The following is a 144179-nucleotide window of genomic DNA, read 5'->3' as shown; positions in this document are numbered from 1 at the left end:
GGCTCTCAGTGGTCCAGGAATCAGACAGGAAGTCAGGATGTTGTTCTAATTAGCGATTCTGATTGTGACCACTGTGGCTGTGTGAAATGGAAAAACCTGGAATGATGGTATCCGTGTGTGTGGTTCTCTTTGAGAAGCACTGAGGAGGAACTATGATGGTATGGGTGATATTTCTGGTGACATGGTTAGCTACATGGTGTGACTATAGTCTGTGAGGGGTCAATAGTGATTGAAGTAACTCTGATGGTCGCTAATTGTTATTTTTGTTTGACACATAGATGGAGCAGGCAGCTACATAGACCTTGACATCTTTTTCTAAGGTTCACCACCAGAAGTGATGTTTGATTAGGGAAATACTGAATCCAGGATGGTACCTGGGTGGGTTCATCCTGTAGTGCCTGACTGATGGTGTCCTCGACTTCCCAGGTGATGGCTCCCACCTTGCAGGTGGCAAAGAGGATATTTTAGGGCTCTGGTAGTTTAGCATTGGTGGCGAACTGGTGGGACAAGTAATCGTGCTTGACATAAAAATATATACTTTATTTATCCCCCTACATTTAACCCATTCACTCAGTGGGCAGCTACCAATCCAGCAACCAAGGATCAGTGTGTGGGGATGGTGCCTTGATCAGGGGTATCACTGGGTAGCCGTTTGGTGGATTTGAACCCCTGACCTTCCAATCATGAGACAAACACTATCTAATGAGCTATCTTTGCCCCTAACTGAGCTAGCTCTGCCCCTGGAATTCCTGAAACCTGGACTGTATGAGATGATGAAATGAACTAAATGCTACCAGCTAAAGATTTTTTGAGTGCCATGATTCCCACTCTGCAGTTTACTGCATTTGTTAACACCAGGGGTGCAAAAGAGTTAGTAAAACCAAGTTAGTAAAAGTAAAAAGTGCTCGTAGTGCACCTGATGTTGAGAGAGAAAGCCAGATCAAGTGTAGCTTATTTAAACACTGGTCCCTGATTTCTGTGCCACACAACAGGCTTTAAGAGAGACACGATGGCTATTCTTCCCCCTGGAATAATCCAGTGCTCCTTTGGAATGCTTAACAGCCTCCTAGAAGCCATTCCCTGTTCGGCAAATAATCAGTACCAGGTAATAAAAGAGGCATTTGTCTGATATGTCAGCGGTGTGTGAGGCACCTAAAAGCAAAGAGATGGTGTGGCGAGATTGCATTCACTTTTTTCTCCCATAGGGGAAAGCTATACTATTATTACCAGTACCTACTGACACAATTACAGTACTTGGAATAAAATGTGGCAAAGACACGGTCAGATGATACCTGTGTGATCACAACCAACATAATTGACAGTTCCTGTGGCCCAATGCGTCTCTGGTTGCAGCTTTACATACAACAAAGGCTTGTCCTGTCTCTTATTCCTAACAGAAAGAATTATACAGAGGAATTCGACAGAATTTATTCAGTTTGCCTTCTTTTACAAGCAAAAATCTTTTTCCTAGTCAATAAGATTTTTTAAATCATTTTTAATTCTATGTGCTAATTGTAGTAGGGTTTCTCCAATTCACTTTGCAGAAAGCACCACTCAGTGAATTGGTATAGCGACATTGGTTGCAACACTTTTTGTCTACCAAGGAAAAGCGTGGGCTGGTAAAAATATGTGGTCGAAGTACCGGTTAGCTATCGGTCTGCTTGTCCAACAGGATCAACAAGAACTATCAAGCCAAATTTTAAGATCAGCTATATGTCTACTGTTGATAACTATCATAATAAAAAGCTGCTGGTTATTATTTATTTATTTATTCAGTCAGTCCTTATCTTAGCCGAATCTATTGAATCTCAACACCTGAATTTTTGCATTAACAATAATGTATTAATGATGCTTATATTTGTATTAATGATAGCACTCAAAAAGCTGCCTTCACTCTTCCTAAAGACCAGGAAGAGCATGCATGAAAACTCTATAAAAGATTGATTCTTTCTCACACACTGAGGTTGATAAATGAGTTCCTCTGTGCTGAGACCAAATATGTTTCCATTATACATGCTTCCCTTATCTAGCATTGTTACATGTTATAGCAAATATATGTGCTATATGTGTTATAGCACATATTTTCATTTGCTATGCAGATGATACTCATATCTATCCATGAAGCCAGATGATACGCACCAATTAGTTAAACTGCAAGCATTACATGTCTTTATCCTGTCTTCCTTCTCTCTCCCCAACCAGTCACAGCAGATGGCCCCGCCCCTCCCTGAGCCTGGTTCTGTTGGAGGTTTCTTCCTGTTAAAAGGGAGTTTTTTCTTCCTACTGTCCCTCATAGGGAGCCATCTGGTTGTTGGGGTTCACTGATATATAGATATAGTTCTTGTTTAAAAAAATCACAATTGTCAGTTCAAGGTATGAAATAATAGAGAGATCTATCTATCTATCTAGCTATCTATCTATCTACATATACATATATATCCCGGCCATCGCACCATTGAGCTAAGATCCTGTGGGACTTCCAGATACAGATGGACAAAATGGTGATGGCTAACCAACTGGACATACTGGTGGTAGACAAACAGAAGAAGAAGGCCACAGTGATCGATGTAGCGGTTCCCAATGACAGCAACATCAGAAAGAAGGAACACGAGAAGCTCGAGAAAATGTGGAGGGTGAAGGTGGTCCCAGTGGTAATCGGAGCACTACGCCAAACTAGGCGAGTGGCTCCGGCTGATCCCAGGAACAACATCTGAGATCTCTGCGCAGGACCTCTCCCAGCTCCCAGGCCTCTGGTAGAGGACCCGAGCTTGGAGGATAAACCGCCTGCAGGAGCGAGTGGGGAATTATTATGTTATTATGTTATATGTTTTAAAAAAAATACATTTTAGTGATTGTGATAGCAAATAAGACAACACCTAGTCTGTGACGTTATGTGCACCAAAATACCTGAGAAACCACCTTACTAGAAACAACACACACACACACACACACACACACACACACACACACACACACATTACATTATCTTAATGACCTCACTTTGCACTGCACTAGTCTGACCTGTAACCCTGAGACAAATCTAATAACCACTGATTTGAGAGCTTGAGAAAATTCTGGTTAACAAGAAAAATATTCTGTTTTGCATGTTGACTAGTCTCTCAGTCATGCATAAAGACAGGCAGCCGGAGAGCCATAAAACTAGTCTGTACATGTGTGTTTTCCACATGCTACTTAAAACTCATAGAATCACACAGGCTTGTTTTGTCTCATCTGCCTGTAACTGTGAGCTACAGACTTATTAAGCCCATTCATCATTTCACCCAGCGCAGACCGTGGCAGCTGGAAAACACTGTTTGTGGAAATATCAGCGCTTGTTGACATTTCCATTTATTCTGGTGTGATTTTGGTGAAGGCACGAGACTTTTTCCATCTTTTTCCAGTGTGTGAGGGAAACATTTTACTTTACAATACAGTAAAAACACTTGAGCTGCACTTTGAGCTGTCACGACCAAGAATGAGTAATCTCACACATGGTTATCATATATGCTCATTTGTCCACTGCATCATGCTTTACAGCTGAGCCCCCACATGTGGATCTTCACTGACTCTCAGTTAATGACCTCATCATTCTGTCACGGTAATTATGCCTCTGACAGACTGTCTAGATAACAAACTCCTGCTTTATTTTATGAATAATTCAGAACACTGTTGTCCACTTGTGATAAGATACACCCAGCCTATGATGTTATGTGCACCAAAACTATTCTAAAGCTATATAAAATGTAATCTTAGTCAAAAGAGTGAGAGGTTTTTCCTCAGACAGGCCTGTGATTCACGGTTAAAGAGTCCTATAAGAATGAACGTATGACGTAGACTGCTGGAGTGTGAGTTTATCCTCTTAGCTGCAATGCAATGTCAAATACTGACAATGGGTACCCATAATGTGGCTATCAGGAGCAATCTCACGGCAGTGGAGATGCTAAAGAGCCTGGCGTGTTGGGTTAGGGCCCCAAAGAGAAGAGTGAGCCTTCAAAAGAAAGAATATATTCCTCAGATAGGGTGGCTCCTGAGCTATGACAGAGATGCCTGTCACATTTTTCTCCCTGACTACAGGGGCTCCCTTTCAGAGGAGCTCTCCGGTACTCTGACACACAAGCCCCCTTCCAGCCTTGTTCGCATTCAAATGTGATAAAACGAAGAGGTGACTTTCCCCCACAGCTGGACAGAAAATGGATTAGGTCAAAGAGTCAGGCTTCTTGGAGATCCTGCCTCGCTGGCTAGTCACACCGAGGAAGAAAAGAGGCCTCACTGAGCTCAGCTTTGGAAGCCAATTGAGGCTCTTTGCCATCCTTTTCACAGTCTCAGTGTTCCCAATGGCAGCTAGCCAGCTATAGTGACCAGACAAGGTTAGTCATTCAGCCCAGTCTTCTCCCATTGCCAAGAAGTAAACTCCTCCCCAGCTCTGCATCACGGCGGGGTTACATTTTAATCGGGGGTATCAGATAAATGTAAAGTGTTTTGTCACGTTGAATGGAATTAGTTGGTTAATACAAGCAGACATCCTGTAGAAAGAAGCCAGTTGTTCACGAGCATTATTATATGTTCGGTTATGTGTTTTTTCCTTCTTTCTGTTTTTGGGAGCATATCTTAAATGCTATTGTGCAAATGAAAGCAGATTCATTCTTCTTGCAGACCATATGAACTTTTCTAAATATATATTTAACAAATAAAATGCAAACAAAGCTCTAAAACCTAAAATAAAACACCACCCAAACCCTGATAAATCTAATAAAAAGTAAATAAATATGTGCATGTCTGCATGTTTCGCATGTATCTGTCCACTTAAACACACAATCATGAATATGAAGGCAGAACCGCCTCTCTGGATAGTTTTTAGAATATTTTTAGGCGCTGGTTGACTGTTTATTATTGAGCCATGTTTCACTCTTAAATGTATGCCATGCTCCATTGAAGAGTTTATTTTCTAAAAGATCCCTATTCTCTGTTTTTTGGCCCCAGATTAGAAGGGTCGACTGTCTCTACAGCACAGTTTGTTTAAAGCTTAGCTCCCTGTTGACATTGGCTTAATCCACTGGAAGACACAGGATGCTTCTATTTGAAAACAAGCAAACACAATTCCATCTACATGCTATGGGACAGAAGTTCACATTGCCACATGTTCGGGATTCTCTCTTCTTCTTTGTTTAATACAGTATTGAACATGGAAAAGATTTTAAGCACTCAGACGCCACGTGAAACAACCATGTTGCAAAGTATTACCACACTGCCTCTAATATTGATTTATTCAGTGTATTGATCGTGGTTGTATATTCCGACCATGTGTTTGTACATAGATTCTCCTCAGTGCTCGGCTGGATTATTAGAGAGCTCAGGAACTGGGGCGCCATCTGCAGGTAAGTTCTCTCAGAGGGCTCTTCCATTCACAAGCTCTGGTCTGGACTCTGAAAGAGTGGTTTAATAGCAGTTAATGAGTATAAAATACACAAGTTATATCAATTTTTTTTCAAATAAGAGTTTTTTCAAATGTCATTTTTTGGGAGACCTGTCAGATCACAGAATAAAATCAACGCTAACTCACATGCTATTAAGGAAATATTGTCTCTGAGTATTGAATGATATTACATGCTTCTTACCTGACTAATACTTGTACATCACTATGAAGATAATGAAAACTTAGAGCATCTCTATTGAGTCTTGAGAGGGAAAACTGAGCTATCTTTATTAAAGGAGAGGATAACATGTCGTGTGTGAGGGAAGAGCTGTTGTTTCATGAGGCAAAACTCTTTGAAGAGCTTCAGAAGAAATATCAGAGACACCTCAAAGATAAGTCCCAAACTGCCAACCAGACATCTGTGTGTATCCCATGTCATCACTCACACATTACCTGTCAACACCTTAGACACACACACACACACACACACACACACACACACACACACACACTGTGACCCTGCTCTGTAACTTAATGTGGTCTGCCACTTCATTGCTGGATTGCTGCGCTTCCTACATGCGTCCACTTTGCAATAATACTTACTACTCGTGGGATATGTAGGACATGGTGCCATCCTATTACTCTACCATGTGGAAATTCAGTCAGCTTTTAAGAATGACCCACTCTTTAAAGGATGTTTGTAAACTCAGAATGCATGGATAGCTGCTTGATGTCATACACCTGTGGCAGAGGGACTAAAAACAGCAGAACTCAAACATACAATGTGCCTTAGCTTTAAACCAAGTCTTCATACTATGGACTTGCTTTTTACTGCTAGCTCCATTAGAGGAGCCAGTGATCTGGTGGATTTGAAGGAATGAATTCATAATGAGTAAATATGTTTCAGAGTAAGTGTGCACTTTAACACACACATGGATGCAGCTTCTGGGTCTGAAATGTGAAGCTATTACAAAAAATCCTTCAGCCTGTGTTCTTCCTACTGGCTAGCACTGGAAGAGTCATGTTATAGCAAAAAGCAACCTACCATACCACCTTTATTTATAAAGCACTTTAACATAAAACCAGAGTTCACAAAGTGCTGTACATGCTAATAGCATAAGTAAAGAAAATTAAAATGAGATAAGATAAGATAAATAACTAAAAAACTAAAATAAATTGAAACATGTTAAAACAAATTGAGTCAACCCCTCTAATCAATGCCAAAGGCTTCAGCGAATAAATATGTTTTAAGAAGACTTTTAAATTCAGAAAGAGAAGAGGCCTGCCTAACATGCAAGGGTAGATCATTCCACAACTTTGGAGCAACTACAGTTGTATAGAAGTCTATATGAGCCACAGCTTTCTCGACTTATAACCTGACTAAACACTTTCCTTATGAGTTTACGGTCTCAGTCTCAAGACGTATTAAATATAACATCATACTCTTTTTTTTTTAATCGTAGTCCACATTACAGTGAAAAATAAGGATAAAGCAGCGTCTACCAAGTCACTACCTGATGAGCATCAGGTAGTGACTTGGTAGATGCTTTTCTCAGTTGCTGGATGGGAACTACTCTTCGTCATCATGCCTGTCATGTCTATGCTAAGTGACTACAGTGACTACACGACACCCATCTACATGAATAGCTTTAGAGGGGCACTGACTGTGCACATGTCCATAGGTGAAATACAGCAGGTTTAAGCCTGACCTGTGGCCTACTCTTTTACTGATACATGCAAAAGGCCAATCAGCGAGCACATGCAAGCGCTTAATTCACACAGATAAGTATAATTATATGAAGAATAGGAAGAATCAGAGCAACAATGCAGCCAAGAGAAGGTCTTACATCACAGCTACGTCTGCATCTTAAATGATTTATTACCAAAAAATCACAATCTTGATCTGAATCTTCTTACTCTAATCTTAGTTTTCCAAAACCATAATTCATCTTTATTATATAGAGTCTAGTAAAAAAATCTGCTGGGTGTAATAATACCTGAAAAACAAATTCTACTGCAGGACACATTTGCTGTCATCAGTGTTTTCCATAATAATTTTTTTTTTCACGGAGAGAAGTGCAACATCTACTGCTGTGTAACAGTCATAACAAAGTTGTAACGGGTATATAAATGCACAATTACAACATGAATCACCTGCCATGCAGATGGCTAAAGATTATACCTGTATTTTAATATACATGTGCCTCCTGCTTCACTGAAGTATACAACAGAGACAACACATTCAGTCAATAACAGTTGCAATGAAGTCAGTTTTGTCAGTCAGTAACATCTTACTAACATAAGCCATAGTTAAAGTGGGTTCTTTCTTGGCTTATCATGTTTCGCCAATCATGTTGCTGATGACTCCGTCATGTCTGTGGATAGAAACCCTAAAGACTGACAAACAGTCTTAGCTGTGTTGTCAACATTCTTAGCTAAGAAAGGCGAACATCAAACAAAAAGGAAATGTTTCAGGACCTTGGAGAGAGACGCAATAGACGATCAAACTGACCAAATGGCAGCACATTTCAAAATGGGCATATAGATGGGTACATGTACTTTGATGGATGGACTTCCTTTCAACTTGTCTTGAGATATAACTTTGAGGGTATTGGTGCTGACTTAATGCTGAAATATACAGCTATCACTCGGGCTTACGAGAGTAGCAGGAAGCATCTATGTGAAATACTGGAACACATATTTATAACAGTAATCTGGCTTGTTTGTCGCTACTATTGTTCCTCGTAGAACTCATAACTTTTAAGAGGCAACCTATTAGAACCAAAGGTGTGGCTCATAATCACCTATAAAATGGACTGCATTAGGTCAATGCTGAATTTCCTGAAGGAATATTCAATAAATTAATCAATCAGCAAACATTGTTGCACTACCAACTTGGCAGTTTCATTTAAAAAAAAACTTTGTTTACACAAGTAGAACAATATTCACACAAGATATGGACATGTGCAAAATAACGATAACAAATAATAATAACATGTTTATAAATGGAAAAAAGGTATTCAGACCTGCCTGGCTCTGTGTGGAAAAGAAACTGTATGGTTAAGTCAAAGTGAAGTAGACTAAGAGATTTCAAAAAGCAGCACAACATGCAATAATCTAAACAAAGTCAACAGCATCTGCCAGTTTGGGAAGTCTTACAAAGCTACTTCTAAAGCTTTGGGACCTCAGGGAACCACAGTGAGAGCTGTTATCCACAAATATAGAAACCGAGTGGTGAACCTTCCCAGGAGTGGTCAGCCTACCAAAATTACCCTAAGAGCGCATCAACAAATCATCTTGAAGGTCACAAACAAACCCAGAAGAACATTTAAATGACTGCAGACCTCCCTTCCTTCAGCTAAAGTCAGAGTTCATTATTCAGCAGTGGTCAAAAATGGCATCATGGGAGAACTCCAAGCAAAAAACACTGCTGGCCAAAGAACACAAAGGCTCGTCTCACATTGGTCAAAAAACATCTTGATGATGCCTAGGAGCAAAAAGTTGGACTTTTTGGAAGGTTTGCTTCTGTCACATCACAACATTTCATGAAAAGAACATCCTACCAATGAGCTGATAAAACTTTACACACATTTTATGTGGAGTCAGTTATGACCAGTGTTGGTCATGTTACTTGAAAAAAGTAATCAGTAACTAATTACCGATTACTTCCCCCAAAAAGTAATCCCATTACTTTACTGATTACTTATTTTCAAAAGTAATTAATTACTTAGTTACTTTTTAAAAACACGATTTACAACCTGAATAGGTGATAAAGTGATAGATCTTTCAGCCCAATTCTACTTTTTCTGCATAATCCATCATACAAAATGTAATCAAATGGAAAAGTCTCTTTTTAAAACTTGTTTTATTAGTTTTAATCTTTTAACTTTATGCATTAAGCAAAAATTTAATTAAATGCAACATTCTCTGACTTGAAGAAATTAGTTTAACATTTAAACTTATTTTCTGCACATTCCAGCACATAAAATATTTTGTGTGTTAACACTCAGTCTTTCAAATAGATGCAAGTAAAACACAGCAGAAAATAAATAAAGTCAAAGACTAGCGGTCCTGTTGCTCTATTTTCACCTGTAAAGGAGGAGTAGGATAGGCGGAGGTTTGCCCTGGTGCAGGTGTGCTGCAGCGGTCAGTGGAAGGATACGGCAGTTTCTCTGTGAATTTCCCATTACGTCGTTACGCACTCGGAGCTTGTTTAGGGGTTTTTTTCGCTGTAAAAAGAAGTTTTCTTCCCACGCACAGCGGACACTAATGTTTTTGTCACTTTTTATGGAATCAAACTCAAAGTAAGGTCAGTACTTCCACGCTTTAAACGCTGCACGCTCATACTCTCTCTGCACTCGATTTACGATCCATTGTTGATCTGCACACAGCTGTTGTCACGAACGTCGCACTCGCTTACGTCACTGTCATGAGACATTCTCGCAAAAAAATCACGGTTTTAGTAACGCAGTAACGCAGCGTTCCTACGGGAAAGTAACGGTAATCTAATTACCGTTTTTGCAATAGTAATCCCTTACTTTACTCAAAAAAGTAATCAGATTACAGTAATGCGTTACAAGTAACGCGTTACTGCCCATCTCTGGTTATGAACTGATTGGATTTTGGTTGACTTCAGTATAACCTCACATCCATGCCATTCATCTGAAAACAATATATAGGAAGTACTTGAAGAAGATTTTGTTATCATTACATCTATTCTGATTCAAGGACACAGTTTATTATATGATATATAAGAAATGCCTCAAGGGACTGTCTTTACTATTATGCCCACTTGAAGTTTTTATCATTTTTCACAATAATGCAATAAATCATAAACTCATTATGACAAATTTGCACGCAGGCCTAAGATGACAAATGAATAAATGACGACATTTTACATCTACGGTGACAAAGGTTATGTGAGGGACCCAAAGTGCAACTTCACTGCCTGGCTGAGGCATGCAACTACAAGGCAGTAATTTGGACGAGAGATAGATGGTTGGTAAAAGGCTGTTTGACTGTTCAAGGTCACAGTTCACGTCTGCACCTGGTGTCCTTAATGACACTAAATAATGTGAATTATAGGGTGCGTTTGATATGTGTTTTATCTAGTCTATCATCACCTACATATAGCTGCACTTTGGAGCTAAATTGATGTCTTTATTATTGGATGTGCTGATAGAAGGAATCCTGCAGGTGAACATACTCACAAAGGAATGATGTCCTGAATCAAGTGATTCTAACTTTGTAGAATCAGAGAGATGAGGCTCCACACCTGTGCTTCAGAGCAAAGCTTACACGTGAAATCATTGTGGCAAATGTTACTGTTTAATACCAAAGCCTGGCTTCATCTGAGAGCTATGAACCTAATTATATCTTCAGGTACTCTGATGACTCAGACGGGGGGAAATTACGGAGCTGTCGTCATTAGTCTGGCTGCAGAGCCAGACCAAAGAACTGTCACTGTCACCTGTTGGCACAGCCTGTGTGAGTTAGAGAAGACGCAAACAGCGATAATTAGTAGGAGTAGGATACAACACCTGCATTGCATATTGGCAGGAATGACTATGAGCTTCTGCACATTAAATTCCAAAGCCTGATAAAAACTTACATTTCCATTAAGTTGCCTTGGCAATAAAAGTGTCGAGGCAGAGTTAATTTGGAGGGTAAATGGGGAGAAATTTAAGGAGATTCAAGGGAGGAGTCCTCTGTGTATGTTTAATAATTCTGGAGTTTATGTGCAGCCTTGACCTTCAGTCAGTTGAGTAGGCTCGTTGTATGCTTTTCATTGTATGGTTAAAAATGACTAGTGAATGCTAATTGTCTCGATAGCTTCATATAAACTTCTTTTCTGCCATGACTGGTTGAACTCTGAGTTCAGTATCAAGGGCTGAACTTGGGTCTCACATCTCCAAGTCTTGATGGTTCCAATTTGCACAAGGTGACACGTGATGTTTACTTTTCTACCTTTTAAAACGAATAGTTCCTCCAACCACTAAGCAGCAACATGCCTCCCAAAAGCCAATCAACAGCTGAAATGTTGACTGACATTCACTCCCGAGGAGGTTGCCAATATGGTCGCCAATATGGTCATACAGCAAGGTTATGTTTAACTAAAACTACACTAAAAGCTAATGTGAAAAAACATATTATTTAACGATAGCTGAAGCTCAGGAGGAAGATCTGGTCTCTACTAATCGGGGGGTTGGTGGTTCGATCCTTGGCTGCAGTTTGAATTAGCTTGAAAAAACTAGCTAAAATGAAAGTACAATGAAACTTTCCTTGGTTTTAAGTAATTGTTAGTTTGCTAAAATGTTTTTCACAGTTTGCTGATGACACATTGATGAACGTGTTTATTAAGACTCTGGGTGTCAACAACACTTTGAGTCATCTGCTGTCAAAAAGTTTTTCTTGTAATATTGTTACCGCTTATAAATCTTGCTTTTGATATATGGTCTCCATACAATAAAAATCAAAAAGAAACTAGCACTGAAAATAATAAAAACTAAAATAAACGAAACATTTTCAAAATTTTTCAAAACAAAAAGCCAAAATGAAATAAAAATACACACAAATCATTAATAACTCAGTGGTGTTGCTTGTTTTGTAGCGAGCAAATATTTTGGCATACAGTCAAATATCAGCATATGTACATATCTACAGTGCAATAAATACCGTTGCATGTGAAACATATAAATAGGGTCTGAGGAGGCACTCTTAGTCTCTTTTAGGATGTTTTCAGAAGAATGTGCACTGACATACTTTTAACCAGACCTCGGCATTCCTTTGGAATGACAGGGATAATGTGAAGGAGGTATTTATAGGTAATGAGAGGGAAGGTGACAGCCCTTTCACATGTATGCTGAATATGTGTATTCAGGAAGTTCAACACCTGGTCTGTGCTCTTCATTGTCATGGTGAGTTCGTGCAGGCTACCTCCTCAAATTATCACGTCTTCATAGTTGTCCCCTAACTGATTCCACCTCCATATTAAGTCATTAAGTTCTCAGCCTCTCGCTTGCAGGTTATTAATAGGCATAATTTGGACTTAATTACAGGTTTACAAGCAACCAGTAATGATAGGAAGCCCTGAGCTTCCCTTTGAAGGATGATCCCAATCTTCTGGAAGATGGATAAGCACGGGTTCTGCAGATCACACTGATATCTTCATGTCGAAAGCCTCGGGCGTTATAAAGAGAAAGGCCTGTTAATTTGTAAAATGCACTCCTGCATCAGTTGAGGAGATTACACACAGCACTCACGCTTGTATACGGTGACACAGTGGAAGTGAAAAAAGTATGTCCTGCTTTTATATGTGTGCTTTTGAGGGTCTGAGAAGTCATTAGTTGAGCCTTAAATGTCAACATTTTGCTTGAACAATATCTGTGCTGGAGTGTTCGTTTCACTTTGTGTTTTGTTAAGGAAAAATAATACCTCTGCATTTAAGACAGTTTCATTTTGTCAGGTTAATTAAGGTCTGATTAGGTGGATTTCTACTCCCACCAGTTAACTATTAAACACATAAAAGAACATGAAAGGCTGATTCAGATGCAGCCTATTGAACAATGTTCCCTTTATGTGTGGCCTGATCGTGTGTCACCTCCCCCCGTTCCCATTTGATGTTTTTTTTTGTTTCCCCACATTCAGACAGCTCCAGGTCAGGTAAGTTTTACCTGCAGATGAACTCTGCACCACCTCCTGCTGTAGCTGGCAGCACCGGCAGCGCTCACATATCCGCTAAACAAACGGTGAATTCCAGGTCTGTGCCCTGAGGCTGTGAAACGTCCACCAAACCATAGCACTCCATGTACAAGTATATGGTCTATATACTTTTAGCTGCAGCTCATATCATGCTGCTTTTTTGTCAGAACATTTTCCTGCTCAAAATGACATCTGTGTCAGTTCACTTTGATGAATTATCTTCTCATTCAGTACATTCCTCAGTTGTGTTGCAAGATGGTACATTACAGTCTTACCCTTAAAAGAAAAATAAAAACCTGTGATGATTGTAGGTTTACCTATTCAATTCAATTCAATTCAATTCAATTCAATTCAATTTTATTTATATAGCGCCAAATCACAACAACAATCGCCCCAAGGCGCTTCATAGATACAGAGAAAACCCAACAATCATATGAACCCCTATGAGCAAGCACTTTGGCGACAGTGGGAAGGAAAAACTCCCTTTTAACAGGAAGAAACCTCCAGCAGAACCAGGCTCAGGGAGGGGCGGGGCCATCTGCTGTGATTGGTTGGGGAGAGAGAAAGAAGACAGGATAAAGACATGCTGTGGAAGAGAGACAGAGGTTAATAACAGATATGATTCAATACAGAGAGGTCTGTTAACACATAGTGAGTGAGAAAGGTGACTGGAAAGGAAAAACTCAATGCATCATGGGAATCCCCGGCAGCCTACGTCTATTGACGCAAACCACATATGCATAGTGTTGTAGAAGAGTATTAATTATATTTTGATTGGTTATTCATTTCTTTTAAGTGTTATTATGAATAAATAAGCAATAAAATAAAAACACAAAGTAAGTTAATCTGCTTCATTAGTACTGTATTGGTGCAGTTTTATTAAATTTAGTGTTTGTGTGCTTACATCTAGCTCTTTATAATTCTACTCTATAATTTAACATGCAGTAGCCTATCAGGTCTTTAAGTCTGACGTCATTAGTCATTTCTGGGTCCAAACTCCGCTTCAGGTCCCAAAGTCAAACGAACACTGCGGCATCACTGAGAGTTACAAACTGTCTACATTCTTTCATCTTTAATTAAATCATCAGCGTTGCTGCTTTACCAGGTGTAACAATTGAGTTTAACATCCAGGCATCCATGAAAACAGAATTTATGAAATTTAACTGAGTTAGAAGTTAGCAGGAAGTTAGCTCGCTAGTTTCCATCTAATGGTAAACCACCAAAAAAAAAAAAAAAAAAAAAAAAATTCAAACGTACAGCTCTGCTATCACTTCAGAAATAAATGAAGACAGAAAACTAAACAGCAGTGACGTTTGTAGGGTTACTGAAGCTGGACTAGCTGGCATATAATGATGTGCTACGTGGTGGCACAGCTATGTTAGCATAACATAAACACAGTGAAGCTGAAGGATGAACGCTAACTTAAGATAAAAGTTAACGTGAGGGTTCCCGATGGTCAGGGACAAATGTAATCGCATGGCAGGAAGCTGTAAACGGACCAAATTTCAGTCAGGAGAACAACTGAGATAATCCATCCACAATACGAGGTTAGTCATTAATATACTGCTGCATGGGCCGGGCTGTAGTTACAAATTGAGCTTTAATATGAGTAGTGGTAATAAAAACCGAGAGAGGCCGACAGTGGTCACTGACTTTTTAGGGGCTTGTTGAGATTAAATAGAAGAAGATACAAAACATTAAAACATGTTAAAACACAACAGCCTTAATAAACGCAAAGTCGTTTGGACCCGGAAGCAGCTTTCATACATCATCACTTAAAGACCAGATAGTCTGCTTTTGGCTGCTCCCTTGTCACAGCGGGCAGCTCTGCATGTTTGATTTGGCAGATTTTTCCACCCTGCCCTTCCTGCCTCTTGAAAAAGCCTTTTCAGTCTCAGGCTGGAATCAAACCAGTGATCTTTTGGTTCATGAGCAAATGTGTTAATCACTACATTTTCCATGATGTTGTCCAAAACAATTCAATTCAATTTCATTTATATAGCCCCAAATCACGACAGCCGTCACCTCAAGGTAAAGACTGCACATGTTTGAGAAATGTTGATGTTATTACAACGGTGCAAAAGTCAGCGTATCAGCAAAAGCAACAAAGTGCAACAGAGTGTTAGTGAATAAGGGCTCACAAACATCAAGCGGCTGACTGGAGAGATGAAAAATAGCAGCAAACAAAGACGTTTGTGTGAAGCAATGAGGAAACTGAAGTCTTCATTGAAGAACTCAGTCTTGACTCCTAGTGATTATGATCCCATACCACCAAAATGCAGTTTTAATTATGTTTTATCTCCAACATAATGGCAGGACTTTTCGAGGACTAATGAAATCAGCAAGAAAGGCCGGTATAATCTGGGTATAATCCACAAGATTTTCAACCAGGAAACAAGGGCCCAACATCCCTTAGTCACCTCTCTGGCAGGCAAGAAGAGCACTTTATTTGAACACTTAAAACAACAACATGTCTCATTCAGTCAGACTTTTTCTGTGTGAAAGTGCTTTCCATAGTAACATTCTGACACACACACACGGGTTGATTTTGTATTTTGTTAATGCTTAAAATTAAAAGCAGTCCTGCTTTAAAGTCCTGCTTTTTAACAAAGGCAGATGTCACACAACTAATTATGGTTTTGTGAGACGTACAGACGATCTGAAAGGTCTGTGCTTCAGTTTTAGTATGTCAGATTTTATTTGTCCATTACACATCTGTGTGTGTGTTGCACCTTAAGATTTATGGATGCTGTTTGCCAGGGAAGCTTGTAAGAATGACCTGATATCATTACCTTTTTCTTCAATACAACGTGACTTTAGCCTGAACAGTGCTAAGCTTTTCAATTGCAGAGTTCAGAAATGTCAAACCTAATTTTGCCTGGTTTAAATGTCATGATTTGAATCAATACAGAGGTCTCTATGAGTTCTGTACCTTTTAATAAATGCAGCACCAAGGGTAAACTATTTGTTATAACAATGATCACCTCCAAGTCTGGCCATGGTTCTCAGCCTGAGAAATGTGTGCAGTGAGTTGCTTCATCTATATCAGAGTCTTGTTCACAAATGAAAGAAAAGTGAAACAGAAACTTGCCGATCTAGGTTCCTACACCTATGGCCACAAACTGTAAGAATTCATAAATACAGGGAGGTGGAAGTGAGCTTCCTCCAAATGAAAGAGAGTTTTTGTTATGATTGTCTACCGTGTAAAATATTATAATATAATATAATATAATATAATATAATATAATATAATATAATATAATACTCTTTTTCAAATGACTGTAAATACTGAAAAATGGCTCATGCCTCATATGTCTAAGAGGTCTGATACAACCCTGTTCAAGATGTTGGAAATACAAAATTTACTTGTCCTCCATTCTCATTCTTAAAATGTCCAAAATTTACTAAATGGACTCAATTTTCTAGTCAGTGTGAGCAGAAATAAGGGAATCAGTCAATAAACTCACCATGAAAGTGGTTACTAATGCCATCCTTGAGGGCCAGTTTCCCATAGACTTCTATTGGACTGGAAGTGTTTTTGCAACAACAGGGGTGCATCCCCTGGTGGCCATTAAGAAGAAGGCAGGTTAAAGTTAGCAATGCGTGAACACAAGCTTTGCACAACACTGCAGTTTACTTAAAGGCCTCAGATGTCATTACTAACAATAGTTTTCTGGGGTTATGTGAAGCTGTTTACAATATGATAACTATGCTTTATTTATATTGAGAAATTACAGTTTGCAGTCAAAACATGGAAAAGAGCTTCAATCAATAAAATAAATACAATATGACCAAAGAAAATATCTCAGAAAGGTGAAAAAACAAATGAAAGCTCAATGGACAGAAATACATGGCACTACAACCTTCAAACTCAAATTTCAAAATGATTACATTTCAGTGATAGCAGATATTTACCCCCATAAATACAATTCATATTATTAACTTGAAACAAAATAAAACAAGAAAACATCCCTTTGGAAAAGTAAAATGAATAAATAACAAAATATTAATACCAAATGAAAAATCTGTAATATTTCTCCATTTCTAATAAAAACTAACTGTACAATCTGACTAATTTAAAAAACAAATACTTAAAAGGATTCATGCAGAAATCAAAGATTTTTCGGTGGAGAGTTCAACATCAGCCGCTGTAGGGCACTGACAGTGTTGGGAAGGTTACTTTTAAAATGTATTCCATTACAGATTACAGAATACATGCCCCAAAATGTATTCTGTAACGTATTCCGTTACGTTACTCAATGAGAGTAACGTATTCTGAATACTTTGGATTACTTAATATATTATCATGCTGTTACAACTACATGAATGTACTATTGCTGTGATTTATTACTGTTACTGAAGGTCCGCGGCTCCGAACCGTAGTAAAGGGACCTCTGACTAATACGGTGGGTTCTGTGTCGGGCTCGTAGCCGAAAACTAGCTTTACTTTGTTGTCTGGGTCAACTCTGCTAGCGAGAGACAGAGAGAGGCGTTGAAAGGCTGCTCTAACAGAACTTGTTTTTGGAGGAAAACACGAACACGGTGTACTGTCGAGTCTTAATAGCTTACTTACAACTGGGCTCGTCAGGCTCTCTTCTTGGCTGCAGTGGTTATTATTATATTTACATGCTTCCAGCTCCCGTTTTTGCTCGATGACAGCTCGTACTTTTCCTTTTTTCTCCCTCCTCGCGCTCACAGACACATAACGTGTATGGCAGTCCATTCTCCCTGCAGCACGGACTACACTGCCCATGATGCTACATTCTTTAGAGCTATACCTGTAGCATTCTGCCTATTAGCTTAGCACAACGACAACAAAAAGGCCTCTCTCACCCAGGAAACACGCAGAGAGAGAGCGTCACCCTGTAACCAAGGCAACCGTAACGCTGCCGCCTGGAACAACAGAACGTAGCTGTCAAACAAAACCCAAACAGTCCTGACCCGCCACAATATGAAACAGGGAAGTACCGCCGTGTATTCCATTTATTTCAACAAAGTAACTGTATTCTAAATACCACCTTTTTAAACGGTAACTGTAACGGAATACAGTTACTCATATTTTGTATTTTAAATACGTAACGGCGGTACATGTATTCCGTTACTCCCCAACACTGGGCACTGATAGCCAAATATTAATGTTTAACCTGCCACATTGTACAAAACATATATACAATATAATATAATACAATATGTGACTGCCAGTTTACAACGAACACAAAATGTCAGGCAGAAAAGGAGCGCCACTGCAGCTCTACCTGACACTCTTGGCACTCGTATAATGAGTCTTTCACATGGAGTCATTGTTACATTGTTACCTGTGCGCTGTGCAGGTTTAAATTGCTCAGAACTGGCTGGCACCACAAAACATAGGGCTACAACTGTAACAGAGTAACACAGTCTGCACACAATGGCAGGTTTCATTATACTTTCTCAGACAGGGTGGCATGAGAAACCAAGGGAAGGAAACCAAGTGCAATTAGGGGTTTTTCTGTGTTTTGTAATATGTTTTGCAAATGATCAAAGAGGTCCTGCAAGACATAATCACATCTACTAGTTTTATATATATGACAAGAAGTAGAGATTAATGAAGAATCCTGAGGTTCAGAGCATTTTTTGAACCTTATTTCAACAATATTTCATTCTCATCCCGCTGAATCATCAGCGCTGAATCACCAGACTGTCTGCATTATGGTAAACAACAGCAACAGTTGCAAGAAGACAGGAGGGTGTTGCTTTTTGTCTCTATTTATTGACAGGTTGAAACAGAAGCAGAAGATGCTTGTGCTTTGCAGACACTATCGCACACAATTAAACACGGGGCTGTTTGGAGTTGAGCACACAAGCAGGTTTTACTAGTGAGGACAGGATTGCGCTGGAATTCTTGAGGTGTGCAATAAGTCGGCAGTAAAAACACTCCATGTATCTATCCAGGAGTCCCACACACATGCAGCCCAGTGTAAAGTGATCACGCATCCTGACGGATCTGTCACCAGATGCTTAGTATGTCCCACAGTCGCTGACGGCCCAGGCCCCGGCTCTTTGTCTGCCTGACTGCTGCACAACAGAGCAGATTCACATTCCCCACATCCACAGGCAGCACTCTGCTCCGCTCTGTGGGAGAATACTTTATGACACACAGTTTGTCTCCACAATTTGTCATCCACTGAAAGGATGTTCATTAGCTGTGGATGGGAGCTGTTTCCAAGCTGAAAAGCATTTGGCCTTTGTGGTGTGGTCAACTGCAGTCACAGATCCTTCAGCGTAGTGTTGAGGTTACATTCAGCCTGAGGTACCTGAAGCTGGGAGTGGGTGAAGTGTAAATCAGAGCTAACCTAGTAAATAGTCCACACTGAAGACAGAAATATATTTTTACTAACAAATACTGGAGCAAATCCTTGAGAAACATTGTTTCTTACAAGAATTTTCCAACTTTATTGTGCAAGTCTGTACATTTCTTAGCTTTTGGAAATTTACTGGCCTTTCGCATCTGCAAAAGACAACATGCATTCCTGAGCTGATTTGTTACTTAGGGCAGTAACACTACTCGAGCATATAGGAACAGCTGGAGAGGAAGGTGGAGATACAGACATAGACAGAGATTAAAACGTACACTTACTAAAAGTAAGCTCCCTATAAAACCAGAGGCGATAACTATCTTTAACATTTATACCTTGTTTCTAGAGTTATAACATTGACCTTAAAGACCCACAAAGGCACAAAGACTTGTGTCTTTCCCCCCAACTAGGATGTTCTATGACTCTGAAAACACTAAAGCCGTCAACACTCCTCCCACCCAGCGTGTTCCCATTCCAGCGTGTCACATAATGCAGTTCTGTCAAAGTTGGCCTGGCCCATTTAAGCAGAAGGTGTCTGTGGCCTGATGCTTATGGCACATTAGTGAAAAGGGTGTGTAAATTCCAGCAAGGGTCCTTCCATCAAAGACCAACCAAAGCTTTTGGCTGACTGTCTCCAAAAGTTTGATGGTGCACAGTTTGAACAAATATAATGCAGGCTGCGACCTGCAATTGTGGTCTTTTTGGGTCTTCAAATTGGACCGATATCGTTCGGTGGTCGATACCGCTGTAGCCCACACATCAGTGTAACAAGGCCAAAGAAAACTTTGGGCTTAATGTGGGGATGCAATAACATCGTTGTTTAAACTTTATTTTACTGTGTGGTCAAACTCTTCACATCACTCTCATCCTGTCTCATACTACCGTGTCCGGCAGAAGTTGCATTGCCAGCAGGGGGAGATGATATATTTAAAGCCAAGAAGAAAAACATATGAAGTGCATTTCAGGGTCTTTAATTGCTAATATGTATGTACATGTAAATCTGTTAATAACGTGTATTTAAATGCTGTCCTGTGATTATTTTCATGTTGGCTTGAAATAATATATCTCCCTCTGATGTCAGCTTACTGCAACTTTTGCATCCGTGTACATTTGACACACGGTGGACTTTAAATTATGATTCAAGTGTCCAAAAATGCGTACTGAAACTATAAACCTGTTTGCCACTGCTTTTGCTTTTCTTTGCATGACCAGTTGTATGAAAAAGGATTTGTCCTCTGCCTGGTTTCTTATTTGTTGCGTATTTTTCACACTTATGTTTCAGATTATCAAACAAATTTTAATATTAGACAAAGTTTTTAAATCAACTTTTCATTTATTAGGTGAAAATAGTTATCTCCGTGTTAGTATCCTGGCTGGCTGAGGTTAAGTTTCCTTCTTGTTGTCCTTTCCTGTAGGAACAGGCTGGGCGTGGCTATGGTGCACTGGGTTTCCCTGGCACACCTCAGGATCATTTTACTGACACTTTATTAAGAAAAAATATTGTTGATCATTTTGAGAATTCAGAATTCCAGTTTAAACGAATCACAAAACCAACTGGTTACCACTAAAGAAAAGTTGTAACCTGCATTCTCCTTCTTTACTTCTTGCCAATTCTCTGCTCAGCTCACCAGCTTCCCCAGAAGCTTGCTGAAGGACATCTGCCAATACTTCATTTCACCGGCTCGGTTCACCAACGTATATCCTGCACCCTGTTTGTCAGCCACTAACTGCCATTTCCCCCTCTCCTTAGATCGCCTGCGATCCTTGGTCCAATTAGCTCCTGTGCCTAGTTATATTCAATTGTGATTGCATTTATTTTCTCACTGAAGTGTGTGTTTGAGTTGCTTCTATGATGCACGACACCACAACTACCTACCCCTGTTTGGAAAAAAGTCCTTGCACCCTAAATTAAAAATGAGTTTTCTTTACTACCCTTTGCAGCAAGATTTGTAGTCACCACTTTCCAGTGAGTCTTTCACATCACTGTACAGGAATTTTGCACCACTCTTCTTTGCTAAATTTTAATTTTGCAGCAATACTGGAGGTTTTGAGTATGAAGAGCCTCTTTAATGTCAGGCCATAGTGTCTCAGTTTGCGTTTAACTCCAAACTTTGACTAGGCCACTCCAAAACCTTTTTCTTTTTAGTTTGTGAACCATTCAAAGGTAACTTGTTGGTGTGTTTTGGTCCATGCTGCATAACCCGAGTGTACTTGCACTTCAGAGCCCACTCTCCTTCAGGATTTTATAGTAAACACCAGAATTCATGTTTCCATCAATTAAGCTTCCAAGGTCCCGAAGCACACTATCACCACCAAGTTTAACTGTTGGTATGTTATCTTCTTTCATGAAATGCTGTACTAGTTTTACAGCAGACGTGATGGGATGCAAACCTCCTGGAAACTTCAACTTCCACAGACTGTTTTTCACTGTTTCTTGGGGATCATCATGATAATTTGGGGGAATTTGGTCAGCAGTGGTTTTCACCTTGGAACCTGCATGGATGCGATTTTTGCCCAGTTTCATTTTTATTGTTGAATCATCAGTGTTGGGGAGTAACAGAATACATGTACCGCCGTTATGTATTTAAAATACAAAATATGAGTAACTGTATTCCGTTACAGTTACCGTTTAAAAAGGTGGTATTTAGAATACAGTTACTTTGTTGAAATAAATGGATTACATGGCGGTACTTCCCTGTTTCATATTGTGGCGGGTCAGGACTGTTTGGGTTTTGTTTGACAGCTACGTTCTGTTGTTCCAGGCGGCAGCGTTACGGTTGCCATGGTTACAGTGTTATGCTCTCGCTCTGCCTGTTTCCTGGGTGAGAGAGGCCTTTTTGTTGTTGTTGTGCTAAGCTAATAGGCAGAATGCTACAGGCATAGCTCTAAAGAATGTAGCATCATGGGCAGTGTAGTCCGTGCTGCAGGGAGAATGGACTGCCATACACGTTATGTGTCTGTGAGCGAGGGAGGGAGAAAAAGGAAAAGTATGAGCTGTCATCGAGCAGAAACTGGAGCTGGAAGCATGTAAATATAATAATAACCACTGCAGCCAAGAAGAGAGCCTGACGAGCCCAGTTGTAAGTAAGCTATTAAGACTCGACTGTACACCGTGTTCGTGTTTTCCTCCGAAACAATAAGTTCCGTTGGAGCAGCCTTTCAACGCCTCTCTCTGTCTCTCGCTAGCAAAGTTGACCCAGACAACAAAGTAAAGCTAGTTTTCGGCTACGAGCCGACACAGAACCCACCGTATTAGCCAGAGGTCCCTTTACTACGGTTCGGAGCTGCGAACCTTTAGTAACAGTAATAAATCACAGCAATAGTACATTCATGTAGTTGTAAAGAGCATGATAATATATTAAGTAATCCAAAGTATTCAGAATACGTTACTCTCATTGAGTAACGTAACGGAATACGTTACAGAATACATTTTAGGGCATGTATTCTGTAATCTGTAATGGAATACATTTTAAAAGTAACCTTCCCAACACTGTGAATCATGAACACTGATATTAATTGAGAGAAGTGAGGCCTGCAGTTCTTTAGATGTTGTTATTTTGCAAGCTGCTGGATAAGTCATCAGTGTACTGTTGGACTGATTTTGGTTGGCCGGCCACTCCTGAGAAGGTTCACCATCGTTCTTAGTTTTTCCGTTTGTGGATAATGGTGCTCACTGTAGTTTGCTGGAGTCTCAAAGCTTTAGAAATGGCTGATAGACTTTGTTTCTCAGCCATTTTTTTAGATTGCGGCATGATATAGGTTGTTTTTGAGCTTGCTTCACTATGCCAGACAGATTCTATTAAATCATCTTTTTTCTTCCCCCAAAATTTGGTTAATCACAGTTAATTCATGATTTGCGAGTGTGACAAATATGCGCAAAAGAAATAAAACAAAATAATAAAAGAAACATCAGGAAACAACAATGTATGTATGTGTGAAATCCCGTGAGTGTGATTCTCTTGTGTCTGCTGGAGTCTGGTATTTTCTCAGCGTAAAATAAATCACCTTGAAACTGAGCTGATCTCTCAGAGCACAACAAGAAGCTTTGATTGAAGTCCAAACTAATGTTGTAAAATGTGTGCGTGTGTGTGTGTGTGTGTGTGTGTGTGTGTGGCGCATCAGTGGTAGCAGCACAGGAGCAGAATGCATGCCACACAGTGAGACAGCTCTGGTATCCGTCATCACGACCATTATCCTTTGTTGTAGTCAGACCCACCTACGTCAGGCGATGAAAGTTCAGGTTAAAGTGCACTCGGCTGAGAAAAAGCTTCTGGCTCTCAGTTTTCTTAAATCCCTAATTTAATTTGGCTTGATTGGACAGAACGTTTTGCATCAGTTACGTGACTGGATGACTCACTGTGCAGTGACCTTCAACGGGAGCTTTTTAAAGCACTTTTACAAGAGAGCACAAGTTGTTTTTAACTCCTGTAATGATGTATTTTACATTCCTAACGTCACATCCGAGAACTTTAAACAAAATGTTCCTAAAAGGAAGTTTGATTTGTTCATGAACTTCTATTTGTGTTTATCTGGCATAAAAAACAACATACACTGCAGTTTGTACATATTAGTTTAACAGCTGCATTCTGTTATGGGCATTTCAACAGGAGATGTACTGTCTCAGAAACAGGGGTACAGTAACTTCAGTTTCTGTACCAACGTGTAAATTCTGCACGAATGTACTGATGCTGCCAATATTTACCTTTTCAAGGGTCAACAAGATACATATATATTCCCAAGTAAAAGGTACATATTTGTACAGATTTGTCTTGATTTCAAAGTGTAATATTAGGAAGCAGTCTGTGTTTGGACAAATTAAGTAATCAGGTAAATTCAGGAAATGTCAGGATTAAATTTTAATTGTTAAATTAAATTAAAACCATTTAATACAATTTGATGAATTTCATTCTTTGCTTTTGTCTTGCACCTCTGTTCCAGGATTTTGCACTGGTTAACATTGGTGACTCCCAGAGATTCCGGTTTTAAATCTTCCTGAATCATTCCCTGTGTCTGCTGGGTTTTAGCTGAGTGCTCTGTTTTCCTCCCGAAGGCTAATTGGTGATTCTTCATTGGCTGAAGTCCCATGTGGATTAAAAAAGCTTTGAGTGGTCAGTAAGTAGCGTAGTAATGTAGGAAAGAGCTCATGATTATTGTGGTACAAACATAAAATTTATAATCAAATGAAAAATGAAGCTTCCATCAGATTCAATTCAATTCAATTCAATTTTATTTATATAGCGCCAAATCACAACAAAGGTCGCCTCAAGGCGCTTCATAGATACAGAGAAAAGCCCAACAATCATATGACCCCCTATGAGCAGCACTTTGGCGACAGTGGGAAGGAAAAACTCCCTTTTAACAGGAAGAAACCTCCAACAGAACCAGGCTCAGGGAGGGGCGGGGCCATCTGCTGCGACCGGTTGGGTGAGAGAAGGAATACAGGATAAAGACATGCTGTGGAAGAGAGACAGAGGTTAATAACAGATATGATTCAATACAGAGAGGTCTGTTAATACATAGTGAGTGAGAAAGGTGACTGGAAAGGAAAAACTCAATGCATCATGGGAATCCCCTGGCAGCCTACGTCTATTGCAGCATAACTAAGGGAAGATTCAGGGTCACCTGGTCCAGCCCTAACTATATCAGATCAATTGAGAGGAAATAAAAACAAGATTTGGAGCAGGGGACTTTTTCCTGACCTTAAACAGGCCGTTCAGGCTTGAAGACCCTCCATTGTGATTGAATAAAACACTTTTAAACAATTATAAAAATGAAGATTGGGACAAAACTGCTCCACAGTGATGTGAAGGACTCATATTGAGTTATCGCAAAGGCTTGACTGCAGTTTGGCAAGGTTGGCACAACCAGCTATTAGGTTTAGGGGGCAATTACTTTTTCACACAGAGGGAGGTTTAAATAACATCTTTCCCTTAATAAATCAAATAAATAAAAACGTCTTTCAAAAAATGTGTTTGTATCCCCTCTTATCTTCATCTAATATTGACATTTGTTTGATGATTTGAAACATGAGTGTCACAAATACTTTTTCACATCACTGCACCCTTAACTGCTCCACCGCCTCGCAAATTCTGCCATCAGCAACATCCAGCCATTCTCAGACTTCTTATCTTTTCCCTCCTCTCTCTGGCTAGCTTTATTCCTTTTTTGTTCATACTGCCACCAAGTTTCACTCTCTTGGTCTCCTTCATACAAATACAGAAGCTGTCATGAAAGCAGTTTACTTCCTCTTCTCCAGTAATCCAGGTGCTTTCTTCTTAGAATTAAGCAAGCTCTTGCTCTTTTGGATTTGCTTCCTGTTAGCTTTATGCTTGTTGATCATCATGCTGAGCCTCTTAACCTGCAGCTTCAGGGCTACATTTTCTTGTGCAACAAGAGCTTGTCTGAGCGTGTGCACATCCACACTGGGAGCTGCTTATTCAGTTGACCTGTCTGCCTTCTTCAGGGCCGTTGATGTGTACACAGAAACATGTCTGCACTATTCGGATATTTTTGCGATCAGCTTTTTATCGTGACATACATCGTCATTTGTTTCACTGCAAGACATCATCATAACAGGTCTGCCAAAGTTGTTAAGAGTGTATATAGGTGAATACCAACAAAATAAATGCTTGCACATGCTATATAAAAGACATTGTTCATTGCAGATATTTTGGCATGTTGTAGCAGGAAAAGCTCAGGTATAGATAATGACATTAAAATTATTGCATTCCATTTAGGTTAGCTGGTCCCAAGGTCTTGCAGCTGTGATTGGCTTTATGGTCTCTTGTTGCCATTTATGCTGGTTAAGAGTGCATACTAAATGTTAGAAGCAATGAAAATACAACTTCATGCAATGCAAAATAACAAAGCTCTTTTTGCTCAGAAGGTAGAATGGCTATCTCTCAAAAAGACAGATTTCTGCTACATCCTTAATGACAGCTCTGCACATTGCTGTTAAGTATTAAAAAAAATTGGAAGGTCTCTGAGAGGATGTCCCAAGATTGTCTGAATTAAGCCACAAATTCTGTATCTGACTTTGATCTGAAGAATTGTGCATTTAGGTAAGTGAAAACGTGAGAAAGGAGAAAGCAAGGTGTGACACAAAATGTGACACAAAGGGTCATTATGTGACAGGCTGGAACTGATACTGTGTTTAAGCAAGATAAAACTGCAATAGTTACTCAGGTTTTCAAGACCAAACTGATAAAAGTCTGATTATATATATAAAGAAATTCCCCACTTGCCCCTGCGGGTTGTCTATCCTTCAAACTCAGCTCCTCTACCAGAGGTCTGGGAGCTTGAAGGTCCTGCGCAGTATCTTAGCTGTTCCTAGGACTGCGCTCTTCTGGACAGAGATCTCCGATGTTGTTCCTGGGATCAGCTGGAGCCACTCGCTTTGCTGGGGAGTGTCACTGCACCTAGTGCTCCGATTACCACTGGGACCACTTCACCCTCAAAATCTCGAACTCTTCTCTGAGCCCTTGGTATTTCTCAAGCTTCTCGTGCCTTCTTCCCGATATTGCTGTCATTCACTATCGCTACATCTATCACTACAGCAGTCTTCTTCTGCTTGTCTACCACCACTATGGTTAGACACCACCATTTTGTCCGTCTGTATCTGGAAGTCCCACAGGATCTTAGCTCCGTCATTCTCCACCACCCTAGGGGGTGTCTCCCATTTTGACCTCGGGACTTCCAGGCCGTATTCGGCACAGATGTTCCTGTATGCTATGCCGGCCACTTGGTTATGGCGTTCCATGTATGCTCTGCCTGCTAGCATCTTGCACCCTGCTGTTATGTGCTGGATTGTCTCAGGGGCATCTTTACACAGCCTGCACCTGGGGTCTTGCCTGGTGTGCTCGACCCCAGCCTCTATGGATCTTGTGCTCAGAGCTTGTTCTTGTGCTGCCATGATTAGTGCCTCTGTGCTGTCTTTCAGTCCAGCTTTGTCCAGCCAATGGTAGGACTTCTGGATGTCAGCCCCTTACTTTATCTACCAGTGGTACATACAGTGCAGGGGCTTGTTCTTCCATGATGGTTCCTCCTCTTCCTCCTCTTTCTTGGGTTTCTGCTGCCTGAGGTATTCACTGAGCACGTGGTCAGTTGGGGCCATCTTCCTGAAAGTATTCGTGGATGTTCGTTGTCTCATCCTGGACTGTGGTGCTGACACTCACCAGTCCCCGGCCTCCTTCCTTCCGCTTAGCGTACAGCCTCAGGGTGCTGGACTTGGGGTGAAACCCTCCATGCATGGTCAGACGCTTCCTGGTCTTCATGTCAGTGGCTTCTATCTCTTCCCTTGGCCAGCTTATTATCCCAGCAGGGTACCTGATCACAGGCAGCGAGTAGGTGTTGATAGCCCGGATCTTGTTCTTACTGTTCAACTGACTCCTCAGGACTTGCCTGACCCTTTGCAGGTGCTTGGTGGTTGCAGCTTTCCTAGCGGCCTCTTCATGGTTCCCATTCGCCTATCGGATCCCCGGGTACTTGTAACTGTCCTCTATGTCTGCAATTTTACCTTCTGGTAGTTGGATCCCCTCAGTTCTGACTACCTTCCCTCTCTTTGTTATCATCCGACTACACTTCTTCAGTCCGAACGACATTCCGATGTCATTGCTGTATATCCTGGTAGTGTGGATCAGTGAATCGATGTCTCGTTCACTCTTGGCATACAGCTTGATGTCATCCATGTACAGGAGGTGGCTGACAACTGCTCCGTTCTGTAGTCGGTATCCGTAGCCAGTCTTGTTAATGATCTCACTGAGGGGATTCAGGCCTATGCAGAACAGCAGTGGGGACAGAGCATCTCCTTGGTAGATCCCGCACTTGATGGTGACTTGTGCTATGGGCTTGGAGTTGGCCTCTAGTCTTGTCCGCCACATCCCCATTGAGTTCCTGATGAAGGCTCTCGGGGTCCTGTTGATCTTATATAGTCCTCTGGCCAGAGGGGCCAATGGCGCGATATGGCAGCCTCGCTTCTGTCAGTCTGCCCCAGGGCAGCTGTGGCTACAACTGTAGCTGCCTCCACCAGTGTGTGAATGTGAGAGTGAATGAATAGTGGCATTGTAAAGCGCTTTGGGTGCCTTGAAAAGCGCTATATAAATCCAATCCATTATTATTATTATCATTATTCTAGGCATTCCAGGATCCAGATGTGGGGCATTGAGTCATAGGCCCTTCTTGTAATCAATCCAGGCAGTGCACAGGTTGGTCAGCCTAGTCTTGCAGTCTCGGCTGACTGCTTGGTCTGCCAGTAGCTGGTGTTTTGTGCCTCTGGTATTCTTGCCCATCCCCTTCTGTGCCCCACCTCATGTATTGACCCATGTGCCTGTTCATCTTAGTTGCTATGATGCCTGACAGGAGCTTCCACGTGGTTGGTAGTTGGAGGGGACCGGTCCCTTCTGGGGGTCCTTGAGGATCAGGACTGTCCGGCTTTCGGTTAGCCATTCTGGGTGTCTCTCGTCAACTAGCAGCTGGTTCATTTGTGCTGCCAGGCACTCGTGGAGTGCCAAGAAACCCAAGAATGAAAACCCAAGAATGAGGAGGAAGAGGAGACACCATCATGGAAGGACTGGCCCCTGCACGGTATGTACCACCGGCAGATAGCGGAGGTGGCTGATATCCAGAAATCCTACCAGTGGCTCGACAAAGCTGGACTGAAAGACAGCACAGAGGCACTAATCATGGTAGCACAGGAACAAGCTCTGAGTACAAGATCCATAGAGGCTGGGGTCGAGCACACCAGGCAAGACCCCAGGTGCAGGCTGTGTAAAGATGCTCCAGAGACAATCCAGCACATAACAGCAGGGTGCAAGATGCTAGCAGGCAAGGCATTCATGGAACGCCATAACCAAGTGGCCGGCATAGTGTACAGGAACATCTGTGCCGAGTATAACCTGGAAGTCCCGAGGTCAAAATGGGAGATGCCCCCAAGGGTGGTGGAGAATGACGGAGCTAAGATCCTGTGGGACTTCCAGATACAGACGGACAAAATGGTGGTGGCTAACCAACTGGACATAGTGGTGGTAGACAAACAGAAGAAGACGGCCGTAGTGATCGATGTAGCGGTTCCTAAACACAGCAACATCAGAAAGAAGGAACATGAAAAGCTTGAGAAATACCAAGGGCTCAGAGAAGAGCTCGAGAAAACGTGGAGGGTGAAGGTAACAGTGGTCCCAGTGGTAATCAGAGCACTTGGTGCGGCGACTCCCAAACAGCTAAGATACTGCACAGGACCCTCAAGCTCCCAGGCCTCTGGTAGAGGACCCGAGCTTGAAGGATAAATTTTTATGTATAAAGTTTTGTTGTTGTTGCTGTTGCTGACAAAAATCTACACCATTTTCATGTAGGCCATTTTACTACTTTTGTATTTATTTTATTCTAGGAATGTCTGGGCTAGTGTGTCTGACATGAAGTTGTTGGAATGCAGGAACACTGCACAGCCCAGTCCAGCTTTTTGGTGCTTGAGTCTGAACGAGGCCAAGCTGTGGGAGTGGAAATGAGCTACCCATCTCCACACAGAAATACTGCTCAAAGTGCTGCCTGTAATATTACGCACAATATTGGCTTACATCTGAGCCAAGTTTAACTGTCTGAGCCAGTGGGAGTGGAAATGAGGCCTGTTCCACAATGTCTGAAACAGATATCTGAAAGGGCACACAGCATATGCGTGGCTTTATAAAACAATTAGTATGCATGATTCCTTTACTTTGGAATTGGCAGAGTTTTCTGCATCTTTCATCTTTGTGGTAAACCTTATAACTGTATGAAATGTATATTACAACAAAGCAGAGATTTATTGATTAAATATGCAGAAATGCTGCAACTGGATTCAAAACTGCACTTAATTCCCCATAAGACTCAGAGGGAAACCTCAAATGCACGAGAGGCCACCCAGAAAAAAATGTTTCTCATAACAGCTCTAATCTGTACTGATAAGGCCAGAACCAAGATACATAAGAACACGCTCCTCTGCCAGCTTTCTTGTTTACACTGTAAATATTACAGGAATATGCAAGGCAGTTAGTCAAAATTTCCTCTTCTGAGTCTGCCACACCCTAACTAGGTCATTAGCTGTGGGCTCATCCTAGCCACAAATAAAAATCCTCTTCCTTAAGCTTTCCAGAAATGTAGTCCAGGGATCAGTTGAAACAGCTCCTGTGAATTACCCTGTTCTTTACACTGACACACCGTTCAGTGTGTATTCAAACAGATCTGCTTCAGTACACCTTTATTTTTAATGACACCCATGGCTGTTAAGTGAACACTGCAGTGCATATATGTGCAGCTTGTACTGGCACACAAAATGTACTTTTCTACTCTAACTGAGCACTTATAGCAGCTTATACAACTTGCCTCATTCAGCAAAGACTTTTTTTCCTTTGCTTTTTCTGCATAAGTTCTTTGTGTCTAACACTCTCATTCATTTGAGCAACTTGGTGTTAGTATCTCACCCAAGGATATTTGGCATGCAGACTGGAGCAGATAGGGATCGAACCAGCAACTTTCTAATTAGTAGGTGACCAGAAAATATACAAGTTGGATCATGGTACACACACACACACACACAACGCTGTCCTGCATAATTACACAGCACTATTACATGTATTGTGGGTCATCTATGTTGTATCCGGTTGTTAAGTGATGACGTGACAAATCCTACTTCCGGGCCTAAAGTAGTCTGCGTTTAATATGGCTTTTGTGTTGTTAACATGTTTAATGTTTTGTATTTTCTTCTATTTAATCTCAAAAAGCTCCTAAAACAGTCAGTGATCACTGTTGACCTCCCTCGGCTTTTATTACCGCTAATCATTTATTTAAGCTCAGTTTTTAAAACCTTAGGATGTAACTACAGCCCAGCCCATGCAGCAGTATATGAATGACTAACCTCGTATTGTGGATGGATTATCTCAGTTGTTCTCCTGGCTGAAGTTTGGTCCTTTTACAGCATCCTGCCATGCGATTACATTTGTTCCTGACCACCGAGAACACTCACGTTAACTTTTATCGAGTGGAAAAAAAAGTTAGCTTGTTTATATTATGCTAACATAGCTGTGTCGCTAGCGGTCACGTAGCACATCATTATATACCAGCTAGCCAAACTTCAATAACCCTACAAACGTCACTGCTGTTTAGTTTTTTGTCTTCATTTATGTTGGAAGTGATAACAGAGCTGTACGTTTTAATTTGTTTCCAAAACCCCGCAGTCAGGACGTGCTATATTGTATTTAGATAGAAGCTAGCGAGCTAACTTCCTGCTAACTTCTAACTCCATTAAATGTCATAAATTCCGTTTTCATGGATGCCTGGATGTTAAACTCAATTGTTACACCTGGTAGAGCAGAACGCTGATCATTTTATTAAAGATGAAAGACTTTAGACAGTGTTTCAACTCTCAGTAATGCCATAGTGATCGTTTGATATATGGCCCTGCAGTGGAGTTTAGGCCCAGACACGGCTAGTGACGTCCAACTTAACAACCGGATAACAGCTGGGAGTATAAGATTAAAATATATGTGTTGAAGCAGCTAAAGCTAATACACAATGCACAGTTAAAATTTAGCCACCTTGCTAAAAAACAAATGTTGGTTCTCTTTATTGGTCTTGTGTTATTCTAGTATAAAAGATCCAGGTCAGAAAAGTGAGACCGTGACGGGAATGCCTTTAACTTGCATTCTTCTTAATGGTTGACAGAGGCTGGGTAACTCTGCTTACCGAAAGACTTCTGGTTATATAGCGTCCTTATCTCCCTGCATCTGTGACCTCACTAAACACTTTCTTGATGGGTTTAGTTGCTATGTCGTCCATCTTTTATACATTCATTGCCTGATATGTTTTATAGTATGTAGATGGCTAGCCCAAGCTTGCTTACATTATCATTAGTAAAATATTATTTCTTTGTTCTTATGGGAAATTTATGTTGTACCTTTGCGTTCTTTGTGTCTTTTGTGTTTGTTTGTGTTGCTCACTGTTGATACAGGGAGATCAGGCAGTAAGATGGACATACCTTCTGGGTGTGGAAAGGGAAGCCAACACAGAAATGCCTAAAATCTGCATCTTTCTATCACATAGTGATAGCTGCAAAAATACTTATAGTTAGGGATGCACCGATACCAATACTGGTATCGGGTATCAGGGCCGATACTTTAAAATGTGTGTGTACTCATACTCGTAAAAGTTAACCGATACCATGAACCGATACTAACTTATTTCATTAATCAGAGGGTGGCATGTCATTTCTGTTGTAGTTTTTTAGATTGGCCACTAGGGGGACATCCCGCGCTAAACAGGCACAGGGTTAGGCGAGTGAGACTGGCGGCTCCAGATAAAAAAGAGAAACTGGAGGCTGCTGTAGCTAGGCTAAACAAAATGTCAGCAGTGTGGACCGGAACAGCCAACTTTAACTCAGGTTTTGGAAAAGCGATGAAAAATGTCAAGAGAAAATCCACGGGCAGTTTAAATAACAGAGGCTCTGACTCATTTTATTGCTCTGGATGACCAGCCACTGCCGGTCGTGGAAAACATAGGATTGCACCGTCTTCTCAGCATACTCGAGCTGCAATATGAAATTCCCAACCGCCCACACATCAGGGAGATAATGGTGCCAAAACTTTCTGAAGAGGTAAAGACAAGTAGTGTGTGCGCGATGTCAGTCCTTGGTTTAACGGCACAGTGGACTGATGATCCACGGGCAGATGGGGAGTTCGTTCGTCAATGCCAAATACTTTCGTTATTTTGTTTGTTTGTTTACAATATGGACACTCTGCAATAATTTAAAAGTTTATTTTATTCTCAAACCTAATTTGTATTTATTTTATTCCAAACAGAAGTGTTTATTTATTATTCTGAAAGCTCGAGACAGTGCCAATAGTTCAGTGATATTTTGTTAAATTACAATGTGGAGACTCTGCAATAATTTAACAGAAGTGCTTATTTTTCACTTGAAATTTTTTTGTTGTCATTTTTATTAAGATATTATTTATTATCAGCAGAGAATAAACTAAAACCTGTCTTCCAATTCATTGCATTTGTGTGTGTGTGTGGTAGAAGTATCGGTTTTTGTACTCTGTATCGGCAAGTACTCAGATCCAAGTATCGGTATCGTATCGGTTTGAAAAAATTGGTATCGTTGCATCCTTGTAGTTATGCTGGGACCTCTTAAAACACTTTGCTACTAAGTTTTGGTCATTATAAGGCCCTGAGAAAACTGAGACGATTTTCAGGAACTCTGTTTCTGTGTTTTCAGATGGGTGATCATTAGAGGTGGCACCTGATACTTCAGGCTTTTCATTTGGATGAAGATGGAAAATCCTTGTCTTAAAAATACCTATGTATATGTGGACATTGCACAAGTGTCAGAAAGGACAATTATCCAGGATATGTTCATTCGCCACTGACCTATCAAAGTCAAATCTGTCTTGGTTGTAACGTCCAGTTTCAAAATGCCAAGAAGGTAAAGGCTTCAAAATGGGACTTTACAAACCAATAGATAACTTTTATTTGTTATGCAGAAGCCAACAAAAAGTGTAAATGTACAAAAAAGTACTAATACATGAAAAAAAAAATTTCTAATGCATGTTTTGGATATTCGACTGAAAACACTTGACATCAAAAAAAGGACTGTTTTAGCTTGCAAAATGGCCAAACATCATATTACTAAAGCCTGCTTTCCTTTTTAATCTTGTCATTTGAACTGCGCATGTCCTGCTCCTCCAAAGTCATTATCACCTCAGATGTGTGCATGTTGAGAAGATGAAACAGATACTTGAACCTTTTCTGTTTATCAAACAGAGAGCTCGGTAAAATATCTGCCACTTCACAGGGGGAAACACTGTGTGGCCAGTCTTGAAGGAAGAATTAACAGGAAACACAAAATCGTGCGTCGAAAGACAACTGACGGAACGGAAGCTGAGTTGTACTTTGTCGGCCCATCAGGTGTTGTTTCTCTCTGACCTCTATGTAAGGTTTCAGACTGTGCACACACAGCTAATAACTTGTGTACAGTGCAGTCTGGTGTTTTCGATGCATTTTGTATGCAGTCACTGTCATTTACATATACATGTTTCGCACCACAATTCCAGAATATCAAACAGAACAAAACAAAGACAGCTTAGAGGAGGAATGGTAAATGGACTGCTTTCTGTCTGACATTCACACACATTCATTCTCCAATGGATTCACTGGAGAACAACTTGGGGTTAGTGTCTTGCCCAGCACTAGTACTTGAGTTGACAAAAAACAATAACGAACAGGTGAATAAGGAGAAAATGGAAAGAACACTCATTTACAGATTGTATGAGATTAAAGAGAAGCCTTCGATTGTAGGTTTCAAGAGAAGACAGCCAGCTCTCTGAAGTCAGTTTTTGCATATTGTGCAGATAATTAAATCATTCCTTTAAAAAAAAGTTATAATGATTGGAACTGGGCCAGCGAATAATACCAATTACCTTTGATTTCATGAAAACAGCAACTTGGGGAAATTGATTTATTTATAAAGGGAGTCTTTATCTGACAATGCTGAAGAACTAGTTCATGCATTTATTACCTCTAGGCTGGACGACTGTAAAATCATTATTATCAGGATGTCCTAAAAACTCCCTGAAAAGTTTATTGTCCCCTTGGGAGTAATTTATCTTTGACAAACAGTGTATCATTGTGTCCATATCCTGATTAGTTTGAGTGACTAATCAACTGAGTCACTGTATTTGTTGAATGATTAAGCACCCATTTAATTCCTATTTATCCCAAAAAGGTTGCAGGGCAATAGGCCATTTTTTTCAAACAGCTGACTGGATCTTTTGGTCATTGCTGTCTGTTGTGCTGAGTATAGATGCTTATATAGAGAGGGACTGTAAACACATTGCTTAGATTGCTTAGATTTTACTCCAGAAGGTTTTCCCATAGTAGTGAATCTCAAAAGTAAAAACATATTTTACTTTACCACATAAAGTAGTTCCAGCTTCCACAGGTCTCATTTGCATAACACCAGCAAGCACAAGCAGGAGAAAATGGCCCACATGCACTACAGACTTTGATCTTTTTGGTAGCTTGATAGCAATCTGCAGAATTTTCTGTGTGCTTCGCACCAACGCAACCATGAGCGTGGGGAATGCCCAGATGCTCCATCGCATCTGTATATAGGAGAGTTCCTCTATGGGCTATATCTGTTAATCCCCCATCACATGGCACAGTTCCTGTCATGACCCTTACGTAGCAAGCAAACCCCTCACTCACAAAAGCATTTCACAACTACAAGAATGTCGAATGATAAAATCAGTTAGTTGGACAGATGTGATTAATTACCCTCTAATTGTTTAACAGTTATCCCAAATGAATGGCAAACATGAAAGGTGCCTACAGGTTATTCAGGTTATGCCCACATAAGTTATTGTACATTTGTACAACAATACATCTGTGCTATAGCTGAGAAAACACTGTTGATATCTTCTAAAGGAAATGTGACAGCTACTTAGGCCTGCTAGATATACTTAAGATAAATAGACGCGATTCTCAGTATGCAACAAAAGTCAAAGTTATTACAGTCAGTTGTAATTTGTTTCAGTGTGTGGTTGGCAGTGTTGGGAAGGTTACTTTTAGAATGTATTCCATTACAGATTACAGATTACATGTCCCAAAATGTATTCTGTAACGTATTCCGTTATGTTACTCAATGAGAGTAACGTATTCTGAATACTTTGGATTACTTAATATATTATCATGCTGTTTACAACTACATGAATGTACTATTGCTGTGATTTATTACTGTTACTGAAGGTCCGCGGCTCCGAACCGTAGTAAAGGGACCTCTGGCTAATACGGTGGGTTCTGTGTCGGCTCGTAGCCGAAAACTAGCTTTACTTTGTTGTCTGGGTCAACTTTGCTAGCAGAGACAGAGAGAGGCGTTGAAAGGCTGCTCCAACGGAGCTTATTGTTTTCGGAGGAAAACACGAACACGGTGTACAGTCGAATCTTAATAGCTTACTTACAACTGGGCTCGTCAGGCTCTCGTCTTGGCTGCAGTGGTTATTATTATATTTACATGCTTCCAGCTCCCGTTTTTGCTCGATGACAGCTCGTACTTTCCCTTTTTCTCCCTCCCTCGCTCACAGACACATAACGGGTATGGCAGTCCATTCTCCCTGCAGCACGGACTACACTGCCTATGATGCTACATTCTTTAGAGCTATACCTGTAGCATTCTGCCTATTAGCTTAGCACAACAACAACAAAAAGGCCTCTCTCACCCAGGAAACACGCAGAGAGAGAGCGTCACCCTGTAACCATGGCAATCGTAACGCTGCCACCTGGAACAACAGAACGTAGCTGTCAAACAAAACCCGAACAGTCCTGACCCGCCACAATATGAAACAGGGAAGTACCGCCGTGTTACCTTTTTAAACGGTAACTGTAACGGAATACAGTTACTCATATTTTGTATTTTAAATACGTAACGGCGGTACATGTATTCCGTTACTCCCCAACACTGGTGGTTGGTCAGCACTTTTATTCGATTTAACTGGTCATTCTATAATTTGGTAAGACAACCTGTGTTGTTGTCCTGTGGACTAACCTCAAAAGATTAAAAGAAAAAAGAATGATTTGATTAATTACATGAATAAATTATATTAAAAATACTTTGTGACAGTAAATCAAGGAGCAAATATCAAGTGTGTCTGCCAAAGGTTTCTTATCACTTGGACAGACTCGAACTCCAGCGTCTTGATGTTTGTGATGGTACTCCTCGTTCTGCTCTGCAGACTCGGTAGCTACCAGCATTGATGGATATAATCCAGTTTTCAAACGGCTGCAGGTTCTGGATAGAGTGAACCTTCAGCTCAGTTACATCATTAGCTTTAGTAATTGGACACAACAGAGGAGCCTGCTGGTAGGGAGACTGGAGACTGGAAGGTGCTAACTGTTTCGTAGTGACTGAACCTCTTAAAGTAAGAGAACAAGTTTGTCCAATGTGGTCATAGCCAACAGTTTTGACAGTGGCACAAATTTTGTGTTTTATTCACTTTGATATTTCAGGGTTTTTTTCAGCAACAAAATTTAGCATTTGGTCATTTAGGTGTTTACGTGTTTTAGACTTCAAGCCATCATTGATTGCAAAGTATTAAAATAATTCTTCTGTTACACATCATGTTAGTTTTTTCTATTCATTTTAAACCTGTGAAAACAGAAGACCATGTATAAAAATGACTGGAATTTGTAAATAATTAATGCAATACCTTTTTCAAACCCTGGAATTAGTCTGTCCTTCATTCATCTTGATTGCTTGATTTATAATCCGATGTGGTGTAAAGGCAGAGAGAGAAGAGAGACGCTGAGCCAGTGATAAACCTCGAAAGCAATCAGAGGCCATTAGAAAGGAGTGAGAGAGCCTGCTGAGACTTGACAGGTCTGGAGAGACGAGAATGAGCCTGCAATAAGGCCTTATTGGAGGCGACTGTTGTTATGAATTGGCAATAAAGAAATAAAACTGAATTAAATTATAAAGAAAATCAGAAGTTAACATCCTCATTTCACTATCAAGGGAGACAGCTCAGTCAGCTTACAAATGTGCAGCGTTCAGTAAACTCATCGTTGGCACACCTTTAAACCATCTGTGAAAATATATGACTTTGATGAAATGATAAAACCTGAGAAGACTGAACGTGTTCAGAGAACGAATCCCTGCCGCAATCCTCACAGCAAACACATCATATAAAACCCCTGTAAAGAGAGAGCTTTTGGAAGAAAAAGAGAGGGAATTACCACGGTGCCCTTGAGGGCTGAGGTAGAGCTGATAATAGCTCCACTGTACTCATCAAGGCATGCAATGAGTAATAAAAAAGATCCCTGTAGTTTCTTGCCTCCAGTAAGCAAGAAAGAAAGAAATGGAAAAAGAAAGAAAGATGACCAGATCTGGAGATAGTCAGTATTTTTATAATAATGATGGATGCAATGATTACTTATAATGTTAGGAAAAAGTTAAAGATTACTGATTTAATTGTAACTAGAATATGAAGAATAGATACTTAAGTATACATTTATACATACAATATATACAGTATACATCATACAGATCGGAATGTCTATAAGAGGATAGATACATAGTTAAAAAAGTAAAAAGTAAAAGTAAAAAGAAGTTCTTTGAAGGATAAGGAGCCAAGACAAGCCACTGAAACACAAACCAAACAGAGAAATGACCAGATTTGAATAATATAATAATAATATAGACATCCTGATTTTGTTGTTTAAAATATCAAATTGTCTTAAAAATCTCCAAAAACAATTTTCTGTAGCTGTGAATGCTTTGCTGCTTAAAACAGAGACATTATCTAGAGTGTACCTTTGAGCCTTATAATCACAGCTATGGAATGACCTGTGGGTGATTCAGCTGACCCGTGGATCAAAGCGGCTCAGCGTACCTGTGCGAGCATCACTTGTTGAGTACAAAGAGCCGCGCTGTCAGACAGACCCTCAGCGTGGCTGACCTGTGGCACCTGCACTGACTCAGAGGCGAACACTCCCAGCCTCAACAAACACACTGGTGGACAACTTCAAAAACAGCACTCAGCTCTGAACTTCATTACCTCACTTGAAAGGAAAAGATTCGTCTTTCCTTTGAGGCCGACGGATCATTTGATACAATGCACTGACCTAAATGGACACATGCAGAGTTTCTTTTTGACTGTACAGTTCTATAAATCCCAGTTCTCTTTTTTAGGAAATCTCTAAGGCAACCTTCTGTTATGTGAAAGTCATTTCATAAACAGGAGTGATTCTGTAGCTAATGAAAAGAAGCTGATATGGAAAAAATATCACGCGCTCTCTGATTAATTATTAATTCCAATAGATCATTCTAAGAGCAATAAACACACAAACAATAATACATGAGGTTTTCAACATTTTATCATTCTGATGATCATCATCACATAAAAGGTTATAGTAATATTTTGAACATGAGCGCACTCCTAAATATTAGCTTAATGTGGACCTGAAAACAATATCCTAGTCAAAAATGATTCAAATAGTACATAATAGCTATTATAAATGCTAACCTGGCCATAGCCACATTACCCATATGTTATCATATCGAACATCTATGGCTAATAAATTGATGATTTATTCCATGATTGCAGAATTCATAATTAAATGGAGTAAAGTGTCTGTCAGTAACATTAGCAGGTACCAGTATAACACACTTATTTGTGCCTAAAAAGTGTTATGTTTTCTCTTAAAGGTCGCAGATTGCAGCTGAGAAAAGTCTACCAGCAACTAGACAGAAACAATGACAGACTACCTTATCTGTCTGTCTGTCTGTCTGCCTGCCTGCCTGTCTGTCTGTCTGCCTGTCTGTCTGTTTGTTATCTTCTATCTGTATTATTATGTCACTGTATTGCTTAATAAAAAAATAAATGTTGTGTCATTTTTAATTGTTCTGATGTTAATTTTGAAAAAATTCCACCTTTTTGGCATTTTTTTCCCACCTGTGTTATTGAAATTAGGATAGAGTATTGAGTACTTTCTTGGGTATGTAGTTTTACAGTAAATTCTAGTATTACGACAAGCCTAGTGGCTGATGGGGGCAATGAGAGGCTCCACCTGAGCTTAATAGAAAGAGCTGGAACTTTTAGCAAAGAGTGTAAAGGAAAGACAAGAGCATAATTTGTAACAATTTGAAGTTTTTACCAAAAATCTTTTTATCCAACTCACAACTGAGTCAGAGTTTAGGATGTTTTCTGCTAAATGTTACTGTAGTGAAAGCCCAGCGTGGCACTCGGGCCCCCTTAAAAAGAACTTCTGAAGATCTGAAGCGGAACAACAGAGTTGGATAATAACTCATTCATACTGAATAGCTCAAATTTTATTCCACAGTATTTGATAATATCAAGAAGCTATTTTTGCAGCTTTAAATGTGAATAAAACATATCTGCAATCATTTTTCCAAAATGTAAAACATTATGTATTTTTTCCCCTCATTTAGTACCTGAAAGAGTCTGTAATTAAAAACTGTAAAAAACTGTAATAAAAAAAAAAGAAAAGAAAAAAACACATTTCATCAGTTTGCTTTCCTTTACAAAAAACTGTACAAGCATTTTTTTCTTCTGGAATAGTCTTCTTCAAAGGGGCAGAACAGTGGTTAGCACTGTTGCACAGCAAGAAGGACCTTGTCACTCTTTCTGTGTGGAGTTTGCATGCTCTTCCCATGTTTGCTTGGGTTCCCTCCGGGTACTCCAGCTTGCCCCCACTGTCCAAATACATGCAGTTTGTGGGGAGAGGTTAATCGATTAGTCCAAATTGCCACTAGGTGTGAATGTGAACACGAATGGTTGTCTGTCTCTGTGTGTTAGCCCTGCAACAGACTGGCAACCTGTCCAGGGTGTACCCCGCCTCTTGCCCTATGACAGTTGGGATAGGCTCCAGCCCCCCGCCACCCTGAAAAAAAGCATGAGCGGAAGCGAATGGATGGATGGATGGATAGTCTTATTCAAAGAAACTCAACCAAACAATGATGAGTTACATGTCAGCCACGTTCCCTGCAGGCCGGAAACAACTATGTTAAGACATGATAAAGTGAGCTTTCAAGCTGTTTACCCTCCTTCTACTGTCAGTGCCGTAGGGGAAGACAGTGCTTGGTATGTTGGGGAAAGTCTTACCCTTCCTCTAGTCATACCCATGTACTTAATGAACTTTGATTCATTCCTGTTGGTTCACATGTTAGCTGATCAGTTGACATAAAGAGCTTGACTTGTTCAACTCTTATCAGCACAAAATGTTCATTAAGTGAAAATATGTTCGAATATTTTTTACTGGCTGCTTGCACATAATGACCATTTGTTGGAAAGGTTTTGCTGAGTGTTGCTGATTGTTATCACTGCTGCTCCCTCCATTTATGCTATGATTTTAAACTTTTAAACAGGCACCACTAAGAGCAAGTTTGTGTTTATACTGGGAATGCTCTAATGTCCCAGGCCTTGCTGTACACTACAAACTCAATGCGTCTCATGTCTCCCTTTATGGTAAATGGTAAATGGCCTGTATTTGTATAGCGCTTTACTAGTCCGTAAGGACCCCAAAGCGCTTTACACATCCATTCACACACACATTCACACACACTGGCGATGGCAAGCTACATTGTAGCCACAGCCACCCTGGGGCGCACTGACAGAGGCGAGGCTGCCGGACACTGGCGCCACCGGGCCCTCTGACCACCACCAGTAGGCAACAGGTGAAGTGTCTTGCCCAAGGACACAACGACCGAGACTGTCCAAGCCGGGGCTCGAACCGACAACCTTCTGATTACAAGGCAAACTCCCAACTCTTGACCCACGATCGCCCCAATTTATAGAAATTGATTAAAAAAAAACCCCTGCAAAGTAGAATCTAAAAAAAACCAATGAAACAAACAAACAAACAAAAAAACAAACAAAAACCCCAAACACTACCATACTGTTTTTTAAAAGCTCTGGAATTCTCAGAAAGTAATTTCCTTGTTTAGGAAAGACTTTTCACTGAAACATACAGTACTTTATTCCTTGGTTATTTAAATGAAGGTACATGGAAACCTTCTGCAGTGAGCGATCTACTGCAGAAGGAAAGTAGAAAATCTGTAATGTGTGGAAAAGCAACTTTACTATATCCTCCAGAGAACAGAGGGAAAAAGAATCTTTCCTTTGAACATTTTTTGTGATTTCCTCCCTCTTTGGAGCTAAAAATGGCCTCCCTTCCCTTTTTGTTAAAGCATATATTTAGGGCTGGATCCTGTGACCCTGAATCCTGCAGTAGGTGTAGGCTGCTGGGAGATTCCCATGATGCATTGAGTGGTTCTTCTTCAGTCACCTTTCTCACTCACTATGTGTTAATAGACCTAACTGCACTGAATCACACTTGTTATTAATCTCTGGCATTTCCCTTTACACAAGACCTTCCCGGGATTCCCTTCCTGGATTGTGGTGAGCCTGCTTGAGCGTTTTAAGATGAAGAGAGTTGGATATTTGTTCCATTGGACCCCTGGAGCCCCAGTCCCTCTTTCGTATATAACACATTGTTAGTGATCACTGTATAAAATGCACCGAACTTGTGACATTATCGTGTCATTATGTCTTTAGGACATTCCTGTGTGTGTCATCTTGCTTTATTGAAAGAATGAACCGGGAATCATCTGCATAGCAGTGGGAATTTATGCTACACCTTCCAATGATACTGGCTACAGGAAGAATATACAATGGATCCTTTTCCAGGCTAAGTGAACATTTCCTAAATTAGTGATGCACTATTTCCCCTCCAGCTTATGAACTGTAACCTTGGGCATTCTGGTACTAAGGGCAGATGTGGATAGTCATGTTCAAACATGGGGTTTGTTATGGAAAAAAACTGGATAGCACAGTCCAATGAGAAAACAGTGCTCAAGTTTAGATTGGGCAGGAAGTTAGTGCCAGTCACACCCCTCCAGGTCATACTGAAGTCATGCATTAGCTTAGGCCTTACTCCCAACAGAAAAGCGACGTTCTGTATTCCATACGCCTGTATTCGTCAGCAGGAGATCGGACTGCCTGGATCTCCAACCTTGACTCCTGTTCAATCAACAAAGCACTGAATTGTTATGGACCCTCTGAGTGGGGTGCTTACTGGAGACTGGAACCATATATTGCTTTCAGGCTGTGCCCAACCAGCCTCTAAACTAGGTGCTTTCCTTCACCGGTTCCGGTTCCAACATAGGTTCAACATAGCTGCTGGGATCGTGTGGGTGCACAAACCCTGTACAAACCCTCCACCACAAAAAGTCGGTGATTTCAGGTCAACACAACATTATAGGCAATTCAATGAGGACCAAAAAACTGCTTTCTGATGGAGACTTAATGCACACGAGGTAATGTTTTTGACTGAATACATTAAAAAATTATGAATTTATTGCCATTAAATTGTCAGTAAATATGGAAACTATCAAGTTCTTACATGCGATATGCCGAGGGCGAGTTTAATGGAAAACAATGCAGAGTTTTCCTGACCCACAGATTCGCCCCAACATCCACCTGACGCTCTCTTTTCCTGCTGTTATATTAAATACTGCAGTGTTTTGTGTTGAGGACATTTGCTGTGAATCGTGTTTAACAATTGGGTGGAAGGAGCTTGTTATGACTGTGATCGTGATCATATGTAAATTTGAGTGTCCAGGTGCTCCTCCGGGATTGGTGCGTCCAGGGTGGATGGCTCGCACCGATTGGCTGAGGACCGGGAGGCAGCGGATAAGAGGAGACCGCCGGGGACTGCCACTTGATTCATCCTCGGCCCAACCCAACCGGCAGACCGTTCACTGTGTCACTATGTTGCTATGTTACTTGATGTAAGAGCATGTAGGGGTGGACCGCCTTTTTGTTTGATCAGTTTTCTCCTGTTTTTGTTAGACAGGGAGGAAAGTGATTGTCGTTTGGTTTAGTTCTTTTGAGTAGGTAAGTTGTTTATTCCTGAGATAGGTTACCTTTTGTTTGTTGTTTTGGCCTTGGGTTCACCCTGAAGTTACGATATGCTCCCTTCCTTGGTTTCCTCATCTCATTTAAACATCTAGAACTTCCTAATTTGGCCTTCTGCTTAGTACCAAGTGCAGTATTTCCTACTATGACAAAGCATTTTATTCTATTTTGTACATGTTATTCTACTTTATCTTATCCTTTTCTATTGTGTTTTTCTTAATTTTACTGCTCTTAACTTCTACTTTCTGCCGTGACCAAAGAAATTATGCCTAATAAAGGTTTATCTTATCTTATAGACCTGTTATTATGTGGCAGCATGAAATTGACAGTATGACCAGAGGTAAATTTTAAAGAACGTCAACAATGCTTCTCAATATAATGCTTCTCTTTAGTATCAGTTGATCCAAAAATGTGTCAGTTTCTGTTGAGAGTCACTCAGTCTTAGTTAAATTTTCCTTTTCAGTTCGTTTTTTACTTCAGACTTAATGCGTATTTAAAAACAAAAAGAAAAAGTACTGAATACCACCGCTGAATGCTCCACATCATGCACACTGGTGTTTGTTTTATTTTATCTTTCCTGCTATTTTTTTCATACAATTTTATTTCTAATTTGTGTACCTTTCCACATTTACCATACAATTAAGGAGAGCCACGGGAGCAATTGTGGTGATGAAAGTGATGTGGAATTTTCTATAAGGAGCCTTTCCAAGAAAAATACCCTTGAAACAGCATATCTTCATTAGTGCATTTACGACCAAATGCGATGCAGCCTGTCGCAAGAAATATTCCAAAACCCATTAAAGTCAAGAAGGCTCTGATAAGTGACTAATTGTGGATATGCAGGCAAGGTAGGGCACGTGGTGAACAAAAGGAGGATCTTATTGATTTCTCAGTGAGGCACACACAGGCCTCACACACACTGGCACAGTGTGATAAAGAGAACATTATTTTCTCTATGATTAGCTAAAGAAGATAAATGGTGTATAATCAGCCAATCAAAAGCATCATTTAACTGGTTCCCTCAAGGAAGCCAGGCCTGGTGTTCATAGATGGAGTTCTCTGCTTTGGAAGAAATGCATCACATCTATCTATGGAAAAGCTTACTCAAGATTTCACACATGATAACTGCCCACTGATAGCTCACATGATGACTGGGAGTAGGTCTGAGCACAGCAGTTAAATGGAATCACTGGCGTGGTTGTGCAGCGAGGAAGCCCCTGTGAGAAGAATGGGAATGTGTTTGTGCTAACATGTGCTGGAATGGAAAATGTAGGTATGCATTTGATGTGCTGATGCACAGACAAGTTACGCAAGCATATTGTGCAAGTAAACATTCTTTCAGCTGCATGCTGACAGATTGATGCAGTCTGCTGCCCTCTGTTGTCCACCTACAGCTCACTGCACAGTTTTCTAAGCTTCAGAGCGCAGCAAAATTCACATGAAAGAAATATAAAGAAATGTCATTCTAACATTTTGGAGAGACTGTAACATCAAATTTGGTTAAAAAAGTGAAATATAGGATTTATAGGTTAAGTGGCAAACATAACCAAAAATAAATGTCACAAATGTACACATACAAAAATCACAAAAGCTGTAGTTTAAACTAATAAATGGTGAGGACAAAAACAGACACAGGAGGAAGAATTAGCAACGAGACAGCTTCAATCTGTGCTTTAATTAACATGTTTTATTAAATAAAAATTACTATTAAACACTTATATAGATTATACACTCACTCGAAACACTGCATGGTCCACAACAATATTCATAAAGGTGGTATTAAACTGGGCCAAGTAAAGATCCTCCACACCACTGGAGCTCCACCTGACTGAAGTGTTGGAGCCACAGGTGTAGAGTGATGCTCTGCCACTTTTAGTTTGATTTATTTTTAAATAAATATTTTTTATATATTTATAGAAAATATGGAAGTTTATTTGCCTAATTTCAATAAAGAGGACTTTATATTGGAACATCAATGTTCACTTTTATTGAAACCACCTGTAGGCAGTGTTGGGGAGTAACGGAATACATGTACGGCCGTTACGCATTTAAAATACAAAATATGAGTAACTGTATTCCGTTACAGTTACCGTTTAAAAAGGTGGTATTTAGAATACAGTTACTTTGTTGAAATAAATGGATTACACGGCGGTACTTCCCTGTTTCATATTGTCGCGGGTCAGGACTGTTTGGGTTTTGTTTGACAGCTACGTTCTGTTGTTCCAGGCGGCAGCGTTGTGGTTGCCATGGTTACAGGGTGACGCTCTCTCTCTGCGTGTTTCCTGGGTGAGAGAGGCCTTTTTGTTGTTGTTGTGCTAAGCTAATAGGCAGAATGCTACAGGTATAGCTCTAAAGAATGTAGCATCATGGGCAGTGTAGTCCGTGCTGCAGGGAGAATGGACTGCTATACCCGTTATGTGTCTGTGAGCGAGGGAGGGAGAAAAAGGAAAAGTACGAGCTGTCATCGAGCAAAAACGGGAGCTGGAAGCATGTAAATATAATAATAACCACTGCAGCCAAGAAGAGAGCCTGACGAGCCCAGTTGTAAGTAAGCTATTAAGACTCGACTGTACACCGTGTTCGTGTTCTCCTCCAAAAACAATAAGTTCTGTTCGAGCAGCCTTTCAACGCCTCTCTATGTCTCTCGCTAGCAAAGTTGACCCAGACAACAAAGTAAAGCTAGTTTTCAGCTACGAACCGACACAGAACCCACCGTATTAGCCAGAGGTCCCTTTACTACGGTTCGGAGCCGCGGACCTTCAGTAACAGTAATAAATCACAGCAATAGTACATTCATGTAGTTGTAAACAGCATGATAATATATTAAGTAATCCAAAGTATTCAGAATACGTTACTCTCATTGAGTAACGTATTCTGAATACGTTACAGAATACATTTTGGGGCATGTATTCTGTAATCTGTAATGGAATACATTTTAAAAGTAACCTTCCCAACACTGCCTGTAGAGCAGCACATCACTAAAAGATGAATAAAAGCACATCAGAGAGTGTTTCAGAAGCTGACCAGTGATAGGCCAGCTCACTGACTTTGATCTTTCATTGAGATGTAAAGAGGATGAAGCAGAGGAAGCGTTCTTTCTGGAAATACAGAAACCTCATCTTTTTATACAGTAATGTAACAGAATAATATTTAAAAGCCGAATGGAGAAGTCACAGAAAAGGCAGCAAACACAACTAAACATAAACCCAGTAGACACAGTTAAATACTGAACAAACAGCCTTTTTTGCTGTGTTGTGGCTCACTTTGAAGAAATTTAGCTCCTAACCCTTTGACGAGATCAAAGCTGGGACCAAATAGCTGAGTTACCTCCGTTAAGGATCGGTGAGTACCTACTGGCCGGTGTTACAAACCATGACTGGAAATAAGTTTGATCTCCAGCTCACAGCTTCCTCGATTTAATGGGAACCTCCGTTAAATAGAAACTGCTGCTAACAGCTTTGTGTCTGATCCCACTGGAAGGACCTGACGTTCCAGTAACCAGTCAGGCCCATATACCATCGCTGGAAATGACCAAGCTGTTTTTGTGATGTCACAGCTCTGCAGCTGGAAAAAGATAGCAAGTGGCCTCCAGAGATTTACCACAACCACAGGTCATAAAGGCTTTTTAATACACAGTTAACACTGTGAAAGTCTGTTTTAATGGAAACTATAACGTTTATCTAATTGAAACCATAGTGTGATGAAAAACTACCATTATAAATGATATTTTCCTTTGGTTTCACACGTCACACAAACCACAGCCTCATGGGTGAAAGTACTTTGTTTGACTCATCCAGCACAAACGCAACTTTACGTGTGGAGACCTGGTCGTTCTCACGCTGCAGTGAGAAGGTGGGTCCTGGCCACATATTTTTAGCTGTCTTGATAACCCTTTGAAGTTGAGACAGATAATCAGAAGTCACACCCCCACATGTGTGGGACGACGCCTCAATAGCCGGATGTGTTCGGGCTTCAGCAGAGAGGAAAGAGGCCACCCATGGCACACCAGTATCACTGCTCTACTGGCTGAGCAGTTTCCTAAACAAGCTTTCTATCATCTAGTCGCACAAACCACAGGGATGCACTGATTCTTCACTGTGCTCGTAGGCCTATTAAAGGCTTTGAAGGTTCAATCTAAATTCTGCTTCTACATTATTTTTGTTTGTGTATTCATTTTGAAATTTGTAAAAGAATAACAGACAACCAGGCATTAACCACAGAAACTTACAGCTGAGAGCACAGCAGAGGACGTGCTGACCAACAGAATAGCAGTAGCAGGAATACAGTTACCAATAAAATGCACTAAATGTGCTATAATATTGACGAGACCCTAATATTTTATAAAGCTTTCAGCCTGTACTGTGTTGAGGCTAAAGAGAAACGTCTGTGTGGGCTGCTGGGTGCTCCTGTCTTCATTACTGCAACAAAGACGGCATATATGTCAAAGGAAGCATGTAAGAAGAGTTGGTTTGTTGTGTATTGATATACACTATTCGAAGTGACTCTTTATTTCTGTGAATCTTTGCTATGAAACGTGTTAACTTGAGCTCAGAAACATAGTAGACACATCAAGAATATTTCAAGTACCAAGAAAATCTAAACACTCCTTTTGTTGTTTTAGAGTAAGTCAGACTAAAAAGACTTCATAGCAGAGGTGTGGACTCGAGTCACATGACTTGGACTCGAGTCAGACTCGAGTCATTCATTTTATGACTTTAAACTTGACTTGAAAAAATCTTCTAAGACTTGTGACTTGACTTGGACTTTTACACCAATGACCTGGGACTTGAATTGGACTTGAACTGGTTTACTTGAAAAGACTTGATATTTCACCCCAAATCTAAAATTTAACATACATATTATATAGAAAGTGTGCACCATTAATTCAATTCATTCATTCATTTATTCAAACCACACTCCGTACATATGTGTGCATGAGCTGTAGCACAGCCAATCAAATTAACCCGATTTTTTTTTTAAGAAAAAAAAAAACGCTCAAAAATGCTGCGAGGAGTTATTTTTTTCAGGTACATAAACTATGAAGTAGTCAACAAAAAAAACGAAATGCAATATGCAAAACATGCAAGTAGAGAATCACAGACAGATGGAACAACTTCAACTTTGTCTGACAGTTGAAGTTGCATAAAGAACTGTAGGTTCTCTTTTGCTACGATGACACAGCTGACTTCATCTAACTAGCAAATGTTGTCCAGGCTACGTTGATGATACTGTTTGGTTTTAATGTGTATAATATTTTTGTCATGCTATTTTAAAGCAGGTCCTACAAGCGCATCCAAGAATAACATGCAGCTTATCTCAGAATTGTTGGTGAAAATTATTCTTGGAGCTAAGTTTAATTGAGCTGCATTTTATAGAGGTGCAATTTCACAATTTGTGTATATTTTCTAAGTTCACTATTTCGTCATGTGTTGAGAAAAACAGAGATTTAAAAATCACATGGTCTAATATTTACATTTAGCATAACTGCGACATTCTTTTTTTTCATTTTTTTTGTTTTTTAAAGACTCGAAAGGACGTGAAATTCAAAGTTTCAGACTTTACTCGGACTTTTACACCAGTGACTTGAGACTCGACTCTGACTTGTCTGACATTACTTGAGACTTGACTTGTGATTTGAGCGTAAAGACTTGAGACTTGCAAAACAATGACGTGGTCCCACCTCTGCTTCATAGAAAAAGTCACTTTGAGTTGGATTCAAATTCAGAGGAAATGTTGGGCCTCTTCATTTTGTTTTCACAGCCTATGAATTCTTACTGCATAGTACCAACAAAATTCAACACAAGCAAACAAACACTCAGAGATCAGAGAGAGGGTTTTTATGTTTGAGTAGAATTTGCAGTACCTTCTTCAAATACAACACATGTATATACTGTGTTTAGTTTTTATTGTTATTTATTGAATTATGTTAAAAAAAAGATCGCCATCATCCTTTAGTTATTCTAGGATTCGGTAAAAAGCTCTTCTGACATTTTATGTTGGGTGATTTCACACCCAGCAACTGCAGTCTTAAAATATCAGTGTTATTATTCAGTATCAGCCAAACTGTGGTGTTTGATTTTCAGTGACCCCACCCTCTAGTTTCCAGTTGAACTGTCATCTATTGGAATGTATTAATAGGCTGGAGCGCACACTTTCCGGGTGGGAATGCCACAGGGTGGAACACAGACGACATGTTCCTTGTGGAGCAGCGGAAGAGGTGATAAAAACATTTCAGATAAGAAGTGCCCAATGTGTGTGGCACAGCTGTTTTTCTTCAGAATATCTAAATGACTTTATAAGTGTATTAATAGTGGGACCTTCTGACACCAGTAGATGGGGATGTGGGTTCACTGTTGACTGAGGAGCCAGCGCTCCGACGTGTGACGGTGTTACTGACGTGGACAAACGCACGCTGACACTGTGCCCTTTTATTGACAACGGTTTGATCATCAGTCAGTTTACAGATACAAACGTACATGCTGTGTGAGGCTGAGTCAGTCCTGCACACCACACAGGAAATTGTCTCGTGTGTAAAAGAGAATGTGGTTTTTACCCTGAGATAATTACACAGTCAAATAAAAAAGATGCATCTGGTTACAAACTAAAGAGTATAACATGAAACAATAAAATGTAACCTCCTCTATAATAATACTGTCAGTGCTAGAATGACATCATCACTACTTTTTTGTGTGTTTTGAACTCATTTGATCAGATCACATATTCATAAAAAATATACACAACCCTATGGAGGTCCAAAACGGGCAAAATAATAATGAAAAAAAACCTGATTACATTAATTTACGTAGTTTTGCTTTTAGTCTATTTTATGAGAGAAAAACTTTTTTCCTTTTCTTTTTTAAATTGGAGAAACGCTTCATTTCCCCTTTGTGTTGCCCAGCTCTGTGGATATGTCACTAACATTTATCATTTACATGTGAAATATGCCAAATCACAAAAAATACCAAGTGAAATAAGCATACGATACCAAAATAAATATCCTTTATTTGATTTGTTTTATCTAAAACTATTGAAAGATTATTTTCTAAACTACACAAATAAAGATTGAAATTGAACGATTTATACTGCTTCCTAGACTTCTGAGAATATTTGTTCTCATATATTCATTTTGTCAGTTTTGGACCTTATCTATGGAAAAGTGGCCACTATGCATCGTGTGATGTCACCACAGCCACATCACCATCCTGGCCGTTGTAGCATCTCCCTCTCTGTAATGTGAAAATCTCTCAGCTCCTGTGCTGACATATCAGTGAAGTGAGAGGAAAAAACAACACAATCTTACAGTTGTATCTTAAAGCCAGCCGAAGGTGCGAAACATCACCAAAAGGGTAATGAGGGAATAAACCAATAACCGAGACCAGCCAACGTCTACACACGCAGTTGAACAGACACTAATAGTGCGAGTGTATAAAAGCTAAATTATGTTTGCTAGAGTGAAGCTGAAAAATACATACGTAGAAATACAAGGTTTTTCAGGAAACATTACTTTCAAGGAAACACAGCAGAGAGCCTGCCATGATAGGAATAATTCAATCTTTGGCAATATTCTACAAGATTCCTAAATCATGCTTTAACCTTTAGAGGCATTACAAAAATCTAAACGCCAACAATGTTTAGCACCATATGAAATGTCTAGTCTCTGTCTGTCTCTTTGGTTTTACATAGTGCTGGTTGTTATGAAGACGTGAATCTTGGCCAAGAATGAAGTCAACGTCGCTTGCCTCAGCAGCTTCATTTCCACGTCTATCAGGAAGTCTTTGGGCTCGCGGACCTTTCTCTGCAGGTAGACGGCGCCTGTGAAGCTGTTCAGCTTGCGTGTGCTGAAGTATCCCTCTTCATTCCCCTTCCTGATGCTGATGACAATATGATCTCCAGAGTAGGCCGGGTTAGGGCCAATTCGGAAGATCTGAGCTGGAATGATGATGTTGGTCTCATACGTGAGCTGGTAGTAAGTGATCCACAAGGGAGAGTTCTTACAGTCTAAGGAACTGGCGGGACAGTTGATCCGCTCACAGCGTCTGAAAATGAGCCAGGGAAGATGGTGAGAAGACGTAAGCAAAACAATGTTCGGACACTGTGCTGCTCGCTGAACACTCAACAGACAAAATGTCTTGACATTACTTTTGTGAACTGGCATCAAATAAATAGAAGTGATCCTATAGAACCGATTCTAGATAACGTATCATCTGTGCAAGGGTGGAAAAGGGATATAAGATGGGAAGAAATGCCATTTCTACTGATGGCTTCTTGTTTATCATCACAGACCATCGCTGTGTCCCAATTCAGGGTCTGCACGCTTGAAGTACGCATTTTAAGTGCGATTACGTCACCGCCACGCGACGACGGCTGTCCCAATTCGAAGTGTACTTCAAATGCATACTCCAAATGCGCCGTCGATTTCCCCAAATATCAAGCGTGGTCCGGTGCACGCTTCGTGGTCCCATATATCCCACAATTCATAGCGCGGCGGTGGGTGTGGATAATTTTGCCGCAAAATACGGCAGAAGGGAGCGGCCGAACTGTCAAAGGTAAGTACTGAATATGACGTCACTTATTTATGTGCAAATGTTTAATAACGAAGAACATTAAAACATTGCTGTTGGCCACATGTCGGCAAAGTCATGTGACATTAGTGATGCTTGTACTTTCAGCGTTAACTTGGTTATATATATATATATATATATATATATATATATATATCATAATAATCTGACAATACTATAATATTGGCCATATTATATTTACATTACCACAGTGAGATGATTTTAGTCTCGTGACCAACATCAACTAATTGTTATTTACTAACTAATCTTAAATGACTGTTCAGTACAGAAATGAAACCCTTGAATCATGTTTTACAGTCCTGTGGTCTCAGCCTCAGATACTCGACTAATCACAGTGATGTCATGACAAAAATGAATGACCAACAAAACATTTTTCTCCTTCATTTCTGTCACACAAAGCTGTATGAAACGTTTCGCGCGGTTAGTAGCTATCATGGTTGCTAGGAAACCTGAACAGCGCGACGAAGGCTAGACCGTCCCATTTCACAAGCCTCTCACTTCTCGTATTTATAGTACGCACCGTACGTAGTACGCATAGTGCACGTACTTCAAGCGTGCGGTCTCTTAATTGGGACACAGACCATGTCAGTCAGCTACAGCAGCCTCTGGGTTTTCAAGACTGTGGGGGCCCATAGAGGTGAAAATCAATGTAAGAAAACACCAGCAAAGATGAAAATACTACAAAAGCACGTAAAACACAGCAAAATTTGAATAAAACAATGGAAGTAGAAAAAAAAGAAATGTCACAGAAGACAACTGCCATGTTTTTGGGGACGTGACGGACCACCTGGGAAAGTAACACAAGCCGTATGAGGGATCCCACTGTGCTTTAACTACATGACTCATATATCACTGTAGATATATGTTTGCTATGAGCTGTTTGCTGTCAGCTTGCCACATCTGCAGCTGTTCCATCACCTCAAAAACACTTCTGTTGTGTGGGGTGTTTTGTGAGAGCTTTTGCAGCATTTTCGTCTTCTTTCCTTGTCTATTTTTCAACATCTGTTGTGTTTATGCAGCATTTTTCTTCTTCTGCATTTGCTGCAGTGCCTTTGCCCTCTCTACACTCCCTGAACATTTTGAACCGAGCTGCAGCGTGATGCAAAATCATTTGCTTCTTAAAGCACATGTGATTTTTCCATTGCTACTGGAGTGCTATTGAAAAGAGGTAGCATGTAGCAGCACTGCTCTTTCACATCACTGCCCCCTGCTGCAAGGATTCCATAATAACATAGATGAAGACTGTGGATGCCAGTGAGTTTGTGGGTCTTTCCCACAGTGCAATCTGAAGCTCTGTGACTGTTTATCCATCACACATCAGAATTTACAGCCTGGAGTTATCGTTGTAGTGCACCGTAATATTTGCACAACTCACATCAAGACAAGAGCGCCTAGGAACCTAATACGGGAAGACCAAGACACATTTTAATCTCAGCTGTCTGTCCGTGACTGCCAAGTCTGCTCATGAATGAAAGATGTCTCTCCATGGGGAGCCAAGAGATGTCACACTGAGGGTAATAAGGTGTCTCTAGGTAACACTGATAAGACGTCTCTTGTGGGCTGACAGGGGAGTGTGTGTGTGTGTGTGTGTGTGTGTGTGTGTGTGTGGTGTTGCTGTTCAGTGGAGCGTAGAGCAGGGAGAGCTGCAGAGACGGCTCTGGGAAGCACCGAGCTGATCAAAGCCATCTGACTTCTTCACACAGCGGATGTGAATCATGTTCAGTTAAACAAGCTCACAGCTAACAAGGCCCTTCTGTGCAGAACGCTGCGCTGTAAGCACATCGATGTATAACATTTCACAGCCTGAGAGGATCTGGACAGAAACCGTATACACAGATATAGGCCAATGCAGCTGGAGACTGCTAATTTTATTGGACCTGTTTACAAAGACAACTCAAATATGGAAACTTATAATACCCAGATGTTCTAATGAGCCTTAACCTCTGAATACTTTGATGTAGTAAAAACTTGATTCTGAGCTAAAAGCGTAAAACTTTAGCAGAGGAGAAAATAAATTTGACTCACGTGTTTGACACTTTCTTGTAGTGTTGAGGGCAATCAAAGGAGAGACACCTGAAGCCTCCCTGAAGGTTGTAGCAGGTCTGCCCAGTGGAGCAGTTGTGGGTGCCAGTTGTGCACTCATCAATATCTGGAAAAAGAGCCAATAAATCTAATAAATATCATCATTTTGATATAATAGGCTTTTGTGACCCAATCTGAATGATGCAGTGCCGTGCAGTGGTCAGTGGTCGTGGTTACCTCTGATGAACATGTCCAAGAATCCTCAATAGGAGACAGACACAGTCTAACAACGTGTCTGGATACACTCATTGTTCAGAATGACCTGCACTACTCTGAAACTGTACTGGAACAGTAGGACACCCACTGGCTGGGTGTTGGTACCAGTGCAGGCTGGAGCACCCTGTCCAGTCCCATTACCACCAAAAAATGATCACAGTTGCAAATCTGCATCAACAGCCCAACCTCAGTCAACTTCAGTCAGCTGCAGCACGGTGATGTTGATGTTAGACTACAATGACTAAAACCAATCATAGAATAGATTTGGTTTTTCTACACAATGAAAACAACGCAGTGAGAAATGCATCTGATCTAAGCAGAGACTAAACATGTTGATGACATAAAAAATTGTTGTCATCTATCATTGATGATGATTGGGATGCAAATACAGGCATCCCTGTATTTGCATCCCCTTGGCACTGTGTATGTAATCATAAAGTGGGAAAACTTTGAGTTAGGTTTGCTGTCAAAATTCCACAAGAGTAACAAAAATTCCATTAACTTGGCAAGAAAGCAAATTTCCATAAATGTCTAACACCAAATTGAACCATTGTTACACTTGTCAAACAATATCAGTTAATAAGGGCTAAAAAAAGTTAAACAGTAGTGCAGTTTGAATTTAAGGATTAATAAGTTAAGTGAAAATTAGGAAGAAAAGGGAGAAACTCATTAAACCCATTGGTATGCATAGAGCAGTAAATGTTCTCTCCCAGATTCAGATTTAGTGTGCTGCTGTTTGCGTAGGGCGGCACGGTGGTTAGCACTGAGAAGAGTTTGATTTCACCAACTAGCCGGGCCTTTCTGGAGCTTGCACGTTCTCCCCGTGTTTGCGTGGGAGGAAGCTGGAGTACCTGAATCTCTTCAGGTACTCCAGTGACGATACCCAGCCCTAATAAGATACACACACAATGCTCGAGATAAAGCTGAAAAGCCCGACTGCTTTTGAACCTTTCTTTCCTCGCAGTTTAATCACAGTGACGAGTTGTGCATGTGTGTGTTTTAAGCTTCCAGCTTCCTCCCACAGTCCAAAGACATGCAGTTAGTGGGGTTAGGTTGATTGGAAACTCATAGGTGTGAATGGTTGGCAATTTCTATGTGTTAGCCCTGCGACAGACAGGTGACCTGTCCAGGGTGTACCCTAGCTCTCGCACTGTGGATAAGTAGAAGAGAATGGATGGATGGATGCTGCAATTTGCTCAATCTATTCTTTAACAGCCTGTCACACTAAGTGTACCCACTGCATTTCTGTTAATGTAGTTACTACATGCATATAACAGCACTGACAGAAAGGTTTTCAATGCTCCAGTCAAACAGTACAAAAATGTAACCTGCATCAAGTCCAAGAAGACGATTACTGTATATATCAGCCTCACCTTTGCAGGTGCGTCCGTTGGCAGCCATGACATATCCATGAGGTGGACAGGCACACTGATAGCTGCCTGCAGTGTTAACACACTGGAAGGCACAGAGGTTCCCGATGCTCTGGGAGCACTCGTCAATATCTGTTTAAAACACACACATGCACAACTCGTCACTGTGATTAAACTGCGAGGAAAGAAAGGTTCAAAAGCAGTCGGGCTTTTCAGCTTTATCTCGAGCATTGTGTGTGTATCTTATTAGGGCTGGGTATCGTCACTGATTTCTAGAATCGATTCAATTCCGATTCACAAGGTCCCGAATCGATTCGATCCACAATTCGATTTAATTTGATTCGATTCACTTCGATTTGAATCTGGGAAATTTTGAGAGTCAGAAATATTATAATTCAGATCAGTACATTTACATATTTTTGTATCTAGAAAAAGGAAGCTGACACTTGTGAGACCCTATCAAAGGTGTGAGCGTCACAGCAGAGGCCTTTGTGTCAAAGTAGCTGAAGATAAAACAGAAAAACATGAAGGTGATTTTCCTGTTCTGGGATTTTATACAAATATTCTGCAGTAGATCAAAAACAAAAGAAAACCATTAATCAACACATGAACATTACCTCTGAAGTTACAGCGGTTTTATTACAGACACGGCTGAGCGTTTTGCATTTTGCATAATTTTAAAAAGTTTAAATTTGTTCAGTATTGAACGGCAGAAATTAGGTTTTGTTTTTGGAAGTATATAAAGCGAAAAAAAAAAGGTCGGCCGACAGCGCTGTAAACAACGGTAGACTTGTGCATAACAAGCAAGCGAATAATGCAGAAAACAGTACAGAGAGGGGGGGGGGGGGGGGGGGGAGAGAGAGAGAGAGAGAGAGAGCTGTGCATCGTGGTCGAAGCAAAACAGTAAAAGTCAGAGTGAATTCATGACGATGTTTATGTGAAGCGTAGTTTGGATCTTCTTTTGCTGCTGCCGCCGACAGATCAGAATCAGCGAGCTGTCGGCTTTCAGCCCCGACTGTGAGAAAGGCGACATCTCACTGATTCTGATCCGCGGGTCGCGCTGTGTGTTTAAGTCTTTGTGCAGAAAGAATCCGTGTTCCTGCTCTCATTTACTGTTTTAGCTGTTTGATGGTTGTTGAAATTTTGTGAGATTTCACCAGAGATTCTGGCATTTCGGGCAAAATACATTTACAAACCGGATTCCAAAAAAGTTGGGACACTAAACAAATTGTGAATAAAAACTGAATGCAATGATGTGGAGATGGCAAATGTCAATATTTTATTCAGAATAGAATATAAATCATGGAACAAAGGTTTAAACTAAGAAAAGTTATCATTTTAAGGGAAAAATATGGTGATTCAAAATGTCATGGTGTCAACAAATCCCAAAAAAGTTGGGACGAGGCCATTTTCACCACTGTGTGGCATCTCCCCTTCTTCTTACAACACTCAACAGACGTCTGGGGACGGAGGAGACCAGTTTCTCAAGTTTAGAAACAGGAATGTCTCCCATTCTTGTCTAATACAGGCCTCTAACTGTTCAATCGTCTTGGGCCTCCTTTGTCGCACCTTCCTCTTTATGATGCGCCAAATGTTCTCTATAGGTGAAAGATCTGGACAGCAGACTGGCCATTTCAGTACCCGGATCCTTCTCCTGCGCAGCCAAGATGTTGTGATTGATGCAGAATGTGGTCTGGCATTATCTTGTTGAAAAATGCAGGGTCTTCTCTGGAAGAGATGACGTCTGGATGGGAGCATATGTTGTTCTAGAACCTGAATGTATTTTTCTGCATTGATGATGCCTTTCCAGACATGCAAGCTGCCCATGCCACACGCACTCATGCAACCCCATACCATCAGAGATGCAGGCTTCTGAACTGAGCGTTGATAACAACTTGGGTTGTCCTTGTCCTCTTTGGTCCGGATGACATGGCGTCCCACATTTCCAAAAAGAACTTCAAATCGTGACTCGTCTGACCACAGAACAGTCTTCCATTTTGCCACACTCCATTTTAAATGATCCCTGGCCCAGTGAAAACGCCTTAGCTTGTGGATCTTGCTTAGAAATGGCTTCTTCTTTGCACTGTAGAGTTTCAGCTGGCAACGGCGGATGGCACGGTGGATTGTGTTCACTGACAATGGTTTCTGGAAGTATTCCTGAGCCCATTCTGTGATTTCCTTTACAGTAGCCTTCCTGTTTGTGGTGCAGTGTCGTTTAAGGGCCCGGAGATCACGGGCATCCAGTATGGGTTTACGCCCTTGACCCTTACGCAAAGAGATTGTTAAAGATTCTCTGAATCTTCGGATGATGTTATGCACAGTTGATGATGATAACTGCAAAGTCTTTGCAATCTTTCGCTGGGTAACACCTTTCTGATATTGCTCCACTATCTTTCTGCGCAACATTGTGGGAATTGGTGATCCTCTACCCATCTTGGCTTTTGAGAGACACTGCCACTCTGAGAAGCTCTTTTTATACCCAATCATGTTGCCAATTAACCTAATTAGTGTTAATTGGTCTTCCAGCTCTTCGTTATGCTCAAATTTACTTTTTCCAGCCTCTTATTGCTACTTGTCCCAACTTTTTTGGGATTTGTTGACACCGTGAAATTTTGAATCAACATATTTTTCCTTTCAAAGGATACATTTTCTCGGATTGAACTTTTGATCTGTCATCTACCTTCTTTTCTGAATAAAATATTAACATTTGCCATCTCCACATCATTGCATTCAGTTTTTATTCACAATTTGTTTGGTGTCCCAACTTTTTTGGAATCCGGTTTGTATATTAAAAAATCGATTCAGGATTTTAATGAATCGATTTTACGTTATCCAAGCCAGAATCGATTTTAATCGATAAATCGATTATAAAAACCCACCCCTATATCTTATGTGGAACATCAACTACAACTTGGCATCAGGAGAAGTTCTCCGGAGCTGGAACATCAGCTTTATACCAACACATTTACCTCTGTTTTATAGAAAACCGTTCCTGGGTAGGTTATTTTGGTATTGATTGTCCCGTCTGATTTCATACATCACTCATCCGATTTCTCTACTGTGAAACTAACAGCAAGAGAGCGACAGTCTAATTTTAAAGGTGTTCTATGTATTCATCATTTGAATCATGTTTTTCTGTTGTTGGCTTTCCTGAACCAGCAGCTGCATAAACCACTATAATGCAGCTATAGTGTATTATATATGTAAGTGCAGTCTGTGTATGGTTTTGGATAATAGAAACACTTCAGTAAATGCAGCTGAGGTTCACAACTCTCTGACTGAGTAAATCACAAGTGTTTGTGGGTAACTATTTGTTAAATTTCACACACGTATCTGATTAGATGTGTCTAAATGTGTTGACTGTAAATCACATAAACTGTAGGAATAGAGCAGCATGCAGTCTCCATCGATCTCTCTGAAGTGTTTCTACCACACTGGCAACCTTGGAAGAAAATACCTTCACAGGTGTGCCCATCATCTTTCAGGTAGTAGCCTGGGCGACAATAGCACTGATATGAGCCATAGATGTTTGCACACTCCTGGCTACAAGGGCTTTGGTCACACTCATTTGTATCTGAGCACAGAAACAGAAAAAGACAATCATAAAATTAGACATAAACGTGTAAATATTTATGCAAGCTGTATGTTAGGACTTAGATAGAAAAACAAATATTTGTATGTATATGTTGTAATGTTGCTGCCTCCCCAAACACCTGCTCTAGTCATTTATCCAAGACACTTTGTTCAAGACAAGTAACTTGAAAAAAATCTATCTTAAAAGCGATAATCTAAACCCAATGATATCCTTCAGACACGCGTTTATCTATAAACCTCGATGAACGCTAAGCTTCACCTTTGGAACAGAAACATTTACATCTGGATTAAGTTCCTTCAGTCACGTCTGTGACAAGCTGGACATAACGTGAATCATGATCGGCTTTGCTCTCTGAAGCAGTCACATCTCCAGCACTGACGACTGACAGCACCTGAACCAGGAAACTATTATTATTACTCTTATCCCAGAGATGGAGACTGAATTAAATGCCAACGGAAAATAGTCTTTATTGATAACTTTGTCTTACAAAGGAGACATAAACAGTTTCTCATCAATATACTTAATCTCCAAAGTCTGTGCAAAGACTGATTTTGCCTTTTGATGCTGATGTTGTCCCCGGAGGCTCGCCTCTGTGATTTAAGTTCTTCATGAAAAATAAGACGGTCTGTCTAAACGAGGTGGCATTTAAATCTTCAATATGTCAGAGGAACAAACTGTCTAGCTTACCTTCGCAGTTCTTGCCGTCGAATGCGAGGGAGAAGCCGGCTGTGCATGAGCAGCGGTAGGAGCCTGGGGTGTTTTCACACTTCTGGGCGCACAGCCTGCCAGAATAGCGCCAGCACTCATTTACATCTGTCAGTACAAAAACAGGAGCTATTAGGCAGCAGATAGCCTTGAGGCCCACCAAGGACTCAACACACATACTCGATGAGCTTCCCTTGAAGGCCATCCCTCTTTTAAGCCAGCTTTCTTCTGATTGGCTGCCTCTCAGAAGGTTTGTCCAAACACCTATTGCGTGGGACTTTTGATGAATAGGAATACAGACAATTGTAATACACGACAACAAAAACTAAAAAAATAACATATTAGGTCAACATTGAAGTAACTACAGCATACACTCCAATTTCCTGAAAAATAAAACCCAGTTAAATATGACTGTAGCGGCGAATTTCTGTCCCAAGCTTCGAAAAAATAATTCTTCCACTTCTTAATTTGAGCTGTTCAGATTTATTTCTGACTCGTACATACAAACAAAATATGTCACGGTCAAAAAACTCTTTGCTGCTACAGCGCACATTTCCATTGCCGTCCTGGCTCACTCTAACCTGCTACCACACATGCGCTGTAATGTTTTCTTACCCGACACAAATTAAACGCGCAGCATTTATTCTCTAAATAAATGCCTTATACAAAATCAAACATGTAACATAATAACTGAAACAGTATCAAAAATATTTCTCTATAGATTGGCTCTAACAATGACTTTCTTAAAGTAAACACTCAATGTTAAATATTATTGGCTAATTCTTCACAATTTGTTCAGTTAAATTCAGATCAATTCAATTTCAGTTATGTAGTTTAAAATCCTGTTCATTTGTGTCATTATTTATTTAACAAAAAATGGAGTAAATGCAGAAACAGTGAGTAAAAAACTAAGTACATGCCATGATTCAGGACCTGTAGAACCATCTTTAACAACAATAACTTCAAGTAATCCTTTTCTCTTTATTAGTCTCTCATATTCTTTTTTATAATTCATTGAGATTTGCTTATACACAGCTCTCGTAAAATTACTTTAAGCCCGCTTGCTGACATCTGCCTGGAGACTGGACGGTTGCATGTCTAATCTGCTGACAATTAATAATTATGAGAATTATGAGAATATCAGGAATAAATATGCTTTATGTTTCGTCCAAGAATTGAAATCCACAAATAATAAGCATTTTTTTTACAAATGATAGGCTGAAAGTGTAGAAAGTGTCATCCAACCCAATTTGGTCAAATCTGACATCATAAGAGAAAAACTCAGTGAGCGGACGTCTGCACCCGTAGCTTCTCTGGTTTCATAAAGTGCTCGATAAAGTGAACCTTCAGTCTGAACATCTTCACGTTGCAGACGTCACACAGTGATACGTACCAGTGCAGGCTTTGCGTAAGGCGTTATACTGGTAGCCTGTCTGGCAGTCACAGCGGTAGCTGCCGGGGAGGTTGTGACAGATCTGGCCCGCTCCACAGCGGTGCGTCCCCATCTGACACTCGTCAGTGTCTACGCAGAAAGAAAGATGAAGCACTTCAACAGTGACCCACTGAGCAGCCGAGAGGGTATAACTTAAACACAGCTAAGGCTTGTTACAGGGCCAGACAGTACAAAAAGACCAGGCATCAATGTTCTCACTCTCTGCGTATTATTATTTTGTTATTTATGTTTTTAAAATGATTTTTATTTTTAAATTATTTTGGAAAATAATTCTTGGTGCGTATCAGAATAAATATTTTCTTGGGAGAACAATTTATTAAAAACAACAATTACAGACCACTCAGGGTTAGTTTAGGGAACCAGTGAGTGTTTCAGACAATGGGCACAATAAAGCTTAATTAGTCAATTTCCTTATTTGTGTGTAATACTTTTAAAAATATGGGGGAGTGGTGTGAAGATAGAAAAATGAATGAGTAGGAAGCAAGATTTTAAATGGCAGGGACAACGGCAGGCCTGTGGGATGGGAGCGAAAACTGGATCTATTCAATACAGAATCACTACTATGGTAGAGTAAATGTTTGCAGACAAGTCGGCGTCTTCAACATACAGCACAGGCAACGACTGCAATCTGCTTGCGACCAAAGTAAAATCACAAGTAGGGATGGGTATCGTTTAGGTTTTATCCAATACCGGTGCCAAACCGGTACTTTTGAAACGGTGCTCAACGTAAATTACACACGAACAACATTAAGCTACTCACGCAGAGAAGAACGGCTGCTGCTGCATCATCATCCTCATCATTTCTGCTACACTGGCAGGGCTAGGGGCCAGGACTCTAATCTTCGGGTTTTTGGGGGATGTTGCTAACTCCGGGTCCAATAACAGGCACCACACCCGCAGTAAATGTGCACGGTGTGAGGTCTTGCAGCAAGCTATCAAATACGGCGCATTTCTTGGCTTTTTAAAAAACCGCTATGCGTCGCCAGGTGTTTCATCAGATTTGAGGTGTTACCTCCTTTGACAGTATCACAGTATCAGCTTAAAGCACTTGTTGCAGGCTGCTGAGTTTGCATCTTTTGCTGTGAAGTACAGCCAGACTTTTGACCGCTTCGCCTTGGGCATTTTTAATCTGTAGCTCTGCTCTAAAAGAACGTACGTACCTGGACCCGCCTACTATCCTCGGAAACGTAAAATGATTGGCTAGAATCTAAAGTGTATCACAGCTCAGGAAAATAAAGCACCGAAATGTGCGCTGCTTTTCGATCTGGTTACTACCGTTTATGTCAGAACCGGTGCCATCATGGCACCGGTTCCCTAGAAGGAGGTTTCTGATACAGCAGCCTCTTTGTGACCCTGGTCAGGAAATGCACTCTTGGCGGCGACATTTCCTCTTGCTCGTCGACATCTTGATCAAACAAATCACTCAGTACTTGCATTGTCGTTTATAAGAATACAATTAAATGAAGCATAATTTGACACCATTTAAGAACTGCATGTAAGCTGAACAAGATTTAGTTGTTCTCATTTTGAGCAGTTTTGAGTACCAAAGCAGCAACTGAGTGAGAACATCGATGCACGGTCTTTTAGAAAAACTCTTGTGCCACAACTGTACGATGACCTTTAACTGAAAGAATAGAAGTGATCATAAATAATATTCACTCTTGCATTTTTTCTGGTTGTATCTAATCGATTGAACCTGTGTCTTGGTCAACAACAGGGCCATCAGTGCTTTCATTCACACCTTTCCACAACACCATCCTCCTGTGTGAGTGGTGCATGTTGTGCTAAACCTCACCAACACACTTGGCTCCATCAGGGCTGGCGTGGTAACCATGGCTACACATCACAATCTTCTTCTGGCACGTGTAGGAGCCGACAGTATTGATACAGTTAAAGCCTGAACTGCAGGGCTCAGTCAGGCTGCTGCACTCGTTTATATCTGCAGAGTCAAAAAGATCAAGAATGAAGCTGTGACTGCGCGGAGGATCAACCCTGATAGGCTTAAGATTACGTCAACTCTATTTTATTTATACAGCACCAAATCACACCAATGGTCTTCTCAAGGTGCTTTATATTGTAAGGGAGACCCTACAATAATACATAGAGAGAAAATCCTCCCACCCTCAGTGACAGATCTGTGATGTATGTGCAGTCATCTGCAGGGAGACATTACCACTGATGATTACTTGCTCTGCTTTGGCTGTAGATCAGCCGAGGTACACGAGGCATTTTTATGACATCAGGAGCACCCAGAGGTGAATATTATGTTTTGCTCATTTTGCAGTGATGTTGCCCTGCACGGTACTGAGAAAAGTGCAAGTAATCTAAAGAAAATTGGATTACATTTTGTTTAATCTTTGTGTTAGTACAGTGATTTGTGTTGAAGTGAGCTCAGGAACAAGAGAAAATCTGAAGTGTTGTCAAATACTTTTTCACAGATACAGTGTGACATCTTGCTATGATCAATTCCTGAATCCAGTGGTGAGCTCAGCTTAATGCTCTGAGGGCTACGTCCTCATCAGCGCTTTCACCAACCCTAATGCTAACTCCAGAATATGTCACTTCTGTTACATTACTCTCACAAGAATCAAGAATTAAGAAGTAAATGCAAATCCTAAGTTTTTGGGAAGCCTTCCTACCAAACAGATACAGAAGTGAGCTAATTGCATAAAGTGCTCGGCAGAGGTAAGAGCTTTTACCACTCATGGACCACTGTGTGCTATAATGCGTGTAAACCGTGTCAGAAAGTTTACACACATGACTATACATAGACTGATCAAACGTATTGTTGTGCATAATCACTGCCCCAAAAGACCCATGTTAGCAATCTCTTGATATCAGTCACCAGCAGTGTTGGTCAAGTTACTTGAAAAAAGTAATCAGTAACTAATTACTGATTACTTCCCCCCAAAAGTAATCCCGTTACTTTACTGATTACTTATTTTCAAAAGTAATTAATTACTTAGTTATTTAGTTACTTAGTTACTTTTTAAAAACACGATTTACAACCTGAATAGGTGATAAAGCGATAGATCTTTCAGCCCAATTCTACTTTTTCTGCATAATCATCATACAAAATGTAATCAAATGGAAAAGTCTCTTTTAAAACTTGTTTTATTAGTTTTAATCTTTTAACTTTATGCATCAAGCAAAAATTTAATTATCTGCAACATTCTCTGACTGGAAGAAATTTGTTTAATATTTAAACCTATTTTCTGCACATTCCAGGACATAATGTATTTTTTTGTGTGTTTACACTCATTCTTTCAAATAGATGCAAGTAAAACACAGCAGAAAATAAATAACATCAAAGACTAGCGGTCCTTTTGCTCTATTTTCACCTGTAAAGCAGGAGTGGGGTAGGCGGAGGTTTACCCTGGTGCAGGTGTGCCGCAGCGGTCAGTGGAAGAATCCGCGAGTTTCTCTGTGAGTTTCCCATTACCTCGTAGCTACTCGGTGCTTGCTCGGAAGTTTAGGGTTTTTTCGCTGTAAAAATAAGTTTTCTTCCCACGCACAACGGACACTAATGTTTTTGTCACTTTTTATGGAATCAAACTCAAAGTAAGGTCAGTACTTCTACGCTTTAAACGCTGCACGCTCATACTCTCTCTGCACTCAATATATGATCCATTGTTGATCTGCACACAGCTGTTGCCACAAACGTCGCACTTGCTTACGTCACTGTCATGAGACATTCTCGCAAAAAAATCTGGTTTTAGTAATTCAGTAACGCAGCGTTCCTACGGGAAAGTAACGGTAATCTAATTACCGTTTTTGCGATAGTAATCCCTTACTTTACTTGTTACTTAAAAAAAGTAATCGGATTACAGTACAGTACAGTGCCCATCTCTGGTCACCAGCAACGCCATCGGAGGTTAGGTGTATGTTCTTACTTTGGTTAACACTTGCTCCCTTTTAACCCCCCTTTCACCTATTTGGAACACTCAGAAAGCTTTACATAACACAATAACTGTAATGCAAAAATGGAGAAAAGACACTTGATTTAAAATCTTTTCGTTTGAAACTCTTAAGAAATATCAAGATAGTTAAAGCCTGGTTAAAAGACGGTTAAATATCAAGAGTCCGAGTAGTACTGCAGCATGGAAAAACACACAGGCACAATGCAGAGTAAGTTTGATGGATGGCTCTGCCAAAGAGGCTCATTTTGCTTAAGATTTGTCCTACAAAGAATAGGACCAACTCTATCAGCTGTTTACTGGTCCCTGTTAGGATGTAATGCTACCCAGCCTGGAGAGTATGGACAGTCTCTTACCAATACAGTTGCCATGAGAGTCCTGTGTGAAGCCACTGATGCACTTCTGTTTGGGATCACACAGGAAAGAGCCCACTGTATTCTCACACACAAAGCCCATGCCACAGTTATGAGTTCTCGTCGTGCACTCATCAATGTCTGTAAAGAAGGAAAAGATTTGCATTAGTTTATCTGCACAAAGCAATCTCTCAATGCATTATTCTGTTACAAGAGGCTCTGTAAATTTAGCTCGAGCTCTCCGGCTGTTAGCAGTACAGCAGGGGGCACTGTGACTCAAGCACAGAACATCTACACACTTTGACTCTGTCAGTGTTTAACTGGAGGGAAGAATTCAATGAAAACATCGCTTGATTCGACTCTGCAATTAACAGAAGTTGAACAGAACTTAAATGACAGTTATTGAATCTCATGAGCAATATGAGAGTTTTTTCTTTTTTTTCATGCCGCAAGTAGTTCATTTTATCCTGGGTCCTCAGAGCAGGTCTTAATTTGACGTTTCTCTGTTGTTAATATCAGAGAGATACTCTTCCAACATTCTGTCACTGCTTTCATATAACTAATTACTTTTTTTGCCTGCTGGATGGTTGACTAGATACTACCTTCATGTTATGCTTATACTGATTAGTCCTCTGTGATACAAGTCACATGAGCTTCAAAGTGCAGCACCATCAATCCTGCTCTTTGGTTGATTATCTTGTAACATATTGAACCTTGGTATCTGCTTAAACCCACACTTTACTGTTTGGGCCAAGGAAACATGAACTTCCTGTCTTTATGACGATTTGCTGAGTGAGCCTAAATTAGGTGACTTTAGGTAATTGTTTTTGTATTAAAAGTAGTCAAAGATGTTGTCATGTTGTTTGAACAAATCCTTGATATGAAATATTTACCTATTAACATACCAGAACAACCCTTTAAGTTGACATGTAGGTAAGGTCAAAAGTTTTAAAAGTATGCAAGCACTTGAATCACAGAGGGACAGTTCGGTTGGGATTAAATCCACCCAGAACTGTATTTATTCTGGCTTATGTTAGAAGCGAGCTGACAATGGTCTATGTCAGCTCGCTATTATGCTGACATAGACCATTTGCAAGACATGGATCATATGATACCCAAACAGTCTAATAAATAAACTGGCCATTTTCAAATTATTGCGTTAGCTAATCAAATAACCATCACCAAAACCACAGAGCATTGTTAATTTAGAGCTAGCTAGCTAACGCTATACGAGCTAATGAAGGGCAATAAAAACAACAGCCAATTTAGGGGTGTGGTATTATTCAGTTTAGACAGGCTGCTCTTTGGTTGATTATCTGTTTGGGTATCAAATCATATGATACCCAAACAGTCTAATAAATAAGCTGGCCATTTTTCAAATTACTGCGTTAGCTAATGAAATAACCATCACCAAAACCCCAGAGCATTGTTAATTTAGAGCTAGCTAGCTAACACTATACAAGCTAATGAAGGACAATAAAAACAACAGCCAAATTAGGGGTGTGGTATTATTCAGTTTAGACAGGCTGTTGTCCAACATACACAACACAGAATACATAAAATACAACATAATGCTACCGTCAGTCTTGTGTATATCTTGTAATTATTTTGGTTGATGCAGGCTTGCACACTGTCTGTGAGTATATGCTGCATACCAATGCGACTATAATGCTCAGTGAATGTATTTAGTCTCCTTTAAGATGCAGTTGACAAAGTATGGCAGGAATGTTGCAGTGAAAATGATTTTTGCATATTTCTACATCACTAGTGTTAATTTGATCTAAATAAGTGAGGAAACAAGGATCTAGGACAGTACAACAGCAGCAGCACCTATTGCATTAATAATGATGCACTACAGTACACTGCAGTCTTGTATTCATGGATTTATGACCCCCAAAGGATTTCCAATAATATGTGTTTTCAGTAATACCGCTAAAAAGATCAGTAGAGAGGAGGAGGTGACAAACAATAGGACCAGAATGGCTTGTGTGTGAATCAATGATATACTGCCTCAGTTTGAGCCAGCATGCTGGACTTGCTTCTTGTTTCTGGACCCTCTTAAAATTTATGAAAAAGTGGCAACAGTGAGTCCCGCACTCCAACACAAACACGAACCCCAGCCAAAGGTAAGTGCCAAGATGTGGAATTACACCAGAGGTAATCTCACAATAAGAAGACAGCAGCTATACCTTGACACAGATAAATATGTGTTCGATGAAATGTTTAAATGGAGTATCGTTAATATTCAAAATGTCAAAATTATTTTCTGCACATCTATAATTAGATTCCTGTAACTTTCTCTGTGTAATTTTTATTTTTAGTGTCTCATAATTTAATGTTTAAATGAAGCTGACTCCCTATAAACAAGGCAGTTTCTGTCAGCCTCTGTACACAAGCCTTTATTAAATTTATGACATGGATGCTGAAATTTCTACAGCTTCACAATAACTACATTAAACTCTAAGAAATATGGCTCACCGATGCTAGTTTAAACAAAGCATTTTCTTTAGTAAAACTCCATTGCTTTTTGTTGTTCGTGCTTGTAAATAGCTACAGCACTTGCTGTATTGTTGTATTCTTGATGTGTAGCTGCTAAGTGAAAAGAAATGAGAGATGCTGAGTGCATCAAGCCCTCAGCAGCCTGGGCCTATTGCAGCAGAACTAAGGGGTGGTTCCAGATCATCGGAGCCAGCTCTAACTGTAGACTTTATTCCAAAGGAAAGTTTTACTGTAAACTTAATCTTGTCTGACTCCCAAATGCAAGCTAGGAACTTATTCTACAGAAGAGGGGTCCGAAAGCTGCAGGCCCTGCCCATCTACTTTTAAAATACCCCAGGAACCACAAGTAAAGCAGCAGTCTGAGAGCAAAGTGCTGTATTGTTGTGATATGATACTATGAGGTCTTTAAGATGGCACCTGATTGTGTGGCTGAGTACAACAATCTCAGTTTTATCTGAATTTAGAAGCAGGAAATTAGAGGTCATCTGAATGGCACTGAAAATGTATGCCTTCCAATAATACTGCCTAAGGGAAGCATGTATAATGTAAATATTGCTCTCAACATTGAACCCTGTGGAATTCTGTGATTAACCTTAGCGTGAGAGGAAGACTCCCCATTTACATGAACAAATTGGAGTCTATTAAACAGATATGATACAAATCACTGCAGTGCCGTACCTTTAATACCTTTAGATAGGTCTTATCTCTGTAGTAAAATATAGTTATCACATACATAGTGATCAGATACCATGGGAAGAGCATTTGTAGCCTTCACTGGTGCTGTTTCTGCACTATGATGAATTCTGAACGGTGAAACAAACCAATTCCTCTGCAGATGATCTTGTTCATAAAAAGAAGATTGAGATTGGTCTATAATTAGTTAAGACAGCTGGGTCAAGTGATTTTGCTTTTATATCACTTTTGTTTTTACAAAACCAAATCATCCTGAAAATAAAAAAATAAAAATCCTGCATATTATATTGAAGAAGACATCATTTCCACCAGCTATTTCAGAGGCTCTGGAAACGACTGCTGGGTAAATTGGTTTAATGAAACACATCAGCATCAATGAACTCACCCTCGCAAAGACTGTTCCGCAGCTGGTAACCAGCAGGACAAGTGACCTGCAGCTCGCACACAAATGAACCCACTGTGTTCACACAGCGCTGGCTGGGCTTGCAACTGTGGGCACCGGTCACGCACTCATCCACATCTGCAGAAAAAGACAACGATGACTGTGTGTGAGACAGAGGGAGGGAGGGAAGATAACAGGGGGTGCAAGAATATGATGTGGAGGTGAGCTTGCTGATGGACAGGTGTCGTGCATAATTTTGCCCCCGTGCTCAGGTTCTCCGAGTGTCACAGAGATCGAGCTCAGTGAGTTGGCAACAGATGGACAGCAGCAAAACTTCAAATGAAAAGTCTCTCTTATGCGTAAGAATTTGTGGCAGAACAGGAAATTACAAGTTTTTGCTTTTGCTTACATGAAAACCATCTAGCTGGGAAGCCTCAGGCATGAAAGTCATTCAGTGCTCCAGCTAAAAACCAAGAGTTGCAGTGAAATGTACAGCTGAGCTCATTAATACTTCAAAAACAACAAACAGAGGCTCTTCTACCAGAATAATTGGAAGAGAAAAGTTTGTAGACGGAGAGAAATAGGCCTTAGCTTGAAGAATACCTGTACAAAAGGGTTAGGTTTGTGTATGGGATTTCCTATGCCCCCTGAATGCACCATCGGTGTGCATGTCCGCAACCAGTGTTGCCAACTTAGCGACTTTGTCGCTATATTTAGCGAGTTTTCAGACCCCCTAGCGACTTTTTTTCTAAAAAAAGTCGCTAAAAAAGACGTGAAAGACATTACAAAAAACAATAATTGCTAAAAGAAATTTAATTTGTAGTTCTAAATAAATTCTAAATGCATTTAGGACGTTTTTTGCTCACTTTATGTCTCGTCCACGATGTTATTTCTCTCTCCAGCAGCGTAGGTTACAATTACATTAGCATGACCAATTATGCAAATTAGGTGATGACGTCATTTAGCGACTTCTAGCGACTTTTAGGACAACCAATAGCGATTTTCCTTACTGAGGAGTTGGCAACACTGTCCGCAACTTTAGTTCAGAGACAAACGGCAGCCGAACAACGGACAGTGTGTGCGTTCATAAGACTGTAAGTTAATGTTTACTTCACTCAGTTATGTTGGTGTTCAGCCATGAGTGTATTTGATGACTTACCAGCAGTTTCTGCTTCTGTTTAAGTGACGTGGCAGTTTGCTAGCATAACAGATTTGTTCACTAATTAGCTTCTAGCAGAGAGATTCGTTGTTATCGTGTTGTTGATTCTGTGCTCTGTGTAACAGATGATAACCCAATGTAAAGTTGCCTTCAGTGCATAGTTGTATGCGGTGTGTTAATGCATAATGTCTGATTTTAAGTTTATGTAACCAGTCTGAAGTATAATGTCAGCTTATTTAGTTATATACTGTACTTGAGTACACCTCAGTTGTATCTTTATGTTTATTATGTAATTTGATTTGTATCATTATGCTTTGTCTACAGAAACCACACACACACTCACGCCTAGCTGCTGGCACATTCTCAATTGGAAATACAAAGAATGACAACTTTATTTCTGGACTATGCCTGTTTGTTCCTCTCACATCTGAACATTTGCAAGTGTTCTGACCCGACACTGAAGTGATTGCTGCCAGCTCAGATTTCTTTAACCCTTCTAAACAATACCACATCATCTGTCAAACATGGTGAAGGCAATGTTATGGCATGGGTCTGGTGTTTCGTCATTATGATGATGATAGAAGTAGTAAGCTGAATGTTGAGGTGTACAGGTGTGCACTCAGATTCAGCCAAATGTTGCTAAATTAATTGCAAATTCCTTCACAGTCCAAATGGATAATGAGCCAAAGCGTTCTGCAAAAGCAAAATTGTTTTCAGGGCAAATAATTTGGATATTAATCAGTGGCCAAGTCATTCACCTTTTCTCAACCCAACAGAGCATGCTTTTCAGGTACTTAAGAAAACATTGAATGCAAAGAGATCCACAACCAAGCAGAAAATGAAGGCAGCTGCAGTAAACGCCTAGCTCAGCATCTCAGGAGAGGAAATGGAGCATTTGGTGATGTCCATGTGTGCTAGGCAGACACTAACTGCAAAAAATAGCAATCTTTATAAACTTTATAAACCTATGAACCAATAATCTATTAACCCAGCTGTATTCCTGCTCTTACTTTTGTAGGGAGGTGGATATCACGGTGCATTGTAGGTAGGTATGTCATAAATCTAACACATTATTATCCTATAATTGAATTTTATCCTTCCACCACCCCAGACAACCTCATTATAAGAACTTTATTAATCTATCGGTGTCTTAACCCCCTAAATGTCACGATCCTGGGTCTGACCCAGTGTTTTGAGTTTTAGTTCTTTTGATGTTTATAGTGTATGTTTAAGCTTATTAGGTTTCCTATGTTCATTTACTTATTAGCTCCCCCTTGTGTTTTCAACCCCTGTGAAGTCTCCTTTGCCCTTCGTGTGTTTCATGTCTGTGTGTCTTATGTTGTCATGTCTGCCTCTCATGTTTCCTGTTTTATTTTGAAGAAATCTCGTGTTTTTATGTTATGGATTATGTTTTGAGTCCTTCGTTGTACTGTTTCTTGTTTCCCTAGATTTCAGTTATGGTTATCATAAGTTTAGTTCTTTGGCTTTGTAATACGGCTTCCCTGTGTTCAATGTTGTGTCTACTGTGACCTTTTTGTACCATGTTTCTGGTCCCTATTTTCTGTCTTCTCAGTTGCTGTTAAGTTTGCATGTTTAGAGTTCAGTCAGTGTGTTTCCTGTTTTACTTTGAAGGTCCACGTCTCATGTGAGTGTTTCTAGTTTTGCTTCCCTTGTCTCGTCCAGCCTGATTACTCCCAGCTGTGCTCTCCTTCTGTGTCTCATTCCCTCGTTATCCCTCTGTGTATTTAAGCCCTGTGTTTCTCTTTGTCAGTGTCGTAGTCTCCCTCATGGCTGTGTTTCAGTTTACCCATGTCCCAGTTTAGTTTTCCGTGCCATTCTGCAATAAAGCAGCTTTTTGAGTTTAATTTCGTTGTTGTGAGTTTTACGTTTGGGTCCTTCTCCTGCCTGTACACATCCGAAACATGACACTAAATTCCCAGTTATCACTGGATGGCACTCATTGTAATGCTGTGCAATCTACATATGTAATGTTTCTTCTTTTTAAATTCTTCTCCCAAGTTTGGGCAAAAAACAAAGAAAATTGTTTGTGTAACTAACACGCAAGACAAAAATGTCAATTTCCCCCCCAAAAAAGGCTGTTTGTCCTTTCTCCAGCCTTTAGGGCTACAGCTGAGGTCATCACCACTCATGACTTAGACCTCAGAGGGTTAACATCCACCAGCTCATCAGCTACCTTTAAAGGTTTAAGGTTAAGGTCAGGGTTCGGTTAACATCCCCCTCTTTTTAGAGGTAATAATTTAAACGTCTTCAAACTGGAACACCTGGAATAAACAAGCGTTACTTGAAAGATAACCTTTAAAAAATGTGTCTATTTACTGCAGCATGTGGCCAATAGATGACCAAGTTGAGTTCTGTTTGTTCCTTCGACTTTGAAGAAGTCAAATTGAAAATAACAGGACTTGGCAAAAGCTACATGATGTTTTGCTTGTTAAGCGTGTTTGTGTGAAATGAAAAAACAGTTGAGAGCCTTTAAATCTTTATCAGTCAAACTGTGCAGCAGCCAGTAAACAGGCGCTGTTGATTTATGACAGCGGTGGCCTTGTGCTGAGACAGTGGATCGCCGCTCTGCCGTGGCTCGTCTTTATCAAACGCCTGCATTCCCTTATCGTGCATCACACGCGAGGCCGATTAGTTGGATGCACTGATAGGGTAACGCTGGGATTATTGTGTGTGTGTATGTGTGTTTGTTTGTGTGTGGCAGCCATCCACATTTGAAGATCACCCCAAAATATGGTGCACTCCACAGGGAACCAGACAAAAAAGGTGTTGTACAAAATATGCTGGAGAAAACAAAAATCTGGAACAAGAGGGAACATATTCTCCCGTGCTCCCCGTGTGTGTGTTTGAGTGCCAGCAATCCCTTTTTGAAAAGTCTTTGTCGACTTTCAAAGTTTTTGCCGTGGGGAATCTGAATAAACCGTGTGCCTTACAACACCCTCCCACAGGCAGGAGTAAAAACACAGATCTGACGTTTTCAGCGTGGCTGGCTTTGTCACATCCTGCAGCTTTTTTCCCGTTAACCTCATAAAACTGCACCTCATCACCTCTCACAGCTCAGAGCGCACTTTATGGTATTATACGAGCCCTCTGTGGAGCTGCAGCAAATGCATTTGTCTAAATAAAATTAACAGTTTTCCCTTCTTGAGCAGCGCAGTGGTGACAAATTCTTGTTTGCGAGCTATCTTTGCAAATGTCTCCATTTCTTCCTCAACTGAGAGACATCTGTTATGAACATTGCAGGGAGGGATATTTCCAGGGGCAAAATCCTCCTGAGCTCATAGACCACCCCTTCCTCTGGGCGCTGCTGGCCTTCAAGCACAGGGTTAGACAGGACTGTTTCCAAAGTTTGCGTATTGCCAGTGGTGCAGAAAGTCTCCTTCCACCACAGCGCTCTGGTGGCCAGCGTTATTTCCAGTTTGTCATTCAAATCCGAAAAAGCAAAGGAAATCGGGCCTAATGCTTCAATGTCCCTACACCTCGGCTGACTCGCCCCGTGGAGACAGCCTCATTACACAGTGAAGCGATCCAGTACAAGGTGGAAACAACTTATCTTTGAGAAATACAGATACTTAGTTGAATGGACAAAGGAGACAGCAGTTTGAAAGGAATCCCATCAAGAGCGAGCACAGGGAGATGTCCGAAAGGCACCACAGATGAGAACACACACACACAGTTTTTCCTACACACTTGACCCGGCAGACAATGAAGTATTTATTTATTTTTTATTTTTTTAAGGTCAAGCTGCAGTGAATGAAGTCAGCCTCGGCTTATTCGCCGAACTAGTCTTAAACGTGGAGGTTAAAGTTGCACGCCGCGAGCCTGATTCCACTGTCGGCTGTGACAGAGGATAAATGAAGGCAGCTAAACCACACAGAGTGGAACAGATGCATTCAGGTGTGTATACCTGTTATTTGAGTATTTTTTCAGGCTTTTACACAGATGCATTTGCACAGATGCAACTTTTGTTTCCAGGTTTTTGTTTACAGACACTGAAAATGATCAATTGACGAGCCAAAAGATCACTGACAGAAAATAAAGCCAATAATTTAGATTCAGTGTTGTCGGCGTTAGTGGGTCAGAGCAGTGAAACTCGTCTTTACTGAAATATGTTAATATATGAAAAAGGACTGAAACAGTACGCCTCAGTTTTTCTAATGCTGCTCTAGTAAATGAAAGACGTATGTCAGCAGGACTCTTGGGGCTCTCGTAGCTCATTGCTTAAATTGTTCTATAATTATAAAATAGAAAGTTTCACCTCGACCCATCCAGCCACCAGAGGCTTCTTGCTGTTAAAAGGGAATCTTCCCATCCCACTGTTTTCAAGTGCATTCTCATAGGGGCTCATCTGTTTGTTGACGTATTGTATGGTCTTTACCTTTCAGTATAAAGCCCCTTCAGGTAACAGTGTTGTAAACCAGTGCTATGCAGAGATGGGCAGTAACGGTAATCCGATTGTAATCCGATTACTTTTTTCAAGTAACGAGTAAAGTAAGGGAATACTATTGTAAAAATGGTAATTAGATTACAGTTACTTTCCCGTAGGAACGCTGCGTTACTAAAACCGTGATTTTTTGCGAGAATGTCTCATGACAGTGACGTAAGCGAGTGCGACGTTCGTGACAACAGCTGTGTGCAGATCAACAATGGATCATATATCGAGTGCAGAGAGAGTATGAGCGTGCAGCGTTTAAAGCGTGGAAGTACTGACCTTTGAGTTTGATTCCATAAAAAGTGACAAAAACATTAGTGTCCGTTGTGCGTGGGAAGAAAACTTCTTTTTACACCGAAAAAACCCCTAAACTTCCAAACAAGCACCGAGTAGCTACGACGTAATGGGAAACTCACAGAGAAACTCGCGGATTCTTCCACTGACCGCTGCACACCTGCACCAGGGTAACCCTCCGCCTACCCCACTCCTGCTTTACAGGTGAAAATAGAGCAACAGGACCGCTAGTCTTTGACTTTATTTATTTTCTGCTGTGTTTTACTTGCATCTATTTGAAAGACTGAGTGTAAACACACAAAAAAAATATTTTATGTGCTGGAATGTGCAGAAAATAGGTTTAAATATTAAACTAATTTCTTCCAGTCAGAGAATGTTGCATATAATTAAATTTTTGCTTGATGCATGAAGTTAAAAGATTAAAACTGATAAAACAAGTTTTAAAAAGAGACTTTTCCATTTGATTACATTTTGTATGATGGATTATGCAGAAAAAGTAGAATTGGGCTGAAAGATCTATCACTTTATCACCTATTCAGGCTGTAAATCGTGTTTTTAAAAAGTAACTAAGTAACTAAGTAATTAATTACTTTTGAAAATAAGTAATCAGTAAAGTAACGGGATTACTTTTTTGGGGAAGTAATCACTTTTTCAAGTAACTTGACCAACACTGGTGCTATGTAAATAAAGCTGAAGTAAATTTCATTTAAATTCCTTTCCAGGCATAAACTGAACGACTTGATTGTCTGAGAAAAACACTAAAATATTGCCTAAACCTTGAGAAACACCAGGAACGTCTGTATGGGATGATGACATTAGAGTCAGATTAGAGATTACCTTTAGCCTAGATTGGACTGATTCAGAAGACATCGTGGTCAATCAGTGTCATCTTCCACAAAGACAATCCTGACCATGTAAGTGTCCAGATTATGGCAGCAATGCAACCACAGAGATGATAACATAGTGGGATATGTCATCCATAGTTATCATTCAAGTAATAACTCTGTAAGCTTTTGATCTCCACAAAACACTCGAAGGAATGCAAAACAAATCCAGTCCTGCCCGCAATGGTTTGTTTAGTCCCAGTTCAGAAAAGGGTGAAGGTGTCAGCCACATGCACTGGAGCCAACCGTGTGTGCATGTGTGTGTGCATGGGTGTACGCCCCTGGGATGTTCATTTGTCTGAACCACATCATTCAAGTTGTGCATAAAACCTTGTCTTAAAAACAGTCTTTTCTTAAAAGAAACATCTCCATGGGAAGAACTGTGTGCTAAAATATTACCAGTCATTCACATTCATATGCAGCTGAAAGCGAGATCACGAAAAGCAGCTGTATTTACCCTGTAAACCTGCAAATTAAAATATAACAGTCTCAATAAGGGACGACTCACAGGTTTTCTGATGGAAGTGCTTCCATTTGCTAAACAAATTACAGAAAAGTGCAAATGATCCCAGGTGTTAATACTTTCACAGTCGGATGCACCCTCATTTCAAAAACACTCAGGATCATGTGCAAATCATTTAAAGTCTATATTCCATTAAAATGATAAAGCATATGAAACCCTCTGTGTTGCATCACCTCTTCTTTAAAAACAGTGTTTTTGCTTCATAACAGATTTCAGCTGTTCCTCCTTTTTTAATGTCAGCAGTCGTCTAATAGTTGCAAACGGTGGTTTGACATTGTCTTGCACAAATAAGCAAGTCCTTTCCTGTGGCCCTGAAAAAGATGGAGGCATATGTTGCTTCAAAACCTGAACACATTTATGCACTAAAGTTTCCTTCACAGATGTGCAACTAACTCATGACACGTGCACTAATGTGCAATCCCCGTACCATGTGTATATTTGAACTGTGGGCTGAAACCAATCAGGTGGTCCCTCCAGTTTTTAGCCCACAAAGCTTGGAGACCACAACCTCCAAAAATAAGTTCAGCCCCTTTATGAAATGTTTTGCTTGCATTAAGTTCAAAATGAGCATATACTTTATTTTGCACAATATATTTTTGTTCATTTTACACACCTACCCACCCACCAAGCATCAACAGCAAGTACTCCAGAGTTTACTTTCAGTCTACTTATATATCTTTCAAATCCTCAGCACCCCCTCGCAATCATGACCTGTCACGGTATTTGCTTTGTTTCATTCCACTCTGCACTAAATGTTGCCCACCCACAAGTCCACACGTGGGAGCACTTTAGGGAAAGAAAGTGCTCACTTTGCTCACTGAATGAAATGATAGGAGGGAAAACACTTCCTTTAATGTGGTACTTGTTCATCTTGAGTGTTATCCTGTCTGGTAACAGACTCAGCACTTCCAGCACTCACTTTGTTAATTTTAGTGATTTTGCACCTAAAGCCTCCAACCAGTGTCCCGAGCTGCCACAGGAACACGCTGAAAGAAAGGTAGCTGAGTACATACACAGATGCTGTGTGAGGTGTGTGATACTGCAACGACTGCTCCCACAGAGTAATTGGCTATGGTTGAATCATGCTTGAGGCGACAGTTTCCACCACCTAACATTGGGAGCCCAATCAGCTGATGCATTGTTTAGTATCACGAGACCTTCATGAGTGACTGAATCCAATTAAAAAGTGCCCCGACCTATGGCCAGACACTTCATTTCACTGCAGCTCTGTCATCCGGCCTGTATATATTTGTTCCTTTATGCATTCACTGGGTTTGTTGTTGCTGTTAGGTTGCTTGTTACCTTGTGGTAACCAGGCTTGAGGGAGACAGCTTAAGGGATACATATGAGCTTTGTGAACCACTCCAATTACTGCCAATGGCAATGTGACAAGAAAGCACGGCGGCCCTTACCTTCACACATCCGTCCATCTGTCATCAGTGAGAACCCCGGGAAGCAGGAGCAGCGAGCCCGGCCTGCCACGGCCGCACACTGTTGACTGCAGCCACCATTGTCTGCGAGAGACAAGCAGCATGATTACAGTCGTCTCTGCATTCCACACAGCTACACCTCCAGGGCAGTCATCTGCAGTTATGTTTCTCATCTTTGTACTGTTTCTCTGTTCTCTTGCTCTCCCGAGGCTACGATGGACCCCACCTTCCCTCCCACGCACTGATCATTTGCTCCCTGCTGGAAGGAGCCTCTCATGAGCCATCGCAGTCACACACCAGAATCAATTCTCCCTATTTAACAGCTCAATAGCTCTGTCACAAAGAGGCATGGGCCAGGAACTGTTTCCCCACAATCTCTAACCAACACATTCCCCTCTAAAGCTCTGTAGCGGCGAGGGCGCTCTACACATCGATCAGGATCTTCTTATAGCTAACAGAGACACTTTGAAGGAGTGGAGGCTTTCACTCGAAGTTGGACTTTTGAGCTTAAGGGTTTGCAGTGCTCATCTCCCACTGACATGATCAGGATTCTGCTAATGAAGCTGCTGAAAGCTTAGATTATCTAATACTAATCAGTTTATTAGTGAAAACATGTTGTGAGGCAGCTCTTCCTGTTTTGACCTGTCGTAACTCGGGAATGTTTTACCTGTGAGCAGTCAGGAGGCGCTCACACACATCGTGTTAGTAAGAGCAGAAATATATGACTTCTATAGACAGAGTTAGAAAGTGAATGCAATAGTCATGGCTTGTTCATTTCCCCACCATACATAAAGCCATAACTCATTCTCACCACATATTTGGACACATTTTGGCGAGGTCTCTCTTGGAAAATAAATTTTAAACTCAGTGAAAATTGTTGCTTTTAAATAAAGGATATTTTAAAAAAAAGCTTTAACGTCTTAACATCCACCATGTCACTGGATACCCGTTCAGAGCTAGTGTTGGATTTTGTTTTAAGCCTACAGGATGTGTTTTTGACATGTGAGAATTATATATACAGTGGCTTGCAAATGTATTTGAACTTTTCCACATTTTGTCACATTACAGCCACAAACATGAATCAATTTTATTGGAATTCCAGGTGAAAGACCAACACAAAGTGGTGAACACGTGAGAAGTGGAACGAAAATCATACATGATTCCAAACATGTTTTACAAATAAATAACTGCAAAGTGGGGTGTGCGTAATTATTCAGCCCCCTGAGTCAATACTTTGTAGAACCACCTTTTGCTGCAGTTCCAGCTGCCAGTCTTTTAGAGTCTGTCTCTACCAGCTTTGCACATCTACAGACTGAAATCTTTGCCCATTCTTCTTTGCAAATCAGCTCCAGCTCAGTCAGATTAGATGGACAGTGTTTGTGAACAGCAGTTTTCAGATCTTGCCACAGATTCTCGATTGGATTTAGATCTGGACTTTGACTGGGCCGTTCTAACACATGGATATGTTTTGTTTTACACCATTGTTGCCCTGGCTTTATGTTTAGGGTCGTTGTCCTGCTGGAAGGTGAAGCTCCGCCCTAGTCTCAAGTCTTTTGCAGACTCCAAGAGGTTTTCTTCCAAGGTTGCTCTGTATTTGGCTCCATCCATCTTCCCATCAACTCTGACCAGCTTCCCTGTCCCTGCTGAAGAGAAGCACCCCCAGAGCATGATGCTGCCACCACCATATTTGACAGTGGGGATGGTGTGTTCAGAGTGATGTGCAGTGTTAGTTTTCCACCACACATAGCGTTTTGCATTTTGGCCAAAAAGTTTCATTTTGGTCTCATCTGACCAGAGCAGCTTCTTCACATGTTTGCTGTGTCCCCCACATGGCTTGTGGCAAACTGCAAACGGGACTTCTTATGGTTTTCTGTTAACAATGGCTTTCTTCTTGCCACTCTTCCATAAAGGCCAACTTTGTGCAGTGCACGACTAATAGTTGTCCTATGGACAGATTCCCCCACCTGAGCTGTAGATCTCTGCAGCTCGTCCAGAGTCACCATGGGCCTCTTGGCTGCATTTCTGATCGGCGCTCTCCTTGTTCGGCCTGTGAGTTTAGGGGGACGGCCTTGTCTTGGTAGGTTTACAGTTGTGCCATACTCCTTCCATTTCTGAATGATCGCTTGAACAGTACTCCGTGGGATGTTCAAGGCTTGGGAAATCTTTTTGTAGCCTAAGCCTGCTCAGTAACTTTATCCCTGACCTGTCTGCTGTGTTCTTTGGACTTCATGGTGTTGTTGCTCCAAATATTCTCTTAGACAACCTCTGAGGGCGTCACAGAGCAGCTGTATTTCACTGACACTAGATTACGCACAGGTGCACTCTATTTAGTCATTAGCACTCATCAGGCAATGTCTATGGGCAACTGATTGCACTCAGACCAAAGGGGGCTTTGGTCTGAGTGCAATCAGTTGCCCACATATACATATATCTATATATATACACAAATAACTATCTATCTATCTATCTATGCCTGATTTCAAGACTGACATTAAAAATATATATATTCTGCACACAGGGTCCAAAGACTAACAGAAAATGTGAGCCAAGTAAGGGATCAGTGGAGAAGCAGAGCCAAAAATCATGTTTCATATTCTGACATTGGTGATATTGATATATTAAGTAAATCTATGAATAATATAAGAGGCCAGCTGTGTTGACTGCAAATGTTCTCTCTTTGACTTTGGTATATTTATAACATTTATTGGTCCAATATATTATATTAGACTTCATCATTGCTTTATAGACCTACATCTCGAGTTGTTTGAGCTCCTGTCATAAATCATTTCCAGATATGGCAACATTTTAAGGGACAATTGCATTGCAGGTTTTGCATTTGCCTTTAATATCTTTGCTGGCCTCCTTCATTATGTCTGGAGCAGTTTATCCAGTTAGCTGAATGATTAGGTACACCCAAAAAGGAGGTTACATTGTTTGGGGCTTTAATAAGAGCTTAATCTGACTGTGAAACACAAATAACATACAAAAAATGCTCACTAATAAAAAATATGTTGTCTTACAACTGAAGTTACCGTGACAGAAATAATGGAAGTTGTGTGTATGGATGCAATAAAAGCAGCTTGCATTCATCTCTCCAGGTTACACAGGCGACAGGTTACTAACCCAATATTTTTATTTTATGTTTACTGCTACACAGAAGGCAGAAAATCTAATATTATACAAAATAACTTTTAACACAAGAAATCAAGAAAAAGTTTGAAGCATCAGGAAAACATATGGACATCACCTACAAAAAAGTGTCCTTTCATCGTGCACAGAGTGAGGAGCCACACCGTATGCTCACCTACAACCACATTTCCACTCTTTATCCCACAGCTGCAGAATTAGACGAAAAAAACTGCTATGAAGCTTTTTTATTAGTACATGACAGACGGGTGTGACCTGCCTGGACTATTGCCTTACTCAAGTTAATTATGCTACATGTGTGATAGCAGTCCTGTGGGTCTCAGTCTCTGAAAAATATTCAGAGACGTTAGACACAACTACAACAACTACAATGCAGTTTTTGATTTCTTATTGGAAATGTGGCAAAAAGGATCCAGATAGCAAAAAATGTGACACACATTTAACCTTTAACCTGACTGATGAAGCTGATTCAGGGTCTACCTCATATGGGCTACAGTTCAGGTGACATTTGCTCTAACCCTTGAACCAAACTCACAGCGAGTACGTTTGAGCCCAAGGGTTAGACTTCTCCTCAAAAGACTAATCAAAGACTGTTGCACGCCACAAAACACCTGACAGCACAGTTACCAAGATGTATGTTCCAGATTATGGTCAATCGTGTCTGCTCTCTGGGGATCAGTTGATGTTTCTACCAATGGAGCGATTCTTATTTAGCACATTTTCTTATTTAGCACATTTTCTATGCAGTGCTTCTTATCTAACATTCACATACATTCAATACTGCAATGAATGCATCAAAGAGCAACTTGAAGTTAGTATCAGCAGCCGAGAATCGAACCACCAGCCTTCTGATTAGTAGACGACCTGCTCTACCACCTGACTTACAGCCACCTCACTGCACATCAGAGCTGCTTTCCGAGACAGGTTGTCCCAGTGACGTCATTTGCTTTGTGGTCCAGTGTTTAGATTACCTGCACATGGATTGAGGCTAAAGGAGCTGGTGGTGGTTGTAGTAGTTTTAGTGGTGGTGGGGGAAAAAGCTGGACGGTCAACTTCTCTGAGTCCATTGTCCTCCTTGAAGCTCACTGCAGAACAACAACAGCACAGACTGTGAGAAACATGTAGCGGTCCAGCTAACCGAGGCTACTGCATTCAAACCATTTAATGTTTCTAATACATGCAGCAAATTTGAAAACGAGCAATATTCCAAGACATCATTTGACCCATGCTGAGTGTTTTTGTCATTATACTCTTTTACGGAGCAGAGAGAGTTCTATGAATAAATGAACATTTTTATTTGAGGTCGTAATGGGTGGATTTTTTATACTCCTCTTTAAATATCTTTTCCCCAAGGGCCATAAATATGATGGCGATCAAATCTGGTGTTGGTTTAACCACAGCACAACCATAGATTAGCTTACTGAGATTTCTGCATTTAAGCTTTTAGTGGAAGTAAAATACTTGAGGTTTTTTTGTTATGCAGCTGCCTCGTCTCGTGTCAGTGAATTCTGAACACGTGGAGTTTTTTAAGCTGAAGTAGCACAGGGTCAAACTAAATATGACAGGCGCAGAATTTCAAATAATGTGACAAATGAAGTAATTAACACAACTCATTATGTCCAGTGCTTGGAACCTTGGTTCCTGACATGCATGTAAATGTTACTTTACATCTACCACCCACCTAAGCACTGTTGCAGCCCAAGAGCCCCACACAGGCTCAAGGCTGTGCAATAATACTTGAGGAACAGCTCAAAAAAACATCTGGTTCTCAAACTCACGTGATCCCAAACAGCCTGACCTGTCCTTGAAGAACCTCAGAGACACTGCGTCCATGTCCTGACAGGTCATGGACGCAGTGGGCATGTGGTTTTTATGTCATGGCTGATTGCTATACACCACTCTCACTGTGTCATTTTTCTGTCTGTTTGTTAGCAGTGTCGCATCCACAGTTTTCAAGATATCATTTTAAAATTTTGTGCAATGGTAGATGCCAATAATAGCTCGAGCTGATGTCATTTTGAGGAAAATCGGGTCAAAGTCACACCAAAAACTTTATATTACCCACAGCTTTTCATGAATATTCTTCAAACTTTGCAACAAAATACTTGATCTTGGGGGAAATAAGTACCTGTAGTGACTAAGCATTTGACCTTGACCTTCACTGTTAGTGCCCGAGGTCAAAATTAGCCTTGAAAAAATATTTAAAGAAATCATGACAAGAGAGAGCTGTGCAATACATTTTTTTTCCAATATGATGACCTAAGATGTCATAATGACGCCATAACAGGCTGATGTCATTAACCACCCTCATAAAACATCAAAGTTTTAGTAGAGCCCTTGCCCTTCGAGAGGAGTTGCCTCTCTGAGTGCTCTTGTTGCCCACTGAGCTCTCTCTCAGCTCATATTCAATCACTCTGCTAGCACTCCAACATAAAGCACGTGCCTACAGTAATGGGAGTAGTGAAATTCCTTTTGAAATAATCTTATGTCCATTTGTCACTTTCAGCTCTTCCTGAGACGTTTAAATGTACCTATACTACCAAACACACTGAAACCCTGTTCCTTTAGCTTCTATGCAATTAGTGCATGTTTTTGTGTATTGTGCATGACAGATATGTAACTACATATGACACATTGTTCAGCATTTCAAACACAGCAAAACAATCTTGTCAAGCCTTGGATTTCTCCAAATATGAAATTAAAATGATGATTTTAGGCTCCATTTTGAATCAATCTGGCAGGACGAGCTACTGTACCTGGTGCACACGAATGTCCATCCAGCTGCAGGATGTAGCCCTGGTGGCAGCTACAGCGATAGGAGCCCCAGATGTTGGTGCATGTGTGCTGGCACAGCTGGCCAGGGTAGAGCTCACACTCGTCAACATCCTCCTGCTCCTCCACAGTGTTGGCAGCTTCATCTGTGGACCTGATGGAGAAGGCTTCCTTGGGGAACTTATCGTCTGACACTGGAAGGAGTCCGTGGAGAGGAGGTGGGAGAAAGTGAGGGGAGAGGGGGGAGTAAGATTAGGAACCAGATTTTCTGTATTTATTCCAAACACTTATCTAATGAAACTGACTTGAAGACAGAACAACATCTGCTCGTCCCCCACAATTAAATTCAAAGTGTGTATGTGTGTTTATACAGTGCAGTTATACAAGGTGACAAATATTCCAGCAAGACTGCATTCAATCTTGCTAAATCTTTATGGTCACATGACTTGGCTGGTGCATCCTCGATCAGATTTTAAGGCTTTAATGCGGCTACTGTACGTGCCACTTTGGGCTAAATTTGTAAAGCAAAGTATTTTTGGACTAAATAAAGGCTGACCGGAAAAAAAATGTCCATAAATGTTGTGCTCGGGATTTAGGTTATTACTAGGGATGAAACGATACCAATTTTTTCAAACCGATACGATACCGATACTTGGATCTGAGTACTTGCCGATACAGAGTACAAAACCGATACTTCTACCACACACACACACACAAATGCAATGAATTGGAAGACAGGTTTTATTTTATTCTCTGCTAATAAAAAATTAAATCTTAATAAAAATGACCACAAAAAAATTTCAAGTGAAAAATAAGCACTTCTGTTAAATTATTGCAGAGTCTCCACATTGTAATTTAACAAAATATCACTGAACTATTGGCACTGTCCCGAGCTTTCAGAATAATAAATAAACACTTCTGTTCATTTATTATATTTCATATCGCGGCTCGAGTATGCTGAGAAGAATCCTATGTTTTCCACGACAGGCATTGGCTGGTCATCCAGAGTGATAAAATGAGTCAGAGCCTCTGTTATTTAAACTGCTCGTGGATTTTCTCTTGACATTTTTCATCGCTTTTCCAAAACCTGAGTTAAAGTTGGCTGTTCTGGTCCACACTGCTGACATTTTGTTTAGCCTAGCTACAGCAGCCTCCAGTTTCTCTTTTTTATCTGGAGCTGCCAGTCTCACTCGCCTAACCCTGTGCCTGTTTAGCGCGGGATGTCCCCCTAGTGACCAATCTAAAAAACTACAGAAATGACAAGCCACCCTCTGATTAATGAAATAAGTTAGTATCGGTTCATGGTATCGGTTAACTTTTACGAGTATGAGTACACACACATTTTACAGTATCGGCCCCGATACCCGATACCAGTATCGGTATCGGTGCATCCCTAGTTGATACCAAGGTTATTATCGTTAACGAAAACTAGAGGTGAAAAAACATTTTCGTTAACAGAAATAAAAATAAAAACAAAAAAAGGAAAACTAACTAAAACTATAATGAGTGTTCACAAAACTAACTAAAATTAACTGAATTTATAGCAAAAATGTGTTTAGTTTTCATTGATGTGTGCGTGTCATACAATAGTCAAGGGTGAAAATGAAGTTTAGTTTCCAGATTTTTTTCTTGCTGTGTCTCATTATGCCAGCAGGGGGCAGTACGTTAGTCGAGTCGTCTGTGTTGCTGCTCCGTCCACGCGCAGAATCATGTCAGGAAAAGTCGGAAGAAAGCGCCAGAGTCCAATTTGGATATGATTGTGTTTTGGATAAAGCAAGTGTTTTGTAAATGGTAAATGGTAAATGGCCTGTATTTGTATAGCGCTTTTACTAGTCCCGCCTAGGGACCCCAAAGCGCTTTTACACGTCCAGTCATCCACCCATTCACTCTCACATTCACACACTGGTGGAGGCAAGCTACAGTTGTAGCCACAGCTGCCCTGGGGCAGACTGACAGAAGCGAGGCTGCCATATCGCGCCATCGGCCCTTCTGGCCAACACCAGTAGGCGGTAGGTGAAGTGTCTTGCCCAAGGACACAACGACCGAGACTGTCCGAGCCGGGGCTCGAACCGGCAACCTTCCGATTACAAGGCGAACTCCCAACTCTTGAGCCACGATCGCCCTTAGTGGAAACAGACAAATTATGAGGGACATTTCTAAAGGGAAAAAAATCCCACAAACCTTAAAGTGCACTTGAAAAGCTCACACAAGAAGGCTAACCTAGCTTAGCTTGAGAAGGTAAGGGAGCACACTCAACCCTCATCCCCAGAAAACAGAAGCTAACCCCAGGCAAGGCAGCGTGATGCATCCCGAGACAACAGGACGGGGATATCTACACAACTGTGTGAGTCAATTACCTTCAAAAAGTCTATCAATTCACTTGAACCAAAATTACGAACACCCGGTGCTGCGAGAGTTAATAGTCTCATTGGGGCCAAGATATACATTTTATAGTTGCCTGGTATCAATGGTTGTTCATCTGCCTTTATTTATTTATTTAAAGAACCCATAGGTGGGAATGTGAGTTGTCTGTCTCTGCGTGTTAGCCCTGCGACAGACAGGCGACCTGTCCAGGGTGCAGTATGGTAGCTGGAATAGCAACATACCCAAGGATGAGCAGAATGCCTGATATGATGAAACTGGGATTTTGTTACACTTAATTATTGCAAACACAACTAAAACTATAACTGAAACTAATCAAAACTAAACTGAAACTAAGGATTTTCAAAAAAATAAAAACTAAACTAAACTAGCAAACAATTGGTAAAAACTAATTAAAACTGATATAAAATTGAAAATCTGAAGTCAAAGCTAAATAAAAATAAAAACTAATGAAAATTGCAAAACTATTAAAACCCTGGTTGATACTGATGCATTTTCCCTTTGTAGAACAGAAGACATGGAGAGATACATTACAAAAATATAATTTATCAATAATATGTCCAGATGTGGGTTTTAAAAAGTATCTCTCACAGTCATAACCTGGGGTTTAAATTCAGAGGATTACATGTTTCCTGCTTTAATTAAAAGGCAGTGAGTCATAAGACTCAAAATACCCCCCTGGAAATAATTACAGTTGCTTCTCATGCAATTTTTAAAATTCAAAATACACTCACACAGTAAAAGCATCTTTGCTGTGAGGGTGTTTGTGAGAATTATTAAATAGACTCAATGGACGTCACTAGTTTTGGCAACCTTAAAACCTTGCAAAGCTTTCAGCAGGTTCATTGATTCCCACTTCAGAATGACATCATTCAGACTTTTTTTTGGAAGCTAAAGGAAACGAGCTGCAGTGGGTTGTTCAAGCAGAGCCTATTAAAGGGCCGGATTATGTGGAATTCCTCTTATGTTGTGAATGAAATAACAGCCTAAAGCATTGAGAAGACCAACCTTACCTCACCATCGCACTAAAAAACAACTATTCCCATTAAAGGACAACCATGAAAATAATGAACTGCATTTCCATGCCGTGTGTCTGTTCCCAATATATAAAACTAAGAAACCGGAAAAGGGTATTCCAAACCGCAAACTAATGATTATGGAATGATTCTTCTGCTTTTGTAAAAAGTTTTATGTCACTCATCACGAATCTGATGTCATTGATGAAAAACATGCAAATCCCTTCTAAAAGCGCCTACAGCTGCAAACAAGGTATGTAGGTCATATTCAGCGAAATGTTAACAAGCAGTCATGTTTTTGCAGATGGAAGGTTTGCCGAAATGCTTGTGCATTAAACCTGAGCTTCTTGACAACCCGCTGGATCAAAGACAGAGGGAAACTTTGCTGGCCCAAGTAGAGAGACAACAGCCCGAGCTGCCATCTGTTCCTGATTCATCACAGCTCCCCATTACTCTGCACGGTAACGTGACTCCTGACCAATCAACCCTGAGCATCTGACATGGGCCTGTATGAGAATAAAATACTGATGGCTCAGATCTGGACTGCTTGCTGTCCCAGTGCAGTTTTGCCAGTAGCCACAAATACGTGAGAAGTTGGTGAGGAGTGTGTATGTCTCATAAACTCAACGTGCTTAACATGAAAGATAAAAAGACAGAAACCTAACCCAAACATGCAAACAGACAAAAGCTATTAAATGTAAGCCTATGAGATTAAAAAGATTGTGAGTCTGTTTTTGAATGCACACATAGATGTGACTGATCTAAGGTCAGTGGGTAGCTCGAGCCAAAGAACAGGACCACAGTAATACGAGCACCCTCAGCACACTTAGATCCAATTCTGGGAGCAGTTAAATTATTTGCACATGATGACCTGAAAGGTCCATTTGAGTTATAGACACTGAGCAAGTCAGCGATATACCAGCGCACACCAGCGAATTTCCTTCAGACATGTACTCATGCTTCATGGATAGTCCTGGTAAACTGAGCTTTACAGCAGCGGTCCCCAACCCCCGGGCCTCGGACCGGTACCGGTCCGTGAGTCGTTTGGTGCCGGGCCGCGAGAGTTGAGGCTCAGGTGTGAAATGTATAGTTTTCAGGGTTTTTATCGGTTTTCAGCATTATTTTGTTATCGTTTTTATCGTTAACTTGGTTTTCCTGGGTCTTTTCACGTGTGTTATGAATAAATTTTCTTTTTTTCGGTACCGGTACTAGTTTTATTTTGTTGTATTTATCCGCGACACCTTAAAGGCTGGTCCATGAAAATATTGTCGGGCATAAACCGGTCCGTGGCGCAAAAAAGGTTGGAGACCACTGCTTTACAGTATTGTAACCTGTATGATCTGCCTGCATGAACAAATTTCTTCAAGTCACTTTGAGATGAGAGTTTTTTAAATTCTTGATTCTGGTAGAAAGCACTTCCAGCAATCTTATTAATGTGATGCCATATTAATAAGATCCCCATAGTTTGGATTCAGGAGAATCCAAGATTTCCCTTTTGATAAAGCATAAAGCCCTCTAACCCCCAACCAGTCATGGGGGATGGCTTCCCCTCCCTGAGTGTGGTTCTGCTGGAGGTTTCTTCCTGTTAAAAGGGTGTTTTCCGTCCCAATGTCACCAAATGTTGCCCAAAAGCAGGTCGTTTGATTGTTTTCTCTGTAATATTGTTGGGGAAATTGAACTGAATGTCCGAACTGATGGCAACATTCCTGACTCGCTCACTGTGTTTCTGAGAAAAGGATGGTAAATATGAACCTTTTCTGTCTCTGGTTTCTTTGACCTGCAATGACTTGTCTCTGTTCAGTTCTAAAAAGTTCCTACACAGACAAAAAGTTTAAACAGACAGGAGCAATATGGGGGATGTAAAATATCTCCTGTTTGTGAATGTATTTGTTTACTTTTTCATACTTAAGTAACTTTAAATATTCTTAAAGAGTTTTACACTCAATCTCTGTTTCTTCGTATTTTGGATCACAGAACTGTGACTGGGAAACAAAGACATTCTCCAAATTTCTCTTTACTGACCATCACAAAATGAAAGCAAACGTGAAGAGGAATAAAATGTAAAAAAAGATGAATTGGACTGATAGAATCTCCCCCGATTCATGTGGGAATAACAATGTGGCATGTTATTTCAAACCTAATTGTTGGACATACTGGAAAGACTGTTGGATGTTTGCTTTCGCTGCTTCTTGCAGCCTGTTTTATAAAAAATGTGACATGCTGTGATAATTAACATAACACCTGCTGAATTTAATGAGCATGTGGTAGTCCATGCACTGGAATGGATCAAAGGGCACATAGCTAACCCCGCTAACCTCACTACATGAATATTTTTGTTGAGACAGGAAAGAACAGTTCACAAAGGCTCTGAAACTTTCTGTCATAATTAATACATTTTTTCACCGCCCACTTCCTTTGCTTGTTTTTTATTATACATAATATAAGTCCTAGCACGTGCAAAGTGCATAACATACGTGTTTTGCCAGGTGGAAATCGACTGTGCAGTGGGTTACAGATACCTTTCCTGGGAAGCGCAGTTGGTCTTGGCTTCTGCTTTCTCCTCAACAGGCTCAGAGCATCCCCTTCCTCGCAGCAAGTGAGGAAGATGTGACCGCATGGATAGCCCAGGTGCTGGTGGGCGTCACAACCCCGCCCTTCACTGCGAACACGTAAGCCAAGCACGCAGCAGCTGCAGCACACCTGCCGGTCGGCACAACAATAGCATAGCCTGTTAGGAGAGGCTGTCTTTCACGTCTCTAATCATCACCTCACTTTATGGCCCTCTGCTTTTTGCTGGTTAGTAAACATCAGCATGAAAGAGAAACAGATGAGCAAGCCGCTTTATCGCACTGCACAGGACTTCAGCTGCGTCATGTTTTGTAAAGAAAACCACATGTTAACCTGGTTTTTGCAACAATCCTCTAAAACCCAGCAAGCAGAAGACCTGATACAGGAACATTTAACTCAGGTGGATTAGCCACAAGGTAAAACTCAACTACTTAGAAACGAGAAAGTGTTGCATTTCAAATTAAGGCTTCAAATTCGACATTAAAGATTTTAATTTAAAAGCTTTTGCAGCTGTTTTCTTCAAATAAGTCAAAATTCGAATGTGGTTTAAGTTCAGGATTCAACCGGCAAATGCAACTTTCACTATGTTATTGTGACAAAAAAACAACAACATAATTTTCTCCCCGTTTCTGTTAACAAAGCAAAACAAGAGTGAGCCTCTGGTCAGCCAAGTGCTTGCTTCATGGAGACCTTGGTGGATCTGTTCACCATCTGTCATGACTCAACTGCCTTCCTGTGAATCTTCCACTGTGTGTACCTGATAGGAGTCATCTAGACACGAGTCCCGCTCGTCCACGTCACAGCTGTCTCCACCTCTGGCTGAGGTCACGCCTAGTTCACACTGTCTTTCCTTCACAGAGCTGAGACAGCACTGCTTCTGTGCAACACTGGAACACACACACACACACACACACACACACACACACACACACACACACACACACACACACACAGCGAGTATTTTAGCACTTTCTTGTGCTTCATATTACTCCATATGTTAAAAGTAAATTATACGTTATGCATATTAATGTCAACTATATAAATAATGGAGACATAAACAAGTTAGTAAAAGTGTTTCTGAGGTCACAGTGCTGTCCTCATAGACTTCTATACAACCAGATGGCTGTTTGTACGGAGTTGCAAAAAGCGGCTTTACTTTTCAGCCATCTTTTATGACCGTCTGATGTTACACAGAAGAAAAACAGTGTGCTCCATATAACCCAAGCAGCAACTCCTTATAAATTTTTATTTCTGTTCTTTGCCGTGAAAGAAACATCATCCATGATGAATTTACTGATGGTCAATCCTGTGGCTCTGATGTTAACAGGTTAATCCTATCCCCCTGAAAGATGTAGCTTCCACGTATCTGTGGTTGTTTAATGGGAAACTCGTTCCTGACAAGTTAACGGGTTCAGTCACTTTTTTGGGATCAAGAAAGTCCATTTGATTGACAAATGAACGTGTGGTTTCACAGGTAGATATGTCTCTTTCTTGTCAGATGTGTTTATCCGATCGTTCAGTCTGACGTCACTAGCCGTGTCTGGGCCTAAACTCTGCTGCAGGTCCATATATCAAACGATCACTGTGGCATTACTGAGAGTTGAAAAACTGTCTAAAGTCTTTCATCTTTAATAAAATGATCAGTGTTCTGCTCTACCAGGTGTAACAATTGAGTTTAACATCCAGGCATCCATGAAAACGGAATTTATGACATTTAACGGAGTTAGAAGTTAGCAGGAAGTTAGCTCGCTAGCTTCTATCTAAATACAATATAGCATGTCCTGACTGCGGGGTTTTGGAAACAAATTAAAACGTACAGCTCTGTTATCACTTCCAACATAAATGAAGACAGAAAACTAAACAGCAGTGACGTTTGTAAGGTTACTGAATTTGGCTAGCTGGTATATAATGATGTGCTACGTGACTGCTAGCGACACAGCTATGTTAGCATAATATAAACAAGCTAACTTTTTTTTCCACTCGATAAAAGTTAACGTGAGTGTTCTCGGTGGTCAGGAACAAATGTAATCGCATGGCAGGATGCTGTAAAAGGACCAAACTTCAGCCAGGAGAACAACTGAGATAATCCATCCACAATACGAGGTTAGTCATTCATATACTGCTGCATGGGCTGGGCTGTAGCTACATCCTAAGGTTTTAAAAACTGAGCTTAAATAAATGATTAGCGGTAATAAAAGCCGAGGGAGGTCAACAGTGATCACTGACTGTTTTAGGAGCTTTTTGAGATTAAATAGAAGAAAAAACATAACATTAAACATGTTAACAACACCATAGCCATATTAAACGCAGACTACTTTAGGCCCGGAAGTAGGATTCGTCACGTCATCACTTAATAATCGGATAGATAGAGAATGTGAAAAAGCTCATCTCAACACTTCAAACTGATGACAGCGGTCACAGCAGCTCACTATTTTTACCATTTCGTTATTTGTCTATGATAAATCAGTTAAATCAGCTATGATGGTATTCTAATATAGTTTATATAAGACAGTGTGCAGTGGTTACAATGTTATCAACATTTAACTGCAGTATAATCAAAACATCTAAATTATAAAGGTAATAAAGGTCATTTTTGCACTAAAATTTATTTTCTGTGGGGCAGTGTAGGAAATGGCAGCAATGAGAGTTCAGTTATCCTGACTGTAACTCATACTTTGCATAATGTGCAGCACGATGAGTAAGTAGTTCATGTGCAGTTAGTGTACAGCCGCTACCACAAAGAACATTTGTATAACTAAAAATTCATACTCTCATGTTACTTACCTGCAAACAGAGACGTTGTCATTAGTGAGCAGAGGCATGTTCTTGCAGTGACCATTTTCAGAGGCCCATCTCTGGCCAGCAGTGCAGCAGGTCTGCAGCAGGTCTTCAGAGGACACACCTGGATCTGCAGACAGCAGACATGCAGGTATGCATATGTCAGCACACACATGACTGATGGAATAAAAACAGTTCAGCAGTATTCAGCAGTACTCCACATGTGTGCACAGCTACGCTGTATGGAGCAGACAGAAGCCCAAAGAGAACGGTGAAAACGTTAAGCTGTCTGACAGAAACATTTAGTAGACTGCAGCAGCCCTCGACGGTGCCTTAAAGATTTCTCCAGCTGACTAAAGAGGTACAAAATACAGTAGAGCATTTTATTACTGGATTTTTTTTCCTCTTTGGTCAGGTCTTGGATAACCTACTCAGCTATACAGCACAGTTTTAAAAGCTGAATGAGAGTCCTTTGGTGGGGTTGTGAATATATACAGGACTCCGGGCAGTGTGCCAGAAGATGATGAGATTTTCTTTGCCAATAGCATATTTTTCCCTGACTGCTATTATAGTAAAAACTAACAAAAACACTATTTGAGAAGGTAGTACAAGAAAATCCATAAAGTATTTTAAGGAAAAGATTTGAAAGCAATTTTACTCTTTTGTGTCATTTTGATGCAAATATTTCCAAAAGGTTTTATCAGTCTGTGCCTTTCAGAAACAAACAGGTAAAAGGACGGACCACTGTGTGATAAACTGCAGAGACACGTAGAGAAAGATGCTTTAAAAGTACATTTTTGGAACTTTTTTCAAAATACCATCAACAACAGACCTAAATTTGAAAGAAATCTCTGTACACGTGACACAAAACCATAGAGAAAATTAAACTTTGTAAACTCTGGATGACTGGTTGATGCCTTTGATGTTTGTTGTAACACCTCTCGTCAGTGATCAGTGGATCTACACATGTTAAAACCTTTCCAAGATAAAAATATTTCTGAACCAAATCCAGAAAAACTCCCACCTTCTGTGAGCTCATTAAAGTGGCCTGAGGCATCTTTCTTTAGAAGCCAGCATCTGTGATGGTTTAGAGGATATGCTATGGGTAACGTGCATATCTAAGAAGTCTCCATTAATACTAGCTAATGTGTCCGAGTTTTTGAGCACCACATGCTGTCATCCTACTTTTTCTGGGGAGGCTATGGTTGTTTTGGCAAGACAGAGTTAAACCAAATTCTGAAGTCTTCTTCTCTGCTTGGCTTCTCCCTCTTTTGGAGAGTCCATTTTTGGATTTGTACCACATCTATGATTTGCCACTTTTAAACCAGAGGTTTTCTAATGAAAGCGCCTCTGACTGGAGTTAATAAAATCAAATAAACAGATAAAAGTCAGGGCCACAAGCTTGTAGTTCTCTGTGTTTGGGCGTGAGGATCAGAGATGTTCTCTCACGCAGAGCTGATTCCCATTGAGCATGGCATGATGGCTCTGTAAATTAAATCAGTTGCAATCCTTAACTGGCCATTTTAGTCATTCAGTGAGAGAATACCAAAATAAAATCCCAGTAATGGCTCCTCTTTAAAACCGTCTCAATTGCCATCCATTTAGTCAGAGGAAAAAAATGTCATAATTTCAATGCCATCAACTGAAGGAAACGAGCATAGAATGCATTTGAAACCAGGAACCAATTAAATGCCCACAATTGAATGAATGCATTTCATATTTCTAAACATCACAGCAACAAATTACTATCGATGCTCAAAAGAGGAAGAAAAAAAAAAGCTCAATTTGTTGCCATTTAGCTGATTGCAAGCAAAGATTGTCTACATCAAGAGGATCCTGATTTGGCAGCCACTGATCAATGGCCATCTCTGCCACACCGCAAGCTCCCAACAGAGACTTCAATGCCCCCCTCGACCACCACCTCCCTCCAGTGAGCATGTAACAGCAAGCCTGGCTGCTCTGTGTGAAGCTTAGTTGGGGGATGTACACACCATGAGACAAACTGCTGTTGCTGCCTGGCACTATAGAGAGCCAAGAGCTCGTCAGCCTCACCATCGCCTCCACGTCAGTCCCCAAAACCGTCTCACCCTGCTGCTTTTATCCACATATTAGCATGAATGCTCAAGCACACACACACACACACACACACACACACACACACACACACACATCAAACTTCACTCAGTGCCCTTTGAAGAAAAGCCACTGACAAACAGCTTTTGTTTTTCAACTCAATAAACCTTCTTTGGCTTATTTACAGCACACAACATTTGCATATTCTTCACACTCAGGCCGCTGTGAAATGAAGCTTTGTTTTATAACTTTGAAGACAGGAATATAATTTGTCAACAACAGCAAAAATACATTTACAAAAATCAGCAGTAAAAACAAAAGAATTTTAATAACGTTCACACTTTTCTATGCACAAAAGCGTGTAGGCATTAAAAATGAGTGCTTCACACACACACACACGCACACAGCTAATTACATTTCACTGTCTGGATTTGTGCTGAAACATGAAGCTTATTTCTCGTAATTAAAACCAGCTACATCAGAGAATTGGCTCCACAGAGTCAAATATAGCAGTTTGATAAGATTTAGCCATCTCATGCATGCATGTAACATCCACCATATTCACCTCAAACCATAATTGGTCTGAAACTGTGCTAATCCCATTCTGCACGCTTGTACATTCGTAAAAAAAAGAAATAGTTCCCGGGCTTCACTCTGAAATTCTATTTGAATTCACTCGCCTGCATTCAGCTTCATCCCAGTCCAACATCTTTTAAAGCTTGATAAAAAAAACTTACTGTGCATAATTTATAAGTATTGACATTAGAAAACAGCATTCACTTGTAGGATGCTTGAAAGTAAAAAATGGCTTCTCATTTTTTTCTCCAAAACATTGTCATTGTTAAATCTGTGAGATTTTACTGTCAGATGCACAAATGTCTTCTAAAATCTGTTAAATCAGTTTATTGTTTTGTTTGTTTGTTTTTTTCAAAAATCTCTGTCTTCATTGGGCACCTGCTTAAACTGTGTAGGCTACATGACAGTATTTCCATGGCCGTGCTCTTACTCTACTACTGACAAACAAAATAGTCGATTTACTGAAATAACTGAATAATTAATTCATGGCTTAAATAAGTTATGAAGCAAAAACAGTGGCTGCAGAGCATAATAAATTACACATTCACCTTACAAGTGATTCATGTTTGATTCTAGGCGGAGACACAAAGAGAATGCTGTGTAAAAATCTGCCAATTAAAACATGTGGAACCACCAGCTGTTGCGATGCTTTGTAAATAAGGAAACAACAATTTTTTATTTTTTTTTTCATTAAGCGAAAATGTTACAAAAACATCAAAATAATGGTGCAATTTTCTTAAATGTGACAATTCTGGGCTTCTGTCAGTGTATTACAAGCCCTGTGGCTAGCCTGGCCCCACTGTATTTAAGCACACGTGGAAGGCATTCAAAGAAGGACATCAGTAACATCAACCTTTGATTAATCAAGTCCTGTTGTGAAGCTTCAAGTTGAGCATTTTGGCCGACTGAGACTCTCTGGGACACAAAATGCTCTTAGGCTTGCATCTTGCCAATAATTAATGAAAGAACATGCTGTTTATAGCTTTTAAGTCTGTAAATCATTGAAGTCCAAAGGTTATTTCCCCATAGATTTGCATATAGGGCTGGGTATCGTCACTGATTTCTAGAATCGATTCAATTCCGATTCACAAGGTCCCGAATCGATTCGATCCACGATTCGATTTAATTCGATTCGATTCGATTCACTTCGATTTGAATCTGGGAAATTTTGACAGTCAGAAATATTATAATTCAGATCATTACAGTTACATATTTTTGTATCTATAAAAAGGAAGCTGACACACCAAGACTTTATCAAAGGTGTGAGCATCACAGCAGATGCCTTTGTGTCAAAGTAGCTGAAGATAAAACAGAAAAACATGAAGGCGATTTTCCTGGCCTGGGATTTTATAAAAATATTCTGCAGTACATCAAAAACGAAAGAAAACCATTAATCAACACATGAACATTACCTCTGAAGTTACAGCGGTTTTATTAGAGACACAGCTGAGCGTTTTGCATTTTGCATAATTCTAAAAAGTTTAAATTTGTTCAGTATTGAACGGCAGAAATTAGGTTTTCTTTTCGGAAGTATATAAAACGGGAAAAAAAACCATTGGCCGACAGCGCTGTAAACAACGGTAGACTTGTGCGTAACAAGCAAGCGAATAATGCAGAAAACAGTACAGAGAGAGAGAGGGGGAGAGAGAGAGAGAGAGAGCTGTGCATCGTGGTTGAAGCAAAACAGTAAAAATAAGAGTGAATACATGACGATGTTTATGTGAAGTGTAGTTTGGATCTTCTTTTGCTGCTGGTTCGGTCAATATTGTTTGGAGAGAGATAAAACTAACAGCTTTAGAATCAGCGCATAAAGGGCGTGAACACAAAGCGCGGACCCGCCAACAGATCAGAATCAGCGAGCTGTCGGCTTTCAGCCCCGACCGTGTCCGTGCGGTCAGGTGAGAAAGGCGACATATCACTGATTCTGATCCGCGGGCTGCGCTGTGTGTTTAAGTCTTTGTGCAGAATCCGTGTTCCTGCTCTCATTTACTGTCTTAGCTGTTTGGTGGTTGTTGAAGTTTTGTGAGATTTCACCTGAGATTCTGGCATTTCGGGCAAAATAAATTTATATTAAAAAATCGATTCAGGATTTTAATGAATCGATTTTACGTTATCCAAGCCAGAATCGATTTTAATCGATAAATCGATTATAAAAACCCACCCCTATTTGCATACACTTACACTCTTACACTCAGCTTTCTTCACCACGATGGACCAGTACATCTGAACCACTGCAGCCGTGGCCCCAATCCTGTCAGTGTCTCGCTCCCTTCTCCTCACTCATAAACAAGACCCCGAGACTAAACTTCTTCTTCACTTCAGTTGGGTACTCCACCCTTTCCTGGCTGAGTATCATGGCCTCAGATGCGGTGGTGATATTTCTTATTCCAGCTACAATCGGCAGTGAACCGGTCCAGCGAGAGCTGGAGGCCACCAACTGAATTACATCAGCAGGCCTTGGACCGGTACCGGTCCGTGAGTCGTTTGGTACCGGGCCGCAAGAGTTGAGGCTCAGGTGTGAAATGTATGGTAAATGTTCAGGGTTTTTATTGGTTTTCAGCGTTATTTTGTTATCGTTTTTATCGTTTACTCGGTTTTCCTGGGTCTTTTCACGTGTGTTATGAATAAATCTTATTTTTTTCGGTACGGGTACTAGTTTTATTTTGTTGTATTTTTCTGCGACACCTTAAAGGCCGGTCCGTGAAAATGTCGTCGGGCATAAACCGGTCCGTGGCGCAAAAAAGGTTGGAGACCGCTGAATTACATCATCCGCAAAATGTAGAGATTAAATCCTGAGGCCACAAAGGTGGAGGCCTTCCCACTGCATGGCTATGCCTAGAAATTCTGTCCACACAAACTGTTAAAAGGATTGGCGACAGTAATTCAGACCAACACTTCACAGCAGTTGTACAGGGACTAAAGGGCTCATAACTGTGGGCCAGATTATATCTTTCAGCAGGCCTGGGAATCTCTATGTGTTTCCTTGGATAAGCTGAAGGAGGTTGGATGTGAGGAAGAAGATGGATGATGGACTGATGGATAGATGTTCCCTGCCTCATTTAAGAATTTTAAGAATATTTTTTCATGTAATATTTCTGGATTATGTACGATACATAGTGTATAGACATGCAAAAAACATTATCCAAACCTGAGTTTGTATACAGACATTCATTGGGGCAAGTGGAAGGCAGCATAATGTCTCACTGTTATCAAAAATATGTTCTAAGAGTTCCTGCCAAAAGCCAAATATGATTTTCAGATGCAGGGTCAGATGGAACTTAACAGTTAAGAGTATTAAGACTATTATAGCTCAAAACCACACTTCTGTCAGTCCCTTTTGTTGAAATAGTCAGAGCAGCTGCTGAGATGGCAGTGCTGCCTTGCCTATCAAACCAGCTGGTCATGTAGCAGATGGACTGAAAATAAGAGACATCCGTCCACCTAAGGAGATCCCACGGGGTTTGTCTGGACAGATTAGCCCAGGCTCACACAGCTCACCCATCATTACTTTGTCTGGCCAAACACAGACCTTGCCACCCACCCACTGAGACACAAGTGAACCCATCTGCACCACCTGAAAACAAATGACAACAACCAGTGATTGCGTGATGTCATAAGTGTCTGCTGCTAATGTGTCAGGAGTTTGGATGGTCTAGGACAAGGGTCGGCAACCTGCGGGTGGTTTGGGAAAATAAATGAGAAGTATTTAGCTGAAGTGTATTTTATTTGTGTTTAGTTCTTTTTTTAACTTGTAGTTCTAATTTGGAAGATTGTTGTGATTTTGAAATATAAAAATAAGATTATATTTTATTATTTTTCATCGCTCAAAATAAGCGTCACACTCCCGGAAGCCGGTGTACCCGCCGAAACGCCGTGCATTTATCGAGACTTCCAACCCCAGGTCGGCCAATTATGGATCTTCGGATCCACATTATGTCAGCAGCTGTTCTCCACCGTGAACTATGTTAAAAACAAACAGCGTCACGCCTCACAGATGACAGCTTACAGTCCTGCGTAAAGTCACTTCGTACAGCCCCGATTTGCAGACGCTGTGCGCAGAGGTTCAGGACGATAAGTCTTATTGTAAACATATCACAACAGACCTGACGATGTTTCCATGAACATGCTTTTCAGCATCTCTTTACTGACCACTTTTCACACACGGTTGCTGTACGCACACAGCCGGCTGTAGCTTTTCAGCTCACAGTCCGACACATATCAACACAACAGCATACATGGCACAGACTTTAAGGCGGCGAGGCGTGATTGCGGGTGCCGCTCAGGTGCGTCCGACATGCAGCGGCGCTGCAGACCACGCCCCGCCACACACATTAACCAGGTAAAATACATATTTAGACAGAATTTTGCAAATATCTATTTTTTTTTAGCAGCATAGTGCTTTTTTTTTCCAATTACTAAAATAAAAGTCAGGTCAAGGCTACAAAAGCCCAAAGGCGATATAACAGTTTTTGTTTGCTACATGGATCATTTTAGTTCAGCTTTCCTTTTTGTTATATTTCAGAGTTCAAAATGTGTTAATTACATAAATAAAATGTAATTTTCTCTGTAGCACTTCATGGATTTCATAAGCAACACACCTTAGTTGCTCTGTGGATTCTTTTAAAAAGCAGTTAAAAACTTTTCTGTTCAAACAAGCCTTTTGTTGATCTACGTATTTTATATTCTTTACATTATTTACATTTGATCTTTTACATTGTGTATAATGTCTATTGATTGTATTGTTTATTTTAATATTTGTGTACAGCGCTTTGTGACTGCCTGTCTGTTAAAAGCGCTTAATAAATAAACTTTACTTACTTACTTTAGTCGTTCACACAAAGCATAAAGGTAAAAAACAATATAGTGTTATCTTCATTTTGATGTCAAAAAGTATTTGCGGCTCCCAGTGTTTTCTTTTGCGTGGAAACCGGGTCCAAGTGGCTCTTTGGGTGTTAAAGGTTGCAGACCCCTGGTCTAGGAGCTCATGAAGTGATATATTTAGTCACTATATTTATATTTAGTCATCATGCAAATTCATGGCTCCCCAGAAATATCAGCCAGTTAGTGCTGATCACTGACGGAGCCAGTTCACGCAGGTAAAACGAGCCGCAATGTATCAATACATGCCAACATCCTCGACTGAAATATTTCCCATCTTCCCCTCTGCCTTGTCAGTGCCGCTGCTGCCCAGTCCCAGCATTCACCTGTGGGCCACAGGGATGTTTATGAATCATTTCTCAGTTTCATGGGTATTTCCAGCAAGTGATGAGCCCAGAGCCTCGACACCAAACACTATTTGTATTTTTGCCGCTATAAGAAATCACATCAACATTAGTTGTCTAACTTATTTTCAGTATATTTTTTTTTAATTCTAAAAAAACTATACATAAGTGCATGCACTGAATATGGCTTAAAGGTGCATTAATTTATATTATGTGAAAGGGTAGTAGCAAACCAAATAACACTCAAATCAGCAGAACTTCCTCACTTTCTCATCGCGTCTGAAAAAACGTCACACAAATCCAGCTCAAATGCTCGGGTTTCTTAATAGTTGCAACTGAACGATTTAGAAAAAACTTGCTACCTGTACATAAAACATAAACATAACATCATCTTCTAAAAGTATCACTAGTTGAATTTAGGAATTTAAGGCTGTGTTTCTGTCCAATTATAGAATAGAATAGAATAGAATAGAATAGAATGTCTTTATTGTCACCATATAGTTGTACAATGAGATACAGAGCATCTCCTACTCAGTGTAAACATGCTGGGGGGGTCAGTTCTGCAGCGCTATATATATATGGACAGTATTAACATAGGGAAAAAGATATATATATATATATATATATATGAAATGCACAAATATACAAGCCGTTTTTTAAAAAAATGTAATAAATAGTGTTGTGTATATACAGTTGAGTTATTGCACATAGAATTGGCATTGCACAGTGGTGGTCCATAGAGGAAGTGGGAAGAAAAAAATTGTGTGTGTGTGTGTGTGTGGGGGGGGGGGGCTGTGTTATGTGCATGTGTGAGTTCAGGGTGGTTATGGCTTTGGGGAAGAAACTGTTTTTGAGTCTGTGGGTTTTTGTGCTGATGCACCTGTAGCGCTTCCCTGAGGGAAGCAGGCTGAACATGTTGAAACCAGGGTGGGAGCTGTCCTTGATAATGTTTGCTGCTCTGCTGAGGCAGCGGGAGGAATAAATGTCCATCAGGGAGGGGAGAGGGCAGCCGATGATCTTTTGTGCTGTCTTGACTACACTCTGAGGACTCTCAGGAAGTGCAGCCGCTGTTGGGCCCTCTTGACGACCGCTGAGATGTTGTCTGTCCAGGAGATGTCAGCAGACATGAGGACACCAAGGAACCGGAAGGTGTGGACCCTCTCCACACACTCCCCGTTGATGTAAAGGGGGGCCAAGTCAGTGCGGTGTCTAATGAAGTCAACAATGGCTCTTTGGTTTTCTTAGTGGCTGTAGCTCAGGTGGCAGAGCAGGTCAGCCACTAATCAGAAGGGCGGTGGTTCGATCCCGGGCTGCCTCCTGGCTGAATGCCAAATATCCTTGGGCAAGATACTAACCCCATGTTTGCCTACTGGTGGTGGTCAGAGGGCCCGGTGGTGCCAGTGTCCGGCAGCCTCGCCTCTGTCAGTGCGCCCCAGGGCAGCTGTGGCTACAATGTAGCTGCCATCACCAGTGTGTGAATGACTGAATGTAGTGTAAAGTGCTTTGGGGTCCTTAGGGACTGAGTAAAGCGCTATCCAAATGCAGGCCATTTACCATTTTCCCATTTTAGTGTTCAGTGCCAGGTTGTTTTCTGAACACCATGCTGCCAGCTTCAGGACTTCCTCTCTGTAGTCTGCCTCGTCTCCCTTTGAGATGAGTCCGACTACCGTGGTGTCATCAGCAAACTTGATGATGAGAGTGTTGTTGTGGGTCGGACTGCAGTCGTGGGTGTAGAGAGAATACAGGAGGGGGCTCAGCACACAGCCCTGTGGGGAGCCAGTGCTCAGTGTGCGAGTGTAGGAGAGATGAGGGCCGAGTCTTACAGTCTGGGGCCGGTTTGTGAGAAAGTCCTTTATCCAGGCACATGTGAGAGGAGGGAGGCCAAGAGTGACCAGCTTGGTGATGAGGATGTCCGGGATGATTGTATTAAAAGCTGAGCTGTAGCTCTGCCGCTGCTCTAGGTGACTCAGCACAGCGTGGAGGGCTGTGGCGATGGCGTCTTCTGTGGATCTGTTTGCACGGTATCCAAACTGGTGGGGGTCGAATTCTGGGGGGAGGTAATCCTTGATGTGCTGAAGGACTAGTCTCTCGAAGCATTTCATGATTACCGGTGTGAGGGCCACAGGGCGGTAATCATTCAGGCTGGAGATGGGAGACTTCGTCAGCACTGGGATGATTGTGGCTGATTTTAGACAGGATGGGATGGCTGCCTGATCCAGTGAGAGGTTGAAGAGTCTGGTGAAGAGGAGGGTGAGCTGGTGTGCGCATGCTCTTAGTACCTTGCCAGGTAATCCGTCTGGACCGGCCGCCTTCCTGGGGTTCACTGCTAGGAGCACACGTCTGACATCGTGCTCCGTTACAGTGAGTGGAGCGGTGCAGGAACCAGGTGAGGGTGAGGATGGGAGCAGGGCTGAGGCAGATGAGTGCTGCTGTTGTGGTGTTTCAAAGCGGGCGAAGAAGCTGTTTATTTCCTCTGCCAGCAGCAAACTCAGGTTTTCTGTTTTCGCAGTGCTGCCTCTGATGATGTCTTGCATTCCCTGCCACACCTCCCGTGTGTTGTTGCTGGACAGGTGGGACTCGATGTTTCTTTTGTGGTCTGACTTTTTTAATCCCCCTTTTCAGGTCAGTTCGAGCAGCCCTGTACAGAGCTCTGTCACCTGACCTGAAGGCGGCATCGCGGGCTTTGAGGAGTGAGCGGACCTCGCTGGTCATCCAGGGTTTTTGGTTTGGGAAAACCCGAATGCTTTTGTCCACAGTCACATTTGCAGTACAGAACTTGATGTAGTCCAGTACTGATCCTGTGAAAGTTTCTATAATTCCTATATTTACTCAGTTTGAAGCTCCATGTTGGTCTCCACCAACCTCAGAGAACTATGTATGGTGTTTCAGCTGCTAAATGCTCCTGTTTGTTCATCAACCAAACACCACTGTTTGCACCCTTTGATACTCAGCAGCTACTGAACATTTTTCGGCTACCTGTTTGATAAACTAAAATGGGAAAGTTGTGCGATTGTAAAACAAAAACAAAGTAGTGAAAGGTGCTAAATCCTGTCATTAAGTAAACTAGTTACTGGTTACTGGCGATCTTTGCCTTCACTTCAGAAAGAGGCAGATGAATCTATTGATGCTATAACCCCGTTCCATGCGGCGCCCGCTAACACTACGCTCTGCATAAAGGCGACATGCTAGTTGCTTTGACGAAACTCTAATATTTCCCATAATATTACCACATATTCTGCATTTATACCAATCTATGGAACCATTATGTTTATTATTGACAATCTTTTTTTTGTCAATAATAGTTTTTCAAGGTTAAACATTGAAATTTCTCTCTTTTGTTACACTTGCACTTCTCTCCCGTAAGATCAGTCTACTTTCTTTCTGATGCGCAGTAGAGTCCAGAGTTAAAGGTGAATGTGGGGCAATATAAAGAATGTGAATAATAGAATAAATATTTAATAAAAGCTGCCATGCTTACCAAGTGCACAGTACATTTCTCTTAATAACGCCATAATAAATATTTGATTTACTGTCTAGAATGTTTAAGTAGCTTAAATGAACAGTGGCCTTCACTGACCAGGCACCACTGAAGTGTTTAATCCAATACAATATAGTGATTTCAGAATCACATTAAGCCCTGAATCTTCTTAATTGTTCATCATGTATGACATTTATGTTTTCCACTAAAAGTACCCTTATAGCCAGAACATGCAAGAGGAAACTAGCCCCTGCCTACAGACTTCTCTTAAGTCTGTAGGCAGGGGCTACCACAGACGATATTGGGAACATCAGCAGCGTTTTACTGGGAGTAGTTTGTCTGGGCAACTTTTTAAATACATTTTTTATGGGAAAAGTGATATGTTTTTTTTTTTTTTATTGATTAGCATTCAAATATCTCAGTGAAGACAGAACAAAGATTTACCACAAAGCAAGAAAGCATGAGACAAGGCTAATCAAAAGGTATTGGCTGAAGCATTTGCTTATTACGCCAACCCTTTTAACAAAAGATCTTTTAGCATGCAGCTCCTGTACACAGGGCTCGAAGCAAATAATACAATTCAATTCAATTCAATTTTATTTATATAGCGCCAAATCACAACAAATGTCGCCTCAAGGCGCTTCATAGATACAGAGAAAAGCCCAACAATCATATGACCCCCTATGAGCAAGCACTTTGGCGACAGTGGGAAGGAAAAACTCCCTTTTAACAGGAAGAAACCTCCGGCAGAACCAGGCTCAGGGAGGGGCGGCCATCTGCTGCGACCGGTTGGGGTGAGAGAAGGCAAACAAAGCAAAAACAAAACAAACAAACAAACAAACAAGAAAAAAACAAAAAAACAAAAAACTTTCCACCTTAGTAAGTAACTACATCAAAGCAAAAGAATCAAGAGGTTTTTTTGTTTTTTGTTTTTGTTTTTTTTTGCTCTTTTCATTCTTGATATACAGTGGGGCAAAAAAGTATTTAGTCAGCCACCGATTGTGCAAGTTCCCCCACTTAAAATGATGACAGAGGTCAGTAATTTGCACCAGAGGTACACTTCAACTGTGAGAGACAGAATGTGAAAAAAAAATCCATGAATTCACATGGTAGGATTTGTAAAGAATTTATTCGTAAATCAGGGTGGAAAATAAGTATTTGGTCACCTCAAACAAGGAAAATCCCTGGCTCTCACAGACCTGTAACGTCTTCTGTAAGAAGCTTTTCTGTCCCCCACTCGTTACCTGTATGAATGGCACCTGTTTGACCTCATCATCTGTATAAAAGACACCTGTCCACAGCCTCAACCAGTCAGACTCCAAACTCCGCCATGGCCAAGACCAAAGAGCTTTCGAAGGACACCAGGAAAAGAATTGTAGACCTGCACCAGACTGGGAAGAGTGACTCTACAATAGGCAAGCAGCTTGGTGTGAAAAAAATCAACTGTGGGAGCAATCATCAGAAAATGGAAGACATACAAGACCACTGATAATCTCCCTCGATCTGGGGCTCCACGCAAGATCTCATCCCGTGGGGTCAAAATGATCATGAGAACGGTGAGCAATGATCCCAGAACCACACGGGGGGACCTGGTGAATGACCTGCAGAGAGCTGGGACCAAAGTAACAAAGGTCACCATCAGTAACACACTACAACGGCAGGGAATCAAATCCCGCAGTGCCAGACGTGTTCCGCTGCTGAAGCCAGTGCATGTCCAGGCCCGTCTGAAGTTTGCCAGAGAGCACATGGATGATACAGCAGAGGATTGGGAGAATGTCATGTGGTCAGATGAAACCAAAGTAGAACTTTTTGGTATAAACTCAACTCGTCGTGTTTGGAGGAAGAAGAATACTGAGTTGCATCCCAAGAACACCATACCTACTGTGAAGCATGGGGGTGGAAACATCATGCTATGGGGCTGTTTTTCTGCCAAGGGGACAGGACGACTGATCCGTGTTAAGGACAGAATGAATGGGGCCAAGTATCGTGAGATTTTGAGCCAAAACCTCCTTCCATCAGTGAGAACTTTGAAGATGAAACGAGGCTGGGTCTTCCAACATGACAATGATCCAAAACACACCGCCCGGGCAACAAAGGAGTGGCTCCGTAAGAAGCATTTGAAAGTCCTGGAGTGGCCTAGCCAGTCTCCAGACCTCAACCCCATAGAAAATCTGTGGCGGGAGTTGAAAGTCCGTGTTGCTCGGCGACAGCCCCAAAACATCACTGCTCTTGAGAAGATCTGCATGGAGGAATGGGCCAAAATACCAGCTACTGTGTGTGCAAACCTGGTAAAGACCTATAGTAAACGTTTGACCTCTGTTATTGCCAACAAAGGTTATGTTACAAAGTATTGAGTTGTATTTTTGTTATTGACCAAATACTTATTTTCCACCCTGATTTACGAATAAATTCTTTACAAATCCTACCATGTGAATTCATGGATTTTTTTTTCACATTCTGTCTCTCACAGTTGAAGTGTACCTCTGGTGCAAATTACTGACCTCTGTCATCATTTTAAGTGGGGGAACTTGCACAATCGGTGGCTGACTAAATACTTTTTTGCCCCACTGTATATATTTTTCTAATACTCTATTTTTAAACATATTTTTAAACAAGGAAAATGAACTACACCTTTTTAAATCACTGTCATAACTATTCCACAGGTTAACTCCTCTAACAGAAACACATCTCTGCTTTATATTTGTCCTTATCTTGTTTTTTTTAAAGAAATCTGTTCCCCTTAAGTCATATTGACTCTCTCTGACTTTGAACAGCTTCTGAGTACTGGGGCAAAGCAAGTTATTTTGTGCTTTATACATCATCTGTGCCATTTTATATTCAACTAAATCATAAAATTTCAGGGTATTCAGATTAATAAACAAAATGTTAGTTGGTTCTATATAGTTTGATTGGTTTATAATTCTTATAGCTCTTTTTTGCAACTTGAAAATAGGAAGAGTGTTCGTTTTATATGCATTACCCCATATCTCCAGACAGTAAGTCATATATGGAAGCAACAGAGTACAATAGAGTGTGTATAATGATTTTTTGTTCAGGACATGCTTTGTTTTATAGAGAATAGCAACGGTTTTTGACATTTTTGTTTTCACATGGTTTATATGAGACTTCCAACTCAGCTTATCATCAATTATCACTCCAAGAAATTTATTTTCGTACACTCTTTCAATTTCAATTCCATTAACCCTGATTTTAGATACATTTTTCATTTGTCTAGTGCCAAAAATAATCAATTTTGTTTTCTTTATATTTAATGATAACTTATTTACATCAAACCAGTTTTTTAATATATTTAACTCCTTTTCCGCTGTAGTCAGAAGCTGTTCTAGGTTTTTACCTGAGCAATACAGAGTGGTATCATCAGCAAACAATACACATTTTAACAGTTTGGAAATGCTACATATGTCATTTATGTATAATATAAATAATTTAGGGCCCAGCACAGAGCCCTGAGGAACACCACAAGTTACCTTCAACTGCTTAGATTTTACATTATTGAATTCGACATATTGACATCTGTCATCCAGGTAACTTTTCATCCACTTGTATGCTAACCCTCTTATGCCATATCTCTCTAGTTTATTCATTAATATAGAATGATCAATCGTATCAAACGCCTTTTTTAAGTCTATAAAAACACCAACAGTATATTCCTTATTATCTATAGCATTAGATATCCCTTCTACAAGTTCCATCACTGCCATCGAAGTGGACCTTTTCACTCTAAAGCCATATTGGTTATCACTTAGGAGATTATGCTTCTCAATATATTTATCAAGTCTATTAACAAATAACTTTTCTAAAATTTTTGAGAACTGTGGGAGCAGTGATATTGGCCTATAATTGGTAAACTGACTTCTCTCTCCGTTTTTATGGATTGGAATAACTTTTGCTATTTTCATTTGTAAGGGAAATACACCAGTTTGAAAGGACAGATTACAAATGTATGCGAAAGGTTGCACTATATATTCTATAATACTTTTAACTAATATCATGTCAATACCAAAACAGTCAGTGGACTTTTTATTTTTAAATGTCTTCACAATGTTAATTATTTCTCTATGAGTTACAGCACCAATAAACATGGAGGACACATTCTGAGTAATATGTTTATTTAGGTCGTTATTATTTCTTGACTCTGGAATTTCTTTTGCTAAATTAAAGCCAACATTTACAAAGAAATCATTAAATTCATTTGCAATGTCTTTAGTTTTATCAAGCACAATATCTTTATCTTTTTTAAAATAATCTGGATAATTCTTATTTTTTGAGCCCTTTTTGATTATACTATTTAATATCCTCCATGTTTCTTGTGTGTTACTTCTACTTTGCTCCAATAATTTGTGGTAATATTCTTTCTTACTTGTTCTTATAATATTTACTAATCTATTTTTATATAACTTGTACTTTATTTCAGCATCTTTTGTCCTCTGTTTTATGAATCTCTTATATAGATTATTTTTCTTTTTACATGCATCTTCTATCCCCTTTGTGATCCATGGCTTATTTGATCTGTGATGCTTTCTAGTGATTTTCATTAAAGGACAATGTTTTTCATATAGTGAAATTACAGTTGATAAGAATGCATCATATGCACTATTTGAATCTTCATTTGCAAAAACCTCATTCCAATTGTGTTCCTTTAAGTCCACCTGGAGGGCAGCAATGGCTCTTGTTGTTCTAAGTCGTATCATATCAAATATTTGATTCTTTTGTTTAGTTTTAATCCCAAAATAATTTTGAAAAATTGCAAAAACAGGAAGATGATCGCTTATATCAGTTATAAGAAGTCCACCTACTATTTCATGGTCAATTTTATTTGTGAATATATTATCTATCAATGTAGCTGTATCAATTGTTATTCTACTTGGTTTTATAATTACAGGGAAAAGGGAGTTACTATACATTGTATTTATGAAATCTGTTGTTTTCTGATGTCCATTTGGGTTTAGCAAATCTATATTAAAATCACCACAAATTATTTGCACTTTTTTATCATTTAGGTTGCTAAACATAGCAGCAAGTTTTTCATTGAATGTCTCAAGGCATGAACCTGGTGTCCTATAGATGCAACTTATAATTATATTGTTAGCTTTTTCAACATGGATTTCAATAGTGACACATTCCAATACGTTATCTATGGTGCTTGACATACATTCAATCAGACTACATTTCAAAACTTTATCTACATATAAGGCAACACCGCCTCCTTTTTTATTCACCCTGTTCATTGTAAATAATTCGTATCCTTCCAGTCCCATTTCACTAATTTTCTCATTATCGAGCCATGTTTCTGATATTGCAATTATATTAAACTTTTTTAACTTACTTAAACATTCTGTAATTTTAGAAAAATTTTTATACAGGCTTCTACTATTGAAATGTATGACCGACAATGCATTTGCCATTTTAATATTCATATTGAATTGGTCATCCGTATAGTACTCACAAGTATTATTGGTGTTATTGTAGAAGTGGGTATCTGGGTCAATGTTACTTTCAGGGTCATGCATGTTGTGCTCTGCATAGTTAAACGTTTTGAAGTTCGTTTTCTCAGCGTGTGTGGCAAAATAACCACCTTGACAGTCCTTTTCATAATCAAATTCTTCCTCTTCAATATCTCTGAATGGAAACCTATAATCTGTGTCCAAACTTGTCATTTATGTGTTTTTGTTTTTGTTGTTGTTTTTTGAGCCGTAAGGCCAGAAACACTTTCCATACCCATTGTTCATTATCCAATCGTCACTTTTCCAATAGATTCCAGAGCAGATTCCTGATTATTTATATTGCTCTAAGTCTTTGAGTTCTCTTATCATCACAACTTTCGCTTCTTCGGGATTGCCATTTAGTCTTATCATTACTTTGCAGTTCCTCGTCCATGTCGCTTGTATCTTATTTTGTTTTCTCAGGCTGCGTGCCTGTCTTGCAATTTCAGCAGTCTTTTTCGTTAAATGCTCATTTAAATACACACCAGTCCCTTTAAGCTTCTTACCCTGTTTCAGTAACTCAATCTTTGTTTTGCGACTCACAAACCGAAGAATAATTGATGGCTTTGTTTTACTGTCTTTCCTGGGGAGCGTGTGGCATGCTGCAATATGATGGCTCTGAATACTTACATTCTTCGTTTGAAGGAATTTTATCACTTGCTGTTCAAGCGTTTGCAGCTCCTCTACCAGGGCATCTTCACCATCTTTACCTCCCCCAGCTGTTACTCCGGCGTAGGTTCGGTGTTGCGTCTCCAGTCCACTTATGACTAAATCATCCATTCTTGTGTATTGTTCAAGGTCCTCGATTCGCCGTTCCAAGTCGTCTATTTTCTTGTCCTTGTCCTTTATGAGGTTTTTTAGTTGTTTTATTTCATCCATTAGGTCATGTAGCATACCTTGTTGTTTAGCCACTTTGCTCAGTTCATCAGACATGAAATTAAGCGATTTCTTAATCTCCTCCAACTCCTCTTCAACTCCTGGGTTTGCTCTTTTAGGCGGCATTTTGAAAATGATGAGATTTGTATTTCCTTGTGATGGCCCGTTGAAGTCACTGTTGATTAACTTGTTGGTTGAGCCTTGGCCTAGTGGCTGCTGGAAGAGCCTGGGCCTAGTGGCTGCTGGAAGAGCCTGGGCCTAGTGGCTGCTGGAAGAGCCTGGGCCTGGTGGCTGCTGGAAGAGCCTGGGCCTGGTGGCTGCTGGAAGAGCCTGGGCCTGGTGGCTGCTGGAGGATCCTGGGCCTGGTGGCTGCTGGAAGAGCCTGGGCCTGGTGGCTGCTGGAAGAGCCTGGGCCTGGTGGCTGCTGGAGGATCCTGGGCCTGGTGGCTGCTGGAAGAGCCTGGGCCTGGTGGCTGCTGGAAGAGCCTGGGCCTGGTGGCTGCTGGAGGATCCTGGGCCTGGTGGCTGCTGCAGGAGCCTGGGCCTGGTGGCTGCTGGAAGAGCCTTGGCCTGGTGGCTGCTGGAGGATCCTGGGCCTGGTGGCTGCTGGAAGAGCCTGGGCCTGGTGGCTGCTGGAAGAGCCTGGGCCTGGTGGCTGCTGGAGGATCCTGGGCCTGGTGGCTGCTGCAGGAGCCTGGGCCTGGTGGCTGCTGGAAGAGCCTGGGCCTGGTGGCTGCTGGAGGATCCTGGGCCTGGTGGCTGCTGGAAGAGCCTGGGCCTGGTGGCTGCTGGAAGAGCCTGGGCCTGGTGGCTGCTGGAGGATCCTGGGCCTGGTGGCTGCTGGAAGAGCCTGGGCCTGGTGGCTGCTGGAAGAGCCTGGGCCTGGTGGCTGCTGGAGGGTCCTGGGCCTGGTGGAGCAGGAGGGTCCTGGGCCTGGTGGCTGCTGGAGGGTCCTGGGCCTGGTGGAGCAGGAGGGTCCTGGGCCTGGTGGGCGGCCTTGGGCTATATCCTACTAAAACAACTCCCCTCTCATCCTAGTATGTCTATGCCAGAGAGACGTTTAGTTCAGTAAGTCAGACTAGCATGCATTGATGGATCATACATCATAAAAGACACCTCACATCCTGGCCACTCCCTGTTTGAACTGTTGCCCTCAGGCAGACGGTACCGGCCAATCAGCGCAAGGACTAATAGACTCAAACACAGCTGTTATCCAACTGCAACAACACATCTGAATGCTACAAAAAAAATGTCCATCACGCCACTCGTGTGTTAATCTATGCACGGTCTGAAGCATGTATGTGGGAATGTATGTGAATGTTTTACTGTTACGTCTTATTAGTATTTTAAGTATTCTATCCATTTTATTTATTGAATTTTATTGTTTTATTTATATTCAGTGTTGGGGAGTAACGGAATACATGTACCGCCGTTACGTATTTAAAATACAAAATATGAGTAACTGTATTCCGTTACAGTTACCGTTTAAAAAGGTGGTATTTAGAATACAGTTACTTTGTTGAAATAAATGGATTACACGGCGGTACTTCCCTGTTTCATATTGTAGCGGGTCAGGACAGTTTGGGTTTTGTTTGACAGCTATGTTCTGTTGTTCCAGGTGGCAGCCTTGCGGTTGGCAAGGTTACAGGGTCATGCTCTCTCTCTGCGTGTTTCCTGGGTAAGAGAGCGCCTGTTGTTGTTGTGCTAAGCTAACAGGCAGAATGCTACAGGTATAGCTCTAAAGAATGTAGCCTCATGGGCAGTGTAGTCCGTGCTGCAGGGAGAATGGACTGCCATACACGTTATGTGTCTGTGAGCGAAGGAGGGAGAAAAAGGAAAAGTACGAGCTGTCATCGAGCAAAAACGAGAGCTGGAAGCATGTAAATATAATAATAACCACTGCAGCCAAGAAGAGAGCCCGACGAGCCCAGTTGTAAGTAAGCTATTAAGACTCGACTGTACACCGTGTTCGTGTTTTCCTCCAAAAACAATAAGTTCTGTTGGAGCAGCCTTTCAGCGCCTCTCTCTGTCTCTCGCTAGCAAAGTTGACCCAGACAACAAAGTAAAGCTAGTTTTCGGCTACGAGCCCGACACAGAACCCACCGTATTAGCCAGAGGTCCCTTTACTACGGTTCGGAGCCGCGGACCTTCAGTAATAAATCACAGCAATAGTACATTCATGTAGTTGTAAACAGCATGATAATATATTAAGTAATCCAAAGTATTCAGAATACGTTACTCTCATTGAGTAACGTAACGGAATACGTTACAGAATACATTTTGGGGCATGTATTCTGTAATGGAATACATTTTAAAAGTAACCTTAACACTGTTTATATTTTGATATTGCTAGGGATGATGCAATGATCGGGGAACATTCTTAATTTCGTTGTACCTGTGACAATGACAATAAAGTTTCTGATTCTGATAACTGATAATAACACCAGTTTATTGGAACCAACTCTGTGATAAAATACTTCAGTAAAACCCGAGAAAAAGGAAAAAGCTCCACGGGTTCAAAAATTGTCAGCATTTTATTCTCTGCATTTTAATTTTCAGCTTCCTGTGGGAGGAAGACACCGCAGCCAAAGATCACACCTGTCGACCATTTCAAACCATTTGTTGGCAGACAAGCCAGTTTTCAATTTCAGCTCAAGAAACAGGTGTGGATTTACATGACAGATTGTGGAAATTGCCAGTAAAGTTGGCGCATTATAGATGAATTGCTGCATCTCTTCAAGGTTATGCCATCAAAGGCCATGACCAACAGTCTAAGACAACCTAAGACATTATTGTGGTCAATGGAGCTTGCAAAGAAAAGCGTCTGGACTTCTTTAAGTTGCTTGAAGACGTTTCACCTCTCATTTGAGAAGCTTCTTCAGTTCTAAGGTCAAATGGTGGAGAGTCCCAGATATAAACCTAGTGGGAGTTTCCCCCCACAGAGGGACAAAAGGACCCCCTGATGATCCTCTAATCACCTGAGCCAAGGTGTGAAACTGGGTGTGGGTCCCAATCAGCCAGAGTTTCGGGTGAGCTCATTGTGAAACCTGGCCCCACCTTATCATGCGAATTCCTGAGGTCAGATGGCCCAGGATGTGAGTGGGCGTTAAGGCGTCTGGGAAGGGAACTCAAAACTGGATTATAGATGGCAGAGAGTTGGTGCCGTAAGCCCCGCCTCTGTTCAAAGATTGTCGCTCACAGTGGACATAGATGCTTCTTTCACTCCTCTTTCAAACCATCTGTCCTCTCTGTCCAAAATGTGAACATTGGCATCCTCGAAAGAGTGACCTTTGACCTTTAGATGCAGATGAACAGCTGAGTCTTGTCTCGGATGAGAGGTGAAACGTCTTCAAGTAACTTAAAGAAGTCCAGACGCTTTTCTTTGCAAGCTCCTTTGACTACGATGAACCTTCACATGTGAGGTTTTAACATGACCACAGTGATACCAACATCATCCTCATTTCTTCTTGGCCTTTCTTCCCACTCAGCTTTACAGGGTCTCATCTGCAAAGCAGAAACTGCTGAGTTCAAAGGCCTATCCTTACACTGAGTCAGAGCTGCGGTTTGACAAAAATTGAAAACAAAAGCCCCGTACAGTACTGTGCTGCTCTGCCTTCCTCGGAGGCAAAGCTGGAAATTCTCTGGGTTTATCTCCAGCTGCTTCATGAGAATTAACTTCTGCTGTTTCCCTCTGAGTATGAGAGAACAGGGCATCTTTAAATCCAAATTCAATGTTCCAAATTTGACCTAAAAGTTTAATTCACTGCCATCTTCGCAGGTCTACATCAAACAGACACAGATGTAATAAACTGCTGCAATACAACACCAATGTGGTGCATAAGCTCTAAACCTATTCACAGCAAATGTCCGTAATGAGTAATTTCCTTTATAATCTGGTGCATTCACATTCTGTCAGTGTGCATTATTCTCAATGGTGTCTGCATCACGAAGGCTCATTTTGTTGGGAATCCCACAGCAGCAACAGTCTGGATGAGCTGTGGCCTTGAAAACAAGAGTTTGAGAGAGATGCACAGATTGGCCACAAAATGCAAACTTCTCTTTCAGATTGTCTCGCACATCTGTCAGTCACAGCAATCCCAAAGTGGAAGGTTTTGGTAGTGGCTGAAAATGTAAATATTAACATGCTATGTTAAGTTTGTTGTGTGAGATCATTCTCACTATGTGCTGCTTACCGGGCGTTAAACTGTACAACCAGGTGGAAAACACAATGAAACATTTAGCAGCTAAAATTCGATTCAGTTCAGTTTTATTTATATAGCACCACTTCAGAAAATCAGTCACCTCAAGGTGCTTTACATTGTAACGTCACCATATCAATAACACTACTCCTATGAGCAAGCACTTGGCAAAAATGGGAAGGAAAAAGTCCATTTTACCAGGAAGAAAACTCCCCAGCGTAACTAAGGAAGGGTTCAGGGTCACCTGACCCAATCCCAGTGTTGGGAAGGTTACTTTTAAAATGTATTCCATTACAGATTACAGAATACATGCCCCAAAATGTATTCTGTAACATATTCCGTTACGTTACTCAATGAGAGTAACGTATTCTGAATACTTTGGATTACTTAATATATTATCATGCTGTTTACAACTACATGAATGTACTATTGCTGTGATTTATTACTGTTACTGAAGGTCCGCGGCTCCGAACCGTAGTAAAGGGACCTCTGGCTAATACGGTGGGTTCTGTGTTGGCTTGTAGCCGAAAACTAGCTTTACTTTGTTGTCTGGGTCAACTTTGCTAGCAGAGACAGAGAGAGGCGTTGAAAGGCTGCTCCAACAGAACTTATTGTTTCGGAGGAAAACACGAACACGGTGTACAGTCGAGTCTTAATAGCTTACTTACAACTGGGCTCGTCAGGCTCTCTTCTTGGCTGCAGTGGTTATTATTATATTTACATGCTTCCAGCTCCCGTTTTTGCTCGATGACAGCTCGTACTTTTCCTTTTTCTCCCTCCTCGCTCACAGACACATAATGGGTATGGCAGTCCATTCTCCCTGCAGCACGGACTACACTGCCTATGATGCTACATTCTTTAGAGCTATACCTGTAGCATTCTGCCTATTAGCTTAGCACAACAACAACAACAGGCGCTCTCTCACCCAGGAAACACGCAGAGAGAGCGTCACCCTGTAACCATGGCAACCGTAACGCTGCCGCCTGGAACAACAGAACGTAGCTGTCAAACAAAACCCGAACAGTCCTGACCCGCGACAATATGAAACACAGATCAATATTCTTAAAGACTTAAAAGCCTGAATGACCTCTAATTTCCTGCTTCTAAATTCAAATAAAACTGAAGTGATTGTCTTCTGCCCTAATCTCAGAAACATGGGTTCCAATGAGACACTTACTCTGGATGGCCTTACCTTGGCCTCCAGTTCTGTGGAACCACAACACCCTCTCTACTTAAAACTCTCCTAAGAATCAGACTTAAAACTTTACATTTTGAAAAAATTCATAATCAGAGATTTATCGCATGACCCTGAACCTACAGTAATGCTGGAATAGACCTAGGCCAGGGGTGGGCAACTCCAGGCCTCGAGGGCCGGTGTCCCTGCAGGTTTTAGATGTGTCCTTGAGCCAACACAGCTGATTTAAATGACTAAATTAGCTCCTCAACATGTCCTGCACTTCTCCAGAGGCCTGGTAACGAACTAATCATGTGATTCAGGTGTGTTGACCCAAGGTGAGATCTAAAACCTGCAGGGCACCGGCCCTCGAAGCCTGGAATTGCCCACCCCTGACCTAGGCTGATGGGAACTTCTCATAATATTGTTCTTTCTTCATCCTCCATGTGTTTATACCCCACTCCGAATTTAATCAGTTATTATTCATCTCTGGCTCTCTTCCACAGCATATCTTTGTCCTGTCTCCCTTCCCTCAGCAGATGGCTGCCCCCCCTGAGCCTGGTTCTGCTTAAAATCTCTTCAAGTTAAAAGAGAGTTTTTCCTTACCAAAGTTGCCAAGGGCTTGTTCAGAGGGGGTTGTCTGATTGTCTGGGTTTTTGGTGTATTATTGAAGGGTCTACGACTTACAATATAAAGCACCTTGGAGCGTGATAAATAAATTGAACGGAAATTACTTGCCACTTAAAAAATGCTTGTCCCCTTATGCTCGCTCCTCTTCTATAGCACTAGCTACAGTCCTGTAAAAGTATCCAAAGTATTGCAGTAGTCACTGGCAAATGCTAGAGATCCAGCCAGGCTCACAGCCTCCCCACATGAGCAAAGGAATCACAATGAACAAAAGAACAACAAGCAACATAATTAAAGCGCTCATAATGTATTTACAACAACAGTGATAGTCAAATGCTCAGTCTTTATATCAGGATGCTTACAACAGTTCTCAGAGTAGAAGGAAGACAAGTTAAATCTGGCCACTTTGTGGTCCTTGGATTTACTTGGGGGAGAACTCTCTTGCTAAGACAGGATATTGGATAACAAGTTTATGCCAGCACTCCGATGTCATACTCTTATTCCAAAGCAGGCATAATGGATGCTCGAAGACAAGAGTTCATCATGGTGAGGGAAAGTCTTCAGAATGTAAGATATGAGCAAGCAAAAGCCTAACAAATTGTGGACTTCATACAAGCTGTCGAGGGCTGACTTGTAGCAACAGGCACTAAACAGACTGGTCACTTCCTGATGTGAGGTGCCTTGGTAAGACTGTGCTTTTTAAATAGTTTTTAATTGGTTAATTTGGAGGTGCTCACCTCGTGTGATGCAAGTGTGGTTTCCATTATGAAAAGGCAACCAGGACAGTATAATGTGCTACTTTTCATTCAGCTCGCTGTTTCATGTTTTCATTGTGAACCAATATTTGTGGCCTAGTTTGCTGCAAAAATAACAATCTTCTGTTTCCCCAATTACCCCTCCTCCTCATCAAGAGGTAGCAAAGATTTGAATGCACTCAACAGTAGATCCAAGCGTTTGTTGACTCTGTCTCATGACAAAGTCCTAAAGCACAAACAAATGCAGTCTTCTGGATGATTAGCTGCTTGATGCCCCACTTTAGTTCTGGCAGGTCGCAAAGAAAGTGCACTGACTAGGGTGGTAACAAAAGCAAACTAAGCCATCTTTCTAAATTCATAGATAAGAAGAAGGGAGCCACTTCTATATCATTATCTACTTTTTACTTAAAGGATTTACTTCCTGCCAATGAGGCTTCACAAGCAAAATTGCCCTGATATCCACTGAGAACAAAGCGAGCGATAGCTTGTTGAGAGACGGAAAGCTTTCACAGATCCACTCAAGCAGAGATGTGAATCAATATCATCCACTATTTACAACATCTATGCCAGATGCTGAATGCAGACATCTTCAGTTATTGGGAATAAGAAAATAATCGCTGATATTTAGAGCTGAGCTTTGTTCCCCTCTGTGACGAAAAAACAACAGCAGAGCAAGAGGAAACAAATGAAATGCGCGTCCTTTTGCGTATCCTTACATTGTGCTCTGTTGCTATGCCATGATGTGGGCCACTATGTAAATATTGGAACAGCCATAACACCACAGCCATATTCTACAAAGTAAAATATTTAGTGGACAGTATTCCCAGTCATCTGTGCAGTCTGTGTTTAGCTGGAGAGAATGGAGTATTGTTTTGGTGATTGGGGTCATACAGTAGGTTGGCAAGCAGTGGTTAGGGAAGCGGACCTTCATAACAGCGGTATTACCCATGGACAGGGCTGTAGGGGTTTGTAGGGCTCTCTCATTAATGTCTTTGTCTCTATCTTTCTCTCTCTCTCTCACAAACACATGCACACAGGGAGATGGAGACAAGTTTCAAACGAAAAACAAAAACCTGGGGTACTTAAAGCTCTTATGTTATGTCAGAGGCCTGGAGACAATGGGAAGATGCAGGGCACCCGAGGGTTGGAAAACACTTAAATAACTGAGATTGTGTTCCTTTGTTTTGTTTGTCTTTAAATGACTGACTCTCTGTCTTGGTCAAGTCAATACTGCAGGCAGCACTATGAGAGAGCCAGATGATGTGTTGCTGCTGCAGAGCCTGGCATACTTCATTTGAAGGGTTTCCCTTTGACTTTGTGAGTGCTTGATCTGGAAAGGGTCAAATGTCGACCTTCACGAGGTGACTCCAAGAAACTGGAGTTAATCCTGTGCTGTATTCATGCTGTTGTTATAGACTATTAAGGACATTTGCTCTGCCACCTTTCACCTTTCCCTGAATGAGCTAATATTAATTACTACTACTACAGTGTAACTATTAAAGTGGAAAGGGCGTTATCAGACTTGTTTCCAAAACAGTTTTTCAAGAGATCAGAACATCTTAAAAATGGCTCAGAATAAACATCTGTAACATTATATCTATGTTGACCAACCGGAAACAGATACACACATAATTCTACATCTGAACAATCAGTCATCTAAAGCTACGTCTACGGTGAAGCTAAAACCAGGAAAACTGTCCTGCCTGAGAGAGCAGAAAGTGGAAATGCTCTGTGGAAATGATTTCAGATAATGAGACGTGATTACACAAGCATCCAGGACAAACTGCTGTGTGTTTGCCACAGTGTGTTTTGACTGTTTCTTTTCCAAGCCATTGCAGTCAATAGTTTCTAGAATTGGCTTCTACAAAATACTGGTCAAACGTTTTGGCAGCGGCACCACTGCCTAAATGAAATTTTGATTTTTTTTTTTGCCAATAAAGTTTTTGAAAATAATAAAATGCTTAAAATTGTTCTTTACTACAGAAACGTAAAAGCAATCTAAATAAAACCTAAAGTATAATTTAGAATTTATGCCACTGTCAAAAAGTTTCCCCATGACCGTATGACTTTGCCATGCTTAAATTAATTAATCCGAGGGGTCCTAACTATGTTTTCCAGTTTCTGGGAAGATTTAAAGGTAGAATTCGAAGTGTTTACACTGCCATTAGATATCATGAACTTCTGATTCAAGATAAATCAGCAACAGTGCTCACCTATAAAAACCTGCATCCACTACTGATATACCCTAACCTAGCATGAATATAACCCTTACATAATTCATTTTCATTAACAAATTTTCACCACATTACAACCATTAAAAAACTGATAAAGACAGAATCACCTTAAACCATAAAACTGTGGTTCATGGTACAGCATTTAATCAGTGCTAGCATATACAAACTTTCTCATTAGCCTGTTTAGCTAACAAAGCACTAACACCCTGCAGCCAAATGATATGCTGTTATGTCCAAGCAATATATGGAATATCTTGAATCCAGTAGCATTTCAACGTGACAAGCAAGTCAAGCAGTGCTTGTATGGAAGTGAAATGTAAAAATATCATCAATAAAAATATATTAAAGTAAAAAGATTTCTCTACTTTTATCTAAAAAGCATTCTGTCATAAAGATTCTCTAATACCTGTTTATATACACACTTTTGATTACTGTCATCTTGTGCTTGCAGTTGGTTGTTGTCTTTGGAAGCAAAATTAATTGCACTTGATTGCAGAGAAGCTGAAGTCTGAAGTGTTTTCAGAGGTGGTTCAGAGTCAGGCGAGCAGCTTTTTCTGGTTTGTTTGTGCATGTGCTTTGTGAATAAACCTCTGGTGTCTGATGGGAGGTGATCTAGGTAAGCTGCCATGGCTCTCTTTTTGCTGCTCTGAGATCATCATTAGGCTACCATCTGAAAAGTTAATTACTGGCCATGATAATGCCATACAGAGTTAGTATCTGGCTTGTTACCATATTTCTAAGATTTTTAGCGCAGAGTACCTCAGATTTATCTGACTTTTCAAGCAGAAATCTGGAGGTTGTTCCTAGAGTATTTAAAAGTAGAATGGGAGGCAGAGCCTTCAGTTTTCAGGCCCCTCTTCTGTGGAACCAGTTTGGATTCAGGAGACAGACACTATCTTCTTTTTGCTAAAGCATATAGTTAGGGCTGGATCAGGTGACCCTGAATCCCCCGTTAGTTATGCTGCAATAGGCGTAGGCTGCTCACCCCAAATGGTAAGAGATGGCCGCCCCTCCCTGAGCCTGGGCCTGCTGGAGGTTTCTTCCTGTTAAAAGGGAGTTTTTCCTTCCCACTTTCGCCAAAGTGCTTGCTCATAGGGTCATTATCGTAGGGTCTACCTTACAATATAAAGTGCCTGATAGGTTGCTGGTGATCTAGTGGATAGATAGGGGTAGATACTATAAGCTGCTGGATGCAAGCATTTTATATTTGCATGAAGCCAAGTACGACACTATATTGCCAAAAGGTCATGAACAGATAATTTAATTTGGGTGTTTTAATCACATCCCTGGCCAGAAGTGTATAAAACCATAGACATGCAGACTACTACAAACATTTGTGAAAAAATGGGTTGCTATCAGGAGCTCAGTGAATTCCAGTGTGGCGCTGTGATAGGATGCCACCAGTCCAGTTGTGAATTATCCTCACCATTAAATATTCCACAGTCAACTGTTAGTGGTATTATAACAAAGTGGAGGTAGTTAGGAACAAAAGCAACTCAGCCATGAACTAGTAGACCATGTAAAATCAAAGAGAGACTTTGCTGCTCTCCTTGTGTTTGTGCATGTATGCACAGGTACACAATTCAGCAGCCAAACTTCATGCATAAGACTACATCCAAGCTCCAGGTGCTTTATTTTAAGCTACACCACCATATACCATTGAATCGGAGTGAAACTAAAACATATCAACAAAAGAATTAAATAGCAATGTGATTAATACAGTTATATAGACTGCAGGATTGCAGCAGTTAATTTACTGAACCCTTCACCAAATGTGCACTTGCTTACCACAACTAACATGGCAGACTTCCTGTTCTGGTTCAAGGTGCAGAGCCCAATAACAACAATTTACAAGGCACAGTGGGAGGCACCTAACACAAGGCAGAATAGAGACAATGATGAGCTAGTTTGTGGTGGAGGAACTTGACTGGCCTATGCAGAGTCCTGACCTTAACCTGACAGAATACCATTGGCACGAATTAGAGCAACATCAGTGTTGGATGTCACTCAAGTTTATTTGCATGTGCAGACAAACGAGAGAATACTTCCAGTAATATAGTGTATGATACCTTCCTGTAGTGGGAACCTATTACAACAAAACCAAGAAACTGGTGCTTTGTTGTTTAGAAAACACTGAAGATACTTGAATAAACAAATTATTTATTTTATCAGACTTTGTCACCCAATTTTCCAAAGACGGATTGTCTATAAAATCTTATCACCATCTGTGTACAAGAGTGCTTGTTTGGAACTAACAAGCAGCATTTGTTGAATCACAACTGTTTTATATGAACTAATGATGAGTAAACGAGTAAAATGCAGTGTCAGTTGTAGAAAGATGTTGCTGCTTTAATTGTATGTAAATGGAAACCATTTAAAATCCCGTGCTTCTCCTCCAAAACGATGGAATAAAAGAATGTCTCCCGCTCAGCCTCCAACACTAATTATTTTGTTCTGTGGTAGTCATCATAAATAACCATAATTCAAATGGCCCCAATCAATAGTGCTTGAGGAGGCATTTGGACAATATAAACAGTGTTGGTTTAAACTGCAAGCAGCAGGGCCAAGGACAAATTAGCGTCTCTAACTTCTGTATATTTTTATTTCTGCAAGGAAAAAGAATAATTTGTGAGTATTTAAAAAAACATATATCTATATACAGTGGGGCAAAAAAGTATTTAGTCAGCCACCGATTGTGCAAGTTCCCCCACTTAAAATGATGACAGAGGTCAGTAATTTGCACCAGAGGTACACTTCAACTGTGAGAGACAGAATGTGAAAAAAAAATCCATGAATTCACATGGTAGGATTTGTAAAGAATTTATTCGTAAATCAGGGTGGAAAATAAGTATTTGGTCACCTCAAACAAGGAAAATCCCTGGCTCTCACAGACCTGTAACGTCTTCTGTAAGAAGCTTTTCTGTCCCCCACTCGTTACCTGTATGAATGGCACCTGTTTGACCTCATCATCTGTATAAAAGACACCTGTCCACAGCCTCAACCAGTCAGACTCCAAACTCCGCCATGGCCAAGACCAAAGAGCTTTCGAAGGACACCAGGAAAAGAATTGTAGACCTGCACCAGACTGGGAAGAGTGAATCTACAATAGGCAAGCAGCTTGGTGTGAAAAAATCAACTGTGGGAGCAATCATCAGAAAATGGAAGACATACAAGACCACTGATAATCTCCCTCGATCTGGGGCTCCACGCAAGATCTCATCCCGTGGGGTCAAAATGATCATGAGAACGGTGAGCAAAGATCCCAGAACCACACGGGGGGACCTGGTGAATGACCTGCAGAGAGCTGGGACCAAAGTAACAAAGGTCACCATCAGTAACACACTACAACGGCAGGGAATCAAATCCCGCAGTGCCAGACGTGTTCCGCTGCTGAAGCCAGTGCATGTCCAGGCCCGTCTGAAGTTTGCCAGAGAGCACATGGATGATACAGCAGAGGATTGGGAGAATGTCATGTGGTCAGATGAAACCAAAGTAGAACTTTTTGGTATAAACTCAACTCGTCGTGTTTGGAGGAAGAAGAATACTGAGTTGCATCCCAAGAACACCATACCTACTGTGAAGCATGGGGGTGGAAACATCATGCTATGGGGCTGTTTTTCTGCCAAGGGGACAGGACGACTGATCCGTGTTAAGGACAGAATGAATGGGGCCAAGTATCGTGAGATTTTGAGCCAAAACCTCCTTCCATCAGTGAGAACTTTGAAGATGAAACGAGGCTGGGTCTTCCAACATGACAATGATCCAAAACACACCGCCCGGGCAACAAAGGAGTGGCTCCGTAAGAAGCATTTGAAAGTCCTGGAGTGGCCTAGCCAGTCTCCAGACCTCAACCCCATAGAAAATCTGTGGCGGGAGTTGAAAGTCCGTGTTGCTCGGCGACAGCCCCAAAACATCACTGCTCTTGAGAAGATCTGCATGGAGGAATGGGCCAAAATACCAGCTACTGTGTGTGCAAACCTGGTAAAGACCTATAGTAAACGTTTGACCTCTGTTATTGCCAACAAAGGTTATGTTACAAAGTATTGAGTTGTATTTTTGTTATTGACCAAATACTTATTTTCCACCCTGATTTACGAATAAATTCTTTACAAATCCTACCATGTGAATTCATGGATTTTTTTTTCACATTCTGTCTCTCACAGTTGAAGTGTACCTCTGGTGCAAATTACTGACCTCTGTCATCATTTTAAGTGGGGGAACTTGCACAATCGGTGGCTGACTAAATACTTTTTTGCCCCACTGTATATAAATATATATTACTCCCTTTTTTTCTGAATCTTCATCCTTCAAGCCCCTCCTCTGTGGAATTGGAACACCCTCTACTTTTACGATTAGGCTTAAAACTTTTTGATAAAGCTTACAGTTAGGGCTGGATCAGGTGACCCTGAATCCTTAACATGATGCACTGTTTTTTATTCACTCACCTCTCTTCATTCTCTGTGTGTATAAACCACTTTGCATTTAATCATTAGTTATTATTGAACTCTGGCTCTCTTCCACATCATGTCTTTTTTCCTGTCTTCCACCCTCAACCACAACCTGGTTGCAGCAGATGGCCCCGCCCCTCCTTGAGCCTGGTTCTGCCGGAGGGTTCTTCCTATTAAAAGGGAGTTTTTCCTTCCCACTGTCACCAAGTGCTTGCTTGCAGGGGTTTGTCTGATTGTTGGTGTTCTCTTTAATATTGCGAGTCTTTACAATAAAAAGGGATTTGGGGCAACTGTTGTTGTCGTTTGGTGCTATGTAAATAAATAACATTGAACTGAATAGAAAGTGTATGTGATGCGATGTAATTCAATTGTTCACTCATTCAGTCTCAGTCATTTCAGCCAAACTCACATGTGGTAAATCACCAAATCATCATGTGCTGTGCATAACTCATTTGGAACAGTTTTCATGGTAATTCCTTAAAGAGGTAAATCACTTCTACAAACCTGTATCTTCAAAGCTTTCTGTAACTACTTCACTGTTTGAATGCAGTCCAAAATTATGATCAAAGTCACTGTTTTTCCAAAAGAACTCAGGCTCAGTGTTTGCTATTGTATATGGAAGACAAAGCCGGGTGATTAGTTGTGAACATATGGAAATTTTGGTCTCGGATATTCTCAACATGTGCAGACTACCTCGATGCAGGACTGGCACAGTGTGCTAGATGAGCTCAGCACACAGAAGTGAAAGAAATTCTGTTAAACTGATGATACAAGTAAACGTGCTTTGGCTGGACAGCCATGAGCGGTCCAGATTGTGAGAAGCATATTCCATGACCATCCTATCTGTCAGTGCCGGGGAGTGTGACTGGCATTTTGATTGCAGTTTTTCTCTGGGGACTGTCTGAGACCTTGAATCTGGATCTCAAAACTGTTCAGTGACGACTCATGTTGGGCATCTTATTTTTAAAGGTGTAATAAAAATTATTGTAATAAATAATGTCTACAACATAATACAACACGACGTATCTGGTTGATGATGAATAATAGCGACTCAACAATTACTTCTCTCGGAGCAGAGATTTCAGGCTTTCCGATGCGTATTCCAGGCTGCACACTGGAGCAAACAGTCCCAGCTAGTACAGTGTCAAGATGTTCTCAGCTACCAGTGTTTCTGAAAGCAAGGCTGAGCGTTTCCTTTCTTAAGCCAAACAAGCAACGGACGAGCCAGCGTTGTTTTTCCACTCTTCCACTAATACACTTAACTGCACGTTTCTGTGATTCTTTAGCCTAGTCTCTGACTGGCTGCAAAATCTTTTGTAACTGTCAGCTAACACTTAAACTTGGACTGACAATGTTTGCAAGGCGGTGTCTTTTTTTTTCTTTCCAAATCTTTAAAACAACTTTAATGCACAAAGGTACACAAAGGTAACGTGTTATATGTGTATGCTTTCTGCTTTTTTTCACCTTCAGTCTTTCCTCCTAGATAAAGTTACTTGATTCTCTTAAAATTAAAGTCAAGACAACATTCAGGTTAAGCAGATCTGACAGACTAGACACTGACTATGTCGAACTGTTTATCCATAACTCTAAATTTGCAATTTTGCACACCCATACACAACATAAACCAACTGTAATTACCTCTAACCTGTTCTGTACATATCTCTACATATACACCTTAATATGTATATAGGGGTGGCTGTAGCTCAGGTAGAGCAGGTCATCTACTGATCGGAAGGTTGGTGGTTCGATTCCTGGCTTCCCCTAGTCTGCATGCCAAATATCGTTGGGCAAGATACTAACCCCAAATTGCTCTCCGATGCATCCATCGGAGGATGAGTGTGTGTGAATGTTACTTAGAAAGCACTTAGAAAAATGTGCTTGTGCGAATGGGTGAATGCACAAGTTGTGTAAAGCACTTTGAGTGCTCAGAAGAGTAGAAAAGCACTATATAAGAACCAGTCCATTTACCATTTACCAATATTGGTAGAGAGGGAGAGAAAGAGAGAGCTATTATCACTGTGACAGTGTTGCATCTACTTGCACTTTAAATTCTGTTTACACCCACATGTAAACTACAAGATCTACACAGCACTGTTTTACTGTTTTACTTACTATTACTTTCTTTTAGTCGTGTGAAGGGAACCTGCAAAGTAAGAATTTCATTGCTCTGCGTAACCATTTGTGTTTTGCGGTGTAGATGATAACAAACTTCTTGAATCGTGAATCTTGAATCTTGAATCGTGAATCTAGCTTTTCGTTCAAGCTAATGCCAACTTATCCCTTTAAGTTTAAACCTGTCTGTCAATGCAAAAGTTTACAACTATATAAAAACCAAAAACTATGTGAATATGAAGATGATTTGGCTTTTCTGTCGAGTCCTCACTCTGCTCATCTGGATATTACTCCTGTCCATTATTATTATGAGAGGCTGTCTGTATAAAGTTGTTTCTTGCTCACCCGTACACTGGCACTTTATACTGTGCAACTCTCTTCAAAACATATGAGATAAAAAAATGAAGGAAAATGTCAAATGTGAGTATTTGGTGGCAAAGAAGTTTAAAAGTTAAACCCTTGTAACACTAAAAGTGTTACGGGGGGTTTGAAAGTTACCAAATCCAGAAAAAGCATCACTAAGTTGGCAAAAATGTATACCCCTGGGAGCCTTTAAGAGCAAAACAGTCTCTAAGTCCTGCTGCTATAACTGCATGCTCCCAAGAGCAACTCTCCATAACTAAGAGAAGCCTGCAGAACACTAAAAGTATCACGACTACCACAGCTAACACAATGACACACTTGGTAGAAACTGGATTTACATACCAGGTTAGTGAATAGTTGGTATCTACATACTTATTTATATGTTTATTATTCATTAAAATGAATAAAATACATTTTTCCAACTTTTTCTGTGTTTATAATTTAAAAGACTTCATCCAAAAACAATATTTTTGTCAAGATCTTTCTTTTGATCCTTTCTCATTATTGTAAGCCTCGTTTTCAGCGGGTCCTGTGTGGATTGCCATTCTTTCCTGTTTTCTGTGGTTTTCTGTGTTTTTACTTCCCTCCTTTGTTCTCTTTAATGCATTCCCCTGCACTTTATTACCCGTCTGTCTGTGGTGAGTGTATTTAGTCTGTGTCCATTCTCTCAGTTTTATCAGGTTGATGTCTGTGCTTTTCCTCGTTCCTTGCAAAAAATGACCTTTACAGCAGTGAGAGAGTTTTCACTGGTAAAACAGCACTTCTGCACTTCCCTGTGCTGGATTAGCACGTGTTCTTTCATTATGCCAGCTATAAAAGTTCAGTGTTTCTTGTCACATTTACATTACACAATGTCTCTTGGCTTTCTAAAATGAACTCCATTTCAAATCAGAATCTTTTACCTCGGGGGAATCCCAAATCCCATCTGGAAGTGGGGATGTAACAGATGGCGACTTGAGCCACATTGCTGTACACAAAGACAGCTGTTGTCATCATGCCTGATTTATCTTGACAGTAACCTTTAAAAAGCGACTTCAAGACTGACTCACCTGAGTCCAGAGAGAGTGTGAAGCAGCTCGCTGACAGAATAAATCATCCTTTTTTGACTGATCAGCCACTCCGTCTCTCTGACAGACTGTTCAGGATATCTGAATAGCTGAGTGAAACTTTTATGACTCACTGCTTGCAGAGGACACTTGTTTCTTTAAAAAATTTTAACTTTTGCGTATTTTACAGAAAACTGATGGTGGAGCTGCATAATGCAAAATTGCTTCTTTACCGTAATACTTAAACTCACGGACTGTTGCCACACTTAAATCCTGCAGATGCTACATTTTTCTATGAAGTTTTAGTCAACAGAAATCACTGCACCTAAGTACCTGGTGCTTAACCAGCAAAAGATATTTGTAACGTATTTGTATAATATGATTTTATGTCCATATTAATTGAAGACAAACATCAAGTATGGTTAAACTGACTTTCAGTTTCACTAGCTATTTATCTTTCTTTTCACTTCCTGTTTGATTAAGGTTTCCTAGGAAACTATGATCTTTTTTGGGCTGGAAGGTCGAGGAGTCCTGACTTATCTGTTATATGATCAGTTTTCTGAAAAGAGCAACAATAAAAATACAAAAACAACTAGTGTTACCATCTGTTTATCTCAGAAAACAAACATTTATATATTCGTTTATGATTACTTTTTGGCCATATGACACAATCAGAGTAGCACTCACTGCTCCAAAATAAAACACATTGTTTCTGCATGCTCTGCAATTTAACATTGATTCTATGCTGGTTGTTTGAATGGCTTTCAAAGTGAATGAAAGTGAGAAAAAAGGCAGCAGACACATAGCAGAGGGGACGTTCATTCTCAAAATTTGATGGAAGTATGTTGCCAAATTTTAAAGTGCTTCAAAACGAAGCCTCTATGCTATTCCATTTTAAACAGGACAGCACTCGTGTGACTGTGTAGATTGATATAATCATATGTAATATGTGACACCATCCAGAGTCTGTAAAAGCTTCTATTTGGCATGTCACTAAAGCAAAACCCAAACCCTTAAATGAGTTGCTGGTGACCCGGCGGACAGTAAGGGACTAACAATTGCCTAATCAGGAATTAATTCAACAGTTTTATTTATATAGTGCCAAATCACAACAACAGTTTCCTCAAGCTGTTTTACATTATAACCATCTACTGCATAGCGTTGCCCAGGCAACAAACCACATTTTCATGCCTCACACGGGCCCTATTATTTTTTTCAAATAATGCTACCAGGCACATCTCCTTCCAATAAAAGGATGAGTTGAAGGTGGTGTGACTTTCTGCAAGCTGCACTACATGAGAGTAGGGCTGTGCGATATGACCAAAATCTCATATCCCGATATAAGAATTCTATCGTCCGATAACGATATAAATCACAAAAATGTAACATTTTCTGTAAATTCTGTGAATCAAACTTGCGGGAAGTGTTTCCAGCTGCGCGTCATGTAGCTGGAGTCGAGTGTTTTCACCGATGCATGAAACGATACACTTTTAGACATAAGTTGTAACGGCCGCCGTTTTCTTTGTGAGTATTTATTACACGGCGTGCTGCGGGGAAAAGCCTGTTCTAACATTTGAGTCTAAGGTTTATTTTTTAGCACCTGGTGACTCTTTTTTACTTCTCATCCGTAAATAATCTGCTCTTTCACGTGATTCAGTTTATTTTGAAAAGTCTCAACAGGATCTTGAGCTTTATTGTGAAAGGTTTATGTGGAACATAAACAAGCGGACACGGGATGGTTTTACCGTCGTTGTTGCTAACGACAACGCATAAAAACAGGCGCTTGTCTGTCAGTAGTGTGGTTATATTAAATATAAGAGAAAGAGAGAACTTTAAGAAATTAATATAACCACTATAGTGACCATCAAAACGATGAAATAATATTGCTGTAAACAGTTTATTTTGCGACACCACGAAACAAACAATAGTGTAAAATGAAACGATAGATGTTTTTATATCGTCATCTGATATATATCCTTATATCAAACAGCCCTACATGAGAGACATCTCCATTAGGAGGCAAGATAAAGATCGTTATTTTACATGTTTATAGTGAAATAAATGTATATAACAAAATATACATTAATTGCCTCAAGGCAACACTGCGCAGTTAGCCCAGTTTTTTTCAGGCAATATAATGCATTAGCATATGTGTGTAGAGATGTGTTTGTGTGCATTTATATGATCATAGTCAATGTTTTTTACTTTACAATCTACTGATAATTACAGGACATGGATGTAAAAAGCTTTTATGAAAGGAAACCAAGGGAATGTGCACTTTCTGTCCTCAGAAAGTGAGCTTTCAGGGAGTGACAGTGAAGTAGAGGAGTGGATCCCTGAATCAGGTTTGAGGGACACTTGGGAGGTCAGGGGTCAGTTGGTAAAGTAATTGTGTCTGTGTGTGTGTCTATGTGTGTGTTAGTGTGTGTGTTAGTGTGTGTGTGTGGTCATGTATTACTTATTGTTGTGGGGACACAAATTTGTTTACACACTCACATTGTGAGGTCTCACCTACTTTACGGGAACAAATTGCAAGGTAAATCATTAAATTTTAGGGTGAAGGCTTGAGTCAGGGTTAGGTTTAGGTTCAGGCAGGGACTTGTGATGGGTAGGGTCAGGATAAGTCTCCAGGAAATGAATGTAAGTTAATGTAATGTCCCCAAAAGTGATGGAAACACACTGTGTGTGTGTGTGTGTGTGTGTGTGTGTGTGTGTGTGTGTGTGTGTGTGTGTGTGCGCGCATGGGGTTTTGGTCAAACGTTGGATGTATTTTGGTGTTTTATTGTTCTGTGAAATGTTTACATTGTTTATTTGTTGTTTATTTATTTGTTCATCCTTGTTGTGCTAATAAAACTTATTATAGAATAACTTGGTGTTTGACTGCCCTTGTTGCACAGTGTTGCCTTGAAGCAACAAACCAATATCTGTTTGGGGGGGCAGGGTGTCAAATTTTATGATTGATATACTATTAGGGACCCTAAAGCTCCCCCAAAATAGGGGGAAATGTTTTTTTCCCCAGAAATTTAAAAAGTCATGCAGTAGAGGGATAAGGTAAAGATCCTACAATAATACAAAGATAACATAGAAAATCCCATCACTGAGACGAGCCCCCCGTGAGCATACGCTTTGGCAACAGTGGGAAGGGAAAACTCAATTTTAACAGGAAGAAACCTCCAGCAGAACCAGGCTCAGGGAGGGGCGACCAGCTGGGGTGAAGGGAGGAAGACAGGACAAAGACACACTGGTCAAAGCATAGGTGTAACCAACTGGATAAGATGTAAAAGTTAGCAAGAAAAGATGGGATGCAGGTTTATTATGACAAACTAATGATTTTCCTTCACTTCCAAATAATTACTTTATTGTGATTAATATATGAGTATAGTAGCAAGCTCTAAGGGACAGCGAAATCCATTTAATTCAGGGTGACTCTGAGAAAGTCACAAAGCACAACAAATGCTTAAACATAAGCACATGATTTTATAACACATAATGTGCAAAAACTTGGACTTTACTTTTAAAAACATTACCACAGTGCCCGTTTTTGAAAAAAGAAAAGAGAAAAAAATCACTGCACTTGAGCCAGATGTTAAAGAGTTGCAAAATCGTTCATGCCTTTCTTGTGCTATCCTGATATGATATGCCAGGCTGCTGATAAACTTCATTATCAGCAGCCTGTCGAGAAGCCCTGCGAGAATCTCCTTCTATCTTTGCTTTACGGTTTTCAGAAGCTACCTGTCTGTAGTCTGCAGTGTTTCTATCTGAAGATAGCATGTTATCTGGAATAAGGGCACTTTCACACCCCAACAGATAACTTCTCCTTAGTTTATCCTCCTACAGTACATATGCTTCAGAGGACATGGCAATGTGTCATTTTGGGGAGGAAACTTTAGGATCAGGTTGTGATCCACTGCAGAAAAATCCTTCCCCATTATAATGAATTACTTTGCAAATGGCCTGAAAATAAATCAAATGTGGTGCACAGAAATTACCTTGTCACATTCTTTCATCAGAATACTTATTAAAACCAGCCTCCTAACAAATGAACATTTTATCATCCACATGCTCAATAAAAATACTTAATTGAAATGTGCTGAATGCACACACACACACTAACAGAGTAACCCTCTACAGTCCTGCATGCTAACATCCTTCATTCGTAAAAGGCCAAAAGTATTTAACATAGGGAGGAGTAACAGGAAATGAATGAAAAAGAAAATAATGTTGTTATCTATGGATAGCTTCCAATCTCAGTAAGGAGTATGGCTACGTTGATTGGCAGGTGACACAGCCAGTGATTGGTAGGCCTCATGCACTACTCTGAATAATTAAAACTGGACCTCTTTCCTGAGTGTGTGCGTGCGTTATAAAATGAATAACCCTGGCTATTATCATGGCTTCTCTTCGATGCATCCATCAGAGCATGAATGTGTGTGGATCTTAGTTAGTCAGCAGTAGACGAAAGTGTGAATGGGTGAAAGCACAAGTTATGTGAAGTGCTCAAGATAGAGTAGAAAAGCATTATATAAGAACCAGTCCATTTACCGTATTGTTGGGGTCTCTAAACTGTTCAAACAATAAAACTCAATTTCCTATGACATAACTAAATATAGCACATCCCAAAAGGTCGATTCTGTTCATCTGGACGAAACGTTTCATCACTCATCCAAGTGACTTCTTCAGTCTCAGCTGAGCACAAAAAGTAACGACTTTTGTGTTTAGTCGATTACTTGTTACTATTTTTGAGGGTAAAACCCACATACTAAACTCTGCTGCTCAACCCTACAAATGTGGCACCATTTAAGGGGACATAAGCAGACTTTCCAAACGCATAAGATTTAGATAAAGTAATAACCAACCCCAACTCCACAACATGGGTTGGTTGCTAACTTATTTTCAGAATAATTGACCCAATGTTACTATTATAAAACTGCTAATTTATGGAAAAAATGAAATTAAAGAATTTGTTCATTATGTTTAAACTGGTTGTGTGCACCCCCACCTCCCTTACTTGAATGTTCCCGGTCACAATGAACCAGTCAGTTTTAACAAGTCTTATATTAACATAACAAACATTTTTCACCACCAAATTCAGTTCAGTGGGTATTTCAATGAGTCGTTCATTTATTTGGTCATTCACTGGGCCATTCAGGGGGTCAGAGGCCAAAGGGGGAGGGGGGTGGGTGGATTCTCATTCATTTCCTATGCTGGTCACTTTTGACTGGGAACACCACAGATAAAACAAAGTTGATTAAATAGTCGATTTTAAATCAAATCCTTAGCCAGACTATACAATACATTATAAACACAGAGGACGTGTCTTATACAGGATCATTTTATCGATTTACAGTGTTCAGGTCATGCTATTAATTGTCACAATGCTTGTATTTTTCAATAGTGTAGCCACTGCACATGTAACTCTGCATCTCTAAGCCCTTCAGGCCACCAGTGTCTGGTTGTGTTGCTGCCTCGTGCTACACACATCCTCAAAAAGAAAACAGCTCACATGCACCAGCAATAGATTATTTATCTCTTAGTCCCATATGAAAGGCTTTGACCAGCTAAATATAACCGAGTCAGCAACGTTGCGGTCTACCATCTGTGTAACTACCACGTACTGTCATTCAAACTACAGCCACATTTTTGTGTCTTTCTTTTTCAATGCCACAGAAATGTTATTTCTAAATCTTTGAAACAAAAACATTACCAACAAAGAAACACATCTCAAATCAAAACAGCTGACGCAGGTGGCCAGAAAGCATTTATGAGGTCCTGCGAGGGAGCTGAGCGAGCTCAGGGTGAAGGATGGTGGTGATGGGTGGGAGACTGCTGTGAGCGGATGTTTGCCATGGGAGGAGTGTTTGACTCCTATTGCAGACACATCCTGGACTCACTAGTTTTGTGCCTACACAAAGGGACATGTGCCTGTTTTTTCCATACACATGTGACATGACTGGTATTTAGAGAGGGACAGAGAAAGTGCAGGCAACTTTGTACAGCAAAGTTGCCTGCAGGAAGGCAGTCTTAAATGACTGTAATAAATGAATAGATGAATGTGGTATTTAAAATTATTTATGAGGTACTACGAATGTTAGCTCAAGCATATGCAATTTACATCAAAAACATCGTCAACATAAGGTTTCTAGACTCTCAAGAATAAACGTCCAATACAAGAAGATGCCAATGTGTCCGCAAACACTCGACAACACTCTTCAAAAGGTGCGACTTTTATTTCAAAGGCAAACTACTGTTACTTCTCCTGCTTCCAGTTCATGACACACTTTCACAGTTTCACTACGACTTGGAGAACAGTTGGTGAGTGTTTGCAGACACGTCAGTGTCATCCATTCAAACTACAGTGAATACAGCGTCAAAGCTTTTGACAACAGGTTGTATCACATCAATACAACTGGCAGAAACCTCAAACAAATATGCGCATGATGTCACAGAAACCAGAACAGTTATATTAGAAATAAAGTTTATATTTCTGCATTAATGTAACGCAAAGAATCTCTGTGAAGGATGTTTTCATGATGTTAGCATGCAGGTGTTCATAAATAGGTCTGCTTTTCCCATACATGTCGCAGGTAACATTTCCCAGATGATTCTGCATAAACCCAGTAAAACAGGCCCACTGGATTATTACTTCTAATGGATTTCACTAAAATACTTTGCTATTGCATGTTTAGTAATACAGTGGAACCCCGACTTATGAAATTAATTCGTTCCAGAGGGTCTTTCGTAAGTCAAAATTCTCGTAAGTCGAAGCCTTTTGAGTGAGGCGATGCTGGCTGAAGACGAAGTTCTTGGTGGAGGCTGAAGACAGCGTACGTATACATGCATACATACGTACGTGTACATGTACATAACATTATGGAATTTAATTCTAAACATACTAAAACTTACATTTATGTTAATTAATGCACGTGCGTACACTCTGCAATGATATTTTTTACATTTTTTTAAACTCGCTCATATTTATGCCTTATGCCGGCCCCATTATGAATGAACGATAGGCTAATTGCAAACGAATAGCACACGAAATAGCGCACAGCAACAACAATACGTCTTTCACGTGGAACAGCAAAACGCATTTCTCAAACGGATTTCGTTACACAGGCATTTTGCCGTACCACGGGCAGAAATATTGCCATTAAGTGCCTTCGAAACTTTAATTTTTCATTAACCTCCTAAGACCCGAACTCTTCCACGGCATGCATTTTCAATTTCTCTTTGATATTTGGGCTGATTGGGGCCCGATGAATGTAAAAACAATGAATTACCAGATTTTTTTTTACCTTATTTTTGTTTTTAAGAAAAATAAGAGCCACATATGAAGATATTTGTTTAAAATTTTGATAGAACAGTAGCAGTATAATGTCCTCGTAAGTGAATATCATGCCCATGTAAAATTTAGTATTTTGGTCTAGATCATAGGTGTCAAACTCTGGCCCGCGGGCCAAATTTGGCCCGCAGCCTAATTACATTTGGCCCGCGAAGCCATACCAAATTACTATTAGAGCTGGCCTACTGGTATTATACAGCTAATATATATATTGTTTAGTATTAAGCTTTGCTTGTTCCATATTCAGTTTTCCAGGAAAACGTGTTTGAGTCCATAAGAAAAGATTCATCCTTATATCTGGAGGAAGTTTTGTTTTTCAATAAATATTAATGTTAGCCCGCAACTTTGTTCCAGTTTTGAATTTTGGCCCACTGTGTATTTGAGTTTGACACCCCTGGTCTAGATAACCCAAAATGTGTTGTCCACATGTGTGGACGCCAGGTCCTAGGAGGTTAAATGGTGTCTTCGTGAGCCGGGATTGTACCAGCATTGCTACACAGGAGTGAAACATATAGAACGTAAAAAGTGTCTTGAGAGATCAACATTGTCTTTGAATCATAAAGAGACAAAGTACTACTAATATAATTTACATGTTAAGATATGCTAAGATATTTCAGGTTATTTATCTTTTATTTTTGTAAATTGATTGTTTATTAAATGTGAGTGCTGCATGGATGTCAAAGTACTTAATTACATTTAAAAAACAATTTTCAGTATAGTATATACACGTATATCTTACCCATGAAGTAAAATGGGTTTTAGAGCTGTGGTGTAAACCGACTGAAGTTATTAAAAAGGGGAAGTGATTAATCTTACATATCTCTACTGCCAAGGTTAATTTGCTACAATGTAATGGAAAATGTTACGTTCAGAAAGATGACACCGACACCGTGAGGAGCAAAGCCGTACAAGTTATGAAAAATTCCTCCTCTTTAGGACAAGAAACAAAGTTGCTCAAAATGTTCCTGCTTCAGAGGTTTACTTTTACTATTTGATTCATGATAATAATGTTTTTTTAAAGCTACAAGGCTGTCATTAGAAACAGAATGAAACAGAACGTTTTTACACTTGGCTGAGGTTGACATGAGACACATCTACATTTTTGCCAGGTCTAAAAATTATTTTGTACGAGCTTTTTGTTAGTTTAACCCCAATTTTAATCCAAGTTTCATATGGAAATTGTCCGTGTACTAAAAATCCATGCTGCCGTTTATGTTTGTATGCTAAAAAAAGCACAAATTAAACATGAAGAAGAAGAAAACATGCATAGCAAGGCTTGTGTAATCGTTTTGTTTTTTACTTACCCTCCTCGGGTTTGATGGGTAAAACAGGACGATCTTCCTCCTCTTTCACTCCTTCCTTTTCCTCCTGTCTTCCTTCACTGTGAAGGTTAATCACCATCTGATTGGGCTCTCCACTAGGCTGACTTTCTTCCAGTGTAACTCTCATTGGTGGCTGCGTGGTGGTGATAAACTGGAATACAGGTGTTGTCCGGGATTCAGGAGTGACGGGCTCAGAAATAGTCTTTTCATAAATGCTGGTTGGAAAGCTGCTCTCCGAGTCCTCCTCGCTTCTCTCTTGCACTGTGTCGATAGTGTAAGGCACATCCTTTCCTTCAGGCCCGGACACATTCTGAAAAGGTACTATTTCTTCCTGCTTCTCCCCCTGCATCTCTTCCTCATTCAACCTTTCCTTCTCATAAACTGTGAGCAGCTTCTGCGTTTCTTTTGGACCATTTGAATTTGCCTCAGGATGGATGGGAACCTCTGAGCTTTCCATGGTGTACAGTGGAAAATGTACTGTATCTGATCCTCTTTCTTGACTGGATTGGATCTCTGTACCCCTCTGTGGAAGACTCACATTGGTCTGACTGATAGTACCCCTCGGTGCCACGCTATCTGATGTATTTTTGTTATGTGCCTTAGTTTCAGTGCCTCTCTGAGGATAAATGGCACTTTCTGAACCCGCATTTTCACTTTCTAATTCTCTGTGTAATGGAAATACGACACTACCCAAGCTCTTGTGGCCATGCAATGAATCGTCTAAATCTGTCTGTGGATGTAAATTATTAAAAAGGACACCTTGCAAACTTGTTAGACCCTGCGAGAACTGCCAAGAAGATGTGGCACGCATATTTGGCATGTCAGTAGTCTGCTCTAGTCTCAGGGGACTTTCTGTCACTTCTTCTCTGCCTGAAGGATGGTCACGAACTCCATATCGTTCTCTCAGCGCCTGCTTGCCTTGCCTGTCAAAGCTCTGAAGAGAAGAGATGCGGTCAGCTTTGACAGAGCCTTGGGACACTTTTTTAAAGGAAGAGGAAGATGGGGTGGGAAACAGCAAAGACTGTGGGTAGGTCTCTGGAAAGTCTGTAGGACCATAATCATAGTCTTCTGGTTTCTCTTTATCGAGTGGTGACAATTTAAAGAGAGGAAGATTTCCATTAGGAAGGTGATAAGGAGTGGCCAATTGATCTGTGTGGCCTTGTTGATCAAACCTGTATGGGAAATTATCATGCCTGATGACTGTATTATCCTCTGTGGGTGCAGCTAACATGGGTTTATGAACTTGCTGCGGATCACAGTCTGGTACCGGGTAGCACATGAGCTTCCCCCCTTCATTAGGGCAGTGGCAAACACGGCAAGGGTCAATGTGGAAGGAGTATCCAGCCTCGAACTTTTGTCCAGCATGAACACATCCAACTCGTTCGCACTGCATGCAGCCATCTGCAGGCTCGGAAACCTCGATGCAGTTTGGTGGCATATCAGGACAGCTGATGAAGTGGCAGCTGATCCGGCCCCCTCCTACGGGACAGGAACACTCGGTGCTACCATAGTCAACAAAGTAGGAGTCTCCCTCGGGCACCTTGCCATTCTTGAAGCCAGCACTGATGCAGTCGTAGTACTGGTATCCCTCGCACGCACATCCTTTTTGTGAGCACGAAGCACAACAGGCACCGCTCTCCAGGACTTCTTCGATGCAGTTGTCGAGCAGGGGACAGTTTGTGCCGGTGCAATCAAGCTGGCACAAACAGACACTCGAGTAGAAAAAAAACAACGCACACTGCAGTAGTGCTACTTCAGCTTGAGCCATGGCACCTGGTATATGTTCAGTAATGATGAAGATCAAGTCTTTAGATTATCTTTAATGACTCGTGCGAATCACCTCTGCTCTGCAAGAAACAGGGAAAAAAGACAGAAAGTTTATTTCTCAAAATGCAAGCAAATCAACCTCTAGCTTCCCAGTAAGAGTCCAATTTTTACAGCCTTGCCATCTTTTTAACATTAAGACTACATACTTGTGATTATCATCAGCTCGAGTGCACTGTTATGAATCATTATGCAGGCTGTCATGATGAAACCTGGAATCTGCCCAGCTTCTAAATTTCTAGTGCATCTGTGATTATCTCCACAAAAACATTCCTCTCATAATCTTGTGTTGCAATCAACCTCTAGCAGTCTAACAGCTGAACATACATGAGATGCCTCATAACAGTTTGGCTGCTGAGTTTGTTGGAAAGTCATTACACTTTAAGAAAAGCACATTCTCCGAGGTAATTAGCAGGGTAGGGACCAAAGTGCTTGGCCTCCTTTAAATAATGATTCTCGTTGGAAGTTTCAGACTCAAAGTGATTTTATTTACTTCATTATTTCACTTCATCAGGAAGGAAACAATCTTTCGCTTATTTTATCATAGAGAATGTGCTGCCTTACACTACATGTTCTCATTTTGAGAGCGTTCCAACAACTACATATTATGCTTTTGTAAAAATGCTTTTGGACTGATCTAATTCATCATCAGCGATACTAGGTATATTTTCCCCTGACCTTTAGGTCATCTCTGCAAATAAATACACCCTCCCTTCTTGGACTGACATTACGTTTCTAAGCACTGGATTCCACAAAGAATTCCTATGAACATTGTTGTCAGGAAAAAAAGAAATTCTGCTCCAAACAAGAACCCGCATCATCTGTTAATCCCACCTGAGTCATGAGTAATACAGCTGATGAGGAAAACAGCTCATGGCCTTGACAGATTTGAACTTTGGGGCGACCGTGGCTCAGGGGGTTGGGAAGCGTATCTGTAACTGGAAGGTCGCCGGTTCGATTCCCGGGCTCTCTGTCCTGGTTGTTGTGTCCTTGGGCAAGACAAAGGACTTCTGACTTCTTTAAGTTACTTGAAGACGTTTCACCTCTCATCCGAGGTCAAATGGTGGAGAGTCTCAGATATAAACCTAGTGGGAGTTTCCCCCCACAGAGGGACAAAAGGACCCCCTGATGATCCTCTAATCGCCTGAGCCAAGGTGTGGAACTGGGTGTGGGTCCCAATCAGCCAGAGTTTCGGGTGAGTTCATTGTGAAACCTGGCCCCACCTGGGCCATCTGAACTCCTGAGGTCAGATGGCCCAGGATGTGAGTGGGCGTTAAGGCGTCTGGGAAGGGATCTCAAAACTGGATTATAGATGGCAGACAGTTGGTGTCGTAAACCACCGCCTCTGTTCAAAGATGGTCGCTCACAGTGGACATAGATGCTTCTTTCACTCCTCTTTCAAACCATCTGTCCTCTCTGTCCAAAATGTGAACATTGGCATCCTCGAAAGAGTGTCCTTTATCCTTAAGATGCAGATGGACAGCTGAATCTTGTCCTTGGGCAAGACACTTCACCTACCGCCTACTGGTGTTGGCCAGAGGGGCCGATGTGGCAGCCTCGCTTCTGTCAGTCTGCCCCAGGGCAGCTGTGGCTACAACTGTAGCTGCCTCCACTAGTGTGTGAATGCGAGAGTGAATGAATAATGGCATTGTAAAGCGCTTTGGGTGCCTTGAAAAGCGCTATATAAATGCAATCCATTATTATTATTATTATTATTAACTGCTTAGCTCATTATATGTTTTAAATTAAAAACTAATTTCTTTAATTTGTTTTGTTTTCTTGTTTATTTGTTTATTTGTTTGTTTGTTTGTTTGTTTGTTTATTTATTTATTTATTTATTTGTTTGTTTGTTTGTTTGTTTTACCTCATGCCATAAATTCTCAATATAAAACTTAAAAACACAAATCAAAATCTTGCCATTATAGCCAGTGTCAAGAAACTATCAGAAGCATTTATCACTATGAATTTTCAAAAAAGTTCCCGGAGGTTTTGAGGAAATTCCTGTCAGAGCCTGCCATAAAGTGAATCACAATTAGGTGGTTAAAATCTGACTCCATCATAATTATATGGGTCCAGAAAGTGGGGGAACTACACGAGATCGAAGCCAAATTTATATAAAGTAGAGACCTGTAATGAGCCAATTATTGCAACGCTGTTATTCACTCTGTGGCTACTGTGTATTACACTCTACTCTCTTTTCACCCTTTTCACCAACACAGTACTGCTGTCTAATCCAGAGCATATTTCCATTTGTTTTAGCTGCAAACACGAGTGGTGCTAGTGTCGAAAAGCAGGCAACAGCACAGGTCCTTGAAATTTCTGGTTTTAAACCACCAATGTGAACAAGTGTAGTTGGAGCTACCGCAAGAAACTTTCCCCCATTTGCTGGAAATTGTGCCGACTTTTGAAATGCGATGCTAGCAACATTTGCCTCTTAAATGCAGGCGAGTTCTCAAAAGGCATCAAGGCTGAACTCTTTCCATCTCACAACATCCTAATGGAAAAGAGGTGCACAATGCTAGGCCCTTTTAACTGCCCCTTTTCATACAGATGTATCCGATGTAATGCAATAGCAGCTTACTTCATGCTATTCTGGAGGCTTCCTGTTACCAAACCTACAAGTTGGCTCATGACAGTGTGTCAGTGAAAGTGTCATGCACCTTTACTGCAGCAGACACAATAAAAGCTGGCAAGGAAGGACTGCAGAGGAATGGAAATACAGCAGCCTGGTGTTTCCCAGAGCTGTGAGGGAGGGGGGGGGGATTCCTTCATTTCTGCCTGCCAAAACACACACACACACACACGCATACACCTATACACACACAGCTGAAGTAAGTAATGCATCGCTCTGACAAGGCCTGACAAAATAGTGTTTACTTTAAAAAAAGTTTTCAGTACCAGTCTTCATCTGTGCAGCGCAAACTCGCTTTGGAGAGCAGAAATATTCATTTACACCGTTAGACGTTAGGAAAAGTCCCCCTCAGTAAACTCACGACCATATGGTGCAAACAAACTGTAAGCAACTCTACAATTTCGCCGCTGTTTTAATCTGTCTTCATCGCATCTGTAACTTTCTCTTGATAAATGAGTGCGGCTACAGCGGATTCAAACAGAAGGCTTTCCAAAGACTTTTTGCATCTTTTCGCACAAACAGCTGCAACCTGTCTTCACCTGATAACTGTGGGAAGAAAGTTGCTGCAACACCGCAGTCAGACACGGAACAAAAGTGAACACCGGAGAAAGTTTGGAAAAGCTCATCTGCGCTGAGCGACGCGTAAAAGTTCTCAGCGCAACATCCATGGAATTAAGCTCAGCCTGATTTTAACGACGGCGCACAGGCTGTCGGCGAAAAGCTGCAAATACTGTTTAAGGAATAAAGCCGGGCAGAGACGCTGCTTTGTGTTACCTTGTAGAGAGCCGCCGGTCCTCTGTGCGCCTCCAAATGTGAACCTTTTGACCATCGACGTGCTGTTGGGACCAAGCAGGCAGGCTGAGGGGGAGGTACAAAAAGTTTCCCTGCTGGAGACTCCGGAGGAGATCCCATCCTGATCCATAATGAAGAGCAGCCTCTGCGGGCATAGGCCCACACAATACAACTGCTAAAGATTTGATTTGGCAGGACAGGTGTTAAAAATAACGAGTTGTTATTACAGTAATTAAAGAGTGAATTAAAACCGCGCTTATAAAGCGGACACACGGCTCTTTTAAGGAGGACAATGCCCCAGGACTTGTTAGCAGCACAGTGAGTCCAACGGGAAATCAAAACATTTAGTACTGGCATCGATTTTCACGCTCAGTTTGCTGTTAATAATCATACTTGTGTAGAATTCATGCTTTATGAATGAAGCCCCCCTTTTTTCATTTCTATATTGAGGAGACTGACAAAAGTCTCACATTGACAGGTGACAAAGTAAAGTAAAAACCTGCAGTGAGGGCTGCTCTGGTTCTGGTTCTGGTGGTTTGGATCCTTGTCCTCTTACAGGGAAGCAAACCAGTCAAAGGCAGTTCTGAATGATCGCTTTTATTCTTGTATGAAACATCTGATTTCTTCAAGGATGACATGCACAGAGCACGTAGCATCACCGAATGTTTGACGAGACCTGAAGTAATGTCAGTGTTCAGTTTTATATATCATAGAGATGTTATGTCTATGATGTCTTGCTTTTTTTGCTTTGAGTGCTGATATTTGGTTATGTGCAGGTAAACAGTCAACATAAAGAGCAAAAACAGTTGACTGCATTGGCATAAATACAACCTGGAAGCCATCAGCGTTAGGAGAATGACACAAAGGAAATGGTCCACAGATGAATCAAACCCAGGCCCCTGCAGCATTTCATCAGGTGAGCTGAACCAACTGAGGTGCAGTGGCACCCGGGCAGAGGAAAGCACTGTTTTGGTTTGTGTCTGATTAAACCTAACAAAAGAGTGTTTTAACATTCAGACAGGCGATATGTACCCACACAGATTTGTTATGGGTCGTTCCAGAGGTTTAACTGATCAAATAAAGCTTCATAATCAAGACACTGAGAAAAAGATCGGTGCGTTCACGTTGTTCTGTAAAGGGCTGTAAAGAGCCCAGCAGTGAGTACAGTCCTGTCCACCTGTCTACCTGCCTGCACGGCATCTTTTAGGTCGTTCTCTTTAACAATTTATTTTCACACTTTTTCTCCTTCTAAGGCAAAAAAAGCCCTCGAGTACATATAGTAGATCACAGTTCATACGTCACTGTTGCTGCAAACTGTCTTCAGGTCAGTTGTTTGGTTGGTTCGCTGCAAATTTAAGCTGATATGTGTTCAATTCACCAGTAAACAGTCTGTAAGCGGCTCACAGTACAACATTAAAACCATCTGGGTGGGTTTTAGGGTGTGGATTCTGTGGATAAAACTTGTTCCACACGACATTTCCTGGGATAAAGTTGGGTTAATGCCTTGGACTCTTTGGTGAGTTCCTCAAGATGTTCCTGAGCAGTGTTTGGGAATGCTGCTGCTGTCAGAGAGTGTCGTGGAGTGCATGTGTATTACAGGATAACATTGTCTCTAATGAGATGATCGTTTTTATTGATATTATATTCATATTCTTTTTATTCAAAAGCATCTGTCAGCAGTTTCTATCTTGTTTTGTGGTCTTCTAATGAGGACGCACCGCTGCTAAAAGCTACTGATGTGTTTATTGACCAAAGATGATTTAGTATAGTCGGTTCGTGTTGAGAACTTGTTGTTACACATCTGTTTTCTGTTGTTTGTCAAGAAATCTAGAGTGGTGGCTTGTCATTTCTGCTAATTGTAGTGCTTATGTTAACCTCTTGACATCTACCAGATCACTGGGAAGGGGAGGGTTGTGTTGTTGTTTAACAACATGCTAAACAAATATAGTTTTAGAAACTTAAAGATCAAACTTGTTCGACACTTGTTCAGCTTCCTTACTCCGTGTTGTAATATTGCCTTCTGGGTATTCCAAATATGGGTGGATGTAAATCGAATCCTAGCCCTAATTACGTTTCCAGAAACCCATTGGAAATTTGCAATTTTACAAAATGATTATTTCCTAATATTCCACATATACCAGAGTCATCATCTACTTTGACAGGAAGGTGCTGAACTGAATGCATTCTGCTATCTTTCTCCTCTCATAGCTTGCTTTGTGCAGTAAAACATTATATGAGCAGTGCAACTGTGTTTCTGGACTCCCTCATTTTTCTTTCAGAGCCGTGTTGTTGGTCCCCAGAGTAAACTTAAGCCTCTGTCCACTGCTGCATCTTGAAGGGTCTCGCATGTACCTCTTAAATTGAAGGCTGTAACCTTGGTTAAACAAGAACCTTGTGCTCACTTCATAACTCATGATGCTGACTGT

At 40.7% G+C, this 144179-nt stretch overlaps 1 protein-coding gene across 2 annotated transcripts; it reads right to left on the bottom strand.

The window, feature by feature from the left end:
- Positions 1–48891: 48891 nt before the first annotated feature.
- fbln2 (fibulin 2) lies at positions 48892–142223 on the bottom strand. 2 transcript variants are annotated; one of them, XM_085161055.1, is made up of 17 exons: positions 141736–142223; positions 136488–138352; positions 93161–93284; positions 91134–91263; positions 90328–90508; positions 84395–84604; positions 82610–82723; positions 78474–78575; positions 69755–69889; positions 66181–66318; positions 63703–63846; positions 61848–61976; positions 60437–60562; positions 59612–59728; positions 56158–56286; positions 54512–54635; positions 48892–51940 (listed from the first exon to the last, which is right to left on the bottom strand). In XM_085161055.1, exons 2-17 carry the CDS (start codon positions 138271–138273, stop codon positions 51580–51582), a joined length of 4050 nt encoding a protein of 1349 aa, XP_085017181.1. In that variant the 5' UTR covers positions 138274–138352; positions 141736–142223; the 3' UTR covers positions 48892–51579. The 2 variants fall into 2 exon arrangements, with proteins under 2 accessions (XP_085017181.1, XP_085017182.1); XM_085161056.1 differs by having other exon boundaries at positions 136488–138347.
- Between the last annotated feature and the right edge of the window lie 1956 nt (positions 142224–144179).

Source organism: Neolamprologus multifasciatus, chromosome 5 (assembly GCF_963576455.1).
Source record: "Neolamprologus multifasciatus chromosome 5, fNeoMul1.2, whole genome shotgun sequence".
NCBI lineage: Eukaryota > Metazoa > Chordata > Actinopteri > Cichliformes > Cichlidae > Neolamprologus > Neolamprologus multifasciatus.
The sequence above is the reverse complement of the archived record's forward strand: the minus strand, read 5'-3'. Positions and strand labels throughout refer to the sequence as shown.

What these genes read in the sequence shown, in the direction of transcription:
- fbln2 (XM_085161055.1), bottom strand. Translation starts at nt 138,273, where the DNA reads ATGGCTCAAGCTGAAGTAGCACTACTGCAGTGTGCGTTGTTTTTTTTC. An exon ending in CAACGGACGCACCTGCAAAG is followed by an intron (nt 54,636 to 56,157) that starts GTGAGGCTGATA and finishes CTCTTTTTCCAG; the next exon opens with ATATTGATGAGTGCACAACT. An exon ending in TACAAGAAAGTGTCAAACAC is followed by an intron (nt 51,941 to 54,511) that starts GTGAGTCAAATT and finishes GCTCATTTTCAG; the next exon opens with ACGCTGTGAGCGGATCAACT.